The sequence below is a fragment of the Zalophus californianus genome, chromosome 6 (genome assembly GCF_009762305.2).
Source record: "Zalophus californianus isolate mZalCal1 chromosome 6, mZalCal1.pri.v2, whole genome shotgun sequence".
Lineage (NCBI taxonomy): Eukaryota > Metazoa > Chordata > Mammalia > Carnivora > Otariidae > Zalophus > Zalophus californianus.
The window spans coordinates 121959330-122103508 of record NC_045600.1 but is presented as its reverse complement, the minus strand read 5'-3'; the positions used below and the strand labels follow the sequence as shown (position 1 = coordinate 122103508).

Genomic DNA, 144179 nt, shown 5'->3' with positions numbered 1-144179 from the left:
ATGTCCCATGTTTACTTGAAAAGAATTTGTATTCTGCTGTTTTAGGATGGAATGTTCTGAATATATCTGTTAACTCCATCTGTTCCTAAGTATCACTCAAAGATATTGCTTCCTTGTTGAATTTTCTGTTTAGATGATATATCCTTTGATGTAAGTCAGGTGTTCAAGTCCCCTACTATTATTGTATTATTATCAATGAGTTCCTTTATGTTTGTTATTGTTTTATATAATTTGTGCTCCCATGTTGGTTGCATAAATATTTGCAATTGTTACATAGTTTTGCTGGATTGCTGCCTTTATCATTTCACAGTGTCCTTCTTTTTCTCTTGTTACAGTCTTTGTGTTAATGTCTAGTTTGTCCAATATAAGCATTGCTGCTCCAGCTTTCTTTTGACATCCATTTGCATGATAAACGTTTTGCCATCTCTTCACTTCCAAAGTGCAGGTGTCTTTATGAGCGTCTGGGTGGCTCAGTCATTAAACATCTGCCTTTGGCTCAGGTCATGATCCTAGGGTCCTTGAATTGAGCCCCACATGGGGCTTGCTGCTCTATGGGAAGCCTGCTTCTCCCTCTCCCACTCCCCCTGCTTGTGTTCCCTCTCTCGCTGTGTCTCTCTCGTCAAATAAATAAATAAAATCTTTAAAGAAAAACCAAAGTGCAGGTGTCTTTAAGTCTAAAATGAGTCTCTTGTGGGCAGCATATAAATGGGTCTTTTTTCCCATTCTGGAACCCTATGTCTTTTTATTGGAGCATTTAGTCCTTTTACATTCAAAGTAATTATTGACAGATATGTATTTATTACCATTTTATTACAATAAAATAATGTTTCTGGAGGTTTTCTCTGATCTGATCCTTTCTTGTCTTTGTCACTTTTGTTCTCTCCACTCAGAGAGTCCCTTTTAATATTTCCTGCAGGACTGCTTTAGTCATTACAAACTCCTTTCATTTTTGTTTGTCTGGGAAACTCTTTATCTCTCTATCTCTCCTTCTCTTCTGAATGACAGCCTTGCTGGATATAGTATTCTTGACTGCATATTTTCCCCATTCAGCACATTGAATATATCATGCCACTCTCTTCTTGCTTGCCGAATTTCTGTTGAGTAATCTCCAGGTAGCTTTATCAGGTTTTGCCTTGTAAGGTAAGGACTTCTTTTGTCTTGCTGTTTTTAAGAATTTTTTATTTATCACTGTACTTTGCAAATTTTGTTACTGTTGGACTGCTTTTGCTGATTTCAGTGGGAGTTCTCTGCCTCCTGAATTTGGATGTCTGTTTCCTTCCCCATATTAAAGAAATTTTCAGGCATCATCACTTCAGATAAATTTTCTGCCCCTTTTTCTCTCTTCTTCTTCTAGGACTCCCATAATATGACTGCTATTATGTTTGGTGGAGTCAGTGTGTTCCTTAAGTCTATTCTTGTGTTGCATAATTCTTCTTTCTCTCTTTTCTTCAGCTTCATTGCTTTCCATTAATTTGTCTTTACATCACTATTTGTTTGTCTGCTTCTCCCGGCCTGCTGTTCATTTCATCAAGAATATTTCTAATCATATTTATTGCACTTTTCATCTTTGATTTTTTTAACTCTTTGATCTCTGTGGTAATGGTCTCCTTATAGCGTCTATTCTTTTTTCAAACCCAGTGAATATCCTTATGATTGTTGCTTTAAATTCTCCACCAGGAATGTTACTCATAGCTCTTTTGCTTAGATCTCTGGCTATGACCTTATCTTGTTCTTTTATTTGGGATAACTTCCTCCATCTTCACATTTTGTATAAGTCTCTGCCTTCTTCTCTATGTTAGAAAAGCCAGTTATGACTACTGCTCCTTAAAGTAATGGCCTTATGAAGAAGAGTCATGTAGTGCCCAGAGTATCGCACTTCAGGGAGTGTTTCTACTGTGTGTTGTATGTGCTCTGCTCTTGCATTTTGGCTGCTCTGTCCTTCAGGCCAGTCATCTGCAGAGGTTCTCCTTGTTTGCTATGGGCAGTGTTTGGGCCCTGATCTGAATGTGGCAAGATTTACCTAGGTGTGCTCTGGTCTGCTTGTGAAATGAGACCTGTCACCACCTCCACTGGATCGGAGGCCCTACAGAACTTTCTGATGATGTGGTGTGGGCAGGGGTTTCTGCAGGTCTTTTGGGGGATGGGCCTGCTACACTGGGCCTGATGCGTGTGGGACTGAGAAGGGCAGTCCCACTGGAGTGCAGGGTGGTGGGGCTTAGTGTATGCAAGTTATATAGCCAGTGTCAGTGCTGTGCTGATTCCCACAAGTGGCTCTGTGTTTATACTGAGGGGCTGGTGAAGGAAATGGCTCTGGCCAGTTCCTTTGTTTCCAGAGAGGTATCTCTGCGAATAATCCTTCTCAGGGATGTGCTCTAAGAAGAGCAAATAATCTCCCCACTCTGTGCCCCAGGCTTTCTTCATATTGATGTTTCCATACTATCTGCCCCTGCATTTTTGCCTGCCTTCTCTCCAGAAGAAGCATAGTGTCCTTGGGGCTCTAGACCTTCCAAGTCCACTGACCTTTAAAACTCCAGTATTTAAGCCTGACTGGTTGCAAGAACTCACAAAATTCAACCCCTCTTATTTTTCAACCCAATGGCTCTGGGGAAATGTTTTCCTTGTGCCTTCCCCTGTGTACTCCGGTCTCTTGCCATTCTCTGTGACCATGCTCCCTCCCCTCTGCAGCACCTGCAATCTATTTCAACCCTAAACCATGTCTCCACACTTCCTACTTTCTTCGATGTAGCCTCTCCCCCACCCCTTACTGGTGGAGTTTGTTCTGTAACCCTTCAGGTCTATGTGTGGAGTATTTAAGAGATTGATATCTAGTTGCATTCATGGGACGAGGTGAGACTAGGGTCCTCCTACTCCACCACCATCTTCCTTTACACAATAATTTTGAATTTTCTGTCAGACAATCTACATTTCCTTGGGGTTAATTTACTGAAGCTTGATTAGTTTCCTTTGGTGGTTTCATGGGTGCCTGATTCTTGATTCATGATTTATGTAGACTAGCACTGATGTCTGTACATTTCAAGGAAAAAAAAAATACCTCTTCCTTTCTTTATATACTGTTGTCAGTAAGACTATCCTTCTAAGTCCCCAGGCTAATGGAATTGTTTCTGGGATCACAGTTGAAGAGGTCTTGAGTTAGGTCATGTGGCTGCTGCCATATCTACAGTTGGGTTCATGGTTGGCAGACCTATTACTGAGGGTTCAGGCAAGCAAGTTTCCTGTTTGATCAACAGGTAGAGGGGCGCCTGGGTGGCTCAGTTGGTTAGGCGACTGCCTTCGGCTCAGGTCATGATCCTGGAGACCCGGGATCGAGTCCCGCATCGGGCTCCCTGCTCAGGAGGGAGTCTGCTTCTCCCTCTGACCCTCTTTCCTCTCGTGCTCTCTATCTCTCATTCTCTCTCTCTCTCTCGCTCTCAAATAAATAAATAAATAAAATAAAAATCTTAAAAAAAAAACAGGTAGGTAGGACTGCCTCTGGGATCATAGTCAAAAAGGACTGGGGCCAAGTCTCAGAGTTGTTTCTGGGTCCACAATCAAGTCTGTACATAGTGGGCCTATCATCAGGGCCTTGGAAGGTGTGTTTACTGTAGATTCCCTGTGTGGGCAGAACTGCCCCCAGACCATTGCAAAATGGGGTTGGAACTAAGTCTCAGGGCCACATCAGTGTCCATAGACAAGATTGATGTCAGTGGTACTATTACCAGGAATGCAGAAAGGCATCGCAAGGCTCCTGGGCAGGCAAGGGAGGCAGGGCTGACTCTAGGCCACAGTATAGCAGAATTGGAGCCAAGTCTCAGGGCTATGTCAAGATCTACAGTTGAGACTAAAGTCAGTGTGCTGGTTACCAGGGGCAGAGAGAGGTGCGTTTCCTCTCATGGGGGGAAGAGTTACTCCAGACTGTGGCAGAGCAGGACTAGGGCCAGGCCATAGGGCCACTTCAGGATTCACAGTCAGAGATTGGAAAACTACTACCAGGGACACAGATGGGCATAGCTCTTCTAGGGTCCTTTGGTGAATGAGGCTGCTTTCAAGACCACAACCAAGCAGCATTGGAGCTGAGTCCATAATGGGATGAGACTGTTTTCAGTCTGTAGCGGGGACCATGTTTAGCAAGCCTACCATTAAGGTATGGGCCTGCCTTCTCAAAGCAGCTTTCTTCAGTCTTGGGCCCACTGGAGTTTCACAATCTCCTACCTGGATCCCAAATCTCCCACAAAGGCACTTTTATCCATGGATGGCTGCCAGATCAGTTTGTCTTGGGGCATACAAGCTAGGAATTTCCTACTTTGTCATTTTGTTCCATCTATTTAAAAAAAATAAAGATATTATAGTTTTAATTTCTAGAATTCCCATTTTGTTCATGCTTATAATTTCCATTTTTCTTATGAGATCTATTAACACATTTGTCATACTTTTCTATGCATTCTTCAGAGTAGACTTAAAATATTTTCTGTGCTCCTAAAATATGGTCATCTGCCATCAGTTTTAATCATTTTTTGCTTCATCTTGCCTCATTCTTTTTTGTACATTCTACATTTCATGTAGAACAAAAGTGGAAACTTATTTGCACTGTCCTTTTCATTTTGTTTTAGACAGTATGTAGTTGCTTGGGAGAAAGAATTATCATTCAAATTTCACCATAAGTCCAGTTTATCTGAAACTGAGGAATAGCTTTTATATTATACCATCTGCCTATCCTTATAAGCACATCTGTATTTTTCTTTGTGTGCATGCTATATTTATAAATCATAAATATTATCTTGACTCCAGATATTTTGCTATCTTGAGGAATTTTATTTGAATATTAGCACCTTCTTAGTGTATTTTGGTAGCTAACCAATAATAATTGTTGCTAACTTATTCCTTTGATGGATGTAGTGGTTAATATTTTACATGTATTAATCAGATGTATTTATTATATCTATTTCTTATTTTCAATTATTTGCTGTTAATATTTGATGCTCTTGCAAATAATAGTGCATTAAACTGAATTCAGATGTTGGGAAGTCAGCCAGATCAAGAAAATGACAAAAGTATTCTTTTTGTAGGGGATTTTTTGTAACTTCTGACAGGGAATATATTTTGGATAATAGTAATGAGGAATGAGACTAAAAATCTAGATATTTGGGAGCACTTACAGATTAATGAAGGCAAGTCATAGAATAGATTTGGTTTGTATGTGTGTGTATTGAAATAAACTTGCTCCTAGTGAGATAAAACAAAAAATGGTATAGGGTAATGACCCTATACTTTTAATATGGACATATATCTTCTCTCCAGGGACTATAGACTAAACAAATGAAAGTAGTATCACATTGTCAGATAGATCCTAACATAATTTAATACCTTTTAAGTGATATAACCTAACTTCACAGTTAACTCCTGATTCTTTTTTTTCTATCTTATTGAATATATCAGAATTAAAAACTCCCCCACTGCAATATCACTTTATGTATCACTCTAAAAATAAGGATTCTGGGAAGCTTGTGGAGTTGCCATTATAACCAGATTTACAAAAGTCAAGTTAAATGTCTACCTGTGCTATTTTCATTGTATGCTAAATGCAAGTAGTAAATTGTTAAGAGCATTAGTGTGGTGTGAGGAATGCTTATTGGTTGTACTGGTCCTGTTTGGATCAAGAATAAGCATAAACATCTGGGGTTGCTGAAGTCCAGCTGAGTGGCCTTCTATAAGACAAATAAGACTCATATAAAGTGGTATCTCATTGTAAACTAATGATGTATTATTCCTTGGCTAATTAAATTTAAATTAAAAAAATAAATAAAATAAATTTGTGACAATGGTTGCACAATTTGGCATTTACTAAAAACCATTGAATTGTACACTTTAAATGGGTGAGATATATGTGAATAATATCTCAATATCTCAATAATACTTAAAAAAAGCAAATAAGACTCACTTTTAGTACTGCTCAATTGATGAGGTCATTAATAATCCTCACAATACCTCTCATAATACCCCTTCATAATACTCCTCAGTAATCTCACAATACTCCTACTATGTTCTTTTCATTTTTCACATCACAAGGTATTTTCAGTCTTTATTGGGTGGAATACAGCTTTAAAATTTCCCATTTTAAAGATAACCACTATATACTTATTTGAATAGCTCAGCAGAGAGAATTATTGGCCATTTGCAAAGTAAAGACCCAGGGAGGAAACAGATGAATAAATTATATGACAGAAATGATAAAGGATCAAGCAAATGTGATGTTTGTGGCAAGGGATATCTGTATGATTAATTAAAATAGAACAAATGTTATGCATTATTTTTAATTAATTTAATGCATTGTCTCATCTGATCTATTTTTTTATAATGTTTTGCAGGTCCAAAGCTAGAACAGGTTACTGTTTTTTTTTTCAAGTGAATAAGTTACTTTCAGGGAAGAAAGGTGAGTGGCTATCCTGGTGCTTTTGAAATAATGTGTTTTATTACTAGTGATGTCAGTGCTTCAAATTCTGTGAGTTCATTCTTTCAGAAGCTTAAGAAAGAATATTTTTATGATAGATATTTTTCCCAGTGAGTTCCCCTAAATGGAAAAAGGAATCCCCATTATTTCTCCCTTTTTAAAAATATCTTTTAAAAGCAACCTGAATAACTTTGGGGAATTATTCCCATATTTCTTTTTTTCACAATTTTGTATTGGATGAAAATAAACTTGTAGTGAAATTCAACTATGCTAACTACTGATATTTTTAAATCTTTATCTGAAATATTCACAGCATATATGATCTACTTATATTATAATCAACCTTTATATTATTTTTGGTACCTCATTTGCTCTTTAAAATTTTTGTTGATTAAAGGTTTTTTTTATTCCCAATAGATCTTACCTAATTTTATTAGAACAATCAAAGGTAGCATTTTTTTAATGCTATATATATGGGTCCCATTTTTCAGGTACTAAATAAAATATCTACTACACATTTACTGTTCTTTATTCAAACCTGCACAACATAAGCCTGGCTATGGAAATGCTTATTTGTTGGGAGGGTGCTTGTCTGGATCAATGATGAGCACAACTGTCTGAGGATGCTGAGGGACTCATTCCAGATGTCAATCTGAGGTCCAGATGAGGGCCCTCTACTAGGACAAATAAGACTCTCAGGGCCTGGCTGTCTTTAATGACCCCTCAGTGACAACATAATACCACTCTTAGCATGCTTTCTCTTTTTCCCAGAACAGGGCATTTATGTCTTATTTTATAAGTCACTGTGCACCTTTAGATATGATCTGCAATCCAAGACTTGCTTCATTTTGCTTATTTTGAACAAAAGTTGTATAAAGATACTGATATACAGAAACTATGTTCTTGAGTAACAAATGAGGGAATAAAAATGATTGAAATAAGAAGGAGAGAAGCAATTGTGATGGGTAATGAAATTCTCATTTGGGCTAAAAGAAGAAAAAATTGTATGCCTATATTAAATAATGACAATGGAACCAATTTTTTACTGTTGAATATTTTCTGATACTGTCTTTGTTTTTCTTTCTGTCACATTGTGCTGAGATAGAAGGACTAAGATCAGGGCTTTTACTTCAGAGAACAGAGGTGAGTAACTAAACAAAGATCCTTTGAAGCTCATATGTTATATTCTGTGTGCCAGGTCTTGAGGTCTCTGTATGAATCTTTTCAGAAGCTTATTCAAGAATATTTTTATAATGTATATTTTTCCTCATTGAGACCTTCGTCAAGGTTACCTACATTATTGTATACTCATAATTTGTTCTTTCATTTTAATTCTTTTCTGCTTTGATGGAAAGATGTAGACTATTAGAGAAATTTTAACAGTTTCATATTGGATCAAAATTATTATAGTGAAATCCAAATATGCCAAAATGTTATCAGATTTCTTCATCTGCTTAATTATTGAACTTTAAGAATAGAGACTCTATGATTCATAAGGCTTTTGTGGTCACATTGCATTATATTTCTGCCTCTAACTTAATCTTTGGGGATTGACATGAATTGTTTCTCATTTTTGCAACATAGGATGTTGTATGTGTAATTTTGATAGATCTCTTTAAGACCATTAAGTTTTTATATGATAAAAGTTGCAATAATTCTTTTGAAACACAAAATACTTCAATTTTCAATACTGCTCTAGGCCTTTAAAAAGGATATTATGTTAGAGGTATTAAATGGAGAGATATGGAAATATCATATCATTATTATTTCTTACTAAAACTTGAAATACACATCCCTAAGAAAAGTTGTTTATATATTTCCTGGCAAGGTTTGTTGAAAATTGTGTGTTACCTGAGACCTAGTGGCTATTGCCTTAAGCACATGCAAATTTTTTTCTTGACAAAGTTCTGTCACAACTCATATCAAGTAGTGCTTATTTTTGTATTCATTTATTATAATTTTTAAATTTACATTTATTATCTAGAACCATAGAAGGTGATTCTAAAAACTGAGCAACTACTAATAGTCACAGATCAAAGAGGAAATTAGCTCTGCCAGATATTGAAATGAACTCTAGAACCTCAATCATTAACAACTTCAAACAGACATATAGCAGGAACGATAGGGCCTGTTTTTTATTTAAAAAGCATATTCTTACAAGCCCCTACTTGTATATTTGTTACCATTAGTAGATTCACAGATTCATGGAGTTGGTGATACTGTCTCAATCCATACAGTGTAACAGCACATTGATGCATAATATCTATGCAGTAAATTGTTCATATAATGATGCTATATTATAGGACTCAGACATAGAAGAAAAATATAACTAACACAATAGAATCTTCCCTTACGACCAACTCCATCCCCTCCTCCCCAAATGCAACTCTTCTGAAAATGTATCATTTTTTTCTTCATTTTTTCTTTATAAAAATGTGATTATATAGTTTTGCTCTCTTTGTGACAGCATTTTCTCAAGATTCTTACTAGTCAGATGAACATTTTATTCATTACTGCAAGTTTTTTAGTAATATCTTTTTATTTTGTATGTCTTTTAGATATTCAAATTTTGTGTTATCTCCTATTCTTGATTAATCTTGGTAGGAGGGTTATAATCGTATTAATTATTTCAAATTATTTTTTGTTGTTGCCTTTTCCTTTTGTAAGTCTGCTTTCTATTTTGCTGATTTCTGCTCTTAACCTCTTTAAGTTTTCTGTATTTATACCCTTCTGGATTTTTATCTGTCTATCTTCATCTGGCTTCTTGTAAAATACAATTTATTGATTTTTTTTAACCTTCCTCTATTCTAATATATTGTTAAATTTCCCTGTAAGCACATTTTAGCTGCATGAGCACAACTTTAGCATTTACATCTTTTCTATTACTAATATAAATATATTTTCTTCTTTCTATGTTGATTTATTTTTGAATTATGGAATATTTAAAAGGGTATTACTTAATTTCCAAGAAGTAAGGCTTTTTCTCTTGACACTTATTAATGATTTCTAACCTAATTCCATATGATGGAAAAACATACTTGAATTGATTTTATTACTTTTGAATAGTTTTGTAACTCTGCAATGGTATAGGGTATGGCACAATTTAATAAGTATTCCATTTGCACTTATAATTACATTAATATATTATTATATATTGTGGATTCAGTGTTCTATATATTCCAGTTAGTTCTATTTTGAAATTGCCTTACCTATATCTTTAGTTTATTTACCAGTCTATGATCTGAAAATAGGTTACTCAGGGAAAGTCATGAGGGAGATAGTCATGGAGATAAGATATCTTGGTGGTTTCTGGAATGCTTGTAATATTTTTATATTGACCCTGTGTCTTGATTAGTTGTTTTGTCTGGATGGTGAAAATTTACTGAGCTGTACAATTTTCATGCATAGACTTTTCTACACATGTAACATATTTTAATAGAAAGTTTAAAATATCCCATCAAATTAGTCCAAACATTAGTTAATACATTTCCTAGGAATAGTGTCTAATATTGATAATGTGTTACTTGGGATTTAAGGATTGATGTCTTCAGGAGAGGCTGAGCATTCTCTTCTAAATGCAGACATTATCAATAAATCATAACATTACACTGACAGTCATGCCAAGATAGATTTTCGTTAACAATCACTTAAATACTATTATTAACTTCAAAGCAAAATTTGTATACTAAGATTCAGATGTTCTGAAAAAGCCATTGTCTGGATAAATCATAGTTTCTATAAAATTTTTATTATAATAATTTATGTTCTGATAACACATGCAAGGATGACAATGAGAGAACAAAATTTATTACATTGATAAAAAAGTGTTCCCATAAAGAATTAATCAGAATAAGCTTCCATAGTGGGAATTTTTAAGGTTCAAGCATTATGTGTGTTTCTTTTCAGGTAAGTTTGAGAGTCATATTTGGTATATGGGTTTTTCTTTTCATTTGTTTGTCTTTAGTGCTTATAATGCATACTTGAGAGTGAAAAAATAAGAAAATAAATATAAAGGTATGAGTTATGGTACCTGAATGAGGTAGTGAATTAATCACACAGGATACAGAGAATTTTAATCTAGCATAATGTTTACTTAGCTTTATAGAAGTGTGTAGAATGGACATTATCATCTCACTGAAAGATCTAATAGTTACTGATACACAGTTTTGTTTCACACTGACCACACTATGAACATTATATGACTTATTCGTATGGGAGCCTAAGGGTGTGTGTATGCGTGTTTTGTGTGTCAGAACTTGATACAGAGAAACAAGAAAATCTGGTTGTCAGTATATACGGATATGGGGTCATGTTGAGTCAGACTTACATATCAACCATGCCTTACTCAACCCTGGAGTGAGCCTACAGGTCATGCATTCCAAGTAGAGATAGCAGGTTAAAGTCTCTTCACAATTATTTTCTGTCAGTATTTTCTAAATATACTGTGTGAAAATAAATCCAAGGTCATTTCTCCAGACCAGCCTAAGTATGTAGTGAGCTCATTACTTACTTTCTTACTTATAAAAAATGATAATCACATTGAGATATAACATAGTTGGCATGATGGAATAGATATTGAAGTGTAAGTAATGATCCTCTTGGTTTGGCTTAAAATGATCTAAGAGAAAATTAGAAAAAACAAATGGCAGGAAAGCCCTGATATGACTTTTATTTAGAGAGTTTAGCCATCTGTGTGTGTGTGTGTGTGTGTGTGTGTGTAATAGAAATAATGTCACTAAATAGAAAAATTTAAGTTTTTGATATTAATGGAGACAAAAAAATTAAAGAAGGAATGATAAGTGCAGATTAAGTAAAAATATAAAGCTAGATCTAGGGATGCAATCAGCAGATGAGCACCTGGTAGTGATATTGTTCCAATGTGGGAAAATATTGCTTAAGATAGAGAAGAGAGACAAAGTTGATGAAAGCGAGTTTATATGAAGTGTTTTGGTGTGGATCACTTTTTGCTAAGTGGTAAAATTTGAAAACCAACTTCTGTCGCATTATTTAGTCTGTTATAATTTTTGTGTGTGTCAACATTTTCATATCCTTAACTGTGCCATTACCATACCGTCTGAAGAGGCTTATGAGATTACAATATTGTCAGCTTCAATAAACTAAAGATGAAGTTCTCACTGTTTTCTTAATATAAATAACAACCCTGTAAGAAAATATCTCAGTTATGAAGGAGGCATGGGAAGATGGCAGAGTAGGAGAACCCCAAGCTCACCTTACAACTGGATATCATGTCTGAGTAAATAAACCGGCAAAAGAAACTCCACAACTAAATGTAGAGAAGAAGCCACATTAGAGAAGTTAGAAAAGGCAAAAATGGTGATCTAGAGCTGCCCACAGGAGGGAGGGAGCTGCAATCACAGACAGGGTAAATCATAAGTGAGCCCACATGGGGAAAACAAATCTTCATAACGTCTGGCCTTGAAAACAGAGGGGTTAATTTTGTATGTTTGTATAACAAGCAAGACTTGAAGTCTGGAAATTTAAAAGTCAGCTGACTGAGCACTGAGCAACCTGGGAGGGCCAGTGATAGCTGGGTTCCTGCCCTTAAAAAGACAACAGCCCCAGGAGAGGCAACATAGAAACAACAGCTTGCAGAAAGGGAGGGAGATCTGTTTATACTGATTTCAGAATGTGTTGGGAAACTTCTCTGGAAACAAAGGAGCTGGCAGGTGACATTTTCCTCCCCCACCTCCAACATAAAAGCAAAGACACCTGGCGGGGGGGGGGGGAGCGGGGACTAGCACTGCACAGACAATTGCTACCTAACCAGCTAGCAGCACACCCTATCCACAAGTTCTCTGAGAACTCACCTATCCCAAGCCTACCGGCCTCAGCCCTTAGCTCAGCACAAATTTTGTTAAGGCCACATACAGCGTGCCTAGCCACTGATTCTGTGCCATGCCCAAGGAGTTAACATGATTCAGGGGATCTGGTCAAGGACTAGAGGCTCAGTACAAATTTTGCTAACACTGCCCCCTGACCCCAAGCCCTTCTGCTGCCACGCCCCCTCAGAGCTTGCCTGCCTGTGTCTCACTAACATCACAGAGAGCAAGCACAGCCCACAACAAGCAAGGAGTCAGTACAGATGTCTGAACTGAAAGGAAAAGTGACTCAGACACAAAAGCAAGACACAAGCAACACACATAGGAGACTGAACTGAAGTGTTGGGTTCTGGTGAACAGGAGACAGACACTGCACTACAGGACCTCTTCTTCACAAAGCCACTACTTTCAAGAGAAGGAGACATAGCTGAATTTCCTAACACTGAGAAACAAACACAGAGAGGTACACAAAATGAGGATAGAGAGGAATGTGTGCCAAATGAGAGAACAGGACAAATCACAACAAGATATATAAGTGAAAGAGAAATAAGTAATATGCCTGATACATAATTTAAAGTAATGATCATAAAGATACTCACTGGGCTCAGAAAAGGTTAGCGGACATCAATGAGATACCTGACAAAGAGATAAAAATAAAATATCAGAGATGAAGCACTCAATAAGTGAAATTAAAAATATAATTGGTGGAATAAATAGTAGGTTACAGGAAGCAGAGGAAAGTATCAGTGACCTGGAAGAGAGCGTAATGGAAAACAAGCTGAACAGGTGAGAGACAAATATTGCATAATGAGAATAGATTTAGAGAACTCAGTGACCTCATCAAGTGTAATAATATTCACATTATAGGGATTCCAGAAGGAGAAGAGAAAGAAAGGCACAAAATATGTTTGAAGAAATAATAGCTGAAAATTCCTGAGTCTGGGGAGGGGAACAGAGATCCAGATTCAGGAGGCATAAAGATCCTCCAACAAATTTAACCCAAGGAGATACACACCAAGGCACATAGTAATTAAATTGGCAAAGAATAGTGATACAGAAGAATATTGAAGGTTGCAAGAGAAAAGAAGAGAGTTACATACAAAGGAAACCCTATAAAACTATCAACTGATTTTTCAGCATAAACTTTACAGGCTAGGAGGGAGTAGCATTAGGTATTCAAAGTGCTAAAAGGGAAAAATATGCAGCCAAGAATTGTTTTCTTTAAATTTTTTTATTGTTATGTTAATCACCATACATTATATCATTAGTTTTTGATGTAGTGTTCCATGATTCATTGTTTGTGTATAACACCCAGTGCTCCACACAGAATGTGCCCTCTTTAATACCCATCACCAGGCTAACCCATCCCCCCCACGCTCCTCCCCTCTAGAACCCTCAGTTTGTTTTTCAGAGTCCATCGTCTCTCATGGTTTGTCTCCCCCTCCGATTTCCCCCCTTCATTCTTCCCCTCCTGCTATCTTCTTTTTTTTTCTTAACATATATTGCATTATTTGTTTCAAAGGTACAGATCTGTGATTCAACAGTCTTGCACAATTCACAACGCTCACCATAGCACATACCCTCCCCAGTGTCTATCACCCAGCTACCCCATCCCTCCCACCCCACCCCCACTCCAGCAACCCTCAGTTTGTTTCCTGAGATTAAGAATTCCTCATATCAGTGAGGTCATATGATACATGTCTTTTTCTGATTGACTTATTTCACTCAGCATAACACCCTCCAGTTCCATCCACGCCATTGCAAATGGCAAGATCTCATTCCTTCTGATGCAGCCAAGAATATTTTATCAAACAAGGCTATCATTAAGAATAGAAGGAAAGTGGGGTGCCTGGGTGGCTCAGTCGTTAAGTGTCTGCCTTCGGCTCAGGTCATGATCCCAGGGTCCTGGGATCAAGCCCGGCATCGGTCTCCCTGCTCCACAGGATGCCTGCTTCTCCCTCCCCTACTCCCCCTGCTTGTGTTCCCTCTCTCACTGTGTCTCTCTCTGTCAAATAAATAAATAAAATCTTTAAAAAAAAGAATAGAAGGAAAGATAAAGAGTTTTTTGCTTGGGTTGTGGTCAATAATTTGGACTCTGTACATTCCCTCAACCACCCCTCAACAGAAAGACTAGGAGGAGGAACCCTCAAAATAGGCACGACTCAGAGACTATGACTTATGCTACAGATTTACAAATGGATTCAGATATAACCAAGATGTTGGAGATGGAATTGGGGCTAGTAATTGGGAAGACAATAGCTAGAATGGAGAAATCAATTAATGGCAACATAGAGCCTCTAAGGGCAGAAATGAGAGCTGATCTGCCAGAACTTAAAAATGCTATAAATGAGATCCAATCTAATCTAGATAATCTAACAGCTAGGGTAAGTGAGGCAGGAGAACAAATTAGTGATCTAGAAGACCAATTAATAGATAAAAAGGGAAAAGAGGAAGCCAGGGAAAAACAACTCAGAATCCATGAAAATAGAATCAGAGAAATAAGTGACACCATGAAGCATTCCAATGTCAGAATTATTGGAATCCATGATGGGGTGGAGAGAGAGATAGGACTAGAAGATATATTTGAGCAAATTGTAGCTGAGAACTTCCCTAATCTGGGGAATGAAACAAACATTCGCATCCTAGAGGCAGAGAGGACCCCTCTCAAGATCAAGGAGAACAGGCCAACACCCCAGCATGTAATAGTAAAACTCGCAAATCTTAGAACCAAGGAAACCCACTTAAGGGCAGTTGAGGGAAGAGATTCCTTACATATAGAGGGAGGAACATCAGAATATGTCAGACCTATCCACAAAGACCTGCAAGCCAGAGAGGCCTGGCAAGACATATTCAGGGTACTAAATGAGAAGAACATGCAGCCGAGAATACTTTATCTGGCAAGGCTGTCATTTAGAATGGATGGAGAGATGCAGAGCTTCCAAGACCAGCAGAAACTGAAAGAATATGTGAATAGTAAGCCGGCCCTGCAAGAAATATTAAGGGGGAGTTCTATAAAAGTAGAAAGACCCCACGAGTGATATAGAAAAGAAATTTACAGGGACAAACTATAAAAACAAGGTCTTCACAGGCAACATGATGACAATAAATTCATCTTTCAATAATCACTCTCAACGTGAACGGCCTAAGCTCCCATAAAGTAGCACAGGGTTGCAGATTTGATACAAAGACAGGACCTATCCAAATGCTGTCTACAAGAGACTCATTCTGAAACTAAAGATACATCCAGACTGAAAGTGAAGGGAGGGAGATCCATCTTCCATGCCAGCAGACCTCAAAAGAAAGCTGGGGTAGTAATTCCCATATCAGACAAATTAGATTTTAAACTAAAGACTGTAGTTAGAGACACAGAAGGACACTATATAATTCTTAAAGGGTCTATCTAGCTACCAAGATTTTTGTTGAAAGAATTCAGCTTATAATCTTATTGAAGATCCTTTGTAGATGAGTTGCTTCTCTCTTGCTGCTTTCAAAATTCTGGCTTTGCCTTTTGACAGATTATAATGTGCCTTGATGTGGGTCTCTTTCTTTGAATGTATCTTACTTAGAGTTTGCTGAGATTCTTGGATTTTATGGATTCATGTCTTTCAACAAGTTTGGGTAGTTTTCAGACATTATCTTTTTAATGATATTTCCCTTCTGAATCTGGTAACCCCATAATGCCTATATCGATTTACATGATGATGGCTTACAAGTCCTTTAAGCTCTGTTCATTTTTCCTCAATTTTTTTCTCTTAGCTCCATGACTTGATCATTTAATTTGTCTTGTATTTAGTTTTTCTATTTTTTTTCTTCTGCCTTCTCAAATCTGGTGTTGAACCCCCTAGTAAAATTTTCAATTCAGTTATTTTATTTTTCAGATCCAGAATTTCTGTTTGGTTTCTCTTTAAATTTCTATCTCTGTTGATATTCTCATTTTGTTCATATATAATTTTCCTGATTTCTTTTATTTGTTTATTTTTTGGTCTGTGTTTTCCCTAAGCTATATGAACATATTTAAGAGAATTCTCCTAAAATCTTTATCTAGTTAAGTCCAGTGTCTGTGCTTCTTCGGTGCCAGTTTCTGCCAAATTTACTTTCTTCTTTTTAATTGTCCATGTTTTTAGTGTTTCTTTGTATGTATGCCTTGTGATTTTGTTGTTGTTGAAAATTGGCAATTGTGAAAACAGACAGCTTTCCCATTCTTTGTAGACTGTTTCTGTGCCAGAGCAGCCCTTCTCTGATTAGCTGGAGATGCTCTGAGTTTAGGAGTCAGCTGAGGTAAAGCATAAGATCTTTCCAAGGCATGTCTCTTGACCCTGCCTGTGTGTGACTTTCTCAATTCCCCTGTACACATACACAGCTCCTTTTGAATGTAATTTTCCAAAAAGTCTCACCTCACTTCAGCTTCTCCTCAAGGGTTTTCATGGTCTATTGTATGTCTCCACCTATAATCTCTTGTCCCAGTTGTCTGCATGTCTGTAATACCACTGCAGCTTTCACCACCCATGGCTGCTGCATTTTCCTACCCGAGATCTGAGTTAGGTAAGACAGAGACCAATCCTCTAGGGAGCCCCAGGCTAGAGGTTAGAATGTTGCAAATAATGTCTGTTCTCTCCTTCTGGCTCAAGGGAGGGCTTTAGGAACTGAGTTTCACCTTCTCCAGACCAAGACCATACTGTGCCAAGAAGGTAGTAGAGCAAGTGAGAGTAAAAAATCTATAAAACTTCCTACCATTTAGAACATGTTTGGTTTTTTTGTTTGTTTGTTTTTCTTGGTTGGGCATTTGATTGGTTGCTATAGATTTTATCTGTTTTCTAGAACTTCCAAAGGTTGTTTTAGACAATTTCTGGTTCTTTTCTGCTGTCTCCATGGGAAAACCACAGTTTAGAGCTTCCTAGTCCACCATTTTGCTGTCACTATTATGTATTTACCTTTTGATATATTTACACCTATTTTATGGCACAAAATATGATTCGTCCTGACAAACATTCAATGTGCACTTGAAAATTATGTGTATTCTGCTGCTGTTGTATGGAGTATCCTGGAAATGTCACTTAAATCAAAGTGATTGATAGTATTAAGTCTTTTATAACTTTGCTGATTTTATGCCCATTTATTCTATCAATAATTGGAAGAGATTTACTAAAATTTCTGACTTTAATTTTGAATTTGTCTTTTCCTTGCATATCTATTAATTTTCACTTCAAGTCTTTCAAAGTCAGTTAGGTGAACAAGAACTTTAGATTATTATGGCCATGTTAAGTTGGTTCCTTTATAGTTCTGAAGTAAACTTTATTATCACTACTAAATTCTTTGCTCTGAAACATACTTTGTGGGTATTAATATAGTCATCCCAGATTTCTTTGATTAGTGTTAGCATGGTATATCTGTTTCCATCTTTTTACCTGTAATTTTTTTATTATTATTATGTTCAATTAGCCAATATATAGTACATCATTAGTTTTTGATGTAGTGTTCAATGATTCATTAGTTGTGTATAACACCCATTGCTCATCACAACTTGTGCTCTCCTTTTTGTTAATTTTATTTTATTATGTTATGTTCTCTCCTTAATGCCCATCACCCAGTTCCCTTCCCTTATGGTCCTCTGCACTATTCCTTATGTTCCACATATGAGTGAAAATATATGATAATTGTCTTTCTCTGTTTGACTTATTTCACTTAGCATAATCCCCTCCAGTTCCATCCATGTCAATGCAAATGGTGGGTATTCATCCTTTCTGATGGTTGAGTAATATTCCATTGTATATATGAACCACATCTTCTTTATCCATTCATCTGTTGAAGGACATCTCAGCTCCTTCCACAGTTTCGCTATTGTGGACATTGCTGCTGTGAACTTTTAACCTATCTGTGTCTTTAGATTTAAAGTGCATTTCCTGCAGAATGCATATGGTTGGGTCTTTTTTTATTTTTTATTTTTTTGTAATCCAATCTGATATTCTCTGCCTTTTCATTAGAGTTTTTATATGATTTACATTTAATATGATTACTGTTATATCTAATATAAAGTCTATCATCCTATTATTTGATTTCTACTTGTCTCATCAGGTTATTTTTTTTTTTCCCTTTTCTGCTTTCTTTTGGATTTTGTATTAGTTTCCTACAGCTGCTGTAACGAAGTTCTACAAACAGAATAGCTTAAAACAACAGAAATTCATTGTTTCACGGTTTTGGAGGCTAGTCATCTGAAATAAAAATGTCAGCAAAGTCATAGTCTCTCTGAAATTTATAAGAGAGAATCTTTCCTTGTCTCTTCTAGCTTCTGATGTTTTTCAGGAATCCATGGCTTTCTTTGTCTTTTAGATTCATTTCTCCAATCTTTGCCTTCATCATTACATGGCCATCTTCTCTATATGTGTCTCTGTTTTCTTCTACTAAGGACACCAATCATATTGAATTCAGCCCCAATTTAATGATCTCACCTTAAGTTGATTACATCTGCAAAGGTCTTATATCCAAAAAAGGCTGCATTCACAGTTATCAGGGATTAGGACTTCAACATATCCTTTTAGGGGATACAATTCAACTCATAAAAAATGACCTACTTTATTTTATGTCCTTTGTTGGCTCATTAGTTACAACTCTGCTTTGTTAATTTAGTGGTTGCTTTAGGGTTTATAGTATACATCTTTATCACAGTCTACCTTCAAGTAATATTATACATATATAATATCTGTATAGTTTAAAAACCTGTATAGATTAAGAACCTTATAATATTATATTCCATTTCTTCTCTCTGGCCTTTAGTATATAATTTGCATAATTTGACTTACACCCATTTTAGAAATCCCCCAATATGTCATTTATGTTTGAAAAGTCAGTTATCTTTTAAAGAGATTTAAATAAGAAAAAATCTTCTATATTTACTCAAGTAGTTACCAGTTTTGGTATTCTTCATTTCTTTGTGTATCTATATTCCCACTAGGTATCTACTCCTTTTGCCTGAAAGCTACGAATAAGATTTTTTTTCTTTATCACTGTTTTTGAGCCATTTCATTATTATGTGTTTGGTATTGTTTTCTTCTTGTACTTGGAATTCAGTGTTTTTTTTTAATTTTTTTATTGTTATGTTAATCACCATATATTAGATCATTAGTTTTTGATGTAGTGTTCCATGATTCATTGTTTGTGCATAACACCCAGTGCTCCACGCAGAATGTGCCCTCTTTAATACCCTTCACCAGGCTAACCCATCCCCCCACCCCCCATGAATTCAGTGGTATTTTTGATTCTGTGAATTTAGGGGCTTTTAAAATCAAATCTGGAAGTCTTTGGCTATTATATATTTAAATATATATTTTTTAATTTTCCCTTTGCCTTTCCTGTCCTTATGGAACTCTAATTTACATCCTCCCATATTAGGCTGGTTGAAGTTATTCCAGGGCTTTTTTTTTTTTTTTTTTCTGTTTCATTTTGGATAGTTTCTACTGCTACAGCTTCAAGTTTATTAATATTTTATTTTGTAATCTCTGATATGCTGTTAACCACATTCAGTGGATTTTTCATTTCAAACATTTTTTTATCTCTAGAATTTCATTTGAGTTCTTTACAAAATATCTTTTATGTCTTTACTTTTGAACATATGAAATATAGTTATAATAACTGTTTTTAATGTCCTCGTGTGCTAATTCTAACATCAATTTTTTATACAATGAAAAATGAATACTTAAAAAAGATGCTTGACATTATTAGGAAATTTATTTTAAATTATTAGAAATTTAAATTGAATCCATGAGATACCACTTGACTCTTACTATCATCAAAAAGGCAGATAATAACAAGTGTTGGTGAGGACATGGAGAAATCAGACATGCATATATCACTGGTGGGACTCAAAAATGGGGCAGCACTTTGGAAAACAATCAGCAGTTCTGTTAAAGGCTAAACAGTTACCATAAGATGTATAATCCATTCCTAGGTATATATTCCAGGGAAATGAAAGCATATGTCCACCCAAAACATGAATGCTAAAGTTCACAGCAGCATTATTCATAATAGCAAAATAGCAGAAAACACTAAATGTCCATCTACTGATGAATGAATAAGCAAGTTGTGGTATATGCCTACAATGGAATATTATTCAGTAATAAAAATAAGTGAAGAACTGACACATGCTACCTGAATAAACCTTGAAAACATCATGCCAAATGAAAAAGCTAAACAGAAAAGGCCACAGGTTGCAAATCTTGAAAGCATGGAGATCTTACAATAACTCTTGTGTGAACACTCCTATGTGTGTTTGCTAAGAAATGTGTTTTAATTAATGTCTATGGCACAATTTGATCTGCCACTGGCTCTTTTTATAAACTGCTAACAAAGTAATGGAGCATAGCTAACTCTTATCCACTTTCCTTGCCAAATGGGAACCTACTGTTACCTACCAAAAGTACCTAATAGCTGTATGTAATCAATATGCCAGTTAGGTCAAAATACATTGAAAGCAGAGTTTGGTGTGAGAAAATCAATAACATCACAAAGTGTCTCATAAGAACAAGTACAAGTTTTTCACAACTTGATAGGTATCCAGGGTTACTTGAGTTTTAGATATGGGTGGTGATTCCCAGCCTGTGCAACAGGACTATTTTATTCTCAAAGTTCTTTTTGAGTAGGTTACCTGAATTTGAAGCATTGGTAGTTACACCTAACAGAGGTTCAAAGAAAAATATCTGCTGCTAGGAAGAGCTGCCCAGGTGCCTTAAGCAGAATGGATGTAGGTATCCTAACTCAGGTCATAAGTTTAAGGAGGTCTCAGTGTACCTTGTGAGAAGAGAGCCCCATAAGCTTTGACACTTCCATATTGGCCTGTGCTCTGCTGCAGATCCCATTTGGGGTCTCAGACATCTGGCTTGCCTGTGTCTTTGAAATGTTTTTTTAAATGATCTTTGATTTGGCTTATGCTCTAAAAGTGGATTGAAAGCAAGGGCTTTCTGCTCCACTCGCCCGGCAAGAGATGGATTGGCAGGGGAGAAGCCCAATCCCCTCTAAAGAAGGCAGCACCTGTGCAGATGATGAAAGGGGAGAACAAAATACTCATTCAGTTTGAATGAAGGGGACATGGGAGCTGTAGACTCCCATTGGGAGGATAATTTGCTCTGCCTTTGTGTCCACAAGGAGCACTCCTTAGCCTTGCACTTTGTTAGCTATCTCCTCAACAAGGTTATAAGCAGAGGCAACCAGGTATAGTCAAGTACTGGGTTTGATCCCTGGATCTAGCTCTATGTGAAAACTTGGCAAGTCCCATATCCTTTTTGGCCTTCAGACCCCTCATCATTTGAGTTGTGTGACCCTTGGAAGCCTTTCCTACTTTTATATTCTGTAATCTCAGAGGCTGAATAAAGTGAGGATTAACCCATAAAGAAGTTCTCAGTTTCTATGGGATCAGAACTCATGTTAAACACACCACAGACAGAAGAAGCTACAGTATAAAGAGTGAGTCAGAAGATCCTAATGGTTGATGCCATCGGGTATTATTAATTCAAGGTACCAGTTCCTTATAGGCATATACTCTCTGCATTGATGGGTTATGTCTTTCACAGGTAGGAGCTGGTCCTCTTGGCCATTGGTCCTCCAGGGCTAGCCTTTCTCAGTCTTTCTGTAGAGATTTATGAGGCTGGCCAATCCTTTTCATTGATACAGGTCTTCAGAAGAAGGTCATGTTATAGGTCTGGGAATCCTGCCTGGTTAAAGTAATCTTATTTCCATATTTCCAAATTCTACAGGGAGGTGAAATATCAAGGGTGACTGCACTGTGGCACTTAGATCCTAGGTCCCAGAAACAGGATAAAAGATAGATTGAGGGGTCACAAAGGCCCCTTAGTCTACGTGATGATAATTGAAGTGGTGGCTAAAAAGAAGAGATGATATTAAGAACATTTTTGAGAAAATATATATAAAACCAGAGGGACAACTAGATAGGAAGGGTCAGAAACAAAGAGCTGGAGATGTCTTTGAGGTTCCCAACATAAGTAGCATGTTATTTAAGAAAGCATCAACATGGGATTAAGGTACAGTCTATAGTCACTGAACTAAACTGTAATTTAAAAGCATTTATTTCATGGACGTCAAGGGTATGGTGACCTGATTATCTGAGCTAACAGTCCTATGACTCTAGGAGAGAATCACATAGATTGGTGCCATGTCAATGGTAAGTGTAAATGTCACCACCATAATCACAGTGGGACAGTGCTATTGGTTATGCATCTAGAACTTGGTGCTATTCCACATTTTGGCGGTGCTCACCTCCACCAAGGTCTTTCTGGCCCTTTCCTCTCTTTTCCAACATCAGTAAATCATTGCACAGCTAATCCTCATATAATAGTGTGTTAAACTGATTGATCTCTAAGGTCACTTACAGTGGTAAAACTGTTCTATTATATGGACACCTTAATAGACAATTATGGATACATCTATAATTAAAGGCAGTGTTTCAGGGGCTGATGTGTTTTCTGCTGCAATGGTTGTTTATATCTATCATCTATTCCCATTGGTTGGTGCCACATTGTCAAATTTTTGGAGATTGTCCTTGGATGTTTTAAAGTGCTGGGCTGGACTCTGTTGACTATAAAACAGTATTTCTGACCTGACCTATAGAGGCTCAGACTAGGAAAAACCACCATTAGGAGACAGGGAAAGACAAAAGCCAACAAAGGTGTAATTGGGTAAATTCAGCCCCTTCACCAGTTGCAATAAGACAACCCAACAACCAAGCCATTATGATGGCTATTTAAGTTGGTGAGGTCAAAGCAGGATCCTCCTGTACATTGTGCAGTGGAACAACATAATTTTTACAAGGCCACTTGTTTTGCCTTCAAAGGAATTCTGGTACTTTGCTAAGAAGTAAAATTTTCTTAAGTCAGTTACAGGAGTTTATCAGTGAAGATACTGTTAGCTGAAGACTTCTAGGATGCTTGGACAATAAGCCTCAACCATGTGATTTAAGATCTGGGTTCTGTCCCTCCAACAGCCATCCATGGGTCAGCATTATCTGAAGGCTGGGTACCCTTGGTGGTAGGAAGGCTGACAATAGAAACGAGAGCCAAGAGCAACTAGAGAAATAAGTTTCCTTGTTTAAGTAGAGTGTTGCTTCCCAAAACTCATATAAGAGCAAGCATACTTAGGAGCGCCTGGGACGGTTAAGTGTCCAACTCTTGATTTTGGCTCAGGCCATGATCTCAGGATTCTGAGATGGAGCCCTTCTTTGGACTCTGCACTCAGCTGGGCTTGAGATTCTCTCTCCCTCCCCTTCTACTCCCACCCTCACCTCACCTCTCTGTCTCTCAAATAAATAAATAAATCTTAAAAAGAAAAAGAGCAAGCATACTTTCCCCCAAGCCATAGTAAGCATCCTGTCATATCTTACAGGTTCACAGTGGTTTTGGCCAGCCCAGACTCAAACCAATCAGTATGGCAAGACAGGTTTTGCTTTACCCTGATAGGCTTAGACAAATCTTCTTATCCCTGGAGCTGGGCACAGTCTTGGGGTCAGCCCTCCAATCTACATATAGCCATTCAGAGAGGAGGGGTAGCTTGGATGTTTGGGGACAGTCTGGATTTATGAAAACTCACTTAGATTTATATAGTATTTTCCAGTGAAGAAGCCACTTTTATACATTTCATTTTACTGATATAAATACCACTTTTACTCTAAATGTAAGCAAAGGATAAGGTCCAGGTTTGTGAGGGAGCTATCAAAAGTTTTGTGGTTTTACACAGTACGGTTTGGCAAAGCAGTAACTGTTCAGGAAGGAGAACAAACACAGGGAAATCTAAGATTGCAAGAAGGTTTAGTGGGCTAAAGGAAGACTCCGGGCTATTTTAGGAATACAACGTTCAGATAAAAGAAGTTGGTGTCTGCTTTCTTGAGGAGAATTGAGAATGGACTGGAAAACAGGAGCAAGAGGGATAGGAAAAAAAAGGATGGGGACAGATGATTTACATACTATATGGGCAACACTTAATGGACCCTAAGGAGAGGAAGATTATAGTCGTTAAAAGTTTAATTGTTAAAAAAAAATATGAAGAAAGGAAAGGAGGGAGGAAGGGAGGAAAGAAAACTTTACAAGTAACAGTCTAGAATTGCAAAGTGGCTGGGTCACAAATACACTGAATTCCTGGTAGAAAAAAATTAGCAGCTTACTTGAAGGTGTTTGTGTAAATGGGGCTACAGTTTGAGGGGTAAGAGCTGGGGTTAAAAATGTAGGGCTTCTGCAGGCTGGCACTATCTAGGGCTTCTGTGGCACTTCCTGCTGTTACCCTGTCTGAGGCTGTCTAGAGAAGGTCTGACATCCAGTTAGGGCCACATCTCTTGAGCTCAGCATCTAGATGCAGACTGTTAACAGTTGATGTACCTTCGACAAGAGGATCCTCATTTATCTCTTCTCTTCTTCCTCCTTCTCCACCTCTCCCATACCCCTCTTTTTTTTTTTTCCCCTTGGCTTTTGGGAGGTCTCATCTTTGAATAAAGTTCTTGTATATCACAATTAAGGAAGGGATCCAACTTCAACCAACTGACCAATTTCATCCTTGAGAGGTTCACATAATACAACTATATAAAATACCTTTTTCAATCACCTACATAAACATTCTCCTATTACATTATACTTCTAAATCTCATATTTTTGTTAATAATCTGATTAAAAAACTTCCCTATCATCACCTGCCAGGGAGATAGAGGGAACTAAATTTAAGAAATCTCTAACGTCTATAAGTTACTAAAAAGTAAACACATGGACCTTTCAGCCTTGCCCCTGGAATTCAGTCCAGTCAGACAGAGACAGGGTAGCTGGCCTTCAAGCCCCCTTTCCCTTGGAAAAGGGACAGTTCTCAGGTGGAAGCTGGGCTTGCAGTAAACGGGCCAGTGAATATGTTTCCTAGGACCTCTGTTTTTGGGAGAAGCACTTGACAACCAGATCGTGAGCCTTGATGACCCACAGAGTTCTTAACAACAAACACTGAAGCCCGGAATAGAACCCTTTGATCATAGTGCCCACATGTCACTAAGCACCCTCACGGGTCTGCTGACAGAATACTGGCTGCCATGTCCCAGGTAGGAAGAGAAATGTCTGATCCACAGGTCCATCTGGGCATCTTATGGAGAAAGAACCAGAACAGTGACTGTCAGAACCCGTTGGACAGCATCAGCAATCAGGGAAACACACTATTGTGCATTTGGAGACAACGTAAAGCTTATGGAAACAGAGAAGTCCTACTCAATTCTGTCCTTCAACTGGAAAGAAGAAAACTTGTTGAAAAGAAACTCAGTTTTCTGGAGTTCATGAAGAAATGCGAAGCTAATGCCTGGCTAATGAAGCAGAAAGCCTTTTATAAACAATGCCACTTGAAGCTCCAAAGGTCAGAGCTGGCTCATGCCTGTTTGCTAGGCAACAAGGACCTGGTCAAAAGGCTCCCCTCCAAGAACTTGTTGTGCAACTACACCTCCACCTTGGTGGATGAGAGTGAGGCAGCAGTGAAGGCAATAGTCCAGAATAGGAGAGGGTGGGAGAAGAACAAGATGATCTTCAGACTTAGCCTGGATAAGAACAGACTCTATCCACCCCTTGGCGGTAGTCTGCTGAAGAAGGTGGAGGCCTGGCCAGCTTCCAGCGCAGCTTTAAAGGCAAACTCTAAGAAAGAGAATGTAAGGGCAACTGTAAAACTCAGGAGGTCTCCTTCCAGAGAGGAGGGCAAGCCAGCTCTGTTTTTATCTTTAGAGTCTCTGAATAGCCCACAGCAGGAAGCAAAACAGGAAAAGCTTCCTGTAGACAGCAGGCCATTGCTGGACAGGGAAGGAATCACGAGGGACTTCTCCAGCAGGCCATCAAGCATTGTTCAGAGCCGTCTCCAAGATTCAGCCACTGGCAGGAAATCGAAAGGCAAACTTCTTAAATACCTAGTGTATGGAGACAGAAGTGTGGAGCACCCCAAAAAGAAAATGCCAAGACCCAGGAACAACGCCCATGGCTCAGAAAGTGTGCAAATGGACTCAGCACCGCTGACCCAGATTCAAGCCTTCCTAAGACAAGAGTCTCTCATAAATGAAAGAGCTACGTATCTGGAGGACAGAATCCAAGGTCTGCCACAGCCCACACATTTTGTCTTTCAAGATTACTCTTCCAACAGTCCCTTGGAGAAAGTGAGGGAGTACTGCATGCTCCAGGAATCAGAATGCATGGTATAGGAAGAGAGCAGAAAATCATCCTTGAAGAGATTAGAAAACAAATTTGAAGCAATTCCATCAACAAGAACAAACACTTTCTTCCCTAAGGTACCCTTCCCCTTTCTACCCATTTATCATTCAACAACAATTTAATACGCAACAAAGAAAAATATTACCCCTGACCTCAAGCTGCTTCTGAACTCAGGGAGAAAATGCTTTTTTCCCCTCTTCTATAAAAACATGACAATCATGTTTTAACATGATTTAACATTAAGAAAGTGGACGTGGGTCATGACCGGCTCTGCAGCCTTGAATATGAAGACGCAGAGACAAACAGAGAGCACAGGCTGTGCTGGGACCAGGGCATCTTGAACTTTCCACACCAAACAACACATTTCAAGGAGTAATATCTAAGAGGAACGTGACTATGGGAAATTTTTTGCCAATATTGTTTTTACTGTAAAAAAAGAGAGTGAAAGACAGTAATTTGGGAAATGTTAGCAAACTTGCTTCTTCGGTGGCATGGAGAGAAAGTGGGCATGGGAACTTGACTCTAATTTCTCACCTTTTTATAATTAAAACAAATGAAAAGTAGTTGACTTGAAAACTAGAAGAAAGAAATCTCTTTCTCTCTTTTCCTCCCCCAATCCTTCATCCCAGGTGAGAGCCTTATGGGGAGCCTCCTTACATTTCATTAAGCAAAGACAGTGCTGACTTAAGCAGGCTGAAGTTTACAGGCACGATAATGTAGAAAGAGCATGGGGCAGGAAGTAGAGGCTCTGGTTTCTACCTTTATTTATATAAATTTATATAAATGCAATGGCCAGAGTAATCTTGGGCAAAGTGCTTCACAGTTTGACACCTGTTTCCTCACCTATAATATGAGGGTTAGCAATATGATCTTTTAGGCCACTTTTACCCCAAAACCTCCTTAGTATATTTACTTTGACTTGTCACAAAAACAGATATTGGATGGCTACCCTTTAGGAAAATGAAACATCATCAGTCTTTTGTCCCTCCAGTGGCCTTTCCAGTGATAAAGTTAATATTTCAGACTTTTTTTCTGAAGTAACATAAGGCAGTTAAAATCTTTTTTATTATCAATAGATGGTAATGAGATAAATACTTAAGGTGGTAATTTTATATTTAAATAAGTAATGGTCTCTCTCTAAATAATATTTCTGTATATTTCCTAAATATTTAAGTCCCATGATGTCAGCAAAGGTAATCTAAGAAAGTGGAATTCATGAAAGCACATGGCTCTTTCATCACAGCTTTAGTGTCACCTGTGAAAATCAGATGGCTGAAATGAGTTCCATTTGCAGGCAGAGGATACTCCTGTCACACATTGCAGTGGTCTGTGCCGTCCCAAATGACTGTTTCCACTTCATGTGAGTTCAGTGTAAATTTTATTAATTTCCTCTGTGGGTTACTTGAGTAGAAGCATTGAAAACATACAGATGGTTATCATGAGAAACAAAAAGCCATCCTTAAATAAATAATGTGATTACAAGAGTGATTTTGGAGTGAGGAGGCTGGGTGGGGAACGGGGGTAGGGAGGAATAAAGCAGCTCTCTTTAAAGTCACTTAGGAAGATATGATCTACTTACTCACCACGTTCTTAGGAATATATGGAAGACAAACTGGTTTTCTCCTCTTACATTCCCAAACCAGCTACATTCATAAGGGTTGTGCTGTCCCTGAACAGTAGAAAGAAAGTGTGAGAAGCACCTGAATAGCAGAAAAGCCTCAAGATCCTTCTTCACATTCAGGAACAATTCTTATACTACCTTTTACTGGTAGTTTCTACAGAGATCTGGAAGTCCAGTTGACAAATCAGGCCCTTCAGCTTTGCAAATATAATTTCATTCATTTATACACTCCTTTAACAGGTATGTACTGGACATTGAGGAAAAGAAAACAGACATGTTCTTACTCTCCTGGAGTTTACAATTGAAGAAGGGAGTTAGGCAATAATGAAGCAAACAAAAGAATACATTGTGATAGGCACTATAGAAATATGATAAACATTTTGGAGAACACAATTTAAATTTGAAAAATATGTCTGTCCTATTAATAATATATTTTGAAGTCAAGTGGCATTTTCACTGGGTTGGATTGCATTCACAGAAGGCAAGCACAATGGGGGCAATTTTGAAAAGCATTTTTAGATAAAATAACTTCCATTTGACAGGCCCAAGTATATACTGTCTAGTTGTGGTGAGCTGGGATTATCTCATTCTCAGCCTGAAGCACCTGAAGTTTATCTTCTTGCCCTTATTGTTTTCTCTGGAGCAAGCCTACCTTCTTATTTGCCTCAAGCAACAGATTTTATATCGCTACTGTCCCCTTTAGGGCTCACTGAGATGTAGATCAAACCCAGCAGTGTCTGGCAGTGATAGGTCCTGAAAGGTGGATAATTGATGTAATTGATTTTGGAGTTTATATACCACACTTCAAAAGTTTTAAAATATTTTCCCTTAGCTGATTTATCTTCATGTGATGTACATATACACCCTTCTAAAAAGCTGCAAGAGGAGTTGCAATTGAGGAGAGGGTGTCAGTCAGTGGTGTGCAAAGGTACGACAGTGAGGATGAAAAGGAGTTTCTGAGACACCCAGGTTGCTCTGTAGCTACATAAAGCATGTTTACATTCTGCTGCTGACACTGGGGGCACAGCCATGAATAAGAAAAAAATCCCTGCCTTCACTGGGCTTGGTTTCTAGTGGAGCACAGATAAAAATGAGCAAACTAACAAGAACAACATCAACAATTTTCCTTTACTGAAAGTTCCATGTGTAACTCAAATGCTACCACTTTCCAGGGATACTGACCATGTTCTTCCTTCCCTTTATTCCCTTTCCCTGGTTCCTACCTATGGGTTCAGCTATGACCTATATGACCTATATGCAGAAGAGCCAACATTTTTATCTTCTGTGTATGCTTTTCTCTAGACACATACATATTTAACTCTCTCTGGACAGCTCCACTTGCATATCTTTCAGGTACTTCAACTAAAAGAACTAAACCCAACTGTACTAGCTTTCCTCCAAAGTCTGCTCATCTTCTGTTTAGACCCAACAACCCCACTATCTATCCAGTTACCCAAACCAGAAATGTGGTAGTTCTTATGACTCCACTCTGTCCCATGAAAGAATATCTAATCAGTCTCCTGGTTCTGGTTCCTAACATGTCTTAGATTGTTTCTTCCCTTCTATCCTCAGCTCTTATATGCATTTCTAGCATTATGTCAATAGTTTCCTAACTACAAGGACATCATGGCATTTATGCTCCTCCAGTTTATATTATAAAATAGATATAGAATGCAAAACTGATTATCTTTGCTTCTTAATGTCTGCAAAATTAAATCCCAAGTGTTTGGTATGGTCTACAAGGCCCTCCATGATCTGACCTATCATTGTCCTTTCCAACCCCATCTTGATTCTTTTATGCCTCACACTCAGGCATATTGAACACTCTCCACCTTGCCTAGTATATACCTTCCCATCTATTAAGATTGAGTTAAACCTTTATCTCCTACTTGAAAAATTTTTGGATCTGAATTCTCTGCTCAAATTGTACCTTTACATACTTTTATTACCCTTGGTGGTTTGTACATGTCTGGCCTATTAGATTGTCTCCGCATAATAGACAAAGCAGTTTTGAATCAATCTAAAGCTTCCAGCAAACCGGCCATGTGGTAAGCATTCAATTAGTATTTGTTAGTAAATGTTAATAAAAGGAAAAAAATTCACACTTCAGTTGGAATAGGATAAGAAGCAGGTTTTGGTATCTCCTGTAGAAATCTTTCCTTATCATATCATCATCATCTTATGTGTCCCAAGTTCTTTCCATAAGTCTGATTTACTAAATAATGAGGACTTGTGTGTATGTGTATGGGGGAGGGGAGCGTGGAGCAGCAGAAGACAACTTTCTTTTTGCAAACCCGCTTTCTGGCTCTGAATATTTTTTTCAGGAATGAAATCTCAGGTCATGTAAGATTTCTGGTATTAAGTCCACACTAGTGAAACTCTCTTAACTGAAAACATAACTCACACTCAGGTCTCCCTCTAGGTGGGAAGGCTAAAGACAGGTATATGAACAACCCTCTTCTTTTCTCTTCCTCCCTTTACCTTTCTTACTAAACAGCTGTTTCTGGCCTTCTGGGAGGGAGGGATTTATAGAAAAGGATTCTGCCATATCCAGTTGGTGCAGCTATAATAGGGTATTGGACCTTCAGGGAAAGGTGGGAGTTAATAGCTTTCTTTCATGAAATATGTCCTACTGGGAACCCCAATTGAGAATCTCTAGTTTGGCTGGCAGCTTCCCATTTTCCTCCCCTCACAGCTTCTACATTTGATGGTGCTCAGATGTTGGGTGGTTTGCCACACGCAAGCCAACATGTGTAGAGTAATTTGCAAGATGGCTCACCTCTTACAACCACATGTGGCTTATGGGAAACATACACCTCTGTCACATTATTGGTGAATGTGCCCTTTCTTCAGTTGTCACAGTTCCCTTCAGCCACATCTTACCCAAGGACCCTTTCCAGGAGGAGTCAATTACCACCCTTGTGTTCCCCCAAATCTAAAGATCACAAGGTCAAGTTTTCCAATTATTTCATTTGAAACATACCTCACTGACTTTAAGATGAAGAAAAGCCTCCAACACATTCTATGAAACCAGTATTACCCTGATATAAAAACCAAAGATATAAGAAGAAAACTACAGACCAATATTTCTTATCAACACAAATACAAATATTCTAAAGAAATGCTAGCAAACCAAATCCAGCAGCATATAAAAAGGTTTGTGAACCATGGACAAGTAGGATTATCTCATGAATGCAAGCTTGGTTCAATCCATCAATGTAATAATATACCCTATTAGATGCAGAAGCATTTGACAAAATCCAATATCCTTTTTTAAAAAATATTTTATTTATTTGACAGAGAGAGACAGCGAGAGCAGGAACACAAGCTGGGGGCGGGGGGGCGAGGGGCAGAGGGAGAAGCAGGCTTCCCACCGAGCAGGGAGCCTGATGTGGGGCTTGATCCCAGGACACTGGGATCACAACCTGAGCCAAAGGCAGATGCTTAACAAGTGAGCCACCCAGGCACCTCTCCAATATCCTTTCTTGATTAAAACACTCAACAAACAAAAAATTTCCTCAACCTGAAGCATCTATGAAAAACTCAAAGCTAACATCACACTTGATAGTGCAAGACTAAATGCTTTCCTCCTAAAATCAAGGATAAGACAAAGATGTCTGTTCTTGCCACTTCTATAAATATTATACTAGCAGTGCTGGCTAAGCACTTAGGCAAGAAGAACAAGCAAAAAGAATCCAGAGTGGAAAGGAAGAAGTCAAACTATTTCTATTCATAGATGCATGATGTTGTATATACAAACTCCAAAGGAAGGAAGGAGGGAAAGAAAGGGAATACAAGATCAATATACAAAAATTATTTATATTTTATATACTAGCAATTAGCAATCCAAATGTTTATAGTAGCATCAAAAATAACAACTTAATATCTAACCAAAGAAGTCAAGACTTGTACCCTGAAATCTATAAACATCAATGAAAAAAATTAAGGACCTGAACAAATGGAGAGACATCCCATGTTCATGGATTGGAAACCTTTATATTGTTAAAATAGCAATATTCCCTATAAACACAACACAATCCCTATCAAAATTCCAGCTGTAGTTTGCTGATTATAAAATTCATATGGCCCTGCAAGAGAACTCAAGTAGACAAAATGATCTTGGAAAGGAACAAAGATGGGGGACTCACACATCCCAAATTCAAAACCGAGCTATAGCAATTAAGCTATGGTAATCAAGACAGTGTGGTACTGGTATAAGACCAGACATATATATCAATGGAATAAAACTGAAAGTCTGAAAATAAAGTCTAATATTTACAGTCAATTACTTCTCAATAATGGTGCCAAGACCATTCATAGGGAAACAAGTCTTTTCAACAACTGTGCTTGGACAACTGGACATCCATATGCCAAAGAATGAAGCTGGACTCCTACAATGCACAATAGGCAAAAACAGATGAAAGACCTAAAACTATAAGACACTTAAAACAGGTATGACTTGCAATAGGTAATTTTTTTTCTTTAAAGATATACAAAAAGCACAAATCACACACACACACACACACACACACACACACACACACACACACACACACAGAATTTGGACGTCACCAAAATTGAAAATTTTGTGCTTCAAAGAGCATCGTCCAGAAAGTGAAAATACTATCCAAAGAATGGGAGAAAATATTTGCAAGTAATTTATCTGGTAAGGAACTTGCATCCAGAATAAAGAATTCAGTAATAAAAAGAACCCAATTAAGAAATGGGCAAAGGATATGAATAGACATTTCTCCAAAGATGAACAAATGGCCAAAAGCACATGAAAAGATGCTCAACCTTATTAACCATTAAGGAAATGCAAATCAAAACCATTAAATACTTCACTGTCACTAGGACGGCTAGAATAAAAATGTCAGTAATAAGTGTTGGCCAGGATGTAGAGAAATTGGAACTCTCACACACTTGTTGATGGAAATGTCAAATAGTACAGCCACTTTGGACAAGTTTGATAGTTCCTTGAAAGGAGTAGGCATAGAACCCAGCAATTTCACTCCTATGTACATAACCAAGAGAAATAAAAACTGATACCCACATAGAAACGTGTACACAAATGTTCATAGTAGTATTTATAATAGCCAACAGAAATAATGCAAATATCCATCAAATGAGTGAACAAAAATATGGTATATCAATATTATTCAGCCATAAAAAGAAATGAAGTACTGATACATGCTACAACATATATGCACCTTGAAAACCTTGTTCTAAGTGAAAAGTTAGACAAAAGGCCACATACTGCACAATTCCATTGATATGAAATGTCCCAAACAGGCGAATCTAGACAAAGATTAGTGATTACCAGGGTCTTTGGGGGGTGTGTGTGTGGGGGTATTGGGGAGACTATAGAGGGGAGAATAAAGTCACTTCTAATCGGTACAGGATTTTTTTTATAGTGATAAAAGTGCTCTGTATATAATGGTGATGATTGCACAATTTCGTGAATATTCTAAAAGCCATGAATTGCACACTTCAAAAGAATGAATTTTGTTATGTGGATTTTATCTTAATTAAAGCAAAAACAAAAATGAGGGAACTACCCCTCCTCCACTTTGAGGTGGATGAGAGATTCAACTCCTGTAAAACCAATCATTATAATTATCTCCAACCTCTCAATGGACTCCTTTTAATTGGCAAATATTGAGAGAACCTATCTCAGTCTGTCTTGCACCAGGTTGTCTAGCATCTGTACCTCAACTTCATTGAATCCTAATAACCAGCAATGAGGTGGGCTTGGATATGATAATCCAAGCTGAGGGAAGGGCAGGGCCAGGACTGAGGACCAGAGTCATGACACTGAAGTCTGCAATCTTGACTGCTGTGTACTGCTTACCAGACACATGCTTATCCCATTTTCTATGGTTTCCTGAAGACCAGAAGACAGCTAGGATGATTATTCCAGGTGCTGTTCAAATGAACCTAAGAATCCTGATTTGAGGGTTGATTTGTAGTAATGGTTATGAGGTTCTGGATAAACAGGCATTCACTCATTGTGGTGTTTCATTTAGTATAAAAAGCAGTGTTTGGCAGAGGACTCTTCCTTGATAGACATGAGGGGCTGGCAATTGGGTGGTGTAAGATGCCTGCCCCTATCTCCACTGGGAGAGGAGTGTGGCCACAGACAACGTGGCTGCACAGAGCCTCCTGGTTGCGAGAGCACATCCAAAGGGGAGGGCTAGGGAAGTCACACAATCTTGCTCTCAAGGACATCTGTCCTTTTCATCCTTTCCCTCTGTCTTTCCATGGGTTGGAACACTCATTGACCCACGGGAGCCACTTCCTCAGGAAGCAAGTCCTTTAGCCACAAACATTTAAATATTTAATAAACAAACTTTTTGGGGGGAGGAAGTGTGGGGAGACAAAGAGAAAGAGGCCATCTTTAGTGAAAAAACAGGAAGCTTCATTGGACATTCTATTGCATGCTGAGTTGTTTTCAATCACCCAAGTAGTTACAAGCTGGTGGAAAGACGATTAAAAAAAGTCTTTACCATGAATCTGCTCACATCCTGGTACTCCTCGCTGTTTTGTAAGGAATGTGCCCCACCAAGCTGAACTACCATGGGAAGTGTGGGTTGCTGTGAGGTTACACAGGCACTTGGGGGTCCATGTTGGTGGTCCATGAAGTTTTTTATGGGTGCTTTTTAAATTTTGGTTTTGAAGGGTACTTGAGAAATATGAAATAATTAAGCACAAGTGAAGATGTTGGGTGGAGATGCAGGGAGAAGTGCCTGTAACAGATGGCAAAATTGGAAAAGCATGTGGGGCCCAGTTTATGGAGGGCTTTGGATGCCAAGCTTGAAGAATATTCAAAGGGAAGCAAATTTTGAAGCAGAGGATATTAAATTACCAAAATTATTTTAGCAGAATGAAAGATTGGAAGTTACAGTCAGGGCGATTAGTTAGGAAGCTATTAAAAGCAACCAGGTGATTCAATGGACCAGGACCTGAAAGGAAGCATAATGAACAACTCAGGAGATTGGAGAGGAAAGGAATTGATAGGTACAAGCTGTGACAACTGATGGATGAGGGATTTCGATGACTACGTTGAAAGTGATCTTGTTAAGGAAAAAACAAAGTAACGGTAGGAAGAGACGCAGGATGAAATTCTGGTATTAACTTTGAGGTACCAGAAAGATTATCCTAGGGATAGGGGTCTGAGCAAAAAAATATGGATTTAGATAATAATCTTCAGGAGAGGTTGAGGTTGACCAGAGAGAATTGGACAGTAACTTTTAAGTAGAACTATAGTACCCACCCAAGATCTGGATGGTATACATCCAACTAAAAAAGGAACTAGCAGCCAAATTAAGTTCAAGGTGTTGGCAAGGTTAAACAGTTCATACTGGTAACTGAGGTTGTGAGTATTCTTCAGGAGAGCATTTTCAGTGGCACAAAAACAGATTAGCAGCATTTCTCACAATGAGACACCTGCATCAAAATCCCAACCTACGAGATTTGAACAGGGAAGGGGGAAAAGTCTTGGCGCTTTGAATGTGTTAACAGTCTTCCCCAGGGAATTCTTCATAGACTAGTAACACAGAGTAGATGAGAGGGAGCAAATAGAAGTTTCTTTTTAATTCTTTGGTGGCTCATGGAAGGGGTGGGAAGGGTAGATGATCAAGAAGCTGGTAGAGGTTAAAAAAAATGTATATGTATATATATATATATATATATATATATATATATATATATAAGACGGGGGGGAGGGAGGGAGAGAGTGTGTGTGTGTGAGAGTGAGCGAGCAGGTAAGGGGATCAAGACTACAAATAAAGTAGCCTTAGGAAAACAATCCTTCTAAGAAACTTAGAAATTCTTGAGAAAAACCCAAAAATGGGGACTGAAATCCCAGCAGTTGTGTTCTTATGGGAACAGGGAGTGATGTTGCTATGTCACAACCAATGAATGACTATCAGCAAGTTCAGTTTGAAGCCTCATTTTCAAGGTTTTTTGTTTTTTGGATATTTACCTCCCTACACAGGTATGCGTCCCAAAATAAAGCTAGGGAAGCTGTAGTTGTATTTTATCACAATTAACAAACCTAGGAGAGCAGTACATAGGGTGAGGAAATCCAACTCATTTGCTGAAGCTGCCAGGCTCCAGAAGAGTTTGGTAGCAGGTTGTATTTTTATGTTGCATGTTTTAAATTTTCTAAAATAATAAAATGTAAAAGAAAGTTTCTATTTCATTTGGAAAGCTAATTATTTTAGTTTATGGTTCATTTTTTTTCCCCCAGAGCTTCCTGCAGACTGTGGGCTGATTCACAGATAACCAAAATATGTAAGAGTGTCCAGACAAAAAAGTACTTTAATAAGACATTTAAGGTAGAAGAAGTAGTCATTATAGTCAAAATTTCTGTTTTCCTCTTCCTTGAGATACTGTTCAATGGCATTCTAGTAAACAGTAGTGAACAAGAGGCAATGGTTAAGAGAAGTGGTAACATGCCCAGGGTAATTACTAAGCGAGTGAGAACAGCTAGTATGGACAACCAATGACTTTTTCTCTTAAAATATTTTTAAGGGTAGGTTTATTTTGAACTGTTTGTTAAAAGTCTATTTGATGTGAATTCTTTATCTGATAACCTATACTCAATTACCATTCACAAACTTCATACAGATATGTTAATACATTTGTAGAACTTCAATACTGTGATAATAGAACTTGAGAACTGAAGAGCACACATTTCTTCACGAATTTATTATATAAAATGCCCCCAGAGTATTTGATTTCTCTCCTTCTTTCATTATACACAAGCACATGGATGAAATGCTCTTTAAGATGACTGTAGTATCATGAGAGTCCCTTGCATCAAGGTAGTGTACATACCTTAACAGTGTTCTAAAGGCTGGCCCAGAAAACAACAACAACAAAAAAGTTACCTTATCACAAGATGGAAAGCACTGTTTTCTTTTTCCTCTAAATTATGATGAAAAATGTCACTGTTTTATTTAGCATTATGGTACATAACAGATCTGTCTCAATTTACTAAAATAATTAAAATAATCCTGAAAGATATCCTTTTTCCCCTCCAGTGATTTGAAAAGCTGTATTTTTCCTGCCAATTTCAAGCAAATCATCAGGTTGATCTACCGTAGTCTGTTAAAACAATCATCAAAGCACAAGCTCAGCACATTAGCTGTATGTAGCTTGTAGTAAAAGGATAAATCCATATGTCTCTCCTTAGTTAAAAATACATAATCCTTTTATTTTATATTGCAATAAAAGAAATTAACATCACAGAAGACTAGAAAGGGGAAACTACTTACTTCTGAACGTCCAGTATTTTAAACCTATTTGTACTTTTCGCACAGTACATGAAAGTAATATTTAACACTTACTTTTTGAAGTAAAACTTAATCTTTGGGGATATACAATGTAAATAGGACTTAAGAGTAATAGTTCCACTCATTTCCAGGTCTGCTTAATGTATGATTAAGTAAAACAAGGCACAATAGCCATCCTTTCCATTATGTTGCAACACTGATCATGTGCCTTGATAAAATGGCTGATTAGACAAGATGATGGCAACATGAAGGGAAGACTTTGGATTGTCTATTTAAAATGCAGATAATAAGTAATTAATAAAAAATTTATTTTAAGTGCACTTTCACATGCTTTGAGTTTATAATAAACAAACTTCCTAGCTTTCTTGCAACAGGCTTGACTACCATTTCTTTTGGCCAAATGCACTTTTCCCCAGTAAACTTAAAACAACAACAACAACAACAATAACAAAATAATCCCTGTCCTTTCATATACTAAGAAAGAGGATTGGCTACTGAAACAGTTCATTCCAAGACACATGAAGACGACATACTGTGGCATGTGTTGTTTTTAATTTGTTGTGCTGTTACTAAAGTAAAGTTCTGAGGGCTGCAGTTAAAACATTCCAAGTTCTCCCTTCCATCTTTATTGATTTCAAGATTTTGCACAGAAAACTCTTTGGGGACTAGAACAGCAGCAATTGCATCACACTGTTTTCAAGACTTCAAGTTTCAAAGCAAATTGTTTAAAAAAAAAAAAAAAAACAACACAGTTCCTGATTTGAGTTAGATACAGGGACAAAAATAGCACATACTTGAAGGTTACACAGTCTACAAATGGTGGCAATATTTTCCTTGGGAGAGTAGTTTTGTTGGTATATATTTTTTAAATACTCAAAAAGGCTCAACCTCAAGCAGTAATAAACACAAGCAAAAGTGATTTAACCCTTAAAATAAATATTCAGAAAAACCTCTCTGTACATACAAGTGAAAGAATAAGTAACACTTTCACGCAAAAAAAAAAAAAAAAAAAAAACAATAATAATAAAGGATTTGTTCATATAAGTAGCTGAAATCTGCTGTTCCAGCCCACATATCCCCAATGAAGAAGGGAGGCACAGACATAGGTGACTACTGTGGTTCACTATCTTACAGCCTTTTTGTACTGGGACACTATCACCACCAATTTTATCCCTCTTGTTATATTTATTAAAATTTTAAATTTCTTTTTCTTTTTTTTCTTTTCTTCATTTTTCTTTCTTTTCTTTTTTTTTACAGCATGCCAAATCCTTTGGCGTAAGTGATGGCCTTCAACAATCTTTCTTTAAGTTTTTCTTTGCTTGAATATTCCGGCAGTAAAAGGACATTAAAGCAAGTATGAGATGTAGGTAACCTAAATAGAGAGAAGGGGGAAAATAGGAAAATAAACCGTGGACAATATGCTTAGTGTTAAAAAATCCTACTTTTAGATGGTATGTATAGTTGAGATAGTTTGCAATGCAGAGTACAATTAATGCAACTCATAAACTTTTTGTTTTTCCCATGCAACTACCAAATATCAGTTTGTTTTTATCTTATCTATTATTCAATACTAATGATGATAAAGATGATGACTGATAACATATTGTATCCACTGAGTTATTATGACATACCAGATACCTTTTTAGGTACTCAACTGTTAGATCTCATCTAACTAAATCTTCTCACAATAAACCTATCATTATCCCCACACTACAGAGTTGACATCACTGAGAAGTTAATTTACTCTAGGATGGAGACAGTACTCAAACCTGGTTTTCAAGATTTCAAAGTCTGTTTTTTAATGCCAGTTACACATATTCTTGGCAATATGATTATATAAATGACTTAATAACAAATATAAAGAAATTTACATTAAAGCCATTATACATCAAATAATGTGGAATACTAATAGAAATATTTCTATACATTTAAACCTTTAAATATGCTATTCATGTATGATCCTTACTCAACAAAAACGTTAACTTATACAATGAAGAGAGAAAATTAAATATCAAGATTATGAAATTGGATTCAAATGTTAAGAAATCTAGTGCTGAACAATTTTCTGAGCCTCAATTTAACCATTCTTAAATAGATTACATAATATGGCTCTCAATTAAAAAAAATTCTGAACTAAAAACTGAATATCAATTTGCAAAATTCCAAATAAAGTGAGCCCTGTAACAGTTTTGAAGTAGGCCAGTGTTTTAAAAATTTCAAACAATAGCAGCAAAATATTCTCTGAACTACTAGTTCATGTGATTTGGAGAGTTCCACATAATACTGTATAAGTACTCAGAAGCTCCTGGACAGCTCCCATGTGTGTGATATGGAATGTAAGGTTTTTGGTATATAGTCACAACTTAATAATTACCTTTCTGTGTCTGGGCCATTTTTGGCTATAATCATCTTTAATTTTCCTAGTCCGCCCACAGGTGCTCTGTCTGTGCCTGTTGTAAACTGCAAGAAAAGTCTTTTCTGCTCATCTGTAAATGAATGAACGATTTCCCAGAACTCCCTAATGAGAAAAGATAGAATACTGATTTTAGTTTGGCATTCATTTATAACTAGTACTAGTATGAATTTATGATTTATTAAAACCATATTACGGAGATAACTTGGAAGTTAGTATCAGAAACCCTAGACATTCATTCCTGCTCATCAAGGATCTACAAATTACTAAAGCAAATTTCTTACCAAAACACTTTTTAAAAGCATAGTTAGTTCATGGCAACATTATCTAGAACAGTAAAAACTGGTAAACTGAAGTGTCCAAATAATAAGAAATAATTATATAAACTATGGTATAGTCATACTATATTATCAGTAACAAACAAAATCCAAAATCCAAAACCCAAATCCTGTAAAGTGAAAATATGAAATTTTGGGGGGAAAAGGTGATACAGATCAAGGACAAAACAAACCCCAAAAAAACAAAAAACACACATACATGCCTAAGAGTAGTAATACAAAAGCATACATTTTATACATAAACCAGAACACTTTTATTTGCTATGGAAGTGGGGATAGGGGATAATTCTGATATTTCTGCTATATGTAATCATTTAGTCCCTGGCATTCCTAAAACCTATGTGATAAAAGTCATGTTGTTATAATGATGCTTGTATTACTCACTCTAAAAACAAAATGCAGTTCATTGAGAGCAATCTTGGCATGCGTGTCTGAATAATGAGGTATCCATAAATTTAACATATGCACTAATTCTCAGCTAAAAAAAATTCAAGATTTTAGAAAAAAATTTAAAAATGTTAATTGGTCAAAGAATACATTTTAGTATTTATTTGAAAAGCTCTTTCCAGAATCTTGGCAGAGAACATCACACTTCCTACATGTGTAAATAATTTCTATTATTAAAATGTGGGCATTTTTGTTGGTGCAATACCAATACTTCTGACAGGGTTAGCAGCTTTATTAGACTTCTTGGCTCTCCTTCAATGTCTTCCCACTTCTTTTCCCTGACATTCTAACATCCTCCTCAGTTCCTGCAAACCTCCCATTCACCTAGAGAAAACAATAAAGAACTACATCATAACAACAGGAAAATTAGACATGGAACTTGTAGATTCATCTTTCAGGAAGAACTAAAATCATTCCACAGTCTAGGTCATTCTTATTGGGTGGCTGACAAGAAAAAGTTACGTCTCCTGTGGCTCAGAGCTCTCTGTCAGGGCAGAATAGCTTCCCAGCAAATGGGGTGGTAATCAAGTCTTCTCACACTGGGGGAGTGCTCTGAAGCCTAAGAGAACCAGCCACACGGTACCCTGACCAGTCTGTCTACATTATTTATTTATTTGGTTCTTTCTAGAATTTAAAATTAGAATTTAAAATATTGGGGTTACTATCGGTTTACATAATGAAAACACTGAACAAAATTCATCTCTTCCTTTAGGTGTTTTGTTCTATATTAAAATTCTGAATGCAACTATTTAGAAAACTGAAAAAAAGCTTCTGCATTTCTACTAAGTGGTAGCTTCATGGATCATATCCCATTTACATCTCCTAAAACCTATTCAGATCAAAAAGGAGAGAAAATCCGATAAAAAACACCCATAACCTAAGCTTAGATTAAAACTAGGAAAAGAGCGGCAAACTCCCAACTGACATGTAAGTTGGAAGTATGAACACCTGAGCCCAAACTAGCAGAGTCCTACAAGAGCAATATGGAAGACAAGGGTGTGCAGAATAATATGGGTTAGAGTTCACCCCTGAAGGGCAGAGCCCACCCTAAGAGTGAACTACTAAGGAAAGGTAAGAGCACTGGCAACGGGGTGGCTAAAAGGGTGGGCCTTGGAAAAGTACCAGGGTAGAAATGACAGGTAGGCATGATGCCTGGAAGTGATGGGGGGAGCACCTTGGGAGACAGAGGTGTCCCTTGAAAGTAGCTTCTGGCTATAAAGGAATGGAAGTGGCTAATGAAAGAGGCCCTAATTAAACAAGATGGAATTGAAGAATCAGAAGGTGCTAGGCCACATAACCACACATTAAAGAAACTGCTGTTACCATAACAACAAAAGAGAGGACCATTCAATCAAGAGACCACTAACTCCACCCAAACTTCTCCCCACCCTACCATGAGATCTACTAATAGCAGGTCCAGAAAAACTCAACTAAAAGAAATATAAATGGGAGAAACAGAATTCCAAAATCCAAATAAAGATATTCTGAAACAAGTCTGGCAAATAAATAAGAAGCTAAACTGTCTAGCAGAAAAAAGTATACTTGAAAAATTGAGTCATGAAGAATGGAAAACCTGTAATTCCCATATTCCAGCATGAAGAGAAAATGCAACAGCAGATAGAAAAGAACACCAATAATCAGAAATACAAAACTCAGAAATGAACAAATCTGAAACATAAATGAAAATACTCATATATACTCAAGAAATATGCAAAATAAATTTGGAAACAAGAAGGTTAACTTACAAGGTGACCAAAGGAAAAGCAGTATGACCAAAATTTCTAGTAGGGACATAAAGATCAGAAACAAAAGAACAAGAAAAAAATATATATATTTGGAACATACATATGGAATAATCCATGTATGAGATTATTCACTGTGACATTACTTCTCACAGCAAAAGACTGGAAATAAACACTATGTCCATGAATATTAATAATCTACACTGCTTCCACACAATGACAGTATTCAGCCATACAAAGAACATGGAAGATATCTCTACACTGATATGATTTCCAGGATATAATGAAAAATATTTCCTCGCTCTGTCCCCCGGAAAAAGTCTGCATGCACTAACATTTAATAACAAAGGTCATACCTTGTACCCCAAACTGACTTTTAAAGATGCCATTTCCCCAATAATTTCTTATAAAAAAGGCTTATTTCAAGCCTAGAGTTAAAAATGCTCAAGGTGAGCTAAAAATTTCAAAATGTAAAATGAAATGATGTTAAAAGCATACCAAGACTAATCAGTTTGAGTATTACTAAGAATAATGACTGTGAATCACACTCAATATATAAAAATCCATGAGTTCAAAATATTCAGAAAGAGGCAAAAAAAAAAAAACCCAAAAAACAAAAAACTAAAATCCAAATTCAACTGTCACTACTGAAATTATTACATTAACTCCTTATTCTAAAATATTTAATTACATTTTATTGTGCCTTTTCAGTAAAACTGTTTACACAGTAATCAAATAGCAACCACTGATGAGGAAAAAGAACAGCAGGTATATATCTAGAATGAACAGAAGAAATTTTTTTTCCAAATCACCATTTTGCAATCCCCAGGGAAACAATGGATTCAGGTAAGGATATTAATAGATACAAAAAATCAGAAGAAACACAGAGTAAGAGGTTTGGGGAAGATGATGGTGGCAGTGATACAGTTATTTTGTTTTTGCTTTTCTTTTCAATCTCCCTAATCTCTCCCATAAAACCAGAGCTAATTGGGGCGCCTGGGGGGCTCAGATGGTTAAGCGTCTGCCTTCGGCTCAGGTCATGATCCCAGAGTCCTGGGATCGAGTCCCGCATCGGGCTCCCTGCTCCTTGGGAGCCTGCTTCTCCCTCTGCCTCTCTCTCGCTCTCTCTCTCTCTGTGTCTCTCATGAATAAATAAATAAAATCTTAAAAAAAAAAAAAAAAAACCAGAGCTAATTGGATGGGAAAATGGAAGACCTATAGATAACAACTTCAAAACTAGGTGACAAGATATCCTCCCACAAATCCTTCCATGTAAATGAAGAGGAACACACCACTGACAGCTAGAATACCTGGTTGGTACCTGTGTCAGTGGGTGAGGATGCAAAAGGCAGGCAACTGGGTTTCTTACGTCCTGGGAACAAGGGAACCTCAAAAACACTAACCCACTGGAAAGCACAGGCCAACTTGAAAAGACAGCTAAAAGAGAGTTATTCAATTTGTAGGCAAATGCAAAGGGATCATGATATAGTAAAGGCTCTGGGTCCATAAAGCTCTTGAACACCAAAATTCCCTTTTAAAACTGAGGAGAAACTGCTGGAAAATAAGGTCCAAATCCACTGAATCAAGAATAAAAAGGCCAAGAAAAACTCAAATAAATGTGGGAAAGGACAGTAGAATAGGCAGTTTCAGAAAACACAAGGCTATATACATGTACATTTTTTTTAAAATCAGTTTGCAAAACCAAAATGCACAGAGCTTTCCTGAAGCATGAAAAAGCTGCCCTGGCCTATCTCTCCCTCTTCCAAACGTGAGAAAACTCATCTCACTTAAAAAAAAAAAAAAAAGGACACAACAGAAAAAGATCACAAACACTAAAAGAGTTACTAGAGAGGAATAATATGTGTGTGTGCACATTAAGAATGATGTCTCTATAGAGAACAAAATTACACCGAGAGATCTGCCAACAAAACATGAAAATTGTAACAAATTTCAAATGAAGCTACAAATTTTTAAATAATAGTAGAAGCTATGAAAGGACAACTAAGTCAAAAACAGAAAATTTCAGGACAAGGGTAATTAAAAGGAAAGATTTTGGAAGATATGACAGAACTAAGGAATAACTGGAAATAAAAAGAAAATAAATCACGTCAAATTGAGGGAGCTAAAACTAATCTAGAGGAACCATAGGACAAATTAAGAACAATGATAATATCACAGAAACAGAAGATAAAAAACTTAAATTGAATCAAGAAGAAAAGAAGCCATGCCTGAGAGTCTCCTTCTCAACCCAGAGACACAGTTGGCAGGGCATTTCTGCCACAACTGGTGCTGGCCTGATAAGTGCTACCCTTCTTGTGGAGCCTAAGAGTCCCTCCTAGCCCAGAGACACTGATTGGTCATCAGCACCAGCAAGGGGATCCTGCCACAATAGGCAAGAGCCCAGGAAGAGCTCTCCAGCCCCATGGGCTTGAACACCATGCAACTCCGCCTGGAGAAACTGTTCATTTCACCTCCCTCAAGCAACACCATCATGGACCACAGGGAGCCCCCATGGAATGAGATAAAGAAGAGCAGAATAGTGCCAAAGGCTCTGAAAGCTAACTATGTTAATGGAACTACAACCCACAAAAAGTATGCAAGGACCTGCATGCTACACTTGAATAGGATAACTGCCTGCTAAAGTAAAAAAGTGTAAATAGGACCCAGAATGTCCTAATGGACACAACGCCCAGGACACAATCCAAAACTACAACACACGAAGGAAAGAAAATCAAGTGGTGTCAACACTGGGATGAATAGATGTTGGAACTGGGGCGCCTGGGTGGCTCAGTTAAGCACCTGCCTTCAGCTCAGGTCATGATCTCAGGGTCCTGGGATTGAGCCCCACATTGGGCTCTCTGCTCAGAGGGGAGTCTGCTTCTCCCTCTCCCTCTGTGCTCTCTCTCTCTCTCAAATAAATAAAATCTTAAAAAAAAAGATGTTGGAATCATCTGACAAGGATTTTAATGCAGTCATCATAAAAATGATTCTACAATTGTAAGTTCTATTGTTTCACAAATGAAACAATAGAAAATCTCAGGAAAGAAACAGAAGTTACAAATTAAAAAAAGAGCCAAATATAAATTATAGAACTGAAAAACACAGTAAGAGAAATATACTGGATGGGCTCAACAGTGAAGATGACAGAGGATAAAAAACTGAACAAGAGAGAAAGCTGGAAAACAAAACAAAAACAAAAAAAACCCAGAGTCTCAGGTACTTGTGGAACAATGACAAATGACTGAAGAGGCCCAGAAAGAAAGTAGAGAGAGTGGGGCTGAAAAAGTATTTAAAGAAACAATGGCCGAGGGCGCCTGGGTGGCTCAGTTGGTTAAGCGACTGCCTTTGGCTCAGGTCATGATCCTGGAGTCCCGGGATCGAGTCCCACATCGGGCTTCCTGCTCAGCAGGGAGTCTGCTTCTCCCTCTGACCCTCTTCCCACTCGTGCTTTCTATCTCTCATTCTCTCTTTCTCTGAAATAAATAAAATCCTTAAAAAAAAAAAAAAAGAAAAGAAACAATGGCCGAAAACTTTCCATGTTGGGCAAAAAACAAAACCACAAATTCAAGAAGCTGAACAAACCCCAAATGGCAAAAACAAAACTACTCTTCTGCAATAAAGGGGAAATAAAGATATCACCAGACAAAGGAAAACTAAAAGAATTTGTCCTTTAGCAGACCTGTCTTTGAAGAATGACTAAAAGGAGTAATAAAAGATGGGACTCTTAAAGCAAATGGAAAGAAGAGAAATAGTAGAAATATAGGTATATACAACAGACTACCATCCCTCATGAATTTTGTAAATCCTATGTGATGCCTGATACAAAATTATAATAGCATTATTATTCAAGACAATATTTAAAAGTGGGGAATGAAACCTAAATGGAAGCAAGGTTTCCACACTTCAATGGATGAGGTGTTTATCCACTTTCACATATGTTCACAGCAACCAGGAAGAACACTATACTGAACAATACAACCCCAAAAACACTAAAAATAAATTGAGGGTATCCTTAAAAAAATGTTTGAATAACTAAATAATCCATGGAAGGCAAAAAGATAGAAATAAGCAATCATAAAAAAGAGAGAAACAAAATATATAATGGTAGACATAAACCCTAACATATCAATAATTCCTTTAAATATGAACTGCCTAAATATACCAATTATAAGGCAGACTGAGAGAGGACAAAAAAAAAAAAAAGACTCAACCATAAGCTGTTTCTAAGAAATTCATTTCAAATTCAGCAAGATAGGTTTAAAGTAAAACAACAGAGAAAGGTATCATGCAAACATTTAAAAAAAAACCAAGGTTATATTCATATTAGATTTACAGCAAAGAAAATTACAAATCATAAAGAGGGACCTTATGTAATGATAAAAAGACATAATGACTCCAAATGGGTATGTACAAAAAAAGGTATGTACCAAATGTTGGAGCCTCAAAATACATGAAGCAAAACCCAACAGAGATAAAAGGTGAAGGAGATAAGTATCAGAAGAGACCTACAGAAATATGCTCAGCTGATTTTTGACATATGTGAAAAAATAATTCACTGGAGGAAAGATAAAGTACTATATCTAGACTATGCAAAGAACTCTCAAACTCAACAATAAAAAACAATCAAGTGCACTCTTGGCATTTACCAGAGAAATGAAAATTTGTGTTTACCTAAAAAACTGCATGATTATTCATAGCAATTTTATTCAGAACAGCTCCAAATTAGGAACAACCATGAAGTCTTTCAACAGGCAAATGGTTAAAAAGACTGGTGAATCCACGTCAAGGAATAAATACTACTCAGCAATAAAAAGAAACAAACTATTGATATGTGGAAAAAATGTGGGTAACTCTCAAGGCTGAGTCAAAAAAGCCAATCTGACATATTATATGTGATTCACTTAAAATAACATTCTTGAAATGACAAAATTAAAGAAATTGAGACCAGATGGGTGGCTGTCAGGGTTAGGGACTAGAGTGGGGATAGGGATAGGGTAAAGGTATGGGTATATAGGTGTGACTGACTACAAAAGAGCAACAGGAGGAATCCTTGTAGCGATAGAATTTTTCTGTATCTTGACTGCAACCTACAATATCCTGTGATATTGTAGTAATGTTTTATAAAACTTTGCCACTGAGGGGAAAATGGTAAAGTGTACACAGGGTCTCTCTGTGTGATTTCTTACAACCGTATGCCATCTATAATTATTTCACAATAAAAAGTTTAATTAAAAAAAATTAACAGATCAGATGAGTAGATTTTGGAGGAAAGAAAATCAGCAGAGACAGAGAGGCAACATCAGATAATTATAAAGGATCAATCCACCAAAAAGACATACTGAGGCTTAAAGTGTATGTACCAATCAAAAGTAATCTTCAAAATACATATAGTAAAAACTGATAGAGCTGAAAGGAGCAATGGACACATCCACCATTATGGAGCATTCAACATCCCTCTCTCTGAGCAACTGACAGAACTACAAATAAGAAAATCTGCAAAATCATCAATGAACAGAATCTACATCAACATTTATAGAACATTCCACCCACCAACACAGAATACACAAATTCAAAAGTATTATTAGGAGTCATGAAGAGTAAGTTCTCTGACTATAAAAGAATCAAACTAGAAATCAATAACAGAGAAGAGGAAAATATCCCAAAACCCTGGAAATTAAACAACATAATTTTGTTGTGTGTGTGTGTGTTTTTTTTTAAAGATTTTATTTATTTGATAGAATACAAGCAGAGGGAGTGGGAGAGGGAGAAGCAGGCTCCCTGCAAAGCAGGGAGCCTGATGCGGGGCTAGATCCCAGGACCCTGAGGATCATGACCTGAGCCGAAGGCAGACACTTAACAGCTGAGCCACCCAGGCGCCCCATAAACAACATAATTTTGTTTAAATAACAAAGAGGATGTCTCAAAATAAATCTTAAAAAATACATACATATAAAAAAATGATAATACAATGTTATCAAAAAATATGGGATATAGCTAAAGCACTAAATGCTTACATCAGGAAAGAGGAAAGGTCTCAAATCAAGGTTTCTATCCTCAGTAACCTAGAATGAGAAGAGCAAAATAAACCAAAAGAAGGAAGGAACTAATAAAGAGCAGAAATCAATGAAATTAAAAACAGGAAAAGAACTGAAATAAAAAGCTGCCTTTTCAATATAATCAATAATTTCAACCTCTCAAGCAAAACAAGTTTTAAAAAGAAAAAAAAAAAAAACCTACAAATTACCACTATGAGGAATAAAAAAGGGTATGATCAGTTCAGATCTGCAGACATCAAATGGATAAAAATGAAATATTATGAACTCTGCACACATAAATCTGACTACTTTAATAAAGTGGATCAACTCCTTGAATAACACAAATTACCATTACTCATGGACTATGAAAGATAATTTTAATAATCTTATAAACACTGAAGAAGTTGAGTTTGAAATTAAAATCCTCCCCAAAAAGGAAATTTCTAGGCCCAGATGGTTTCTTTGGAGAACTTCACCAAACATTTAAGAAATAATCAGTACCACTTTAACACAATCTCTCCTAGAAATCAGAACACTTCCCAACTCTTTATGGCCAGAATTAACCTTGATAAAACCAGACCAAGACAACATAAAAAAAAGACAAAAACTATAGACCAGTATCTTTCATGAACTGAGACACAAAAATCATCAACAAATTACCAAGTCAAATTTGACAATGAACTAAATAGAAATGACTCAGATATGCAATGCTGGTTCAATAATGGAAAATCCATTAATGCAATGTGCCATATCAAATAGAAGATAAAGAAAAATCATGCTTGTATCAATAGATGTGGAAAAAGCATCTGACAAAAACCAAAAGCCTATTCACAATAAAACTCAACAAACAAGGTATAGAGCAGAACCTCCTTGAATTTGTAGAGAGAACATGATATGGAAACAAGTCAAGGCTTTTGCTTTTACTACTCTTATTCAGCACAGTGCTAAAAGTTCTAGCCAGCATAATATGGCAGAAAGAAAAGAAGGCATACAAATTTAAAAAGCATAACTATCCCTATTTACAAAATACATGATTGTCTATACATAAAACCCCAAGATGTCTCAAAAAACAACAAAAAAACAAAAAACTTTCTAAAATAAGTGAGTTCAGCCAGGTCACAAGATATAAGTCAACATATAAAAAAAAAAAAATCAATCACATTTCTATATACTAACAAAACGTGGAAACCAAAATAAAAATACAATGCCATTAAAAAAATAAAAACACAATACCATTTACAATCACGGCAAAGGAAATCACATACTTATGTATAAATCAAACAAAACACGTATAGAATCATTATATGCTGAGAATTACAATGCTGATGAAAGGAATAAAAAAAAAGAGAGACCTAAATAAATGGGGAGCAATACTGTATTCATAGGTTGGAAGAGTCAACATAATAAAAATGCCAATTCTCCCCAATTTGATCTTAGTGTAATTCCTATCAAAATTTCATCAAGGTTTTTTGTAGGCATAGACAAAGTGAATACAAAATTTGTATGTTAAAGCAAAGAGTAGCTAAAATATGGAAAAGGCAAGAAATCTTCCATTTAAAAAGGGAGTAAGCACTCTATCTGATGTTAATGCTTACCAATTAACTGCACTAATAAAGACAGTGCAGTATTGGCAGAGAGATGGAGAGGCACACAGATCAAGGGAAGACCATAGGGAATTCAGGAAAGATTCACACAAACATTATGAACTGATTTTTGAGAAAGATGCAATGCAAAAGCAATTCAGTAAAGGATAGCCTTTTCAATAAATTATATGGGAACAAATGGACATCCATAGGCAAAAAAGTGAATCTTAGCTTAAATCTCATTATTATATAAAAATCAACTCAAAATGGAACAAGACTTCAATATAAAACTATAAAAATTTTAGGAAAAGAGAGACAAAGAGGGGGAGAGAGAGAGTAAGAATATGAATCTTCAGGACCTAAGGCTGGCCTTAGGTGTATATGTCTTTTGTATCTTACTTTACCAAAAACATGATCCATAAAAGGAAAAATCAAAGCTCATCAAAATTGAAAACTTCTGCCATGCAAAATATTCTGTTAAGATGAAAACATTAGCCACAAGAGTAGAACGTATTTGCAAACCATCCACCACAAAAAAGACTAGAAGATATGAAGAACTCAAAATTCAACAACAAAAAAAGACATTTCACCAAAAACAATATACAGATGACAAATAAGTACATGAAAAGATATTCCACATCACTGCCATCAAGGGTAATTCAAATTACAGCACAATGAGATATTACAACATACCTAGCAGAACAGATAAAGCTAACAATTTTGACACCACCAAATGCTGGCAATGATATGGAGAAATTGGATCACTCATCTATTCCCCAGGGAAATATAAAATGGTACAGCAACTCTGGAAAACAGTTTGGCAGTTTCTTAAAAAACTAAACATGCACTTGTCATATGACCCAGGATTGCACTACTGAGCATTTATACCAGAGAAATGAAAATATATGTTCTTGCAAAAATCTTTGCTTAAATGTTTAGTAGCTTTATTTCTAATAGCCAAATACTGACAACATCCCAAGTGTCCTTTAACAGCTGAATGGTTATATATTACAAATATAGTACATCTATATCATGAAAGGCAGCAATAAAAAGGAGTGAGCTATTGATACATATAACAACTTTGATGGATCTCCAGAGAATCATGCTGGAGGAGTATGAGTATGCCTACAAAGGGATAGCAACAGGGACCCTTCTGGTGATGAAAAAGCTGTATACAATGATTATAATACTGGTTATGCAAATCTATATAATGTGATGAAAGTACACAGAACTACACATACACAGAAAATAAGTGCGTGAAAAACTGATGAAATCTGAATACAGTCTATAGATTGAATCAATATCAGTTTCCTGAATTTGATACTGTGCTACAGTAATGAAAAATGTTACCACTGTGGGAACGTGGATGGAGGGTACACTGGACCAACCCCTAGTATATATTTTTTTAAGATTTTATTTATTAGGGGGGGGCAGGCAGGCAGAGAGGGAGAAGAAGTTCCCCGCTGAGCAGAGAGCCCAACGTGGAACTCGATCCTAGGAACCTGAGATCATGACCCGAGCCGAAGGCAGATGCTCAACTGACAGCCACCCAGGCGCCCCTCCAACCTGTATTGTAAAAGAAAATTCCAATAAATCTATAGTTATTTCAAAAAAAAATTTAAAAAAAAACCCCAAAACAAAATACCCTCCAACAAAGAAATGTCCAGGCCCAGATAGTCTCATTGGTGAATTTGAGCAAATATTTAAGAGAAAAAATTACCAATCTTACTCAAGTACTTTTGAAAATGAGGAAAAATACTCTTTTCAACTCACTATATAAGGACAGCAAAAACCTGATGTGTATAAAAAAAGGAAATTACAGGTCAATATTCCTCATGAATAGAGATCAAAAAAAAAATCTTAACAAAATGTTAACAGAGCAACATATTTATAAACTAACAGGCCACAGCAAAGTGAGGCTTATCTAGAAATAAAAGGCTGACATAGTATTGAAAAATTAAATGAAATGAATCACATTAACTGTGAGGAGAGGATAATCAAATCTGAATTTGACCAAGTCTTTAAACAGAAATTCACTAGCAACTAAAAAGAAACTGCAGTCCCTGCCTCTCACCCAAAAACACTAATGACCATTTAAAAAGATACTTCGGGGTGGGGGCGCGGGCACGCCTGGGTGGCTCAGTCTGTTAAGCGTCTGCCTTCGGCTCAGGTCATGATCCCAGGGTTCCCTGCTCCGTGGGAAGCTTGCTTCTCCCTCTCCCACTCCCCCTGCTCGTGTTCCCTCTCTCACTGTCTCTCTCTGTCAAATAAATAAAATCTTAAAAAAAAAAAAAGATACTTCTGAGGTGCCTGGGTGGCTCAGTCAGTTAGGTGTCTGCCTTCGGCTCAGGTCATGATCCTGGGGTCCTGTTATCGAGTCCCACATCAGGCTCCCTACTCAGCGGGTAGCATGCTTCTCTCTCTTCCTCTGCCCCTCCCCCTGCTTGTGCTCTCTCTCTCTAATAAATAAAATCTTTAGAAAAAAAATACAATAAAAAAATAAAAAGAAACTTCTAAGTCTCTTAGTAGTCAAAGGAAATCAGGGACAGCTTTATCGGCAACTGGAAAACATACACAAAAACTTGCTTGACAGTCAATGTTTTCTCACTTTATTTTTATTAATGCTAGACTTTAAATGTTCACGTTTTACATATATTTTCTGAGTAATTTATTTTCATTAACTTTATTAGTGGTAAAAGTTGTATTAGAATTATTTTTAATATTAAAAACAAATACTTCTATTGGTATTTTATATTACACCAAATGTTATGTTATTAATTTTTAGTTGAAATGTATCATACAGTTTCAAAGTTTTTAATTCATTTCACTTCAATGAATTCTGAATACTTTAAATGAAATAAATACCAAACAAGATACCAATATTGCCAATTTTTCCCTGGTATTACAATAACTACTCCAAGTCTCCAACTTTCTACCAGTTGTAGATTCTATAGTTTGAATTTTGTTTAAAAAGATTTTTAGAATACCACTAACAATGAGAATGATTTGGAAGCTACTATAACTCTGTCTTTTCACTTGCCTTTCAAATTACACATTAACATATGATCTTAAGATATATATCAAGTAAGAATTATAAGCTAGAAATAAAATTAAAACTTTAATTTAAAAAAAAAAATGTCTCCATAAAGAACACACAAAATACTTCCAACTATTCTCAGGGAAACTTAAGAGGCTACAAAATCCAATCTGTGAATTCCTTGTGACTCACAAGTGGGGTTTTATCATGTTCTCAACACTTTCATGTGTCAATTTTGGAACTTCAGGTAAGTAGCATAATAATGGTTGCTTAGAATAAGTAAGTTCAAGATTGCTACTAGAAATGAGTTAGGGTGTACTTTTTAAAAAGAGGAAATGCCAGTAACCTCCTACACACCAGGATGAAGAACAAAATAGGTAACAGAAGAAAATAATGTAACATAATATAAAACAACATAAAAGTATTACTCATCTCTAGTTACAGCTGATACTCATTCTGGTGTTCATGTCTTAGAGCAATAACCTTCAGAGACAACTCCAGGAGTTATGTTTGCATTCCTTTCACCTTATCCCACCAGTGGGCACCTAAAAAGCCTCTTTGTCCCCTTTTACCAATCTCCACAAGGGAGGAAGAAGCCTATGTCTTTTAAGATTGAATAGTGTAGTACAGAAAAGGAGACAGTATGGTAGGAACAGCATTTGTTTGGAAGCAGCAAAGACTGGGAATCACTGCCTTTTTCTGTGAAAATCTGGGGCTCAGTTTCTTCAGGGGTAAAACAAATACTAATATGTATCTTGGCATGTGATCATCAAGATAAAATAACATTTCACACAAAAGGTGCTTCATATAGGGTAGAGAATAACAATTCACAAACACAGAGTTCAAAAGAAAGGAGGAATATTCAGAGATGGTAGCTCTGTTTTCATCATTTTCTAACCAGCAGTAAGCACATGCTGATCAGAATCACTAGGAATATTAGATAATTTATATCCCAAATGCAGAATTAAACATGTGACTTACATAAAACACTTCATTGAAGAAATAAATCATTAACAGTAAAAACTGGTGATTATATTACAAATACACTTCTAATATAATAGATTGAGAATCTGTGAGTTTGCTTATTTGGTAAGTAATACCTAGAGATGAAGGTCTAAAGCATAAACTACACACCCCTTTCCTGAATTAAATCTTCCTTTTAAGAATTAAGCACCTCACCTAATCAGAACAGAGTCCCTGGTATAGCCACCGTCATATTCCGTAGTTTCTTCTAGTGCTTGGAAATCTAGATTCTGCAAATTCAAGAAAATACGTCTTAACATATATACCACACCATTACAAACAATAAATTAATAGGATATTTTTGCAGACATTTTGCTTTCTTACCCGGCTTCCACATATAAGCAATTCAATTTCCTCTGGTCTGAATAAATACTTTAAGGGAGATTCATTGGTCACCATATGAAAACCTCTCCGAAAGGCTTTGAACTGTTTTTCTACTGATTTATTGAGAATGTAGTCAGAATAGAGATTGACAAATTCCTGCAGAAAACATTAACCACAAGAACTTCTTATAATATGCTATACAAATAAATCACAACAAGATACAGGGCTGCGTATCCTTTTTGTTTTTATTTTCCCAAAGAAAGAAGAATATTCAAGAATATTTTTTAAAGATTCAAACTTTACACATACAAAGGAAAATACAGACATACCTCAGAGATACCGCGGATCTGGTTTCAGTACACTGCAATAAAGTGAGTATCACAATAAAGCAAGTCAAATGAATTTTTTGGTTTCCCAGTGTATATAAAAGTTATGATTACATTATACTGTAGTTTAAGTTTGTTATACAGTATGTCTTAAAAAAAACAATGTACATACCTTAATTTTAAAAATATTTTATTGCTAAAAAATGCTAACCATCATTTGAGCTTTCAATGAGTCATTATCACTGAGCACAGATCACCATAACAAATATAATAATGATGAAAAAGTTTGAAGTTTGAATTACCCAAGTGTGACATAGAGACACAGAGTAAGCAAATGCTGTTGGAAAATGGTGCTGACAGACTTGCTCAAGACAGGGTTGCCATAAACCTTTAATTTATAAAAATATGCAACATCTGCAAAGTGCAATAAAGTACAATAAAACAAGGTATGTCTGTACCTTTAACAATTTCACAGATATCTGCAACAGAACTATAAAAAGGCCATGTACATAAACTAAATATACATATAAGTTTCAATTTTGATATTATCTTAAACAAGACTGAATATAAAACTGGGCCTCAATACAATTTTGAGAGTCTCTCAACCAGGTGTGCAAACACAGAGACATTTAAACCATGTATACATCTATTTATAAAAGCTAGCATATGCAATGTACCGGATTTGAGCAAACCAGGAAGCCTCATGTTGTCTATGTTAGAATATTTGAGAAGCTGCCTACTGTATCCAGTTTATCAAAAATTTTGGTGTTTTACTTGATACATAAGCTACTGTACCAAATCATAAAAGGTAAATGCATTTTGTATCCTAACTTAGAGAATATTTTATCAAAAATTATATTATAAACTGTTTTTTTAAAGGCTTACTATATATTAATCTTAATTTTCCTGCCATATTATGGGTTATTCCCATTTCCAGATGCATACAGAAAACATGTATCTGACTTAAAGAACACTTTGCCCTAGTGTTTTTAAGTCACATATATATGTGCATACATTAAAGGCAATGGTCATTTGTTGGGTGAGAAGGATCTTAATCATGAGGTCCCCGTTTCCCTCCCCTGTACAGTCTAGTATCAGAAATACACTGTTTCTTGCTTTTTATTACAGCCACACTGTGTCATTCACTATCTACTACTCCTGTCCTCTTTCTTGAAAAGGGTTTTAGTGCCCAACTATAGGCTCTCCTACCAGCTCATATCCAAGATTCTGAAAACTGTGGCTATTTCATTTATAAGAATTTGATTACTTGATTTCTTGAGTTTTTGTATGAAGTATTTTAGATACTTCTTTAAAAATTACAAGCATATACGCTTTAAAACTCTGTTAATAAAGAGACAAAGACAATGATGATATTAAAAACACTTATTACCTTCCTGTTTTCATTTGTAATTGGAATTTTATCACCATTTTCCTTTAAATCATACATCATGGGATTACCAAAGAGGTCTGTCTGAGATATCTGGAAAGTGATCATCATGTCATCTTCCACATTCCCTTCATATTCCAATAAATCTTTTAAACTCTGATATAGGACCTAACAACCAGAAATAAAAAATTAGGTTACCATAGAACTATAAAATACAACAGTTTGTATCCCTCTTCTTGGGGAAAAAAAAAAATTGACAGTAAGAACTAAAGCAAAGAAAGTATCCTCTCTGTCCCCCAAATAGTTTACAAAACAGAAAGACTGACAGTTACTGGTCTGTCCAGTTCTCTGCTGAGAAAACCACAGTGTCAATGTAGCAATGGTATTACTGTGCTCTATGAGAGAACCTCAGGTGTCTCACAGTGAAGGAGGCGTTGGAGACAGAAACAGACACATTAACTGTAGCTACCAAATCCCTTATCCAGAGCAGCTTTGATTTCACCTGGCAATCTCATGTAGTTTCATTAAAAAACAAAAAAAAAACAAAACCCCAAAAACCAAAATGACGTGTTTAAAAACCCTTTTCTACAGAATCAATCCTACAAAACCTGCTTGCTGACAGTTATACTAAATACCCCCTTTGAGTTTTTAAGTGTTCATGGTACTTTAACAGATTAAAACAGCTTTATCTTAGTAGGTATAAATATTAACAAATGAAAATGATTCCAAATGAAAACTTTAATTTTTTTACATAAATTAAACTTTAGTTCTGCTTTTAAATAAAATCTAAACATCAAATAAAAAATTACAGACTTACAGGGTGAGAATCTCCCAGGTCACGAAAAGTTCCTTTTTTCCCCATTAGCTTCCTGTAGACAACCATGGGAAAATGCACATCCAGTATACAGTTATTGTAAATAGCCAGACCCAGGACTATGCCAATCAGAGTGAACTGACCCTCAGTTTCAAAAGAGGATGGATTAAACCAAAACAATTTTGTAGATTCATCATATGTGAACATACCTATAAAAAATGATTTTAAAAAATATATTACTTTTATATTTTATTAAAGACTGATGAATACAAATATAACTACACAAACTTATAGGTAATAGGTGTACAAATTTTTTTTCTCTTACACTAACACTTGAGAGACCAAAGTTCAAATACACATGATGGTTATAAATCGTGAAAATGGTAGTATGTCATGTTAAGAAGCCACGGAAACAAAGCAATAAGCAATTTGGTTGCATTTTCTAAGAAGTTAGGGAAAACGTTCATTAAATTTCTCTAATCTTCTACTAATACAAATGATAATTTGTATTGATACTTTGCTGAATGGATGAAAATAAATGCAAAACCAAAGGAAAAAAAAAAAGCTTTATAAAAACTTATTAAAACATATTTAATCTACCTGTGCTGATTTCAAAAAACAATTTTGAATTTCAAAGAAAAGTTTTTGTTTTTTCAAAACTGCACAATGATCCCATGAAGTTTTTCTAGCACCTTTCGAACAGTCAGATGAAGCCAAGTACATAAGCTTAAATAAATTTGATGAAGACAGATTACAGCCAAAACCCAAAGCTATTTAATACACACATCGTGAGCCAATAAATAAAACAAAAGTAGTTTGCATTTGTAGTCTTATTTCAATTTCACATAGTCTTCACTATTCAAAACCCAAGCTTAGAGATCTTTCTTGTATCATTCATTTTAAAAACTAGGAATGTTTGACTTTACCTATCTGAATACCATTACTAAGGCAGAATTATCTTCTTCCCTTTAGACAAATATCTAAGGAAAAGGTTACGTATCTTTTAAATATCTAAGGAAAAGGTTACATGGTATTTTACGAATTAATGACTTTTCTTACTTTGCTAAAATGTTTTTCAGTTGCAACTGTGCAACTCAATGAAAATATTTTAAGAATTAGTTTTGAAAAAAAGGGGCAATGTCCAACAGAACAAACTTTAGAAATCAATGACACATAAATACATCAATTTATATGATTTTTGAAAGCTTTAAAAATGTTTATTTTCACATTTAGTTTAAGTTAAATACAAAAGGAACTGTAAAATGTTCCTTGGATCATAAGAGTATAAAGTAAGGTAGGACCTCTTTTTAATGAAAGTTAATGTTCATGAAATAAAAGTTTGAAAATTATCCAATTCTTACCTGAATCTCAGTTCAGATCTGAACTTTTTTTACAGGCCCAAGTTACAAGATTTATTGAAGTGGTAAAAACTTCATTCAGTTGTAAATATGTTATTAACAGAGTTAAGAATAGTCAAAGATAATTACAATTAATAAATTTGATAAAATCTCACAAATTTATGTCTTTGGTCTCAAGAGCAATAAACTACAAATTAATCAGAATATAAATTACAAAGGTCATTACTCTGATTTCTGTGTATGAAAGATAATAATTTTAAGGCCAAAGTGATTCCATTTTGGGCACAGTTTTGCCAGTCCCTGGAAGAAATGCACCATAGAGTGGCTCTTCTAAAATACTCATTTTTGATAGTTTTAACTGCTATCATTTCAACTACCTTACTATCAAGTGGAATTATTAAATGTATGTTTTTCTCTTAAAAGTATTTCTGCATATAATGTAAGTATGCTTTACAGCTAATGTTTAACGTGTCGAGACACAAGGGAATCCAGAGCTAAGGTTTACCAAACCTAAGAAGCTCACAAATTAACTTTCAATCACAAAAAAGGCATGGTTTTAAGTGTCTTGATTTACTTTGAACAAATTATATGCAAATCACATAGGCTTCTGATTAATAAACACTAGCTAAAATAGTCTTAACTATATTTGTGTCATGAACTCAAAATGTCTACTTTCATTTACATAAATGTATATATATGACCAACTAAGAATAATAGAAAAGTCAATTCATGTATATACTGAGAATCAACAAGCTCAATTCTCAAAGCTTAATGGAAAGGATATATGCATTATTCTATGTCACCTTCTTCACAATTCTGACAGTTACCTTTAGTGGAATCCTTTTCCTGTAACTGTCATGCATTCAGTTTTAAAAATAAGCAAACCTAAGTAACCAAGTCAGTGGTTACATTATAGAAACTCAAATCAGTTCAGAACTACCCAGTTAAGAATACAATCCAAGAAGCTGCAGTCTTTTACCAGTTCTACTTTATCTACTTTGTCTATCAGTAAAATTCAAATTCTTCACTTTCAGACTGACATATGTAGATCAGTTTTTCCCAAACTGTTCACTAAAAAACATTTCTGGGAGGCAAATGTTATTAGATGTGGGGTGGAAAAAGGGTTCTGGAGTTCAAAAAGTTTGGGAAAGTACTGTAATATTAAGCCCCATGAAATTCTGTATCAAATAAAAACCTAATTAATTTGATACCAGTGAGGGTTTCCAAACTTTGAGCATGATACACTTGTGAGACATTCTCAATATTCTTTAGACACTGTTGTATGAAACTCTTACTTCAGAAATGCTGTGAGTCTGATGAATGTTTAGAGTAAAAAGAGCAAAGAAATCTTTCAATTGTTCTAATGTACCATTCTAAAGTGTTTTCAATTTATTTACCTAAGAGGTAATTTCCTGTAGTAAAATATTTGGCTAAGTAATCTAAATAAGAACTTGAATAAATAAGTGATGCATATCAGTCCCCCAAACCCACAAATTCAGTCAGTATCTGTGATTCTAGGAAAGTCATACCAAACCCTATTAACTGTTCTTCATAACTGAGTATTTGTAAACACTGGTAAACAAATCCTTAATTCAAAAAGATATGACATCATGATCATATCACTAAAATATTTACCAATATCTGGATTGAAGATTTCCTCCACAACCAGCTGAAAAAATTCTTTGGAAACACCTCCCTCATCAACTCCTTGTTCTCCTTCAAATTCCACATACAACTGTTTCTTCAAGTCTGCAGGATTTTCCATAGCGATCATCTCTAGCTACAATGAGTGAAAAGATAAAAGTGAAAAGAAGATGACTGCCAGTTTAAGGATGAAAGCAAAATAAAAATGAGAAGCAAAAAAATAAAAACAAGGAATAGGGCTATGGAGCAAATAAAAAATACTGACTTTTGGTCTGTTTTAAATGGAAACAGGAAGCAAACTGGTAAAAAGCCAGTAAAGGCAAAGATTCAGTCTCACAGATAATGGAAAAATAGGACAGTAAAGAAACCAGCATAGATTTATAAAAGGTTACTTTCTAACTACTGATTTGTGATGAAATTAACATATAGTAGAAAATTAAAATTAGATTTTTTTGTTACTTCTGTATAACACCTGGGCTGTAAGGTTAGGACATGGAAAGGAGTCAAGACAGCCAAATACATAAGTGAACTCAAACTAAATCAATTCAACAAAGACAATGGAATATAAAAGTTTGACTTCAAATTTGTTCGCTAGTAGTTCTTTATGTTTAATAGAATAGAAACTAAGGAATTAGGTCTTATTAATCCATTCAGCCATAAATAAAATAATTTCAATTAAGAGAAAAAACACACTGAATAAATAGGGAAACGATTTATGGTCTCTTATAATGCTTATTATAAATTGCCACTTCTTAATGGATCACAACACATCTCATATACACTTTTTTTTGAAAGCAGATGAGATATACGCTTGCTCATATCCTTACTCTTAATTTCTTACTAACAGTTATCAAACTCTAGTATCTAGCATTTTTTAACTATAAATCTTTACCAGATACTTTTTTGTCTATCTATAGAATAATATAAATAGTAACTGATTTCAGTCATTAAGAGATTAATCAGAAAATCCACACCAGATTCTAATGTGAAATAATTACACTGCATTTTTTTAATTGTATCTGATATTTACTAACAGCATGCCTACTGATCACCCACCTTATTTGTTACATCGACTTTAAATGCCATTTGGCTGTTAAAAATTTTCTAAATTTGCCAAAACAATATTTAAGGGTGTTCGTTACTCCAACTAGTCCAACTAGAATTTTAAAAATGATTTTGAGCAATTCAAACATCAACAAAGTAACTGTACTACAGTCCTAAAGTAATGACTTTAGGTAATAGCACTGGTTTGGACATCCTAGCAGATCTATAAAAAAAAAAATCTCATGAATTCATAAATCAAGTCAGTTGCCCTAGATCAATGTTTTTCAAACTGCCAACTGAACCTCATTAGTGGGTAGCCCAATTCATTTAGTGGTTTAAAACCAACAATGGGAGGAAAAAGAATGTATTCCACATAGTAATGGCATCTACTGTTTTATGAAACTTCTATTTCAATTATATGTACAGACAGATATGCATGTGTGTACCTAATGCTATGCAAAATATCTTAACTTGGGACTACAGTCAAAAAGGTTTTAAGAACAAAGGCTGAAATGATCTCTTAGATATCTTCAACTTTTGGATTCTGTAATTGTGACTTTAGAATCTTTAGCTTTAAAAAATGTCCTGTACAACAATGGTCTCTAATATTTACAAAATCATTTTTACGCCAAGTTGTATTAGGATAACTCATTTTTGTGACAGAGTGTTGTGGAGACTGAGAATACTCTGTGTACTAGTTCCAACTATCACTTCACTTTTAAACTTTAAATTTTAGCAAGCGACTCAGGTAAGCCTCAGTTTCCTCATCTGCAAAGAAAAAAAAGGAATAGTACTCTCCATACTGAAAAGATGTGAAGGTTTAATAAAAATATATAGCAAAGTGTTCTAGAATGGGCAATATTAAGATAACACATCATGTTAGAACCTTTTAAAACAACTTTATCTTTGAACAAAAGATTCACAATTTGGTTTTATAGCCTTGTCCCAAGTTTTGAAAATAACCTTGGGGAAAAATAGTCCCAGTTGGAAACCTGTTTCAAGCCACAGAAAATAAAGAATGCTGAGAACTAAATTAGAATTATCAGCTCCAATGTGGTTTACCCATCACGCCAACATCCTATATTGCCATGGAACGCATTCCTAGTTTCCTTCTTCCAGTTCCCACCTGCCTAGGTGTTAAAGGAATATGAGTCAATGTTTATATATGTCCTTATAACACAAAGACAAACCTGCTTATATCAAAAGTATAATGCATTCCAAGGTGAAAAAAATGATTATCTGATATTTAAATATGCTTCCTATAGTTCTTCCTCTTTAACATTCATAAATGAGAGCAGACTCCATTATCAATGTGATTGTATCTTTTAAAGGATTTGGTGTTGTTTCTACAGGATTCAGAAACCATGTGTTGCAGTCTTAGCTCCACCAGAGACACTTTATATGACACTGAAACAAATTTATCTTCATTCTTAGTATTAAATATTACTGTCTGTCCATCTCCACCAATCTCCACTCTGCTCCCCACCCCGAGGGCCAAAATAATTCAATGCGATGTTCTATAATTACAATTGTAAACATACAGCTTTCTTTGTTAGTTTCATCTATAAAATGAGAATGATGTATTAAGAAGAAATAAATACACGTGAAGCACTTAGATGAATTCCCTGTACAATAATGCCTTCTAAGTACTAGCTTTTGTTGTTATTGTTACTTTAACTTGTACTAAAAATTTTTTCAGGCTTGCCTGAAAACCAAACCCAGACATTACAGAAAAAAATATTTCAGTAACAATAACACAACAATAATAATATAGCACTTATGTGCAGGGGACTATTCTAAGCCCTTTACATACATCAATTCACTTCATTTTCACAACAACCTTATGTGGCTGGTAATAATAACCCCATTTTACAGATGAAGACCCCAAAGTAATGAGAGATTCAATAACTTGCTTTCAGTATTAGTAAATGGTAGAACAGAGTTCTAATCCAGGCAGCAAGCTCTTAACTACTATGCCTTCCTGCTCTCAATGACTAGCAATAATCTTTTTTGAGATTTATTCTTTATATTTTTATATATTATTTTATTATGTACACACAATTGTGTACATAATAAATGTACACATAATTAAATGTTATTAAATATATTTTGTAGTTATTTGAGTAACTATTATTTTCTTATGCTTTTCTGTATTTTTAATTATTTTTTTTACAATAAATATGTATTTTAATCAGGTCAAATGCAAATATGTAAAAAGAATGATTTGAAAAATAGGTAGCAACTGAACTCTGCAGGTAAAAATTTTCCATTATTATCTATTTTAGATTATCATTCTCAGGTATATATTAAGTGGTTCTGTAATACTTTTATCATTTACGTATACATAGGTAGCCTACCTTTAAAAAACAATTTTTACTTTTAATTGTAACATAAAATTTACCAGTTATCATTTTGACAAAGGCCATTATTAAGTAATGGACTGCATTTATTTTTCTTAAAACAGTTACTTCTGACCCATTGTTCAATTAGAGAATGATTTAAGAATTGAACGGTAAAGGTGTTATCACTTTCTGTAATACATATATACCATTTAAAACAGAATTTTGAAAATCAAAGCTGTCTTTAATGCAGCAGGATATTTGGAAACTTAAAAGACTATGTCAGTGAACATTCATTCTGAAAAGGAGAATTTGTATGCATCCTTGAACTGAAATAATTTAGTATATAGACCTGTATTTTTATATACAGATTTTCTTAAAGGAGGGTATATTAATTTAATATGGAGACTTGCAAAAGACAGACTGTTGGGGAAAAATAAACAAAAATAGACTGGATGTAATGACATCTACCTCTTCCTTATATGACTTCCTCTTCTTACTAAGACTCTTGATTTCATCAATTGTTGGACAAAACGATTTTCAATTTCTGAACTTTTAATTGGCCATGATGATGAAATCCTAGAGAGATCATTTTTTAAAAAAGTGATCTAGTATCAAAGCATTCCCAGAATACCTAGGTAGGATGACATCTTAATATAAAAATATACTTGCCAGATTTACAAAAGTCAAAAGGAAAACCCATCCTTTAAAATCTTACAGTATTCTGGGCTACTATTACTCATGATAAAGTCATCTTTATCCATAATTGAAAAAAAATTCATTAATGGTACAGATATTTAAGTAGAAGTAGTAGTCATATAAAATAGACCTTGCTAATACTTAAGAATACCTAGGCTCTCTAAGAATGGCTGGCTTAAGCAACTTCAGTCAACTTACTACAATCTACGGTTATAAACACTTCGTTTATACCTTTAAGCTGCTGGCTAGAATAAGATCTTTAGATTATCCAGATATATTTACTTTTTTTCATTTCTCTAAAAACAGATGAAGCAGTTTTTTATATCTTACAAATAAAGTTTAGATGCTTGGGTAACAGCCATATCATATAATCACATCTGCTTGTGAGACCAGGAACCCTGAATTCTACTTCCAATTCTGCCATTAATTTCTATAGGCCAGAATCTCTGAGTTTCTTTTTTCTCACATATAGAGCTAAGGAGTTTGACAATTTCATTGTTTTAATTATATGATAATGAGAATCTAAGTAGATCTACCTCATTCTCTTAATCTCCTCTGAGGACATAAATTAGGCACGAAGTTCTTCATTTTAAATAAACTAAAAAAACAATAATGGTCATTGCATTAAGCACAATACAGTGAATGTACAAGATACAATTAAATCATACTCAGGGCAGCACAGGATAATCTTATTCTTAAAGCACTGTAGGTCAATTGTTAAATAAAAGAATCAAGTTTTATTTCAATAATAACTAAGGGTGTTTGCCAAAGAAAATGGTGGGGACTGGGATATAGAGCACTGTTAGAGCCCAGAAAAAAATGATTTTAATTTTTTAAAGGGGATTGAGCAGAACCATTGGTAGTAGGGTATTCATTTGTTGTCTATCACCTTGATCTGTTCCAGTTCATATTTTTGGACTTTATCCTATACTAGCTCATATTTTTGGACTCTCCTATACAGTTGTCCATTTCAGGCTTTCCTTTCAGTCTTTAGATCCCTATTTAGAATTCTAGGATTCCCTGACTAATCTGAACCAAGTCGCCCACCACCAACAATCCTTATTCTAAACCTGCTGTTTTCATCATCCTCTCAAAGACTGCCAGTTTCCTAAACAGGGACTTGTATATAAAAATGGCCTCAATAAATGTGGATATATAAACTGTACCAATAGCCATCTTCCCGAAACTGGTTTGCAGTCTGGCTTTATCAGAGTATCTGGGGGCACTACCACAAATATAATTCCTAGGCTCTACACCAGAACTCCTACACTGAATCTCTAGAAGGTAGAACCTTGGAATTTTTTTAAAAACATATTTCCCGTTCAGATGTGAAGGCAGTTTGGGGTATGTCACAGATGGCAATATTGTCTTCAATAATACTCGTCCTCTCCTAACATAATCTCCTAAAATAAAAATGAAAAAAATTTTTCATACCCTTTTCCTTTGGAAATGCTATGTCTAAGAAAAATGACAAATTATCTACTTTTAAAAGAATACACAAATAGACAAATGTTATTAGTATAACACTGTAAAAGCCTTATCATGGTTTGATTGTTTTAATTCAAGTGAGCCCATGAGTATCACAGTACTATTTTCTAAGAAACAACAACAAATAGTGAAAATAAGTCCTAGGGAGAAATACTGCAATAATTTACAAGTGTGGGGTAGCTCTTAAATGATTCTGAGACACCTAATTGTGAAAAGGCAACTTATAGTTTACCATATTTCACTGATTCTACAATTCATTTCTGTTTTCACATTTTAACATCTCTGAAATCAGGATATATCATAAAACTGGTAGCATTTCACAACATAACTGGCCAGCATTTTTTCCTATTACTAAAAGTAGTAAGAAAATAAGTGTGTCCTACAATCAACATATCTAAGTTTCAATAAAATATTGTAAACACTAATTCTTCAGCTGGCATCAAATACAGTTCTTCTAGGGGCGTCTGGGTGGCACAGCTGGTTAAAGGTCCAACTCTTAGTCTGGGCTCAAGTCGTGATCTCAAGCCCCGCATTGGGCTGTGTGTGGAATCCACTTGAGATTCTTTCCCTTCCCCTCTGCCCCTTCCACTCATGCTCTTTTTCTCTCTCTCTCTCTCTCTCATAAATAAATCTTTAAAACAAACAAAACCCAGTTCCTCTAAAAATTCCAGTTAGGAAATAATTTGCTAGTCTGATTCGAATTACATGGAACATGAAAATGAGGAACATAGTTTTCTTAAAAAAAAAAAAAAAATCTGTAATTAATGGAAGGTACTACTCCTCCCTTCTCCACCATGCCAGTCAGCCTTACAATAGGACCTAACAGAAAACATACTCAAGAGTGTCATATATGTAGTCACTATTTTCTGGGCCTCATTTGTAAACTAATGAGTAGATGAACTCCAAGGCTCCTTTTAGCTCTTAAAGTCTACAATTCTATAACTTTAATTATTTAATTATTAATATTGAGCTCACCACAATTCTCATTTCCTCTTCTCTTCCCAACCCTACTCTGTAGTTCAAATTAGCAGGTCATAAAAAGCAGTCAATAGGTTTATTTTGTTTGCCAAACTGTTATAGAATAAAAAGGTTTTAAAAAAGCAAAGTAGATCCTTGAGGAATAAGATGTTAAAAATCCATCAGTACTTTTGAGAGTTTGGCTGAGAGGATGACCTTAAACTACTTCTTGTTGTAAGTAAACCTTCTACTTTTTGTTACTAAAATAGTATGACTTTATCATAATCACACCACTATGAATATTTTTTTTTAAAAAGAGTATCAATTTGACTGACTCACAGGGCTATTCTGATGTTTTAATTTTTCTAACCTTTTCACATTGTTATTTAAAAAAAAAAAAGAAAAAAGGAAAGAGTAAAATTTGTTTAGTATGAACATTTAGCACCCCTAAGCTTTTCAGTGGTCATAATTCACCTTTACATCTCTACTGCTTAACAAAGTGCCTCACACAAGATTTCTGAAGCAAACTGCTTTTGTGGACTGGTAATATTCAAGTACAGATATTATCTAGTGAATCCTGATTTAAAACTGGTCAAATTATAATATTCAGGTTTGACAGAATTAAGCAGAACCCACTAAAAAAAACTGTCAGTATAATTAAGAAGTTCACAGTTTTACTCTAAAACCTGCTTTAAAAAAAGGCCTTATAAACCGAAATGACCGTTTCCTCAAAATTCTAGATGATAAAATAAGTACACAACAAGTACTTAAACTTTCGTTGCTTCTTAGCCTTGCTTTACTAAGCAAGGTGGGAAATAAGGCAGGAGAAGGAAAATAAGGTTGGGTAGATTTCTTAGCTGAAGGCAGATAATGAAGGTGGATAATTTTTCTTATTTCTAACTCTGGATTAATCTTATAGAGAGTAATTTCATTGCTTTTTTAAAGGTAGGCATAGCTTTTACTGGAAACAGATGAAAGGATCCCAACCCAAGAAGCCAAACATAAAATGTATGGTCTTAGGATTTGCAGTTCTGCTCTAACAATCGAAATTCATAGATAGACCTCAATGTACTTTTCACAAAACATCACTCACATCCTTATATGATACCCTATCATTCTGCTAACCTATGTAAAGTAAGTTGCTGGCTGCCTGATAAACAGTTATTATTAATTATTTATGTAGCTCAAAACTAAGAGAGTAAAATAAAAAGAGCACCAGAAACCAAGAAATGATAATTACTCCAAATAATTAATGCCTCATTCTGCCTCTGTTGAAAAACTGTTTGAGTTGCTTAAATAATGTACTCTTTCCTCAACACTAGAAATATATTTGGTGTTTTTAAAAACCAGTAACAAACAGAAGAGGCACACAATTTTTGCAACTTTTAAATTTCTGAGATGTCAAACAACTTTTTCCACTGGTTTACAGTTTTATGAATAGACAAATCTATCCTAAAACTAAAATATACTTTAAAGTAAGTATCACTATTTCCTAGTTGTGTCGTGGGTTCTTATCTTTTATTAGTATGGAAGGTTGACTGTATCTTAATTTTACTTGACATCAAATTTTACTTGAAGTTGTTAAAAAAAAAAAAAGAACTAGTAATGATGGGTTTATGTAGTATCATGAATACAATAAAACACTGTGATAAAGGGGCTGTGCCTGGCTGGTACAGCATGGGACTCTTCATCTTGGTGTTTTGAGTTCAAAACCTACGTTGGGTGTAGAGATTACTTAAAAATAAAACCTTAAAAACACACACACAAACAACCTGTGATAAAGCATCGTAGGACAAATGCAAATTTTGGTACATGACTGGCAATTGGTTTATGTCTTTCTGGCCAGGCCTGCATTCTTAAATGGGGGCACTAAAATTCTTATTTTCTGTGGAGGCAAGGAATTAACAAAAGGCAGCCAATCTGGAGAAACAGTAAGTTAGAAGGTGGGTACCCCCCTTGTGTTCCCAATATTCTCCCAGCTCAATCTCCCTGGATTGGGGTGATGATACAAAGCACCATTAATTTCAAGATTCCTGGAATGGCTGCTGTTTTCCTAGTAGTTGCAACCAACTTCAATATATTTAAGTGGTAAGAAAATATCACAATCAGGCAATGTTCTACAGGGGCATTTTGAGTGATCCAGCAGGAACTCTGACTAGCAGCACTCACCAAACTACCCAGATCACTTCACCTTCATGGTAATGCAACTCTAAATTTTATATCATGCAATTTTTGGACACCACTTATTATTTTATGGTATGATTTTATTGTACCACTCCTCCCAGTTAAGATTTGATATTCATACTTATTACTGGGTACCTCCACATGCCCTTGCTCCTGTGCTCCGGTCTTTTCCCAACATCCACTTGAAACTTTTGGGGTTAGTTGTCAATATTTAGAAAATCTATTATTTTTCAAAGAGAGAGTGATCATTATTCAAGACAACCAATACTTTGTGGAACACATTTATAAATTTGGACAGGAACAACAAAAGTATAATATTTACAACTTATAATACAAAAACATCCATATATTCCTATACCATATAATGCCATATTTTTTTTCAAACAGTTACTTATAAAATGAATTCACTGAACTGTATTACAATCTCCCCAATATTAGGTATTTATTCTAGTACCAGTTTTTAAGCATAAGCCCAACTTACCCGGACAAGTGCATCATCTATGATATGGTCACGTCTGACTTTGAGTCTCAAATACGGATTCAACTGCTGTCCTTGAACTAAGCTGTAGAGAACAGTGATTCTTCGTTCACTGTACATGCGAATTCTATTGTCATAATATAATCCCAAATTCTTTGTGACAGCATTCAATATAAAGGGACATGTCATGAAAGAGAATTTGTTCTCTGTTTCTACTTTGAAAAAAGTATAATCTTTATCCATTTCTAGAACATCATTCAGTGGTTCATTAATAAACTCTTCAAAAGGGATAAGTGGTTTTCGGCAATCCAGAGTTTTAACACCAAGTTCAGTTTCCAGTGGGTCCACTCGAGGACCTTTCTTATTTCTTCTTTCCTCTCCCAAAAGCTCCTGAAGTGTCAATTCACTGGACTCAGGGATGGGCTCTTCATCATCCTCTTCATTATGATTTGTGTCCACTTCCCCACCCACTACATTTGCATAGTAAACCATTTTCAAGCACTTTGAAGCAGCAACAATAGCATCATCGTCATTCACTAGATTCCGACTGTTAAATTCATTGCTTATGACTTTGTAAGTAATAAGTTGCTGAAATGTTTCCATCATTCTACGAATCTGGTCTGCACTGTATTTAGACCACAGTCTAACCAATTTTCCTTGGGCTGCAAGGGGTAGCTTACTCATTGCTTTGCAAAATAATGGCAAAGCCATTTCCAGATATTCAGGACTGTGGAGATTTCTATTCTCCATTACAATAATGAATAAATTCAGATAATTAGGATCTCGAGAGTATACATTGTGATACGTCAAGTCACATTCCACATTAGGTGACAAATACACAAGTGCATTGAGAAAAGCAGTTTCTATTTTTTCATTAGAGAGTAATCTGGTATAGACCCTTCTAATGGCCTCAATATCCACAGACACATCATCAGGGCCTAATTTTTGTAAGTTGTTATCTCCTTGTGAACTATCACTTATCCTTGAAGAAGATGCTTCTGAATCTTCTTCCATAGCAGCAGCAGAACATGCAGCTTTTTCCTTTTCATCTTCATCTTTGTCTTCATCCTTTCCTTGAAGAGATTTCAGTTCTTCCTTGGTGTGTTGTTTGACTTTCCGAAAGCTCTGTACCAATGCCTCAGCACTAGAAAAAACTCTTCCAATAACACGGATTAAAGGGGAATAATCCTCTCTCTCTCTACATAATTCAAGAATTTCATATACCGTCTCTTCTGTTAGGTAAGTCACATCTAGAAAATTAGAGAAGAAAAAAGGAGATCATTTGTAAGTATGTTTAGTTTGTCTTAAGTTCTAGTGTAAAGTAAAACAGCCATTTTGTACTTAATACCATTTATGACTTACAACTCTTTTTAAAACATACCTAATACTTAGAGTCAACAAAATATATATACTTATTTTTGTCAATGAACTATTAATTGCAACAACCTCACCCATTCTTTTACATTCTTTCAATAATATGTAGCTTTTAATGAGTTCAAACTCTTCACAATCACAGTGGAAATTAACATGTAGCTTTAATTTATAAATATGAACCAAGACAATCATGTGCTGATTTGATTCATCACAATACACCTCTTACAACCTCACTTTAGAGCAGAAACACTACTATTCTTCTGAGATGTTTCTTTCTTATTTCACTACTCTTCTCAAAAGACTGAGGAAGGCAAGAAAGGCTCCTTCAGCATCCTCTGGGAAAAAGCCCTTGTCTTACTTTTATGTATCTTAAAATCAAACTGGTTCCTTTTGAGTCTTCCTTTTTAGTTTTTTCCAGGGTGATCATTCTGTGGGTGACTGAGAAAACTTTACTATACCATTTCTCATGAGATCTGAAGTTGACAAACACTGCCATCTGTAGCCAGGAATCCGGTTGGAATAAACAGGAAATAGAGAGAGAGTAATACAAAATATAGTAGAAGGCAACTTATAGCAGACAAGTGAAACAGATTACTATGTAGTCACCAAAATCTTTTTCCTCTCCAGTTCTGGGCAGATTTGAACCACATCTCCCAGCTTTCCCGTTTTTAAGGTTAAGTGCTACTTTCAGGCCAAGGCTTTTCCTTCTTGCTAATGGGATGATGCTCCCAGGATGCTCTGGAAGCCATGTGCTGAAGATAACAATGTCACTACAGCACCATTTCTTTCTTTTTTTTTTTTTAAGATTTTATTTATTTGACAGAGAGAGACACAGTGAGAGAGGGAACACAAGCAGGGGGAGTAGGAGAGAGAGAGAAGCAGGCTTCCTGCCGAGCAGGGAGCCTGATGTGGGGCTCCATCCCAGGACCCTGGGACCATGACCTGAGCTGAAGGCAGACGCTTAACGACTGAGCTTCCCAGGCACCCTACAGCACCATTTCTGAATGATTATGTGAAGCAGAACTTAGAAGCCAACCCAGAATATCATGGCTTTTAGATGAGCTAGAAATAAATTCCTACTTGTTTAATAAGCTAGTGCTTTCTGGTATGTACTTAATATTGCAGTATAGTTGATCCTTACTAATACAGAAAGAAGCTTCTCACCTTTCCCCACCTTGCCTTCAAAGTCTTTAAAATACCAGTAGACTGTCTAAATTATGCCTAATCCTTCTTGGTACTTTCCTGGTAATAAAAATTTTGTAAGATAAGCTGATTGTTTTTGCAACTTATTACTATTATTTTTGCAGTCTGTATTATTTAAATCCAAGGGAGTTTTATTATGTTTTTCTATTACATGCATTCTCCTCCATAAAGAAATAGCCCTGTAAGAGGCAAAAATGACAGGAAGCAATGAAAGGCCAAACCAAATATCAATTTATTACACATTTTCAGAGTTATAGTAATGTTAACAAGTTGAAATTCTAATGAAACCACAGAAGAAACAAAAAAGGAAAGAACATTTCAAGGATTTTTGAGGTAAAAATCTCTGGAGCCAATTACTACTTCAGGGGTGAAAGAGTATAGCAGTTTGCTGGCATGCATTTTACTTCCCTCTCACATCTGTCTCTAAATAGTAGCTTAGACCTCCATTATCACCTTTTTAAACACTTTTATATTTGCTCTTTTTATATTTGCCATTATTCCCTTTCAGACAAAAACCAGATAAACATATGGCTCTAATTCTCTTCACCAACAAAATTTAAATCTATACGTATATCCCCTTGACAGGAATGAAGAGTAAATTTGGAGGTTATGGAATGCGTAAGCATTCCACTCCCAAAAGGGAATGCCACTGGATAAAACACATTAGAATAAAGAAAAACTCCATGTGTGTTCCCTCTCTTATGCTTTGCTTACTCACACACACACAAAAAGAATTTTAACATGCTGTTTCCTAAAACTCCAAGTTGTCACCTTCTACTCAAATGTTAATTTATTTCATGCAGTTTAATCTGAGCTTTCATAACATTTAACTTTTTCATAGCACTGAATACAGTGATTAAAGAGGAAAACCATGTAAAACATTCCAACTCAAGGAGTAGTAAATCTCAATGCTTGGAGAATCCTAACAATTGACAACTCATAGATTCAACACCTCAAATAATAAACTCCCTGGTACTTAGCATGAATTTCAATTTAAAAAAAGAAGAAAAAAAATTTTATAATTAAAATTAGCTTAGTTCTCCTGTACTCAACTCTCATGATCTATTCTCAAGAAAAGAAAAACAAAAACCACCCACCCTTCATTTTCTCACTAACAATCTGAGATAAGCTAAAAAACAAAATTTCACCTTACCAAAGCTGAGAAATATACCTCGACACTATTTTTCTCTTATAACCTGCATGAATATCAGGTAACTGAGAATAAACTGTTTTAATATTCAAACAAGAACATAAATGATTGTATTTCAAATAAAAATACAGAAATAAAGATATTCTGACCCTATAGTCAAATAACCTCACTAATAAAAGAAGTGAAAATATCCTTTAAACATTAGATAATTGAATTTCACTTTACAAATCAACGATATTACCTGTTCTAATAGCTAAAGGCAGAATGAATGCTCTGGGCAAAGATAATTCAAAAACTTGAAAGTTCCATGTTACTTATATGTACATGTGTGGTTTTTTTGATCCCTAAGGACTATCACACGTGTCTGCTATTGCTGAAAGTATTCAAATGTTGGTAGACAGGTAAGACTAACCAATTACTAAAAGGATATGAAACCATTAATGACTGACTAAAGGATGTAATTTTCAACAGATAAAAAAAATGTCTACAAACAATGCTGGATAGTACCCCAAGAGTTTTGTGTCCTCAGTTAATACTAGTTTAGTTCACATGAATATGCCAACTTAAATTTTCTACTGAGATTACTTCTAACTCCAAACTAGAATTAATTATTAATCATTCAGTATCTAAAAGGTGATCTTATGAAACTCTGGTCTTCCTCCAACTCTCTAATATATCTGGACAGACACTGTAGGCTGGCTAACTCCAAATTTATTCACCCCCTCTTCTCTGACATGCCATCACAACAGAAACTAAAAAGTAAACACTCGTATTCTAATCCTCATTTGCACCTGAGGGATGACATGTGGCACAGGTCTGCCGATTACCTAAGTGGAAGTCCACTGATGAACTTCTGAGGGTTTATTTTCCTGATAAATGGGGTCAAACATGATTAACTCATATTTTGAGTACAACAAAAGAATCTCCTAGCTTTTATTAGTATATAAAATAAGCTAATACCGTCTTCAAATTATCTAAGCAAAAGCTATACATGTCTCTACAAATGATAAAAACTGTCCTTCAAATTAAAAAATAAAAAACAATGCTTACTAATATTTCAAGACCATTTTCCTTAAGACAGCACTATATAGGCCAATAAAAACACCATCAAATTGTGGAAGAAATAAAAATGGAGCACCCCAAATAGTCTTTGCATTTTGAATAAATTATTCAGATACATTATTTTACAGGAAAGAGAACAAATGATATATTTTGTCTATTAATTTTATGGAGATTATATTGGTCAAATATAATACACTATAATACTGACAAAAGTCTTAATCTATTAAGGAAGTGGCAGGCCTGTCAACAAATACTTAAATTAAGCAGAGGATACTTTTAGAGACACATAGGTAATTCAATCTTCACTGTGACAAACAGACTTATATACATGTACTGTACAACATATAAAATTTCTTAATATGATTTCTACCTCTTTTAATGTTTGTTTCACAGTAAAAGATAACATGCAAATGATCATTAAATGAACAGCTATAATAAGTTCAACCACAAAAATACCAAATTTTACCACACCATGAATCTGATCTTTGGCCGCTGCTACCAGACTGTCAACACCTATAGTTTCTTTTATAGGCTTTAACTCTTTAAGAGTTAATCTTTAGATTTGTTCTATTACGATATGTAGGTATCCCTTGCTTTTCGAAAGTTCCCACTAGGCTACCTCACTTATAGTAAGAAAGTTAAGAAACAAAAAAGCATTTAGTGTTTGTTTTACTGCAAGCCATTACAGAGGCAACATATACTCTGAGGAGTAAGAGAGGCACTGACAATCTCCTTCCCCAGCAATTACACTCAGCATCTCAGCCTCAAGTCACCATAGTTTTGAACTGTGTCTGTGGGCGTCTGTGTTTATCTCAATTCATTTTGTACATCCATTAGCAAGATGTGTCCTAAGGTATCAGAAAAGCCTGAGAGAGGCTTTTTTCTTTTTTGGATAAGGAACCTCAAAATGTTTTCCATATAAAGTAATGGTAATTGCTTCTTCACTATGTATGCCATTTTGGCTCATGAAAGTTTCATAGAAATGCTCTACTTTCCGATAGTGGGGGAAACTGTATAGACATCTTCTGCTAAACATCAGTAATCTCTTCCTGAAAAGTGTGAAACTGCTAACTGGGAGCTTATTTCCCATTATTTTAACTGGAAAAAATTATAACACCTTCTTACAAGACAATAAAAAACCCCTTATTTCCTAGAATGTAACCAAAATAGAGTAAATAATTATAAGTAACTATCTTGTTAAGACACAAAACACTCTGCTTCCTAAATCATTAAGTCATAAACTTAATAACAAAAAGTTGTTTTTCATGAGTAACATGACGTATCTTAAGGGACAGCAACACTCTAGACCCAGATACCCTTTGTTGACGTCTGTTCAGAATGCCTTCAAGTGATTCTGACATTCTACTAATTCCATGTAAAATGCACGAATATTTTCCCTAGTGTTTTGTTTAAAATGTTGAACTGAGTTTTTCAGACATAAATTAAAGAACATTAAAATTAGAGACACAAACATTCACAATGTTTATCAATAAAAAGAGATGTTCTACTGAGAAAATGTTAAATGAAGGAACAGTCCTCTATGGTATATCTGTATATTCTGTAATGTATGTATGTTCCTGAAAATATAGTCTACAAAATTTTACACTTAACAAAATTTTTACGCAAAAAACAGTTTGCAGCAGACTAATCAACACATATACACTTTTGTAATGAGAACCAAAAAATATAATTAACAATAAAATAAAAGTACTAGTGTAGTTAAGGCATTTGTAATTCCTAGTAGAAAAAATACTACAGTAAATAGAAAATTACAGAAAAAAGGGAGTAGAACAGAGTAGCACATTGAAGAAAGTATAAGGAACTGCTAAATTACACAGACTTGACCAAAAATAAGAAACAAAGACTGGGAATAACCACTCAATAAGCACCTATGATGAAGCACATAGACAAAAAGATGTGTCCACCTACCCTCTACTATAATCCCCTATAGCTGGCTGCATTCAACTGCACCAGCACATTCTACATTTAGTAACTATTACTCTGTGGTGCACACTTGCTGGAGAAACGTGTTTAAGGGAGTCAATGCAACTTCCCATTACAGATACTGACAACATTCACCTACTTATCCACAGTATGTGAGCTAATCATGTAAAAGAACCACACATTTTGAAGCTGTGTAAAGTTATCAAGTTTATGAAAACACCTTTACTGTGAGGTTAGAGTAAAAGATGTAACACAATTCCATGTCACCAATTAAATTAAATCTGCATTTAAATCATGCTACTGAAAACTTCAGAGGTGTTCTCTAACTTATACATGTCTTAAACAAAAAGCTTCCTCTTTTAAAATACAATTCCTCTGGTAGGGCTGAGCCCTGTCAGTTATTCAGAAATTCAATTACCTTGTTACTAACACTGATTATCTTCACTGAGGAAAAGAAAGCTTGGATTTGAAGATTAAAATATATATATATATATAATATATATATATTTTAAACAATTTGGAATACAGGATCATTTAGAAAACAAGGGCTTAGGTGAAGACTGCCATTGGTAGGTGATGATGTTCTTGGCAGCATGAGTGTGCCAAATGCCTAGAAGAAACTGAGCAGAATATGGGAAGAATATCAGAAAGAAAAACTGAATTATTTCTCAAGTAACGGCTACAAAATTTTGCTTTGCCCTCAGAAATGGAAAAGACTGCCAACACTTCTTTCTGCTTCTTTCACCTCATAGTGCTAGGGTTCCACAATTCATTCCACATATTCAGTCCAGCTATTTGATAATTTAATTAGATTTTGTGGTCTAGTTTAGATTACCACTTAATACGTTTTTCCTAGTGGAAAACGTTCAAAACTTCCAATCAATCCATTAACAAAGGAACTTTTGGAATATAATCTGCTTCTCACTAGGGACTATTAGAACACTAAAATGTTGTTAAATCATAACTTCAATTATTAGTGCTGTCCTTTACCACAATAAACAAATAAATAGAGTGGTAAATAAATACCACTATACTACCATATACTAATGTCACACAATTAGACAAAATAAACAAAAACCTCACGCATTTTATTTAAATCTCCAATCTGGTTTTCAGTCAAAAATTCTCAATTAAAAATAGAACATCTTACCTCTAAAATCATCTCTTGCTCCTTGTCCTTCCTTCTTGTTCATTTTTATGTCAGAGCAGGAGTTGTTAGGGGCACCTTTCGAGTTTTCAAGGTAAGCTGAGCTTGCTCCTTTCTTGGAGGGATGAGGATCACAGAGTTTTGCATTAATCTTATAGAGCTCGAGGGCTTTAATAGCTGCTGCATTGTTATCCATACGAAGAAAAGTTGGACAGGAAGCACAAAACTCATTCGTGCAGGCCTCATTTCCACAGCCCTCAGTTAACTGGTGGTAGTAGCGTTCTATTAGATGCTTTGCAGCTGCTCGCTTCCTGTAGCAAACATTCAAACAATAAGCACAGTGATTAAGATTAGTATAGCTCTCATGTAAAAAGCTCAACAGATCTTAAGGCAAGGCAAGTCAGTCAAGCACTAAAGTAACAAATCTGCATATTAAGATGAGTGTAGAAAATGAAGATCCACTGTTTATATAAACTTTTAACTAGTGAAATGTTTGATAAAATACTGCCTAAGATACTATGATAAAGAACAGCAATGCTTATCAAAATCACTGCTGAAATAAAATATGCTTTTCTTTGGTTTAAAAAAAGGGAGAAAAAAACTTGTTTGATGGTATATGTGCTTAAATTATTTAGTACAACAGATGAAAATCACAAGGTTTATGGCCAAGAGTTTAGTATTTTATCATTTAAAAAAACTAACATTAAGAAAATGAGAGTCAAGTTAAGGTATCAATCCAACTTCCCTTTATATAATTACTATTTTAATAGTTTGTAAATACTTGATTTATAGTTAACACAGAACTTCTATCTGGAAAGAAAGTTTTTTCTCCAATTACCTACCATACGGGAGATTTAAAAATAAACTTATAAATGTAATCTCCAAAGTGTGTTATACTGCAAGAAAATGATTCTGAGCATATAATCTTGAACCCAAAACATGTCACTAAACTTGCTCATTCATCCCATGTCATAGGAACACAGAATATTTTAAGTTCCCTTAGGGTAAAATCTTATGTTTCACTATGTTGTGAACCTAAAATATGTAGATTCACGTTCTTAATTGGCTGTTCCAGCATAGCTTCTAAAGATACTGAAGAAGAGATTATTTCATCAAGCAAGAAGCTGGGCTACAATATCTATCTCTATGGTTTATTCAACTCTAAAATCTATGCTTCTACTGTCTGATGATTTGAGATTACCATAACTTAAAGAAAGTAGTCTACTGGGATCCAAAGAAACATTAATTCATAGCTATTCCTTTTGGTCTCAAATTCACATGCACAGGAATAAAAACTACAAAGTTGATTCTCAAAATGTTCCTACAATTATCTTACTAACATGTAAGACTAAATGGCAGGTGCCAATAGAATTCACATCTTGTTATTTGTGAGATATATCTTGTTAATCACGAGAAACTGAACAAGAAGGCAAATGAGTAGTAGATAAGGGACATACTAATTAAGTCCAATTTTGTCTCAAAAGTAGAACTTTGTCTCTAATCTATCAAGGTAAGTGACATAGACTAGCACAATTAACCCTTGAACAATGGTGGCATTAGGGTGCCACCCCCTTGTATAGTTGAAAATCTGCATATTACTTTAGATTCCCCTTAACTACAAATAGCCTACCATTGACCAGAGCCTTCCCAATAACATAAAAAGGTGATTAACACTTTCATATGTTATATGTATTATATACTATATTCTTACATTAAAGTGAGCTAGAGAAAAGAAAATATATCTTAAGAAAGAAAATATATTTACAGTACCGTACTGGATTTATCAATACGTAGTTTATATATCTATTTAAAAAAACCCACACAATTCAAACCTATGTTGTTCAAGGGTCAACTATAATTCAGAAACATTCAATTCATTCTGATGCTTCTATTTTTCAAATGTTCCATGCAAATCCATGCATGCAGAGAGAAAAAAAACAACCCTACAAAACACACTGAAAAATTGCATGGGCATCACTTAATAGCTATTTTATTACATGTAACTATAAACAATCCAACTTTTGAAAATTAAAGATTATTATTCCAGATATATCACTATGCAAAATATTAAAGTGACAACATGTAAAGAAAGAGAAGAATCTGGAAGATTTACACCATATGTTACTATCCTTTACTAAAGAATGGGAGATTAATAAAACCATCCTATTCCGAAATACAGTGGCTTTCCAGAAAGAAAATGTCAATGGACTGTATATCTACTCTGTAGAAAAATTATGAACATATATCAAAGTCTTAAAAATTAATAGAGAATGAATCATATAAATCAGAGATCAAGTGAAAATAATTGGACAATTTTGCAAAAATACACTGTTTCTATGAAATCTGGAAAAAATGTCATGCCAACAACAGGGGATTACTTAAATGAACTGATAACCATTCACAGAATGGACTAAATAAAAATTACCAACATCTGAATTTGGCAGGGAATAGTCTTCCTCATTTATCACTAACTGATAAAAAATCAGTTACAAAGTTGTATATGTAAGATGAGGCCACGTTTACTTCAAAGTGTTAACATTTTCTCTAACCGATGTGACTGAATGGGTTTTTTAAAAATTCCTCAATGTTTCTGCTTCTTTTTCTATAATAAACATGGTACTTGTATATTAAAAATAAATATGGAGAAAATGTATTAACATTTTGATTTGAATAGCCTCAAGGCTTACCAAATTGTCCATATGACTTTTTAATGATTATCAAAATTCAAAATACCAAACACTAGTTTGGCATATATACAAATACATGATTTGAATAACCTCAAAGCTTACTAAATTGTCCATATGACTTTTTAATGATAAATTATCAAAATTCAAAATACCAAACACTAGTTATTTTCTTCGTAAGAATGTCAGGTTTTGTCCTAAGAAAAATCCCCCCAAAACCCATATTACATAATGCTTCTGTATGTAATGCATAAAGGAGTGTAAACAGTAAAAATAAGACAGGACTGAGAAATTAGCAGGCCTGCATTAGGTGACAGCTCCTTCTGCCTCTAATAACCTGTATGATCCTAAACAAGTAATTCTCTGAGCCTCAGTTTTCCCATCTTTCAGTTCTAAAGTTTAGGTTATTCTATGTAATAGATAGGCAAACACAGTACTAGTGTTTGAGTGTCTGGTAACATACTAGACATATTGCTAGGCACTCTGGCATAGGTTATCTCATTTGAATCCCCATGAGGATTATCTTCAGTTCACAGCTAAAAGAGACAAAACTGAAAGAGTAAAATCATGTACTCAAGATCACAGGAAGGAAAATGCAGAATCAGGACAAGAACAGGAGTCAGGGGTCTTTTGGCTCTGGGGTCTAAGTCATTTCCACCATATTGTCTCACAGAAAGTGATTCATTTCAAAATAATTCTTAACAATAACAGTACTAAAAACTCCTAAAGGAAAAAAAAAGCCCATAAATAATATGTAACTGAAAAAAAAGCAAAAACTGAAAAATCAAAATTTGAATCTCATATTTATGCATATCTGCAATCTCACAAGTACACCAAGCTTTTTGAGGAAGATACCACAATATTCTGTAAAGTTAATGTATCTGTAATTTCCTGAGAACCTATGTGCTATAGATATTCCCACTTTAGAAGACTGTAAACCCTACTAAGAGCTTGCACTTTGAAGCCAGACTTCCAAGTTCACATGTTGGCTCTGCCACTTAACTATGTGACCTTGAATGAGTTACTTAACATTTCTGTGTCTCAGATTCATCATTAAAGTGATGGTATACATAACGACTATCATGGCTGTGAAAGAATTAAATGAGTTATACATAAAGTAGTTAGAACACTGCCTGGCATCTAGTAAACACCATGTGTTAGCTGCTATTACTGTTACGATTATTACTAAGATCCTCATAAGTCTATGAATTAGCTATAGAAACCATCATTCTGCTGATGTTCAGAGCAGTTACGTAACAAGTCACACATCTAATAAGAGATTTGAGCCCAGGCTTGACTCAAAACTGGGGTTTTTCATACCACTAAGGGGAGATTTAATACCAGACAGAGGAAAGTAGGCCCCTCTCTATTCAGTCTGCTTCTCTGCCCAAGACCTAGAAATAGCAGCTACAGAGATGAGACAGGACTGAAAGGAGGCCATGCCAGAACCTCCATGTTATCAGTGGAACCAACCATATTAAACATTTTTCTTCTTTACTCACACCAATGATACCCTGAATTATTGCTACAATTCTGTATCCCCATCTAATTTAGAGTATATAAAAGGCCTCTATGTTGGGAATGTGTACACGAATAATGACATTTTTATAAATAAGTTGTGCAAGGTTAATCCCTATATAATGGGAATCACCAAATCTTAGCTTGTGGGCCAAATCTAGCCTGCCACCTGGTTTTTGTAGCCCCCAAGATAAAAATGGTTTTCACAATTTTAAATGGTTGACAAAGTCAGAAAAAAAATACTTTGTGACATGTAGAAATTATATGAAAATCAAATTTCAGGGACTGAAAGTCTTATTACAACATAACCAAGGTCATTAATTTAATTATTGTCTATGGCTGTTTTTGCACTACAACAGCAGAGTTGAGAGGTTTTAAGAGACTGTACGGCTTGCAAATCCTAAAATAAATACCACCTGGCCCTTTACAGAAAAAATTTCCCAACTCTTAATTTAGAGTCTGTGTTCTTTGCTCTCCATGACATTTCCATCTAAGCACATGGCCTCCTCACTCTTTCTCCTCAGCAAATCAATGCAGCAAAATGTGTACTTTTCCCCAACTATGATTAAAGGAGAGAAAAAGAAAAAGGAGAATAAGAGAGAAAAGAACAAAATGATATAGAAAAAAGGAAAGAAATGAAGAGAGACTCCTTCCCTAAGCAGATCCCTTTAGGGACACCTTTTCTGCCACTCACAATCAAAACTACAAGCAGTGGAGCTATGGCTTACTTTTTTTTAAAAAGAAAGTTAAAAAGTTATTTAAATTCCAGTTAGTTAAATAAAGTGTATATTAGCTTCAGGTGTACAATGTAGTGATTCAACACTTCCACACAACACTCAGTGCTTATCACAAGTACATTCCTTAATGCCCATCACCTATTTAACCCATCCCCCCACCCACCTCCTCTCTGGTAACCATCAGTTTGTTCTCTACAGTTAAGAGTCTGTTTCTTGGTTTTTTGCCTTTCCCCCCTCATGTTCGTTGGTTTTTTCTTATATTCCTCATGAGTGAAATTATATGGTATTTGTATTTCTCTGACTTATTTCACTTAGCATAATACTCTCTAGCTCCATTCATGGTGTTGCAAACGGCAAAACCTTATTCTGTTTTTATGGCTAAGTAATATTCCATTGTATATATATACCACATCTTCCGTATCCATTCATCAGTTGATGGACATTTGGGCTGTTTTCATAATCTGGCTATTGTAGATAATGCTGCTATAAACACTGAGGTGCACGTATCCCTCTGAATTAGCATTTTTGTATTCTTTGGGTAAATACCTAGCAATGCAACTGAAACAACAAAAATCCTAGAGGAAAACACACACAGTAACCTCTTTGATATCAGCCACAGCAACTTCCTTCTAGATATGTCTCCTGAGGAAATGGAAACAAAAGCAAAAATGAACTACTGGGACTTCATCAAGATAGAAAAAACTTCTGCACAGCAAAGAAACATCAACAAAACTAAAAGGCAACCCACAGAATGGTAGAAGATATTTGCAAATGACATCTGATAAAGGGTTAGTATGCAAAATATATAAAGAACTTATAAAACACCAAAAAAAACAATAATACAATTTGAAAATGGGTAGAAGACATGAATAGATATTTTTCCAAAGAAGACATCCAGATGGCCAACAGACACATGAAAAGATGCTCAACATCACTCATCATCAGGGCAGTACAAATCAAAACTACAATAAGGTATCACCTCACACGTGTCAGAATGGCTAAAATCAACAACACAAAGAACAGCTGTTGGAGAGGATATGGAGAAAGGCGAACCCTCTTGCACCATTGGTGGGAATGCAAACTGGCGCAGCCACTGTGGAAAACAATATGGAGGTTCCTCAAAAAGTTAAAAATATGGCTTACTTTCTATCATTTCCTCACGTTTCACGACTTTTCTTGAGTCAATGATGGAGGGCAAGTGAGATCTTCTAGTGAGAAAGCTCTCAAAGTTGAAGTAGACAACTGAAAATATGCATTTAAAACAGACAATACTTTCTATTTACTTATTTTATTTCTAAGGCTCATTTTGTGAGACAGTTCTACAAATAAATTATATGTGGGAGGCCAAACTTACTCTAGAAAAGCTGACAGAAATCTTAAAAAAATAGTTTCACCTGAGGGGGTAGGGCACTGTGGTCAACAATTTGAAATGCATGGAAAAAAAAAAAGAAAAGATGGAATGATGGACAAAAGGGTATGTGATAAAATAAGGTAAATATTATTAGTAAAATCTAGATGATAGGCATATTGAGTCAATTGCAAAAATCCTTCAACTTTGCTACATGTTTAAGTTTTCAAAATAAAACACTGGGAGAAAATACTGTCACCGTACTATAACTTTTTAGAGCGGTCACCTGGCAGAAGAAATGGTTTCAGCCATCAGTAGTTGAAAAAGGAAAACCAACATGTCATCAATGGCACTATTACTGTGTTTTCTGACTTTAAATCTAGTTTTTGAATCAATCCAGTATTCAACAAAACAAAAACAAAAGTAGCCTACAATGATAAAAATAAAAGTTATAAGCTGACCGTAACTATGCATAGCGACTTAATTTACCTATCATAGAGACAAATACTAGGAAAGTATGTTTAATACTCCTATGCCAATGGCAAGCCACTGGGGTTAGAACCACTGAAATGGCTGCCAACAATGCAGAAGATGAAAGTTGAAAAAAGATCTTAAACTTAGTAGGTAGTTGGAAAATAAGTAATGAATACAGGAACGAAGAAGATGAAGCCACAAAAATTGCTGTCTGAAAGTGAAGATGTGTTAGTGAACAATGAGCAAACAAGACAAATTAGAATTAACAACAATGATAGAACATAAAAGGAATAGTAACTCTGACATACAACATAAAAACTAATGGTAGATGAAGTACAGAATAATTAAAGGAGATAAAAAGGCAAAGATCAAAAAAAGTCAATGTCAGGAGAGTGACTTTAATTTAATATGAAGTTAAATAAAGATATGAGGAGTTAAGAAGCCAGAGATAAAAGGCTTATATAATGTCTACAAAGCTAATAACCACTTACTCAGTGGTTTCTCAAAGTAAGTACATCTCTTTGTTCCTTCTGGGATGTTGCTTCTGTAAACACTCCATCCCCTCCCTCAAAGTTGCATTTAACACAAAAATTTTGGAAGTGAACAATGATATCCTAGATATATTACACCTCTTAGAAATGGGTGGCATTAAGACATCTGTGACACAGTTATGGTAGGTTTAAAGCTGGGTCTGTTACAATGGAATTGCACGAAATATTAGATTATTTCAAGACTGAATCTATGATTGTAAGTCATTACTACCATATCCAACCAATAAGCCATTAACTATAGAATAAGATATAATTTTCAGGGAAAAAATTATAATTATAAATCAGTATTTTTACTATAATAAAAACATTTAACATAATAATACCTAAGCATTACTTTGAGGTATAATCTCAATACCCAGAGTGCCTGTTATACATTAAATATGAAATAAAATTGTAGAACCGAATATTTATATAAAATTATTCAACTTTAACCTGTTTTTGTTTTTTAAAAAGTGTCACATTTTACGGTGAAGTTACAATGAAAACCAAACTATATCCATCTACTTCCCTCCAATAAGATCCTAAAAGGAGAGAAACACAAAATACTTGTTGGCATTAGTGTACTACATTTATCAATTCCCTGTGATAATCATGAAATACAGTCTTTGACTTTTTTTGATTCAAATATAATCAAAACAGAAAATTAATTCCTTGGTTAATTATATACTTGAGGATCTACCAATGACCAAGCAATATGTTATGAATTCTGTGATAAAGGTCTGGTTAACTATTTTGCATTATAAATATTTGGCTCAGCCTTAAACTCTTTTTTAGGGGTTTACGGAGCTGAGTTAAACCTTGGAGTTACAGTTCATAATCATGATGAAAAGCCCAACCTACAGCTTCACCCACTGGAATTATGTCCAACATTCCCATTTTTGGGGGGTGAAGAGCTGCTGAAGGGACTAGTTTCTGTCTGGCCTGACTTGGAGCACTGATGGAACCAGCATACACTGAATGCCTAGAGGCTACAGAAAACAAAAGAGAGTTCACTGGCTTGTTGCAGCACCAGAGAACCTGAGGTATTGCAGAAAGATATTAGGAGGGTAAAAGACTATAAGCTCTTGAAAAATAAATCAACAAACCCCTTCAATTACGAAACTACAAGCCTAAGTCCAAAGAAGATACACTCTAATAAGAGGTTTTAGAGATACCAAGATCTCTAATGAAGATCTGCCCCTCTCTGAAGCCAGTTCATAGAGACTGGAAGAGGTGGCTGTTTTTTCAAAAGCAAAATCCACACAACAACAAAATTAAAAGGCATATATTAAAAAAAAAAAAAGCCCACAAAAAAAGAGGGAATCACAGTTCAATTCCAATCAAAGGAACAAAATAAAGCTCTAGAAATGACCTTAAATAAGCAGAGATATGGGGCACCTGGGTGGCTCAACTGGTTAAGCATATGCCTTCAGCTCAGGTCAGGGTACTGGGATCAGCTCCTGTTGGGCTTTCTGCTCAATGGAAGTCTGCTTCTCCCTCTGTCCCTCACCCCACTCGTGCTCGCTCGCTCTCTCAAGGAAAAAAAAAAAAAAAGGCAGAGATCTATGAATTACCTGACAAAAATGCAATATAATTGCCTTAAGGAAACCCAATTTGCTACAAGAGAACTCAGGAGACAACTAGATGAAATCACCATGCATGAACAAAATAAGACTATCAACAAAAAGAAAACATAAAAAAGAACCAAACAAAAATTCTAGAGGTAAAGAATAAAATAACTGAATTGAAAATTCATGAGAGAGGATCAACAGCAGACTTAGTCAAGCAGAAGAAAATGAACTCAAAGGCAGGCCACTTGAAATTACTGAGTCAGAGGAAATTTAAAAAAATGAAGAAAAGAGAAGAAAGCCTAAGACACTTACAGGATACCACCAAGCTGATCAATATATGCATTTGGGGAATCCTAGGAGAAGAGAGAATGTGGCAGACAGCTTATTTGAAAAAGTAATGGTCAAACACTTACCAAACGTGAGGAAGGAAATGGAGGTTCGAAGGACTCCAACTATAATGAACCCAAAAAGGTAGATGCTAAAACACACTATAATTTCTAGCAAAAGTCAAAGACAGAGGGGATCTTGAAAGCAGCAGAAGAAAAATAACTAGTCAGGTACAAGGCAGTTCTCATTAGACTATCAGCAGATTTCTCAGCAGAAACCTTGTAGAAAGACCAGAAAGAAGCAGGACAATATATGCAGGGTGCTGAAAAAAATAACTACCAACCAAAAATACTGTATCTGGCAAAACTGACCTTCAAAAATGAAGAAAAAATAAAGACCTCCAAGTATAAACAAAAAGCTGACAGTTCATCACTACTAGACCTGCCTTACAAAAAAATGCAAAAGCAAGTCCTTCAACTTAAAAAAAAAAAAAAAAGACTGTAAACAATACAAAATCTTGCAAAAATATGAAGATGTTTGGTAAAGGTAAATATATAGACAAATACAGAATCCTGTAACACTGTAATTGTGGTGAGTACATCAATTCAAATAAATCTGAAAGATGAAAACATTTTTTAGAACTGTAAATATATGTTGAATGATACAAAATATAAAAAGATGTAACTTGTGTAATCAATAACAAAAGGGGAGAGAGATGTAAAGTAGAGTTTTTGTATTTAACTGAAATTGCTATCAGTTTTAAATAGATTACAACTGTAAGATGTCTTATGTAATCCTCATGGTAAACAGGAACAAAATGCTTATAGAAGATACACAAAAGAAAGTGAGACAGGAATCAAAGCATGTCACCACAAAAAATATCAATGAAACACAAAGGAAGACCTCACAGGCAAGAAGAAAAAAAGCAACTACAAGACATACAAAAAACAAAAAAATGGCAATAATTAGTCTTCCCCATCAGTAATTACTTTAAATGTAAGTGGATTAAACTCCCCAATCAAAAGACATAGAATCTGAATGGATTTAAAAAAAGAAAAGAAACAGCTATATGCTACCCTACATTAGATATAAGGATATATAGACTGAAAATGAAAGGACTGAAAAAGAGATCCTATGCAAATAATAACCAAAAAGAGAAGGAATGGTTTCATACATATATAGCAAATACATGTATGAGATACATACATGCACACACGATCAGAAAAAAAAAACTTTCAAGTCAAAAATTGTAGTAAGAAACAACACATCATATAATAATAAAAGGTTTAATTCACCAGAAATATATTACAATTATAAATATATGTGCACTTAACAGAAGAGCACCCAGATATGTTAAACAAACAATGACAAAGAACTAAAGAAAGAAAGAAATAGTAACACAATAATAGGACATTTCCATACCCACTTTCAATAATGGGGAATATCTACAGATGCCACAAGAATAAAAAGGATCATAAGAGACTGCTGTCAACGATATATGCCAACAAACTGGATAACCTAGAAGAAATGAATATATTCCTAGAAACATATAATCTAACAGAACAGAATCATGAGGAAATAAAAAATCTGAAGCAACCTTTAACTATTAAAAAGACTGAATCAGTAATCCAAAGCCTCCCAACAAGGAAAAACACAGAACCAGAGAGTTTTAATGGAGAATTCTATCAATGGTTTAAAAAAGAATTAATAATTAATAAGAATCCCTCTCCAATTCCTCCAAAAAACTGAAGAAAACACTTCCAAACTTATTCCATGAGGCCAGCATTACCCTGATACTAAAATGAGACAAAGAGGAGAAAAATACAGGCCAATACCCCTGATTATTGATGCAAAAATCCTCAATAAAATACTAGTCAAATAGAAGTCAACAATACATCCAAGGAGTATATCATCACCAAGTGGGATTTATTCCTGGAATGTAAGAATGCCTCACCATACAAAAATCAATCAACACACTCAATTACCAAAATGAAGGACAAAAACAACATCACCTCAACTGACAAAAAGCATCTGACAAAAATCAACATCCTTTCATAATAAAAACACTCAAAAAACTAGAAAAAGAAGGAAATTACCTCAACATAATAAAGGCCATATATGTAAAGATTATACCTAATGGTGTAAAACTGAAAGCTTTCCTTCTAAAATAGGAACTATGCAAGGATGCCCGCTCTTACCACTTCTTTTTAAAACAGTACTGGAAATCCTAGCCAGAGCAATCAAGCAAGAAAAATAAGTAAAGGCAACCAAACTGGAAAGGAAGAAACAAAATTATCTCTGTTTGGGGCGCCTGGGTGGCTCAGTTGGTTAAGTGACTGCCTTCGGCTCAGGTCATGATCCCAGGGTCCTGGGATCAAGCCCCACATCGGGCTCCCTGCTCAGCGGGAAGCCTGCTTCTCCCTCTCCCACTCCCCCTGCTTGTGTTCCCTTTCTCGCTGTCTCTCTCTCTGTCAATTAAATAAATAAAATCTTAAAAAAAAAAAGATAAAAAAAATTATCTGTTTGCAGATGACATGATCTTATATGGAGAAAACCCCAAAGACCCCCCAAAAAACTATTAGAACTAAAAACCAAATTTAGTAAAGTTATAGGATACAAAAGTCAGCCAATGCAAAAACCAGTTGTGTTTCTATCAACAATGAACAAAAGGAAATTTTAAAAAAATATTCTCATTTACAACAGCATCAAAGAGAATAAAATACTTTACTAATAAACTTAACCCAGGAGGTGGAAGACTTGTATAACAGTCCCCCCTTATCCATGGGGGATACATTCCAAGGCCCCTCATGAATGCCTGAAACCACAATAGTGCCAAACCTTTTGTATAATGTTTTTTTCCTATACATACATAAGATAAAATTTAATTTATAAATTAGCCATGGTTAAAAGACTAACGGTAATAATAATGAAATAAAACAATTTCAACAATATAATAAAAGTTACATGAATGTGGCCTCTCTCAAAATATCTTACTGTATTATACTCACCCTTCTTCCTGTGATGGTATGAAATGATAAAATGCCTATATGATGAAATGAAGTGAGGTGAATGACATAAGCATTGTAATGTAGTGTTAGGCTACTACTCTGACAATATTAAGAATCACCTGCTTCCAGACCACAGTTGACCATGGGTAACTGAAACCACTAAAAGCAAAACCACAGATAAGGGGAGACTATTGTACAATGAAAACTACAAAATACTACTGAAATAAACTAAAGACACAAATGTAAAGAGCCTGTGTTCATGGACTGTAAAACTTGATATTGTCAAAATGTCCATACTACCCAAAGCAATCTCCACACTCAATTCAACTCCTATTGAAATCTCAATGGCATTTTTAATAAAAAAAATCTAAAATTCCTGGATATGGAATTTCAATGGAACCCAAACAGCAAAAACAATCTTGAGAAAGAAAAACAAAGCCAGTCTCATACTTCCTGATTTCAAAACATCTTACAAAGCTACAGAAATCAGAACAGTATGGTACTGGCATAAAGATAAGACACAAAGACCAATGGAACACATCAGACAACCAAGAAATAAACTCTTACATATATGGTCAAATGAGCTTTGTCACAGGTGCCAAGGCTACACAATGGGGAAAGGAAAGTCTCTCCCACAAGTGATACTGTGAAAACTGGATATCCATATGGAAGAGAATGAAGTTGGACCTTTACATCTTATACATTAAAAAAAAAAAGTTAACTCATAATGGACTAAAGACCTAAACATAAAACCTGACATTATAAAACTCCCAAAATAAACACAAATAGCTTCATGACATTGGATTTGGCAATACATTCTTGAATATATATATTCTTCAATATAACACCAAAAGCACACAAAATCACCATTCTTCAATATAATACCAAAACCAAAAATAGACAAATAGGACTACAGTGAACTTAACTTCTGTACAGTAAACAACCAACTGAGTGAAAAGAGAACATACAGAATATGGTCTATTCAATGTCCTGAGTCTGAACACTCCATGTCAGGAAGTAGAAGAACCAGAGAGTTGAAACTGGAAGACAGTAGAGGGGCCACAGGACACCTCTCAAAGACAAGGAAAAACAGATGGGATGAGAGAAAGCAAATAAGCAAGCATACAACGACTACAACCTGAGGTGGGTGTTTTAATTAACATTAAACAATAAACATTAGCATGCCCAAGGGAATGGAAAGGCACAGCAAAGCAGAAGTGAAGATTATTAAAGATAAAATGGTTGGGGAATTCTGATACTAGGGAGTTGGAAGTTAAGCATATAAACAAAGACTTCAGGGATCTGGAGTAGAGTGGAAGAGTATGAGTTCATCAAAGACGGAGAAGTGACTGGGCGATCACTAAACAATGAAGACAGAGGATGACATACCCAGAATGCATAGCTTCAAAAGGAGCAGGAATTTTCATGCTGAGAGAATAACAATAGTCCAGAAGCATCATTGGAGAACAAGAATAACAGTGTGTGGGAAACAAACAGGTCACGGCTTACTGCACCTATAACCTAGCTTCTGTATCTAGTGATGTAAAAACTGTTCTTGCCAAGTCATCATTTTTCACTCCTTATTTTGTTTAACCTTGCTGAGAAATGTAGACCTTCTGGAAATTTACGGTGGGCTTTCAGGACACCATTTCCTGATTTCCTCCTTTCTCTCTGGTTGTTCTTCAGAGACTTCCCTTCCTAATCTGGAAATGTTTATACTCCCCAGGGACTAGCTATTAGACACGTTCTCTTTTAAATTTTCTTTGGGCCGTTTCATCTTCTTTCAAGGTAATAATACCTGATGACTTCCAAATGTCTCCAGCATAGTTCAAACTCTGCTTGAGAATCTAGTACTATTCCAGGTCCTGTATCTTCATATGGGCTCTTTCTTCAAGAAACTTACTGTTTTAAGGAGGTGAAAGCCAGATGATTTTAGTATCATAGGAAATACAGAGGCATGGCCATTTAAAGAAAGACAACTTAGCCAATATAAGTCACAAAGGATGACTAGCAGCTCATGAAAAAAACTGAAAGAATGTTTCTGGTAATAAGGAAATGAGGGAGTAAAGGCACAAAGGACTGAGAACATCTTGTGACAACTTAAGTTCAACAGTATAATGTTCAAAAAAGAACTAAAAAATATGAAGTGGCAGGGAGGAGCCAGATTATGAGACTTAATAAGGAATTCTGATTTTAGTCAACAGAGGAGTAATCTAATAAAGGTGACTTTCTCCCCATAAAAATGCACATGTACTCCACCTTGCAAAAAATTTCCGAAGATTCATATACCATTCATAAACCACTAAATAAGAACACCTGCAATACAAGTCACAAAACGGTTTAAGCAAGTCAATGACTAAGTCAAATCTGCCTTTATGACTAACTACATTTTGTAAACTGGGATCAAAGCTAGCAAAAGTGGAGCAGGTAATCCACTTAGGTGATGATTACTGTAAGAGACCAGGGAAAGAAAGTAGTAGTAACAGGAATGAATGGAAGGAAACTAATGCAAGAAATATTTAAAAGATGTAGTTTGTAGGGAGTAAACAAGTGGAAAGAGCTAAATGCCTAGGTTTCTGTCATGGGCAACTGGGTAGAAGGTAGTGCTACAAACTGAAATAACAAAAACAATAACATTCATTAAAAACTACAGTGAATGTTTTTTGTTATGGTGTGTCCTTTAATACTTAACAATTATCCTAGGAAGGAGACTGGAGAAGCCAATAAAGGACCTAGTAAATCAGAAAGTCCTGCTTTTAAGTAATTTAGGGGGAATAGCATCCTTTTCCTTTCACTGACCTCTTTTAGCCTTGAATCCCATTTATAGCTAACAATTTCTATGTAATAAAAGTACACCATTCCCATTAATGTTTCTTAAAACCTTTTTAAGGACACGTTAAGATATAATGAATAAAATGCATAATTCACACGGATTCTAAAAACCCTTTTATTAGAGTACCTCAACAAAAATAGCCAGGTTCTGCTTATTCTACTTTCTGAGAAGACTCAGCCAGAGGCAGTTCATCTACTCATCCATCTCTACCATGAACAAGAAGTGTGATATCTTCTATTTAAAAGAGAATGTATAGGGGTGCCTGGGTGGCTCACTCAGTTAAGTGTCTGACTCTTGATCTCGGCTCAAGTCATGATCTCAGGGTTGTGAGATCCAGCCTGCAGGCTCCGCACTGGGTGTGGAGCCTGCTTAAGATCCTCTCTCCCGGGCACCTGGGTGGCTTAGTCGTTAAGTGGCTGCCTCCGGCTCGGGTCATGATCCCAGAGGCCTGGGATCGAGTCCCACATCGGGCTCCCTGCTCAGCAGGAAGCCTGCTTCTCCCTCTCCCACGCCCCCTGCTTGTGTTCCTGCTCTCGCTGTCTCTGCCTCTGTCAAATAAATAAATAAAATCTTTAAAAAAACAAAGATTCTCTCTCCCTCTGCCTCTCACCCTCAAAAAAAAAAAAAAGTAAAAGAGAATGTATATAAGCTTACATGACGTTTCATTTGGTAGAAAAGTAAACAGACTATGACTCAGGCCACTTCTATGCCTAACACTTTTCATTATCTCCTATGTCTATCAGGAGAAAACCCAGGACTTTTCAGCAGTGTCAAGGCCTTTCACTATCTCATCAAGGCTTTCTACTTCCAGCTACATTTTTTAGCACAACTCCCCCCATCTCCTAGATCTACATTCCAGCAATACAGAACTTCCTACAGTTCAAAGGACTTGTTCCTGCTGTCTTCATTGGCTCCAGGTCTCAGAAGTTTTCTTCTTACCTAGAATCCTATAATCCCTACTTATACCAAGTCATCCTCAAAGACTCAGCTTAGATATCATTTCCAAGATGATTACATATCCCTTCTCTGCTCCCACAGCAACCTGTACCTACTCTCAATACACCTCATTACAAGTGCCTATTATTTAAATGGCAACCTCCCTCAGACACATGACCAAATAACTTCTTTACAATTATATTCTCAGAATCTAGCAAATTATGAAACTTCAATAAGATCCTTCAATTTCTCTTCTCTTAACAGTGTCAAACAATCCTACCTTTTTCTAGTACTTAACTGTAACACCTCCCAGTTTCAGAAAAAGAAACCCTCAGTGCACTGTTGGTTGGAATGCAAACTGTGCAACCACTTGTCGAAAACAGTATGGAGTTCCCTCAGAAAATTTATAACAGAATTACCATATGATCCAGTAATTCCACTACTGGGTATTTACCCTATGAAAACATTAATTCAAGAAGATATTCACACCCTATGTTCACTACAGCATTATTTACAATAGCCAAGATATGGAAGCAATCCAAGGGTCCATCCATGGATGAATGGACAAAGATGTGGTGTACCTATACATCTAATATCTATGTGCGCACGCACGCATGTACACACACACATACAAATGGAGTATTACTCAGCCATAAAAAGGAATGAAATCTTGCATTTGCAACAACATGGATGCATCTAAAGGGTATAATGCTAAGTGCAATAAGTCAGTCAGAGAAAAACAAATACTATCACTCATATGCAGAATTTAAGAAACAAAACAAAACAAACAAAAAAAGAGACAAACCAAAAAACAGACTCTTTACAGAGACCAAACTGATGGTTACCAGAGGGGATGGTAACCAGGAGTGTGGAGAGAGATGAAATAGGTAAAGGAGATTATGAGTATATACTTACTGTGATGAGCAATGAGTAATGCAAAGAACTGTTGAAATCACTATACAGCATCTGAAACTGACCTAACACTGTATGTTAATTATACTGGAATTTAAAACAAAATGGAACAAAAAAAATAAATAAAAATAAGTATTTTTTTTTTAAAAACCTCCCAGTTTCATAGGTATATCAGAAGTATAAAAAGAATATGCAAAGGAAAGAACATGACATCAGAATCTATGGGAGAGGATCTTGAAAAAAGATCTCTACCTGATTAAAGAGATTTGTATCTTTTACTTCAGAATGTACTTCAAGATGTTGTTTAATCCATAAATGCTATTATACACATTAAGTATACCTCAACTGGAAGTCATACAGAAATATTTTCTCCCATTCCATATAGAAAATAAAAGCATCCAAGCTATATCTCAATTTCTGACTTCTCAGTTCCATATGGAAGAGCTAGGAAGCTGCTACTCCAATCTAATAACAAGTAAAAAGCTGAACAGACTAAAAAATTAGTAACTCTTCTTCTACTGAGAAAGGAATATAGAACAAAATGCTGCCCCAAAGACTGGAGAGAAAGGCAAATACAGGGAGCCACGGCTTACTGAAGCAGAGAGCAGGAAATTGCCAGAGGGACCTTTGATGCGATAGGAAAACCTAAATTCCATGCACAAATTCCTGGAGGTTCAGTACAGAAAAATCTAATTGTTAAAAACTCTAGGGGGACTTAGTCCCAACAGAGCCCCCACAATTTTGTGATATTTATATCAAGAAGCTTGACCACGTTCTCAGAGCAAATGTTGTAGAAAAATCCCCTCATGCTTCTAGCAGGGGAGCGAAAAAGGAACCATTAAGAGATACACCAGAGCACTTTATTCTTAACAAGGCTTGGTCTCAGAAGAAACTAGTTAACCCAAGCCTAATCTGCCAGGTATTCTCAGAGCCTAACTGACCTGTGTAAGAGAAACATCCAACTCCAGCCCACTCTAGTCATCCTGTTCCACTTAAGAGGGGAGGAAAAAAATGAGAAATATTTATGAAGTTCACAATCCAGAGGCACAGGCAGGCTCACTAGAAGACTGAGACCGAAACACAGGACTATAGAATGCTTCCTTTTCCCCTTACACCTCACCACCATATTACTAAAGGCCTATTTATAGCAATTCCTTTTACTTGGGAAATCATACCCAGCTATCAATAAAAATTATGAGGCATACTAAAGGCAAAAAAGCACTGAAAAGATAGCAAGCATAAGAACTAAATACAGCAGGGATGCTGGAATTATCACACCAAAACTTTAAAACGATTATGATTAATATGTAAGGGCTCTAATGGATAAAGTAGATGGCATGAAAGAACAGTTGAGCAATGTAAACAGAGAAAAATCAAAGACCCAAACAAAGAAAGCCAGAGTTCAAAAATACTGTAACAGAAATCTTTGATGAGCTTAATAATGAACTGGAAACTGAAGAAAGAAACTCTGAACTTGAAGATGTATCAAAAGAAACTTCAACAACTGAACAGCAAAGAGAAAAATGACTGACAAAAACAATATGCAAGGACTGTGAGAAAACTACAAAAGTAGACCATACACATAATGGGAATATCAGAAGAAGAAAGTGAGACAGAATCAGAAGAAATATCTGAAACAATAAAGACTGAGAATGCCCCCTTTTAATTAATATCAGACACCAAACCACAGATCCAGGAAACTCAGAAAACACCAAGGATAAATGTAAAAAAACAAACAAAAATGAAACAAAATGAAACAAACCCCCCCCCCCAAAAAAACAAAAAAACCCACACCAAAACCCACAAAAAAATTACATCCAAACCAAAAACTATGCCTAGGCATATCACTTTCAAACTACAGATAATCAAAGAAAAAATTAAGATTATTTTGTTATTATAAGGTACTCACAACTCCCTATTATATGATATAGTGTTATTTAAAAGTAGACTAGGTTAAGATATAAAAACTCTAAGGGCACCTGGGTAGCTCCATCAGTTAAGCAGCCAACTCTTGATTTTGGCTCAGGTCATGATCTCAAGCCCCTGTCAGGCTCTGCACTCATCAGGGAGTCTGCTTGAGATTCTCTCCCTCTCCCTCAGCCCCTCCCTACTTGTGTGCTCATTCATTCTCTCTCTCAAATAAATAAATAAATCCAAAAAAAATAAAAAAGATACAGAAACTCTAGGACGACCCCAAAAAGAAAAGTAAAAATGAAGGGTAACTCCTACTTACAAAGGAGAGAAAATGGAACAATATGCTCATGTAAAACCAGAAAAGGAAGAAAGAGAGAAGACAAAAACAAAAAAAGAACAAGTGCAACAAATAGAAAACAGTAACAAAAATGTTAGGTATTAATCCAACTGTATCAATAATCACTTTATTTTTTTAGAAGATTTTATTTATTTATTTATTTGGAAGAGACAGAGAAAGAGTGGGGGAAAAGCAGAGGAAGAAGGACAAGCAGACTTCACACTGAGGGCAGAGCCTGATGTGGAGCTTAATCCCAGGACCCTAAAATCATGACCCAAGCTGAAATCAAGAGTTGGACACTTAACCAACTGAACCACCCAGGCACCCCAATAATCACTTTAAACATGAGTGGTCTAAATGCATCAATTGAAAGACAGATTGCCAGAGTGGATCAAAAAATAAGATCCAACTATATACTGTTTACACTTTATTTTTTTTAAAGATTTTTATTTATTTACTGAGAGAGAGATAGAATGGTAGAGAGAGAGCACGAGAGGGAAGAAGGTCAGAGGGAGAAGCAGACTTCCTGCTGAGCAGGGAGCCTGATGCGGGACTCGATCCCGGGACTCCAGGATCATGACCTGAGCCGAAGGCAGTCGCTTAACCAACTGAGCCACCCAGACACTTTAAACATAAAGATACAGATTAAAAATAAAGAGAAAAATGTATCATGCTAACAATAATCAAAAGAAAGCTAGAGTAGCTATACTAATTTCAGACAGAAAAACTTCAGAGCAAGGTAAATCATCAGAGTTGAGTGGTACAACATAATGATAAATAGGTCAATTCTCTAAGAAGACATAACAATCCTTATTGTGTAGGTACCTAACAACAGAACATCAAACTACATAAAAACTGAACTACAAGAAAAAACAGACAAACCCACTATAGTAGTTGCAGACTTCAACATCCCTCTATTAGAGATGGACAGATCCAGCAGGCAGAAAATCAGTAAAGACATAGTTGAACTCCACAGCACCATCAACCAACTAGGCATAATCGACATCTCTGGACCACTTCATCCAACAACAGCAGATTACACTGTTCTGCTCAAGCTCACATGGAACATGCATCAAGATATATCATATTCAGGGCCATAAAATATACCTTAACAAACGTAAAAGACTAGAAATTATACAATGTATAATTTCTAGTCTACTCTCAGACTACAATAGAATTAACCAGAATCAGTAACAGAAAGATAACTGGAAAATCTCAAAATACATGGAGATTAAACAAGTCAACAAAGAAATCGCCAGAGACACTAAAAACTCTTTTGAACTAAATAAAAATGAAAACACAATTTATCAAAATTTTGGGATGCAGTGAAAACAGTGCTTAGAGGGAAATTTATACTTTGAATGCATGTATTAGAAACAAAGATAAAAAATTAATCATCTACACACCCACCTTAACCAGAAAAAGAGCAAATTAAATCCAAAATAAGCAAAAGAAATAATAACACAAGTCCATGAAATTGAAAAATGGAAACCAACAGAGAAAAATCAACATCAAAAGCTGGTTCTTTGAAAAGATTAGTAAAAAATCAATACTCCTCTAGCCAGGCCAACTAAGAAAAAAAAGAGGACACAAATTACTAGTATTACAAATGAAAGAGGGACATCACAACAGATCCCATGAACATTAAGAGGATAAAAGATATACTATGAATAACTCTATGCCCACAAATTTGATAACCTAGATGTAATGAACCAATTCCTTGAAAGACACAATCTGCCAAAACTCACGAGAAGAAACAGACAACCTGAAAGGCCTATATCTGATATGAAAACTGAATAAATGACTTTCCAAAACAGAAAGTGCCGGAACCAGATTGGTTCAGTGGTGAATTTTACCAAAAATTTAAGGAAAAAACTGTACCAGTTCCCTATCATCTCAGAAGATACAAGCTCTATCTCCATAGTCTAATCTGATTAAAAGGCTTAGCTAAAAGCAGTATTACCTTGCCACTTAAGACAACACTGACGGACCTAGAGGGCAGTATGCTAAGTGAAATAAGCAAGACACAGAAAGACAAAGACAGTATGATTTCACTTAACATGTATAATCTAACAAAAAACAAAACGAAACAAAACAAAAAACCGGACACAAACAAAAAGCAGAAACAGACCCCTAAATACAGTGAAGAAAGTGGTGGCTGCTGGGGGAGAGGGGATGGGCAGGGTAGTGGGAGTACCAAAATGGGGAATGGGAGGTACAGGATTTCAGTTATGGAATGAAGTCGTCACAGGGATTAAAGGTACAGCACAGGGAATATAGTCAGTGGTACTGTAATAGCATTGTATGGTAACAGATGGGTAGCTACACTTGTGGTGAGCATGGTATAATGCAGAAAGCTGTTGAATGACTATGCTCTGTACCTGAATCTAATGTAACACTATGTGTCAACTATATGTCAATAAAAAATAAAATACAAATTTAAGAAATTAAACTTTATATACCTAAATAAATAAATAAAATAATATTTCGGTTATTGTTTGTTTTTTAAAAAGGCTCACCCTTCCTATCAAATGATAGAACGCACATAGAGTACTGAGCATAGTGGCTTGTCATATGGTAAGTGTTCAAGACGTTAGGCGCTACTACACAAGTTCTATGGGCTGTGTACGTATTTATCATTTACTAACACATAAACTGATGCCAGAAAATTCTTCCTACATTTCTGTAAGGGAATTAAAAAGGCAGAAATAAACATTTTGCATTAATTTAGTAATTTCACTCTTTCACATATTAAGTATTTACAACCTATTTAGACCAGGCACTCTCATTAGGCTTCCATTCTAGAATTAAATGAACCAGACAACAAAGAAGTCAATATGCAACAAAGAAACCAATATGCAACAAGTCAAGTGACATTAAATCCCATGATGATAAGTCTAACAGGGTAAGGGTAACAGAGAACACAGAACATGACCATTCTTTGATGAAGTTGGTCAATGAAGGCCTCTCTGATAAGGCATCATTTGAGCAGAGAGCTCTGAGGCAACTAGAAGGAGCCATGTGGATATCAGAGAAGGGTCACAAACAATAGGCACCAGTCTCAAGAACATCAAAACATAAGGGCAGGGCACCTGGGTGGCTCAGTTGGTTAAGCGACTGCCTTCGGCTCAGGTCATGATCCTGGAGTCCCTGCATTGAGTCCCGCATCGGGCTCCCTGCTTGGCAGGGAGTCTGCTTCTCCCTCTGACCCTCCCCCCTCTCATGTGCTCTCTCGCCCATTCTCTCTCTCTCAAATAAATAAAATCTTTAAAAACAAAACAAAACAAAACAAAAACATAAGGGCAAGACCATAAAGCCAGTGCAAAGATGAGCAAGAGAAATGGAAAGGACACACAAGTCCAAGAGAGCTCATACAGGGCCTTGCAGATCCTCAGATTTTACTCTAAGGTGGGAAGCCTTTGAAATTTTTTAAGCATAAATAACATGGTTTAACTTTGATTTTAAGAAGATCACTCTGGGGAGGCCTAGGTGATGGAGTCAGTTAAGCATCCAACTCTTGGTTTCAGCTCAGGTCATGATCTCAGGGTTGGGGGATCGAGCCCTGTGTCAGGCTCCCACGCTCAGCATGGAGTCAGCTTCAGATTCTCTCTCCCTCTGCTTCTCCCACTCGTGCTCTCTTTCTCTAAAATAAATCAATAAATCTTTAAAAAAATCACTCTGGCTGCTACATAGAAAATACACTGAAAGGGGCAAGTATGGAAGCAGCAAGACTACTGGGAAACAATTTCATTCTTTTGGCAAAAGCTGATGGCTTTAATCAAGAGTGATAGAGGTGGAAACGGTGTAAAAAGACAAGTGGTTGAATTATGATATTTTAAAGATGGAGCCAACATGATTTGCTGATAATTTGAGTGAGACAAAAAGAAATCAAAGATGCTTCCAAAGTTTTGGATAAACTGGAAGAAAAAAAAGAGTTGCTACCAACTGAGATGGCAAAAAGATAACAAGACAAGTAGATTTGAGAGGATGAAATCAAGAGCTATTTTGGACTTGTTAAGTTTGAGAATCAGACATTCAATTATTGGATAGATGAGTCTACAATTCAGAGGGTAAGTTGGAGTTGGAGATAGAAATATAAGAGTTGATAAAGCTTTTACCTAGAGAAAACAGATAATGATGGGCCTGAGACCTGGGTCTTAGGTCATACCAACATTTACAGAAAACTAAGTATTTATTTAAATAGCCTTGATATATATGGAACCATAAATCACTTGATACGTTTACTCTTGTTCCATTTACTGTCTTGGTTATACACCTGAAAACAACCGAAGCATTAAAGATGGGGGTGGAGAGTAAATACAAAAAGATGAGAAATCTGAAGAAAATCAAAGAAACTGCTTTGAAATCATTAAAAAAATTAAAGTCTAAATTAATATGTGCAAAAAGATGCGACTAATATATAAGTTTAAACAAAACAGAGAGAGAATATACATACAATTGGATAAAAAGATCTGGGTTCTTGTGTTAGTTCTATTTCTAGGCTAAACCACAGAATGGCATGCAAATGTTAAAAATGTTTACTATGTTTTTCTGCACCCTAGAGAACAGACAACACTAAGAATTCCTAAAAACAAACGGGTATATTCTTTAATTTTATATAATTACCATTTAAAATGGACCCAAGATGTTCCCTAGTTAAAAGATGCCAAATGCAAATGTGCCTGCAAGTGCCCAAAAAAATCATACTTCAATAAATGTAAGATGCAGCCATTAATCAAAGACCCTAGCTAATTCTTAGATAAAACCAAGAATCCTTCATTATCTATTCTGTAAATCAAGACTCATGAAATTATGGTAGAACAAACGTTGACCTATTCACCTTATTAAACTACTGCCTGGTATGGTTTCCAAAGGTATAGGAATTTGAGAAATGGGGGCAGACATGAAGACTTAGAGCTACATTACAGTGATTATGTCTGGAACCTTACACACCATTATCGAGACATTGTGGTAGGTCTAATTTCCTGCTATTCTACCTTAACATGGTGAAGTTAAACAGCGTAAGTTTGCTGAACTCAACCAGAACTTAATACCAGAGCTTCATCTGGAATCTTGTGACAAATATCCTATCATGCCTCACATTACTGCCATCCTTGATTTTTACTACAAAGTACCAAGCTTCACCTACCCTTTTCTATTCTTTACTATTGAATTGTTCCACTAATCTAACTCTTAAGATCTCTACAAAAACTTTTAAAATACAGGTTGTCCCTAATCTTCAAATGCTTTATATAATGGTTCCCCAACCTCTTAGCTTTCACTAAAGCCTGGATTACCCCAAAAGACACTACTTATCTTGTATCCCTTTTCTGTGAACTTTTTCACAGACAACTAAAACCCTTAAGTCCACTATTACTCTTCTAATTCCTTGTATTTAAAACAACGTCCATCTAAACAAAATAAAACATAACACAAATACAACTTACACTTTGAAAGTCATGTTATCTACCTCAATATGTTTCCCCTCTCTTATGGTAAATTATACCCATTATACTAAAGGCTCCATTTTGCCCCCAGTTACATCACCAGCAAGCCAACTTCGATGTCTGTATTCATGATCTATCCCAACACTTTAGCCCCCTCTCACCCAAAATACTTACTTTTCTTCAAAAAGCTTCACCTCCTCTCTACATCAGTCAATCACCACCGTAAGCATATTAAACACCCAACCCTTGATCATCATCATCTATATCCTTCTAAAAATTTCATTTACACTGAACTATCTCTTTGACCTATCAGGCTTTTATAACCAACCCAACACTTCTACCTGGCCCCACAACCTACCCAATTATGGCCATCACCAATGACATATAAACTCAACCACTTCAGTGTTAACAGCCTATGCCCATGCCATTAGTAGTTCTGTCCTATCTGCTCTGCTTAACACCCAGCCTTGAAATACCATGCCTCTTTTCTGGCTATTAGATAAAAGTCTTTAAACTCCAACTATGGTAAGTTTCCTAACTTCAACTGGCCACTCAGTAGCATAAGACTCAATAATATTTGGTCTACTTCTTCACCCATTCCCCCCAGACACTTTCCAAGTTTTCCATAGTATCCTCAAGTTCCGTAATCAAACTCTGTGTTCCACAAAATACTATTAAAAGATATTTCTTAAAAAGTTACATGGTCACAAAGCTACAATTAAAAAATCACTTCGGGGCGCCTGGGTGGCTCAGTTGGTTAAGCGACTGCCTTCGGCTCAGGTCATGATCCTGGAGTCCCGGGATCGAGTCCCACATTAGGCTCCCTGCTCAGCAGAGAGTCTGCTTCTCCTTCTCACCCTCCTCCCTCTCATGCTCTCTGTCTCTCATTCTCTCTCTCAGATAAATAAAATCTTAAAAAAAAAAAAATCACTTCATCAGGATGGCAACTATCAAAAACAGATAATTACAAGTACTGACGAGAATGTGGAAGAATTATAACCCTTGGCTGGAATGTAAAATGGTACAGTCACTGTGGAAAACAGTATGGAGGTTCCTCAAAAAATTAAACAATTACCATATGATCCAGCAATCCTACTTCTGGGTATATACCCAAAGAAATGAAAGCAGGGTCTCAAAGAGATACTTGTACACCCATGTTCATGGCAGCATTATTCATTATAGCAAAAACATGAAAGAAACCCAAGTGTCCATCGATGGGTGAAAGGATAAACCAAATGCCATACACACACACACTAGAATATTTAGCCATAAAAAGGAAGAAAATTCTGACATATGCGACAATGTGGATGAACCTTGAGGACATTATGCTAAGTGAAATAACCCATCACAAAAAGACAAATATAAATGATTCCATTTATATGGGACAGAGCAGTCAAAATCACAGACCTAGAAAGTAAAAAGATGGTTGCCAGAGGATAGGCTGAAGGGGGAATAGTTCCAGTACTGCAAGATGAAGAGTTGTAGAGATGATGGTGGCAATGGCTGCACTACAATATTTTTTTTTTTTTAAAGATTTTATTTATTTATTTGAGAGAGAGAGAATGAGAGATAGAGAGCATGAGAGGGAAGAGGGTCAGAGGGAGAAGCAGACTCCCCGCTGAGCGGGGAGCCCGATGCGGGACTCGATCCCGGGACTCCAGGATCATGACCTGAGCCGAAGGCAGTCGCTTAACCAACTGAGCCACCCAGGCGCCCCTGCACTACAATATTAACATAACTGAATTACATAGTTAAAAATAATAAAGATGGTCAACTTTTGTTACGTGTTATTTTACCACAAAAAAGTTTTTAGAAAAAAAAAGTTACATAGACACATAAATTTGAAAAATACATCTTACAGTCCCTTCTTGGAGATTCACAATGTTTATCAGTACTTTAAAGTGTATTTCCACCGTTTTCAGTAAAGAAACCTGTTTAACTCTGCAGTTTCCAAACTTAACAATTGAACCTCCTTTTCAAGAAGTATCTAGTATCATCTCAAAGGAGACAGAAACAGTGGTGTAGCAGACCTAAACGAATTTACTGAGAAAATACTTCAGGTAAAAATCACCTTGACATCCCCATTCTCACCTACAAACACAGTTAACATCACATACCCATCTTTACCTCCTTCTAGTTTCACAAGATGGGCTCTTTGCTCTTACTCCAGAGCAATCCCTATACCTATATTCTTCATTCCAACCCTTACTACCTCAAAAACCTTCCTTTAATAATTACCACCTTCCCATTACCTTAAACTTCTTAATTTCTTACAATCAATACTAAAGTCTTACCTATTTCACTTTCCCAGTATTTTTCTTACACATCCAGAGAGCGTTATCTTGAATTCCTATTCTGTCACTGTCCTTTTTAAGGCTTTTACTGACTGAGGGACGCCTGGGTGGCTCAGGCGGTGAAGTGGCTGCCTTTGGCTCAGCTCATGATCCCAGGGTCCTGGGATCGAGTCCCACATCGGGCTCCTTGCTCAGCGGGGAGCCTGCTTCTCCCTCTGCCTGCCTCTCCCCCTGCTTGTGTTGTCTCTCTCTCTCTGACAAATAAATAAATCTTTAAAATAAATACACAAAAAAGCTTTTATTGACTGAACTGCTGAAGCCCTGGTCACCCTACCACCACACACTTCTCTTCAATTCTGTTTCTCTCCTGCCAAAACTATTAAAATTTTATGTCTAACAAGGTTACTACTCCTTCCTCAGCAAATTCTTTATTGACTCCCAAATACCGAAGAGATAGGCCTAGGTCTTTCACATACCATGCAAGGCTCTAGCCCTTTCTCTCAAGTCTTACCTCCTTCATTTTCCTGCCTTTCAGCCAGTTTATGATCTAAAAATCCTCAACTGCCTGTTCCCTATGCTCACTATGCCGCTTTATAACTTCACCCATACTTCTGCCTAGAACAACTCTGCTGATGCTTTCCACTACCTAACTCCCAGTTACACTTCAAGATTTAATTTGGCCTACCCTGGCCACCCCTACTTCCCTGCCACATGGATTAGGTTCCTACTATATACCCAGGTAACCCAGTACTCCTTTATGCTCCTGTTGCATTCTGGGTATCCTTCTAGCACAATGACTAAAGATTTCTCTTTCACACCCAGCAGACTATAAAATTCTGTGGGTTAGGAACTAATTATTACGCATCTTTGTATCCACAACACATCACCAGCTGATTAGTGAGTATTTAATAGATGACTGTTAACCTGAACTCTTTCCCCTCTCTATTTCCACACAACTGCCAGGTAACCAAAAACACATTATAATGCAGGAGTATACAACTATCTACCAGAAGTATCTAGTGACATGGTACCAAAGCTCAGAAGTATTTATTTGGTAGGAAAAATAGTAGGCACACTCCTCTCTCCCATTTTTTAATGTATTACTCTCTTATAACTAGAAATAATTTTCAAATAATTTAATACCTTTAAAGCAATCTAGGGTAACTTAAAAGACACCACAGCCGCAACCAAGTTACACTTACATTCGGCTAGCTTCGATGTCGTCAGACTGAGGTTCTCCTGGTGATCTGTAAAATGCAATTGAGGAAAGTTAAGCAAAACATTCCATATTCCAAAAATGGGCAGACATGTTATATTAGTAGACAAATTTGAAAACAAGATTTAATCGTTAACAGTTTTAAAAGTAACTAAAGATTTTAACAGAAGAAAAAAGTGATCAGATTGCCATTCAACACGTTTATTATAAAAGCTGGACTAATAAAAAAATTAGTGCATTTTTTTAAGGAAAGGATACTATAAACACTATTTAGATACCAACATACAAAGGAGTAAAATGTATAATAAATCATAATTATTCACAAAGTCAAATATTTATAATAAAAACATACAACTATGAAACTTTCTACAGCCAACTATTGGTTATCCAAAATATCAAAAGTATTCACTGGTATTCACAGTCCCAAACTTTATTTAGATCAGGGGTCAGCAAACTATTTCCTGGGACAACAAACTAAGGCCTGGGTCAGGCACCTATTTTTGTAGTATTAGAATACAGCCACAATTCATTCATTTACATATATTGTCCATGGCTGCTTTGACACTACAAGAGCAGAGCTGAGAAACTGACAGAGATATATGCCCCACAAAGCCTAAAGTATTTATTATCTGGCCCGTTGAGAAAAAGTTTGCTAACTTCTGCTCTAGATAATTCAAATTTTAATCTTTTAGCCTTAGTGAATTTTGAGACACTTTTAAGTCAGATTTACCATTCTAATCACGATTATCTTGGTTCAACAACGAAATTAACCTTCCCTGAAAATATACTGGCAAAATGCATTACCTATCAAAAGTGTACCAAGCTGGGGTATTAAAATGTTACTATGGATAATTGTGAACTGATTTCAGTTATAAATAGTTGCCAGTTGTTTTCTATTATTTTTTAATATACTGTTACTATCTTGCATAGAAATATTCAAAATTCTAAGACATTAAAAAGTCTTACTTTCATTTTGGGATATGAATGAATTTTGCATATTCCTACCATGCTGTTAAAAAAATAAATTCCTCTTACCCTATTCAGTTTTATAAACAGCACTGGTCAATATATACTAAGTTAAATCAACATAATATTGATTGCTAACACTCAAATTCTCAAAAATTTTTTTAGAGATCAAAAACTACATTTTCCAAATGACATTACAATGACCTGATCTGTAAATTTATCACTGACTTGAGACTTCTAATTGTGAACAACTTTAACAAAAGAATCTTAAAATTAGAGCCACCAGCAAAAAAAAAAAAAAAAGAAACACTGTTCTCCACATTTCTTAGCTTTTAAAAATCTTACTTCTTTATTAGACTTTCAAAATTACCCCTCACTGCAGTTCATTTAGAGTCCAAGGACAAGAATGCAAAAAAAAAAAAAAAAAAAAAGAGAGAGAGAGACTCCAGCAGCTCAAATATTTTAGATCCTCTTTGCAGTATATTTACATTTTCAATTTTGCACAAAGTTATATTAGAACTAAAAATTGGGGCATGCTGGAGGTGGCAGTGACTTGGCACTGACACAAATGCAAAAATTTCACTCCACCCTCTCCCCCAGGGAGCAAGCAAATCACCTTTGTGACACACCTGGTCTCCACCAGCCTTGTGGGTAAGTACCCCAAGATTGCTTCCAAACTTGTTTGTATGTCTCAGACAGAAGAGCTAAAAACTGATGATAACCCCATGTACCAGCTGACTCATTTTTGAAAGTGCGACCCTCCAGCATCAGATGTCATACTGTAAGGAGGCAGAGCAGGCTTGCAAAACAAAAAATAAACCTGCTGGCACTAAGGGAAGAGAGGCAGATTAGAAGCTTTCAAACACGCAGGCGGCAAAACTTTCAAAATTAACAGGGAGAGAAAGAGAGAGGGAAAAAAAATGAGGACACAATGACAGGAAAATTAAAATACTACTGCAAAAAGGTAAGACACAAGCAGAAGGAAAACAAATCTGAGTCTTAGAAGCACAATATATAACTGCTACAAAGTTTTGAGAAATGGGAGAGAAGTTAAATACATCATCGAAAAGTAACTACACTGTTTTCCAATTTCTGTTCCCTAAACAAGAGAATATGTAAACATTAGCATCAAACTGTCACCAAATTATTATAAATATAGTGGATTACCATTTAATATTAACATATATTCAAATGAGCTACAAAAAACATTTGTCAAACCAAGTAATCAAACCAATTCAGTCTAACAGAAGGACAAAAGAATAAGAAAGGAATGAAAGGGTATTACCCTAAAACAGGTCTATCCTGGGTCTCATAAACATGGTTATTAGCCCAAGCTGTTTTCTACTCAAAATGGAAATTTTTACTTAAAAGAAAAGTGAATATAGAAAAAACTAACAGAAACACTTTTCTGGCAGTTATAAGTAATAGTACATGTCTGAATAAATTTCTAGTCATTCTGCTTGTATTTCTGTAATACTGTAAATAACTTACCAAAAAATATCCTAAAGTTAGCATTCATTTCCAAAACTATGAAATTATCTAACATCTACCAATTGTTTCAAAGCTTTACTTTGGCCACTAAAGAGTCTCTTTATTCATTACTGTCGAGTTTTGGGAAGTAAGGATCTAGTACATGTTCGTAACTTTACCAAATTCAGGATATAACCAAAGAGGAAAAAAAAAAGTACTGACTCAGGTTAACCTAAAATTTGTCACAATAACAAACCAGAAAAAAAACTGTAGAACAGTAATATTAGAAAATAAAAAATAACTATTGGAAGTCTCTATTTTAGGGTCTTGATTTGGATCACAGAAAAGTGATCACAAAATGCCTCCTAATCTAAATACTGCAGCATGAGCCAGAACATTCAAATGGAGGCTCATTTCCAATAATAATGGGTGCAGCTTGTCCAGCCTGCAAGTCACTCCTTTTACCTCCACTGCAACTCTTTAGGAAAGAAAATTACACCAGTTTTATTAAAGTTGTAAAAATTTCTAGAGAAGCATTTTAGTTAAAACTCTCACAACATAAAATGCACATTGAGAATTTTTTCATAGTTTTTATAACGTTCATAATGTTTATTTAAAAACTTGAAATTTTTGAGAAATACTTTCCTGTTTATTTATACACACAGATCTGGGGGGAAAGCATAAAATATTTTAGGAAGGTTATTTAATGGAGAAGCGCATTAACACTTAGATAAACTATTCACATTATTCCTGCCAACTACACATTTTCTTCATTTTTTACAGCACGTATTTTACTTTACAATAACAGCCTTTTAAAGGCTGTAAAATAACATTCAAAATTACCTTTTACAAGCTGTGGCCATTCGGTGACATCAGGGTGATCACAGCTTTGAGTCACTGATTAAAAACAGGTTGTCACACCAGTCTAGCTGCTAACTTGATCTGAGCGTAGGTTTAATAACTCTAACAAATTAAACAAATCTTTAGTTAGAACACTTTAATATATAAATCCAATCCATCGTTCAAAAAATAATCTTCAAAGCTTCAAATTAGGTGTCAATGCAACATTCATCAGAAGAGTAATTATCATAGAAATGCTTTTAAGGACTATTTTCCAGCATTATTTTTTCCCCTTAAATGATCTCTTCTCTTGAGAAAATGTGGTGATAATCTCTTGTACTTTTATGGAGTGTTACAGTTTACAATGCACTTTGGTTAACAATATCTTGTTTGAGTCTCATGACAACTCTGGCTCTACCTAATCAGGGCAGATACTACAGCAAGAATTTAAGAAAACAAACAAACAAAAAACAAATTAAGCAGACTTAGAGTGATTAATTGACTTGCCCAAGATTTTAGAATTAGTGCAGAAGCGAAGATTAAAACTCAAATCTACTGATTTCCTATCCAGGGTTAGAATTTTTTGGTGTTAGTTTTACTATAGGAGAGTTTCATAGTTATATATATGTAATGGAGCAAAGATTTAGAATATGGCAATTGTTTAAATGAGACTAACAGTCATAGGGTTTTCCAGGTAGCCAAATGCTTAACAGATAATTATACACACACACACACACACACACACACACACACACACACACACACACACAGAGTCTAGTCCTACTTATTCTATATTTAAGTAAGGTAATCTAACATTAGCCCAAACATCTTGGGTACTTCATGAAAATCTTTTCTATTCTTTCTCAGCCATAAATCCACTAATACTCAATTTCATGAAGACTGGCAAAATGTAAAAATATGTCCTCCTCCCTCAACCTAGTATCTTTTGATTCCCTTACGTGGCCTTAGCTGAACTTTCTTGATTGTCACGGTTCAAATTTATCAGACATCCTAATCCTATATAATTCTGGCAAAGATATACATCTGAAATATCCCAGTATCGAGAACTCATTTTGTGCAGCTACTTTTCCCCTTAATTATTTCCCTACCAAACTGTATATCCAGGCCAAATCTGAAAAGTGAACTAAGGAAAAATGAGAAAATTAAGAGGGAGAAAAAAATACCCTTGATAGTTAACTAAAGAAAATAAAATAAAATACCCTTTGATAGTCACTTTGAAGTGACAAGAGACAACTACAGAAGGTGGTTACCAGCATGGACCCAAAACTCCATATAAAATAGTAAGGTATCTGAGAATATGAAGAGAAGACTTGAAATATCAGTGCTTAGGCTCATACCTCTGCAGCAGCCTATAAACTTGGGCTTCAAATTCAAATAAAGGTGAGGGTTGGCCTTAGTATATATAAATAACTTGAGGTGACTTCAATAAATGGGACTTATAATCCCTGGAAGAAATAATACAATTTCCCTATCATAGCTACATGTCTCCTAATAAGAGCCTAGGACATTCCTGAGGCCACATGAGGAAGAGGCAATGGCATCCCCGAAATGAACCATGTTCCCTCTTGGGTTCTCTCTCATAATACTAAATGTGTATATAGATTTAGAAGATCCAAAGAAGTCTAACTTTCTAATCTGTCAACACAAGTTAAAATACCTCTTAACTAATCAACTGAAGTAAATTAATCCATTAAAGAGCTACATGTATTTTGAAAATTACTGAGTCAAGTTCTCTCTACTGTCTCCTTTTTTATGAGGGCCAGTACTCAACAGAGCACAAACAAGCTCCAGAGCCAATCTGGATTCAAGTCCCTGTTCGGTCACTTAACTAGATGGCAACTCTTGGGCAAGTTCCTTAACCATTCTGAGCCTCATTTCAGTCATAGGGAGAATTAAGACTATAATAGTGTCTTTTTCAGAGGGCTGTCCTGAGGATGAACAAACCAACATATAAATTGCTCAGAATAGTGCCTGGCACATAGTAAGAGCTCAACAAATGGAAGCTATTATTAACTCATATAGTCTAACAGCCAAACCTGCCCCGTCCAATCTTCTCATGCATAAGATTTCACTTCTCATAACACACTAATCTCTTCTGATTTCTTTCAGAATCCCACTTATGTCCCTCATAGTCTACCTGGCAGCAGTGATTTAGTACCTTGCACAATGCTTTAAAAATGGCAAGCACCCAAATTTGCTGAAAATGTTTGTCGTTATATTCTAACTATGACATTAAGATATACATGCAATTTTGAATTCCAAAAAATAAAACAGAAACATACCATATTTCGCCAAACTTCTGAGGAGCTGGTGAATTCTAAAATCAGGTTCTTACAGATTTTTAACCTAAAATATAAAACACCTCACTCAATTCTTTTCACATAAACAGCTGGATAAACTCAATTCCCCCCAAATTCATTAAAAGGAAATTCATTTTGTTAATATTTATGAATATCCAAAAACATATGAACAGACAAGTGTCCCTAATGCTGTTGCCAGGATGCATGCAAGGGTGGTCAGACAGGCCCTGTTGCCTCAGTGCTTTTAGCTGGCAGAGCCACGTTTCCCATATTCATCCACGGGGCTTAGAGCCTGCCATTTCTTTACTCTTCCCTCCTTCCAAAAGGGCTGAAAATGTATGAAAACTGTTTGACTATATGCCTCTAATTCCTTCAGGTACCTATAACAATTTAGCTTTTAATTAAATTCTCTATGCTAAGCATCTGCTATGTTAGGTACATTTTACAGGCACCTGTCCACTACCTCCTACATTAGCAGCCTCAGGCAGGTCTTTCGTCTCTGAGTCTCAGGCGTCAGGTCCTTTTGAGTTTTAGAGAAAATGTTTTCACACTACGTAGGACAATGCTTCCTGGCACATTAACAGGAGCTCAATACATGGTAGCAATGACTATTTCTTAAATAAAATATTTAACATTTCTATCGAAACTAAACTCACCAAAAACCAAATTCTGAGCTTGAAGATGCACCCAAATAATCACTGTAAATTCTTAACTCATTTGTATATGATCAGAGCATTTCTCAGTGGAATAGAACTGCAATCTTTTAATCCATTTCCTTTCATCATATATGAAGAAACAAACTCCCAAAGATTAAGAAACCCACCCAGTGCCCTTCATGTTGATGGTAGAAAAATGAATGCTCAGCATATATATATATTTTTAATTAACCAAGTTTTAAGACCTTAGAGGACCAAGTCTCAATCTATTCAATAATAGAATAAGTTCGGAAAATCTGTAAAAAATGGATACTTGATCTCTACTTTCAAAGACTGTGATTCAGTGCATAAAGTGGGGGTACATGAATCTGTATTTTTAACATATATTTTAGGCAATGCACAGATCCCAATTTGAGAAACCTTGCCTTAAAAGATTAGAAACACATAATCACAGGCAAATATACCAAATCTAGAATGATATAGGATAAGCAAGACAAACCATAAGAACCAGAAATGTCAGGTAATCTCTTTGCAAATTTACCATTAGCACCCTAATACCAGATCTAGTGCCTTTATTTTATTTATATGTGTCCCTCTCCAACAGAGGGCTCAGTCTAATAATAATCTAAGAATAAGAAATGAAATCTAGTAAGAAATGCCTTTATTGGTCTACATTCATTTGCCCGTCTAACATTTTCATTATTCTTAAAATGGTCCATCTTCCAAATCTCACTCTCTATATACACAACACATACATACATATATCTCTATATTTTTATTACTACATCTGGTATGTGCTTCAACTCTTCCAAATCTCACTCTATATATACACAACACATACACACGTCTCTATAATATTATTACTACATCTGGTACGTGCTTCATCTCCTCTCCATAACCTATTTCCTTCACCTCCTTCTAAACCTAGGTCAAACCTTAATTTCACAGACTACCTTATCACTTTTTTGTTGCGTTCCCTCAGCACTTCCCTTCTCCTGTGCACCATGGTTATGTCTTAAATTTACGGGTAAAGCTTCTTGTTGAAACTCTTTCAAGTTTTGTACATTTGTAAATTTCACAACTGATCAAAGACTGTAGTTAGGCTAAAATGTTTAAATGCTGCTGTCATATAGTATTCCCCACATAAGCCCCGTAACTCCATTAACCCGTGAGTACTGGCTCCTTATCCTTCAACTGCTGAAAGACCTGAAAACCATTAGCTCAGCTGCTGATATACAAAAGCTTCCACCTACTGACATTTTTCTTACAGAAGTCATCATCTTTCCGGTGTATTCTAAATCCTGTGGTCCCTAATCCTACTTTATTTCTGTAGCATTCACTCTACTAATCGTTCCTCACCTCCTCTCACTTCCATAATGCTGTACATACCTACATTCTACCTGTGACAGCAACTAGGTCTTCTGTTAATTCATCTTCCTAGCTCTCATTCTCGGTCACTTAAGTTTCTTGCACTAGTCCCTTTTCTTAACCTAAATTATCTGTGCAATTCCATCCATTTCTATAGCACCTCTATACTTAGGATCCCTAACTCTACATCTTTAAGTCTTTAACTTGAGTTATAAGTCTGCTACTCTCAATTACCAATGGTACACATACACCTGACGTTATCATTAGCATCTAAAATCAAACTCAATTATTTCCCAAAAAACTCACTCCAACTTAAATGTGCCCCATCTAGCTGTTCTTCTAGTTACAGACTGAGAAAATTGTTGCCATTCTTTATTTTCTCCCTCTCATTTTTATTTAGCCTAACCACTATGCACATTGATACTTGTTAACCTTCAAATTCTTATTCATTCATTCAAAAAAAGTCTACTAGCTGAAACTAATACAATGTTATACATCAATTTTATCTCAATTTAAGAAAAAGTATAGATTTTGAGTGCCTATGAAGTGGATAAAAACAGTTAAAGAAAAAAAAACACAGTTAAAGAAATTAGACATAATCTCTTGTCCTCCTGTAATAAGCAAAATGGGTACAAATAATAAAAAAACACAGTAAATTATGCATTTGCAATGTATAATTCAGTGTTATGAGAGAGAAATACAGGCTATGGTAAGTGTATATAGAGTTCTTACAATCTGGGAAGGAGAGGCATTCTTCATGAAGTGACATATAAACTAAGCTCTGAGGCATGAGCAAGATTTAGCACACATATTAAGAAAAACCTTGTGAGATAATAATGGCTCTATCAGTCCATTCGCCTAGTCATAGTCTAAAGAGAAGGCCCCCTCTTTCCCAGTACAGCAAATTGTTCACCCAGTGCTACCAATTCTATCTCAGAAATCTCCCATATTCCAACACGACCCCCAATTCTTCCTTCGTTGACTTTTAGTTGCTTTCAGAATAAAAGTAAATCTTCCAAACATTTCAGATCAAACTATACACAACTTGGCCCAAACCTGCCAGTCCAGATCTGGATCATTCATTTTTATACTTCTAATGCTTAAAGATACTCACAGAGAGGAAAGTTTTCTCTTAGGTGACTTGCTTTATTTAGGTCATTTAACTAGTAAATAAAGGTTATGATTCAAATACAAGTTGTCTGATTCTAAAGGCCATCCTCATTCCACTGTACCATACTTCTGATTTATAATCAAATCCTATAAATTTTACCTTTGAAATATCTCTTGCTTCCTTATTTTTTTCCATGCATACCAAAATAGGACAAACCCTCATTACTTCACCTGGTTTCCCATTTGCCTGTATCCTTTACTTCCTCTACTAGAATTATCTTCCCGATTTTGTCATATCACTTTCAAGCACAAAATAGTCTATGCTTCCCCAATGCCTACAAGACAAATTTCAAACTCTACATATCATATGTGGTCCTTGTCACTGATCTCTACCCATTCATACAAGCCTTACTGACCACTAATAACATTACTACCAGGTACTTGATGATCTAGTCCCATCTCTGGAACACTGGTTATTACATACTGGCCATCGGTATTTCGGACTTCAATGTTTTGTTTCTCAGGTCACTTCACTCAGAAATACTTCCCTATCCTTTGCTAACTAAACTCCATCCAACAACAATCTACCATAACTTATTAAAAACTCTATTCATTCTAAAGGCTGTATCTCACAGGGTTCTCTAAGCTATTCTGTAAACAACCACTGTCTTTTGGGTCTTATTATATGCTATTAATACTTATTAACTTCTACCCTGTATTATTTTCTGCCTTATATTATAGCTATCTGTATACATTTATCAGTGCTTCTAGTTGTAAACTGGTTCATGGTACGGCTCATTTTATCCATATTTTTTATTCTCATAGTAATGGAGGAGACTATGGACTATGTTCTCTTGACACCACACCTCCCCTTTACAAAAAAAAAAAAAAAAAAAAAAAAAATCAGGATCCTGACAAAGGATTTTGGGCTAGTTCCAAATGGAATTCATGTATAAACAAACAAGGGTATCATTTTTTCCCAATTAACAAAAATTTAATCCAATGCCAATTTAACAAAAGTTTTGAAGACCAAGCATACCAAAATAACCAAGAAAATTTCACCTTCTAATGGAAGAATAATGTCTCTTTTTCCCAAGAAACTTGTTCTAGTAGGGATTAAACCAAAGAATATTAAATAGTATAATTAAAATCAGTACAACTCTCAAAAACCTGACAGTATTTACTAAAACTAAATGCATGCATACTCTAGGACTTGAAACTTCCACTTCTAAATATACATCAAACAAATGAGTATACATTTAGTGGAATGTTTAGAACAGCAATATTCTAAGTAGTCCCAAACCGAAAGGAACTAAATTATCTGTCCATCAACAGCAAAATGAATAAATTGTGGAATATTCCTAAAGTGGAATACTATACAGCAACTACCATAAACTATCAACGACTACAACCAACAATGTGGATGAATATCATAAATATGTTAAGTGAGAGAAGCCAGACACAACTAAATATGATGGATTCTAGTTATATAAAGCAAAAAATAGGAAAATCTAATCTATGCTATTAGAAGTCAGGATAGTGGTTACTCTTGAGGGAAGAGAGGTAGTAACGGAGTATAAGGGGCTTCAGAGTTGCTGCTGCTGTTGTTACTTCTTAATCTGACTGCTGGCTAAACGTGCTCAGTGTGTGAAAGTTCAACAAGCTATGTGTACATTTTATGTGCACTCTTCTGTATGTATATTACACTTCAATCAAAAGTTTATTTCAAGGTAAGGTATGAGCATTAGGTGAACAGTAAGTGGAACACAAGGTAAGCCCAGAGAAAGACCCAAAAGTATGTTAACAGTGGCTTCTTGTCCAAAAAAAAAAGACAACATATGAAACAGCTGTTTTCAGATCTGGGTAACAGACAATGCAGGACTGTGATCCATGAGAGAACCAACAGAAACGAAGTGAGCACCCCAATGCTCAGGTTTCTGTCTGGAGGCACTTTCCAATCTGTAGCCAATGAAGGGGAAATCTAATCAGAGGGCAACAGTATCACTAAAGTGAACAACTCAAGAGTTTCAGAGGCTGAATGGCAGAATTTGTAAAACAGAATGAGAAGAGGGCAGTTATGCAGAGAAAAGGCTCCAGAAATCTGCCACTTGGCAATTCTTTGATTCTGTTGCTAAACTGTAAGGTAAAAGACTCCTTGAAACTAGAGAAAGAGGAGCAGTGAGTTGGAATATTCCCAGTGCTCATACAGGACTGGGTAATCCCTAAACTCCCCCCAACCAGACTGGAGAGAATATACCGACACTAGGGATATTTTGTAGAGAACTAAAGGGCCATGCCTTTACAGTAACTACTAGCCTTAAAAAAAGATTTCTGCAGACACACCCTAATATAACCTTGAGGGATCAAAGTGACCAGCAAGTTACTTAGCTGGCTGCCAAAACGAAGTTTAATACTCAAAAAAACAACAAAATCTAGTCACTCAACAACAGACTACTACTATGTGCAGCATCCAGTAAGAAATTACTAAATAGGCAAACAAGGAAATATGACCCAGAACCAAGAGAAAAAACCAATCAGTGGACCCTGAAATGAAGAAACTGATGGAACCAGTAGATAAGGGCTTTCAAATACTATTATAAATATGCTAAAAAATTCAAAGGTTATGTAAAAATGGAAAACACAAATCAAATGAAGTTTTAGAAATACAAACTAAGATATCTGAAAGTATTTGACACTATACGAAGAAAAAAAGGAACAATGAAACAGAAAACAAAGCAAACTGAAGCACAGACAAAAAGACTAAAAATAATGTTAATGACCTGAAGACAAGATCAAATGGTCTAACACATATGTAACTGGAGTCCCAGGAAAAAGAGACTATGTAAGAGGAAGGGAAGTGATTTAAAAAATACATAGAAGAAATAATGGCTGACACTTATTTCAATTTGATGAAACCATAAATGCACAGATCAAAAAAACAGATAAAAAACAAAAACAGAAAAACTGAACAAATCCTAAGCAGGATAATCACAAACCAGTGATAAAGAGAATATCTTAAAAGGGGGCCAGAGAGAAAAGACCTTAAGTACAGGGGAAGGAAGATGGGTATAACCATAGACTTCTCATCAGAAACAAAAAGCTAAAATGGGGCACCTGGGTAGCTCAGTTGGTTAAGCATCAGACTCTTGGTTTCGGCTCAGGTCATGATCTTGGGGTCATGGGATCAAACCCTGCACTGGGTTCTGTGCTCAGCACAGTCTGCTTGAGATTCATTCCCCCTCCTTCTTCCTCCTCCTCTGTTCCTCCCTGGAAATCTCATATACTATTGGTAGGAGTGTAAAACAAAACAAACCAATTTGGAGAAAAGATCTGGTATTATAAGTACCCTATAACCCAAAAATCACAATCTTAGGCACTTACCAAAGAGAAAAGATATCATATATATCCACACACACTTTCAAATAATTGTTCATTTTAGCTTTATTCCTAACAGCTAGGAACTGAAAACAGTTTAAGAATGAAGTTACAAACAACTGATACATGCAGTAACACGGATGAATTTCAAAAATATTATGAGTAAAAGAAACTTCATATAAATTCTAGTGCAAGGTAAACTAATCTAGGATGAAAAGTGATCAGAACAATGTTTGATTTGGAGAAGTGATGTGGGGACAGGAACTGACTAGGAATGGGTATAGGTTCTATAACTTGATAGGACTTAAGTGCTGCAAAGGTGTACACATTTGTCAAAACTCATGGAATGATGTATGTGGTAGATTTTATTTTCTAAAGATTGCCACCACAATATAATCTATCACACATGCTCTTCTTACAAGGTCAACACTGGCATTCTCCATCAGGTAGTGGGGTCTATGTCCTTTCTCCTTTGAGTGGCCTCTGTGATTCTTTCAGTCAAGAGAGTATGGTACTCTGTGACTTAATGCTAGGTCATAAAAATGCCATTCAATGCCATATTGAATAAGTCAGCCACTTGGCAAGGAAGCCAAGCAACCACATACATATAAAGGCAACATAGTCCTGAACTCTAGCTGAAGTCCTGACAGCCAGCATCAATCTCCAGATTTGTGAGCCATCCTTCAGATGATTCCAGCCTTCAATTATCAAATTACATCAGTTATCAAGCTACTCTGACAAGCTTAAAGCCAAGACAAACTATGCTTTCCAGTCTCTGCACAAAGCACAAATTCATAAGCAAACTAAATGCTGATATTTAAGGGTGATTTGTTAATAACTGGAACAATATACCAAAATCAGTTAAATTCAATATACTAAAGTTACAAATTACTAAGTTTTAGTTACAATATACATGCTGAAGTTAAGGATGAGGAATACTAATAACTGCAACTTACTTTGAAAAGCATCAAAAAAAAACCCAAATTAATAGATGGATAGATATGACACAAAGCAAACTGTTAATTGTGGAATTACATTCTACAATTATTTCACCTGTGTGAATTTGAGTATTTTTCCTAATAAAACAATAAAAGTGAAACAGAGGCATTTTCATGCAAATAAAACCTAGAAGTTTTTGGCCAATAGATCTGCACTTTAAAAATTTCTAAGTCCTGGGCACCTGGGTGGCTCAGTTGGTTAAGCAACTGCCTTCGGCTCAGGTCATGATCCTGGAGTCCCAGGATCGAGTCCCGCATCGGGCTCCCTGCTCAGCAGGGAGTCTGCTTCTCCCTCTGACCCTCCCCCCTCTCATGCTCTCTCTCTCTCTCTCTCATTCTCTCTCTCAAACAAATAAATAAAATCTTTAAAAAAAAAATTTTCTAAGTCCTTCAAACCTGGGTCTACATAAAGAAATCTATACAAATCTACACAAAGGAAAATGAAAATGGTTAAGTATGAGAATACCAAAAAATGTTGATAATTTGGTTTAATAACTTGGTTTGATAATTTCTTGGTTTTTAAATGTCTTTACAAAACAACTGGCCATTTAAAAGAAATCATTACAAGTAAGACTGTGGAGTTTATAACTTATATAGAAGTAAAATATAAGACTACAATACCCAAAAGGATGACAGAGTGTAAACAAATTTATACTGTATTAGAATTCTCACAATATACTGATACATATATAGAGAAAGACTGATATAAACTAAGGGATATTGTAAGTACTAGCCCAACCACTGGGGGCAGAGGAAGAATAAGGTATAAGCTAGCAGCAAAGATCAAACAAACTTCTCTAAAAACACTCAATCCAAAAGAAAACAGGAAAGGGGAGAAAGAAGATAGATGGAACAAACAGAAAACGAATAGTAACCTGGTAGTCTTAAACCTAACCATATAGTCAATTATAATAAATGCAAATGGACTGAACACAGCAAGAAATTATAAAAATCAATCAAAAAGCAAGATGCAACTATATACTGTCTAAAAGAAAGACACTATACATAATGACAGGTAAGTTGGAAAAGATATAATATTCAAACATGAATCATAACAAAGGAGGACTGGTTATACTAATACCAGACAAAGTAGACTTTAGGACAAGAACATTACAGGAGAACCACAGAGAGGTATTTCTTAACAATAAAGAATCAATTCAACAAAGAGATCTAACAGTCCTAAATGTGAATGCACCTAAGAGCTAGAGCTTCAAAATACATGAGGCAAAAATGGACAGACCTGAAAGAAAAGATGGCAAGCTCACAATTACAGCTGAAGGTCTCAATACTCCTCTCTTGGTAATTAATAAAATAATTAACAAAAAATATCAGTAATCACACAGAAGAAATAGATATGTCTAATAAAGAGTTTGTATCCTGAAAAGAATGAGCAAAGTATATGGATACTCAAAAAAGATATACACATGGCCTATAAACACATGAAAACTTCTCAACATCATTCTTCATCAGGGAAATGTAAAAACCATGATACTTCACACCCTTTACTATGAAAATTATTTTTTAAAAATAACAAGTGTTAGCAAGGATATGGAGAAACTGGAACCTTGTGATTGCTGGTAGGAAGTAAAATGGGTACAGCCACTGTGGAAAATGGTACGCTGAATCACCCCCCAAAATTAACAGAATTACCATATGGCCCTGCAATACCATTCCTAGGTATATACCCAAGAACTAAACATGTAACCGAAAGCAAGAACTTGAAGAGATTATTTGTACACCCATGTTTACAGCAACCTATTCATAATAGCCAAAAGCAGCAACCCAAGTGTCCAGGGAATGAATGGTTAATGTGGTATTCTTATTTTTTTTTAAAGATTTTTATTTATTTATTTGAGAGAGAGAGAATGAGAGATAGAGAGCACGAGAGGAAAGAGGGTCAGAGGGAGAAGCTGACTCCCCGCTGAGCAGAGAGCCTGACATGGGACTCGATCCCGGGACTCCATCCCGGGACTCCAGGATCATGACCTGAGCCGAAGGCAGTCGCTTAACCAACTGAGACACCCAGGCACCCCTCAAATGTGGTATTTTTACATACAAAGAAATACTATTCAGCCTTACAAAGGAAGGAGGGGCACCTGGATGGCTCAGTCACTTGAGCTTCAGACTCCTGATTTCACTCAGGTCATGATTTCAGGGTTGTGAGATCAAGCCCAGCATTGGGCTCCCTGCTCAGCGAGGAGTCGGCTTCTCTCCTTCCTCTGCCCTTCCCTCTGCTCATGTGTGGGTTTGCATGCTCACTCTTTATCTCAAAAATAAATGGAAGGAAGGATGGAAGGAAGGAAGGAAGGAAGGAAATTCTGATAACATGCTGTAACATGAGTGAACCTTGAGGATATCACGGTAAGTGAAACAAGCCAGAAGCAAAAGGACAAATATTGTATGATTACACTTACGTAAGTAGCTAGAATACTCAAATTCTTAGAGATAGAAAGTGGAACAGTGGTCACTGGAGGCTGGTGGGAGGGGGAAGATAACAGGGGCAGGGGACTGTTACTGTTTAACAGGTACAGAATTTGAGTTCGGGATGATGAAAAAGTTCGAGATAAGTAAGAGTGATGGCTGCACAACATGAATATACTTTATGCCACTGAACTGTACGCTTAAAAAAAGTTAAAATGATAGATTTTTATGTTACGTGTATTTTACTATAGTTAAAGAAACTGCAATGGGATACCACCACACACCCACTGGAATGTCTGCAATTTGAGAGTATCAAATGCTGACAAGGATTTGGAAGAACTGGAACTTTCATATACTGCTGGTGGGAATGCAAAATTGTATAACTATCTGGAAAATAATGCCTTATAAATATGAACATAAACTTGTCATGTGATCCAGTAATTACAACTTAAGGTGTTTACCCTGGAGAGATGAAAATATGTTCACACAAAGACACATGCAAAGAGTACCTTTATTCACAACAGCCTAATGCCAGAAAAAAATCTAAATGCTCACCAAAAAAATGAATAAGCAAACTGTGGCATAGTCATACTATATCTTTAAAAAAAGTGATAAACACAAAATGTATCTCAAATACATGCTAAAAAAACAAAGCCAAAAGAAGAGTATATAAATTATGATATCATTTATATGCAATTCTACAAGAGGCAAAACTAATAAGCATATCAATGGTTGCCTAGAGCCGAAAGGGAGGAATGACTACAAAGGAACGTTTTTAGGGAGTAATTCAAATGTTCTAGATCTTAATTGTGGTAGCTTTAACAGTATATATATACATGCATCAAAATACATCAAACTGCACACTTAAAAAAGGGTATACTTTATAGGATATAAATTATACTTCAAAAAGCTTTATTTTTTTATTTTATGAAAACTTAATATATAAAGGTGGCATTTGGGGGCACCTGGGTGGCTCAGTTGGTTTAGCGTCTAACTCTTGGTTTCAGTTTAGGTTATGATCTCAGGGTCATGGGATTGAGCCCCAAGTCGGGCTGGGCGCTCAGCAGAGTCTGCTTGAGATTCTCCCTCTCTCTCTGCTCCTCCCCCTTGCTCACGCACACATGTACTCCCTCTCTCTCTAAAATAAATCTTTGAATAAAATAAAAAGTAACATTTTAAATCAGTGAGGAAAGGATCCCTCAAGTGGTCTAGAGAACTGGCTACCCAAGTGGAAAAAACTAAAAGGTAGCTATTTGTATACCATATCCAAAAACATCCCAAATACAATCCAGATCTATACCTAAATCATACCATATGCAAAAATTAACTCAAAAACAGATGACAGACCTAAACATAGAGCTAAAACTACAAAATTCCTAGAATAAGCATAAACCTTTATGACTTTAGATTAGGCAATGGTCTCTTAAATACCACCACCAAAGGCAACAAAAGAAAAATACATAGGTTGGACTTCACCAAAAATTAAAACTTGGGTGCTTCAAGGAAACAATCATGAAAGTGAAAAGACAATCCTATAGAATGGGGAGAAATATGTGGAAATCATCTATCTGATAAGGGACTTGTAACCAGAACATATAAAGAATGCTTAAAACCCAACGAGGAAAAAAAAAAAGACCCAATTAAAATACAGCAAAGGATTTGAGTAGATCTTCTCCAAAGAGGGCCAATCAACACGTGAAATGTTGTAATCATGATTAATCATTAAGCAAATGCAAATCAAAACCACAAAGAGATACCTTCACACCCATAAAAATTACTAAAATAGACAATCAACTCTGGCATAGAAGTAGAGCTATAAGAAATAACCTTCAGAGGGGAAATCAGAAGGGGAGACAAACCATGAGAGACTATGGACTCTGAAAAACAAACTGAGGGTTCTAGAGGGGAGGGGGGATGGGTTAGCCTGGTGATGGGTATTAAAGAGGGCACGTTCTGCATGGAGCACTGGGTGTTATATGCAAACAATGAATCATGGAACACTACATCAAAAACTAATGATGTAATGTATGGGGATTAACATAACATAATAAAAAAATTTAAAAAAAAACCTTCATACATTGCTGATGCAACTGTAAAATGGTGCAGGCACTTTGGAGGATTCTGGCAGCTCCACAAAATGTTAAACATAGGTACCTATGACCCAGCAGTTTCATTCCTAGATATACCCGAGAGTTGAATATATATGTTCACACAAAAGCTTGTATACAAATGTTCACAGCAACGTGATACATAACCAAAAAAACGGAAACAATCCAAATAGTTATCAACTGATGACTGAATAAACAGTGCATATATTCATAGTGTAATATTATTCAGCCATAAAAAAACAAAATGCTGTTACATGCTACGAGTGAACCCTGAAAACAGAATACTATGTAAAAGAAGCCACACACAAAAGGGCACATATTTTATGATCCCATGTATATGAAATGTCTAGAATAGGCAAATCCATATAGAAAGCAAGCAGATTAGTGGTTGTCAGAGGCTTGGAGGACAGAAAAATAGGGAATGACTACTAACAAGTACAGGGTTTCTTTATGGGATGATGGAAATGTTCTAACATTAGTGGCAGTGAATATATGAAAACCCAAATATACTAAATACAAATATACTAAAAATGAACTGTATGCTTTAAAAGGGTGAATTTTATGGTATGTGAATTATATCTCAATAAAGTCAGAAACTGTAAAAAGTATATACTGTACTTTAAAAAAAAAAAAAACACCTCTCAAAAAAGGAAAAAAGCTGCATGTATCTGTAGTTACACAGATATACTTACTTGCTATTTGCCAGGCAATTTTTTCTACACTTACATTTAACAATTGTTATGTTTTAGAATTAGCTAAGAAAGGAAGAGGAACTTTCATTTATTTTTGTACTTAATATACAGCTATCTACCTGTATATTTCCTCACTCAAAAATAATTCTACATACCATTATTTAAGGTGGGGGGGACCAACCAGGAAATACAAGAAGCTCTCTGGAAATATGAAAATGTTAGAATTCTTGGTTTTATGATTTATGGGAATAATATTTAAAATTGAGACTGTGCTGCAAATCTAGGTTGTACAATCAGTTATATACAGGAAAAGAATTCTGGGATCGCAATCACTGTGCATTGGAAAAGAACTGAACTCTCTAAAATGACAAGTGGTCCGACCCTCCCTCTGGGTTCTGTGAACAGTTCAGAAATTAAATAAATTACACTTATTTATCTACCTGAATAACTACAGAAAGTACACTCATGATTAGCCAATATTAAAATGCTATTTCCCCCCCAATAAGGTATCTTAAGTGTTTTATTACATGGCCTAGTAGCACTGACAATATCTTATCTAAATGTAGATCAAGTGTCATCTACAGAGATCCTTTAGAAATTCAAAACTACCAGCATTATTTCAATTTCCTGGCTTTAATGATAAACCACTCATTCTGGTCAACAATTCTATGATCTGAAAACAGAAGCAAATGTGCCACATAGTCCCAAGGACTTACTATTGTGAAATTTTCCCCTGGGTTCTTTTTGCATTATAGTTCATTTGAGTTCAATCTTATATAGTGCCTAACCTAAAATTAAACCTAGAATTATGCTAGCTTTCAGCCTGTGTTACACACACAAAAAAGATGTATAGTAGAAGATACTAAAATAACTAAAGGTAGGTGGGTTTTCCTTGAAATAATCATGAACACATATTCTCAGGTTTATTATATTTCATCTGTGTATCAAATGTAGTATCTAAACTCATAAAATCTGATTTAAGGATAACAAAAGACTGGCTTTTAACTTTAAAATGCTTTGAAGAAAACTTACCACATATACTTTTAAGTCAACTAGACTGCCTCTGTTAAAAGACAGAAAATTGTTGTTCTAAATACCAGCCATACTTGAAGTACTTAAATCATAAAAATTGAGGGCATTTAATTTTCTATGAATGTCTAGTAAAATACCTCAAAGTAGCCTAATTATATTCTTTTAAGCAGTTACCAGCTGGAATAGTATTTCTAGATCAATCAGTACATGAATATTCATTCATTCACCCAGCACTCACAAATGCTTGAAATTGCACATTATAAAAGAGAGGGTACCTGGCAGGCTCAGTAAGGTGGAACATGAGACTCCTGATCTTGGGGTTGTGTGAGCCCCAACGTTCGGTGCACAGATTACTTTAAAAAAAAAATTTAAATAAATAAACAAAATAGAAGGAGACAACCATTTACTTTTCTCAGAATCTTCAACTCAGGAGTAAAGAAATTACTTAATTGAGTTGAAATTACGTACTTACTCAGGAAAAGCAAGATTCATTAACAGCATAATACAAGGAAGCACTAAAACCAATGAGCGCAAGGAGACTCTCAGGGAAGGGCTTCCCTAAGTAATATTTGGGAATATTTAGCAGTATTCCCTGAGATCTGAAGGATGGGTGAAATTTGTTGCCTGTGTTCCAAACAAACTGAAATGCACTGGCAAAGGGTCTGGCACAGGAAGAGGTTAGACAGCTAAAAAACTGAATAGGCTAGTACTGTTAGATGGTTCTGTTCAGTAACGAGTGTGGAGAAAGCTAAGGCTGAGGAAGTACAGAATCTAGATTGTGTGGGACTTTGTAAACTACTAAAGGATTCTGAATTTCACTCTAAAAGCAATGGAAAGCCAAAGAAGAATTTTTAGAAAAATATTTTACTTATTTGATAGAGTAAGAGAGCGTGCACAAGTGGGGTGAGGGACAGACAGAGAAGCAGACTCCCCACCAAGCAGGGAGCCCGATGTGGGGCTCGACTGCGAGACTCCAGGACCATGACCTGAGCTGAAGACAGACGCCCAACTGACTGAGCCAGCCAGGTGCCCCCCCAAAGAATTTTAAATAGAAAGTTACAAGGTTAGAATTCTACTTTTAAAAGATCATTTGAAAAGACAGAATTGTTATTTGTTCACAATAATCCAAAAGAATTACAAACTATTAGAAATGATGTTGTTCACCCAAATTCATGGATACAAAATAAATACCAGCAATAATCAAATATAATAAAAAGTATGCTATTTATAATGCAAAAAAATTAATGAAATATCTAAGAATAAATTTAATAAAGTATGTGTAAAAGGCATTTATGAAGAAAACAGCAAAAATATTAAAGAATCAAATAAATAGCAAGAGAAGCCATATCAATTCTCAACTTATATAATGCAATTCCAAATAATAGCCCCAAAGGAATCTGATAAACTGGTTTTAAATTATTATGAAAAAATAGAAGCCTAAGAGCCAAGATAGTTCTGAAAATTAATAAAGGGGAGGCCTGTCCTCCCAGATTTCAAAGCTTAATATAAACTATTTGAAATAAAACAATGTAGTACTGGTGTTTAAAAAGAAAGACAAAAAAAAAAAAAAAGAAACAAACAAACTAAAATCAAACCCAAGCACAAGGCAGATGATACAAATGACAATTTAAAAAAAAATGAAATAATGGGTAATGTTGGGACAACTCACTTATCATGAAAAAAAAATCTGATTCTCAACTCCCTCCCACATGGACCTAAATGCAAAAAACAAACAAAAAAACAAATAACATAAACCTCTCAACTATTAGCAGACAATATAAATTTCTTGACCAAAAATTACAAATCATAAAGGAAAAGGCTCTTGATTTCAACACTGAAATTTGAGATTCTATATCCCGAAAGAGAATACCATTAATAGGCAACCAGCAAAGTATTTTATTCTTATTCTGATAACTTTCATGGCTGCACTGTAAAATAAGAAAGATGGATAAGATGATGGTCAAGGTCCTTTACAACATAAACACTGTATGCTAATGGTTTACTCTTTTTAACACCATTCTTTAATTTATAAAACATTTAAAAAATACCAAAAATAATAAAATTCGTATGCATTTACCCACCATTTACACCATTTAATGTAAATTAAAATGAGGTATACTAGAGGCGCCTGGGTGGCTCAGTCGTTAGGCATCTGCCTTCGGCTCGGGTCATGATCCCAGGGTGCTGAGATCCAACCCTGCATTGGGCTCCCTGCTCCGCGGGAAGCCCGCTTCTCCCTCTCCCACTCCCCCTGCTTGTATTCCCTCTCTTTCTGTCTCTCTCTCTGTCAAATAAATAAATAAAATCTTAAAAAAAAAATGAGGTGTATAAAAAAAAGGTATCATTTCACATCCATTAAGGTTGAAAAAATTTTAAAATAGGACAATCCAAGTGAGGGCTAGGATGCTAGAAAACAAAGTACACATATAAAGTATATACTAGCATAATGATTTTAAAGAAGAATTTAGATATATCTAGTAAAGTCAGTTATTCACAACCTATTCCCAGGCAATTCACTTTAATGAATCTTCTTAAACACCTACACCAAAAAATGTGTAAAAGCAATCACTGCAGCATTATTTATGATAAAAAAGTAACTTAAAATATCCATCAATAATGAAATACATTTTATATATCCATACAATGGAGTACCATACAGCAAATTGAATAAACAAGACATATATCATATAACTCAAAAATGCTAAGTATTTTTAAAAAATCTGATGAAAGATTACGTACAATACAGTACCATTTTGTAAAAATTTACAACACAAAACACTTATTACTTATGGATACTTGTACAGGGATACAGTAAAGTATAAACAAAAATATGATGTATACTCAAGAACCTCAGGAGAGTTATTAAAGAGGGTAACAGGACTGGGAAAGATTGGGAGTACGTTGCTATAAGTGAACACCTGAGACTGCATTTAATTCCCAAAGAACCAAAAGTGGCAGAATTTACAGTTCTGGATGGTATGTATTTGCTATATTATTTACTGTATGTTTTAAATATTTTATAATTAAGATACATATATTCAAAAAGAAATAATGAATATATAATATCTAAACTGAAAATTACCTTAGAGATCATCTAACCCAACCTCCTCACTTTATTAAAGAAAAGATATTAGAATAAGAATATAAAATACTATTGTAGTCATGGCAGTTTTAAACATACACTACTTAGGGGAATTAAATCTTGATACTTAAGAGAAACTTGTAGGCCACAGTGATCAGCCTTAATTTTTCAAAATCTGACGTCAGCTAGAAATATGGAGAACACAAACACACCCCTCCTAGGAAAGCCTAGTCAAATTCCGCACAGGCAGAGGCACTAAAGTGGGGCTGTGGCATAGATATGTCTTTGGCCCACTATCCAGGCTGACCCCTAGTCCTGTATCTACTTAAAATTAGTTTAAAGTTCTGAAGCCTAGAGGATTTTGTTCCTGATGATTCTTATTCATCAGGCCACAGCAGGTATCTAAAAGTAGGCCTGAACTGGAAAGCAGTTCATTCATCAAGCACTTACAAATACATAAAACTGCACCTGAAAAGAAAAAAAAAAATGAGATACGCAGCAATTGTTCTCATAGAATCTTCAATCCAGGAGGAAAGAAAGAATTTAATTTCAGTTGAGGTAAGTGACTTACCTATTTTCCAGTTGAGATCCAACTATTTTTAAGTTCACCCCTCCTTGCCTTTCATTTAGCCCAAAATATGGGAGAGGAATTAGAGGGGATGAACTGATTCTGAGTTCAATGAGACCATAACACTTTACTTTTTCATTTTGAAGGTAATTTGAAATACAGTGCATTGGGCAATAATTAAAGAAATATACAATAATACCTGAAATGCAGAAATCTAGTTTTATATGTTTAAAAGACAAAATTTAGCTCGGTTTTTCTAATACATTCTCCTTAAGTGTTCTCGTTTCAACACTATAGTCAACTTTTAAGCACTTCCATTCTGTCAAGCACAGTGCATCCCTACCTCAGCTACCAAACTTTATCCTTTTAATTTTCTATTTTCCCTGTTCTTTAAACATGTTTAATGTATTGTAGTCCATTTCGGGGTGCTAAAACAAAATACCACAGACCGGGTGGCTTATGAACAGAAACTTATTTTTCCAATTCCTGGAGCCTAAGAAGCCCAGTATCAAGGTGCTGGCAGATTCGGTGTCTGGCAAGAACCAGCCTTCTGGTTCACAGACAGGTGTCTTCTGGCTGGGTCCTCATATGGTAGAAGAGTCAAGGGAACTCTGAAATCTTTAATAAGGCACTAATCCAATTCATGCGGACTCTACTCTCATGATCAAATCACCTCAAGAAGGCCCCACTTCCTAAAACCATTACAATGGGTGTTACAATTCAAACATAAGAATTTTGAGAGGACATAATCATTCAGTCCATAGCAATATGCCACAGACATAGCAAAATGTGTAAGAAATTGAATATGAATGAAGCAGCTTAAGTAATTAGGGGAACTTTTCATTTCTTAGAAGCTCTAAATTTAGAATATCTTAAACAGCACAGTTTCTATCACCAACATGCAATATGATGCATTGTCAGCCCACTTCAGAAAACTAGAAAAGAAAAATGTTACCCAATTATTTTTGTGTGAAATGGGATTTATCGATCAGTATATGTCATTACAATAGGTGCTCAAAAGACATGTATTTTTCCCCCAAACAAAAACTTTATTTAACAAAGGTAAATACTTAACATTCTTATTTGTGGCACACTATAAGGTTATCAATATTGGCACATACACACACACAGAGGCACAATAAATAGAATCCATAAGAAAAAATACTAAAATAATTAATAAGCTGGAAATACCCATACTTCTCCCTAGGACCCATGAGCTTTATATAGAAAACATTGGTGGGCATTTCATCTTTTCCCTTCTGAAGAACAGGATTATGCTTTACATCTGATAAGAGAAAGGAAGTACTTGTTGGCAGTATGAAGAAATTCCCATAGTGGTAGCTGCAATGCTAGAATTATCATCTCAGAAGAAAATAACACCAGTTTTAAAGATGGAGCTAGAGTACAAGGAAGGGACAAATTGTGACATTTGTCTATGCTGAATGGTAGATACATGATTGTTATGTTATTCTCTGTACTGTCTGCATATTTAATTTAGAGAAAATTCAGAATTTATTCTGCATCACAAAAAATATAAAAGTAAAGAGGTTAGGATAGTGGTTACAGGCCACAAAAGCAATTCTAAGACTACCTTCTCACATCCAGTAATAGAAGTCTATTATAATAGCAGCTTGAAATGAGTAAGGTATCCCTTAGATACAAGGAGAAAGAAGTCATCACATTAAGAACAAAGAGTTACAAGCCTGCACACCACAAAGAGGTCAAAAATTTTTTTCATGTTTTATTTCTGTAATATAAAAGGATTTGTGCTTGACTAACCTCAACTAACCCCAAAGGATACAGAAGGTCAACTTCTGTAACACATTTAACTGTTAAGAGCCATCATATTAAGCTCCATATTGGCCAGCCAAGAGTTTCATTTAAGGTACATTTTATCCTACTTTTTTTAGTAAGTGTTCAGGGCTCAAATGTAACTTCCATGCTTTTTATTTGTGGCATAGATGCTGACTTTAATAGGATTCTCTTCTATGATCCACATGTGCTATCTTATAGATTGCAGGAGACTTCCTAGAATGGAGCTTCTGGAATAATCTTTTTTTCTTTCTTTTAAGGATTTTATTTATTTACTTGACAGAGAGAGACACAGCTAGAGAGGGAACACAAGCAGGGGAGTGGGAGAGGGAGAAGCAGGCTTCCCGTAGAGTGGGGAGCTCAATGCGGGGCTCAATCCCAGGACCCTGGAATCATGACCTGAGCCGAAGGCAGACGCTTAACAACTGAGCAACCCAGGCGCCCCAAAGTTCTGGAATAATCTTATCCAATAAGAATCTATGTCTCCAAAATCTCTTTTCCTTTCAGGTCAACCTTATGATTTACCTGCCATTTATCAAATTAATAGGAGAGATCAAAAGTAAAGCAAATTAGAGTGCCTGGGTGGCTCAGTGGGTTAAGCCTCTGCCTTCAGCTCAGGTTATGATCCTGAAGTCCTGGAATCCATTCCTGCACTGGGCTCTCTGCTCAGCGGGGAGTCTACTTCTCCCTCTGGCCCTACTCCCTCTAGTGCTTTCTTTCTCGCACTCTCTCTCAAATAAATAAAATCTTTAAAAAAAAAAAAAGTAAAGCAAATTACAAGAAGGGGTTTGACTAAGGATTAATAATACTGAATAGTGCATCACTAATTATTAAGATCTATTATTTATTTCAAATGTAGTTAACAAATTTAATTTAAACTCACACACTAAATATTTCCCAAAATAATACTTCTGAAAGTATGAAAAGGTTAAAAATGTTTATAGAGAAAAAGCATGAAAATATTCCAATCACTTGTTTACCACTAACCAACTTGTTTTCTTGGGCAAGTCACTAAGTCACGTATAAGGTCACTTTATACAGTATTATTCTAATTTTTTTTGAGAATGATCACATCTGAAAAACAATCCTTTGAAACAGACAAAGCAAGTATCACCTTCACTTAACAGAAGTTAACAGAACAAAGGCTCTGAAAGATAAATGACCTGCTCATGACCAGCTAGGAAGCTAGATTGGAAGGATGAACGGATCTTCTGACACCAAAGTTAGTGCTTCTTCCTCCACATCAGTGGTTCTTGGTCGCTTTTGTTCACTGAACCTGTTGAGACTCTGAAACTTAAAATTTATACATAATTTTAGGGAGTTCACAGTCACGAAGCTTAGAATCAAACAGAAACAACTGTCAGCTAAATCCCATTTGCAAACAGCAATATTCCAAAAAAGGTATTAGCTTTATTTCATCCTCAGACTGGCCTTAAACTTAAAAACTTCATTTTGACTCATTATCCATCATGGTGTTTACTTAATGATAACTTTGATCAAAGTAAAGTTGGCAAAGAAATTTATTATCTATTTATTAATAAGTTATTTCATTTAAGAAATTATATAGCATCTTTAAGTATTTTAAACATCTGTTCCGGACATAGGATATGTTTGTAGATTAACGCCATTTCTAGTTACTGTAGTTTTACTTGACTTCCTTTATTAGAAGAAAAAGCCCCATTTCCTGCACTACCTCTTACGCTCAGAAAAGGCCCAGTGATGACATCTTGTAAAGTCTGCCTTCTAATAATAGTGTAGAAAACATTCAAATAGAGGCAAACTACTCCTCTCAACAGGTAGGACAGAACATAAGCCACTGTATACAGAGTCCTGAACTCTAGTCCAGAAACTCAGACTGTGCTTCTAGCTCTGCCACCTGGGTGACTTTAAGAAAATCATTTTAAAGCTCTGCACTTCAATTTCTTCATGTATAAAATGAATGGAGTGTCTGGCCTCAAGAATAGTCCTACTGAGGTTTGAAACTTCTATGAAGCTAGAACCAGAAGACAGAATGATAATCACCCCAGAAAAATATCAAAATATTTACAGGCAACTGCCAAAGTAAATTTCTTTTTTTTATATACATACCCATTCACACACAGACGCACACACACTATGTACCAGATTTTGGACCAAGGTAAAGATATAAAGTATCTCACATATGCCAAATAGTTGTATAAAGGGGTAAAAACAGTATTCTTTAGAATAGCAGCTGCAGGTGGAAGCGTTTAGTCCACAGAACTGCCCTAAGACTGGAAGAGCACAGAAGAATGAGGCTCCACTATATGAAAGGATTTCACAAAAAAATGGTGTTATGTGGAGAAAGTCACTAGACTAGAACCTTCCAAAAGACAGACATGATTGTCTTTGTAGCTCCTACATCTAACCCAGCTCATAGCAGACACAGTAGGTACCCAATGAATGTTAGTTGACTACTGATAATTCATCCATATGCTGGCAACACGCTTTCTGATAAACACTAGGAGTCCCTCCCCTTAAAGAGTGAGTTCATAGCTAGCGAGAATGAAAACAATGTAAAGGGTTAACATGCTAGAGTCCACCGTATAGAAGGTACTTTTGAGAACAACAACAACAAAAAAACAAGGTAGGAAGACTTCAAATGATAATACTCTATGTGTTGGACATTTACAAATTCTAATCCTCAAAACAACTGAGTTAGTTTCACCATCCCATTTTATAGATGACAAAACTGCAGCTCACTAAGACTAAGTAACTTGCCAAGATCAGTCAACTAAGGTGAGCCCAGAATTAAAAATGGGATCTAATTCCAAAGCTATTCTCACTGCACATACTATAATGTTTTTGAATTTATCTTTACATTTGCAGTGGGGGGAGAGTCAAAATCAGCCAAAACTCTGTTATCCTGAATTATCCTGGATAAGAGAAAATTTGTCTTCACTCATAAAAGTCAAAAAACTAGGGGTGCCTGGGTGGTTCAGTTGGTTAAGCTCAAGTCCTGGGATAGAGTCCAGCAACAGGCTCCCTTCTCAGCGGGGAGTCTGCTTCTCCCTCTGACCCTCCTCCCTCCCATACTCTCTGTCTCTCTCATTCTCTGTCTCTCAAATAAATAAATTTTACTTTAAAAAAAATCAAAAAACTAACTTTTTAACAGCTCCATGTGCATTTAATGTAATGTCTCTATGTTTTGACCAATACAAGTTTGGGTCTAAACAAAAATGTGCAACATGACAAGAAGATAACCAGTAATCATTTAAGAAAATAAACATTCATAAATTTTTCAAGTGCTTGGGTTGAAAAATTTAGATATAATCCATAGTTTTGGATTATCCCACTGACTGCTTATTTGAAATAGTAAATTATTTCAGATTTGGGGGGGGTTGGAGGGGACAGTAGAAGGATCATTTTAAAAATGACCTAAAGTTTAAGAAATACAACTGATTAAAGGTTAAATGTCCAAGATACTGTAAGTACCCAATAAATCTTATTAAATGAATTGAACAAGTGGGATGAGAATGTGTCTTCCTCACACTTCTAGTAAGTATACTTAAGAAGGTACTTTTTTAAGCCAAGAAAAAAAATGTACAATTTAAGAGAGGTGAAATAAAACAGATTACCACATCTCTGAAAAGAAATCAAAACACTGTAATTTGTATCTCTGTGTAAAGTTAAACTCCTCAGGAACTAGGCAATGTCCAGACAATAGTGTACATAATACTTAGCATACTGATAGTTAATAAATATTGATACAGCAAGACTTTCTTAGTTTCCAATTCTAATTTTGTAAAGAGAGGGTCATTATTTCTTGAATCTATTTCCGGCTTTTGTTGTGATTATTAGTTTCTTTAAAGGGCTTCTGGGTCATTCCCTGAGCTTATCAGCACCATTAATACTGTATTCATTTTATTACAAATGTGATAAATAACTCAGATTTATAAGCAAGATCTAATTCTACAATTATTTCCACTATACATGCCAGGACAAAAATCTTATTTTTATCTTCCTAAACTCTGAACTTTTTTACCTGGTTTAAACAGTAAGAGTACTCATTAGAGCTTATGAAGCAAACACTTCTCATCCCTCTTGTCTAATTCACTCAAGATTTATTGGTTATCTACTGTGACTCTGACAGGTAACTTTTTAACAGTTTTTCTTCCAAACTTTAGGTCATTTCCATTTCAAGCCTCCTTCCCTCCCCCCAGAATATTCTGGAATAATTTCCTGCTTCTTTCAATACTGCAGGCAGGGGAATTCTCCAAAATTAAGGGTCATAGCTATATCCCCTCATGATTTATGGAGGGTAACTCTGGATTGTAAATCCCATACTGCTATTCGTTTACATTTTCAAAAGTACCCTAGCCATTTAATAAATATAATCCCAGACAGATTTAGTAATGTTTCTATTTTAGTATGCCAATTGGACGTTTTTAAAATTCAGAGACTAAATTATCTTTGGAGTCCAAGCTCAAACAGTGCCTACATTAAAATTATTTCTAACAATTTTATGGACTAAAGTATTTGCCACATTCAATTCTGACTTTACCAACAAAACCTACACGCCATGACGAAGAAAGAGTCCTTTTCATTTTCTCAACTGAAAAGGGAAAATAAAATAATGCCAACTGTTTGCAGGTTTGCATTTAACAGAATCTCTGGCAAACCCGGTAGCTCACGTTTAATTTGAAAATCCCGATAATCTGTGAACACAATCCTTGGGCTTGATTCCCACTTCATCCGCCCTCCCTCCCCACCAGTCCACCCCCAAAACCCCAACCCACCAAACCACACGTCTAAGCATTTTTCACCAACAGGGCCAAAACCTCGAAAAAAGAGCTCCCCTTGAAAGGAAAAGGCCAGCCCTACCCTGCCTGGGGCCCAGGCCTGCTCCGCGAGCTCCGCTCCAAGGAGGGCCAACTCTCGACGCCCTGCACGCCCCGCCCCGGGCCCGCTCGCGTCCCCTTAGGCGACAAAACCCTCCCTCCGGCCCTCAGCCAGGACTGACAGTTACGGTAGCAGCAGCGGCTGGTACCAAAGCCCTACTTCTGGCACTGACCCTCGAAACCACGCGCCCCCAAACACTCGCCGTGGCGCGGTTTGGGAGCGTCCCTACCTTCGCCAGAGCCAGCCCCGAAGGGTGGTCTCAGCGACAGAAAGAACGAAGAGAAATGCCGACCAGCCTCCCCGGCCCAGGCCCGGTCCTCGGCCACACTGACCTGTTGTCGCCCCCGCGCCTGGGCTGTGGCCCTCGCAGCAGCGGCTGCCTCACTGGTCGCAGTCGCCCTCGCTCGCCGCCTCCGCCCGCCACCGCCTCGTTCCCTTTCGCTGCCTCCACCGCCGGGGCTCATGCGGGACCCGCGCTTCCTTCTCCGGAGACTAAGGCCGGGAAAGGGGGCGCCGGGGCCGCAGAAAACCCCGCGCTCGTCGCCAGCCGCCGCTCCGCCGCTGCCTGTCCCCACTGGGGAAATGCGGGGCCCGCCGAGCCGGGGCTAGGCTGCGAGCTGCTCCGAGCGCGACCCCAAGGAGCCGAGGGAGGCGCCGCTGCCCGCGGCCGTAATCGTTGGGTCCGCAGAGATGAAGCTCAAGTCGGAGGCGGCAGCGGAAGGCGAGCGCCCAGGCCAGCGGATGGCTAAGTGGCAGCGGGGTGCGCGAGCGGGAGGAAGGCGGTGTGTCGAGATTCTGGCGAAGGGGAGTCAGGCTATGTCGTCTCCTGCAGTCACCCCGAACCCAGCGCCACCATCTTGGGAAAAACGCGGATCTCGCGGCCGCAGCGCAAGCCGGGAGGACTGGCTGGGCGGGCCGAGTATCCCAGCAGGCAGCGCGTGCCGCCCGGTCGGGCCAGAGCTCCGGGCCGGGACGCAGGGACGTGGGGCGGGGCCGGGGTGCGCGCGGGAGGGCGCAGCGTTTTGCCCCGCCCCCTCTTGCCGGCTCCTCCCCCTTCCTGCTTGCCGTCGTCGCCACCGCAGGGGCTGTTGGGAAGGGGAAGTTGCTCGCGGCTCTTTGGAGTCCTGCCAGTGTTTGTCGCCATCTTGGGATCGAGCAGAGGGTCAGTGTTTTAGCGAGTCACCGCTGTCTATGGCCCCACCGAAAGAAGGGCGTACACGCCGGAAACCCTCTGGAGCCCCCAGGAGTGTTGGAGAGGCCCCTGGTATACCCAAGTCGAGGAACGTCCTAGGACTTAAACGCTCCCGATTTTAGGGGGACGAATCGGCTCTGAAAATCCGCCGAGGGAAGGGGGGTGGCTTTGATAGCTTCCAGCCCCGCGGCGAGGCTGCAGCCTCCGGATACCAGGGCCTCCGACCCCAATCTCTTTCCGTCCAGAGCTGCCTTTGTAAATACTGCAGAGGTACCCCGAGAGTATGAGCCATCTTTCAGGGGACCAAGGTCATTTGCTTAGGCCTCTCCAACACGATGTCATTAGTTTACTAGATGAAAGCCCGTCTCGCAGTTTTGACATTCGGTAGGTTGTTAAAGAGACTGTGGCCTCTTGGTTAACATCAGCTGGATGGATGCTAATTTTGATCCATATGACAACCCATTTAAAAGCCGCGCGTCTTCATATTTACTATCAAGGTCATCGTTTTATTTAAAAGGGTTTTTTTTTTTTAATGGCTCTGCGACAGAACTAGCAAATATAGTGGAATTACTAACAATTCATAGTCTTAACGGCTTGCAACTTTGCTAAGCCCTAAAATACTGTATGAGATCCCATTCATCTGGTATTCAAAGAATTTTTTTTAAATCAACAATCTTACATAGCAGTGTATTCAGCTGCCATTCTTAGAACATTATAGGTCAGGGATATGTTTATGTATACTGCTTCCCGGTTATAACCAACTGTAAAAAACTTAAACTATAAAAAATAAGCTAGTGGAATTTAAATTATCCCAGGACAATTAATGATAAATGACAGTATTAAATCATGTCTGATTTTAATTTAGTTCCTCATTGTTTTTTTCATTTCTCCTATTACAGATCCTCATTTGGAAACAATTTGTAGTTTTATAGAAGAGGCTAGTTAAAATCGTAATCTTTTAAGGATTTTCTTTGCATATTATCAAAATGGGCAAATGAGAATGAAAATCTTTAAAGATTTTTGTTAATAATCAAAGCAAAATGTTACTTCAGTATCTAGCCTGTGAAGATAGTTTAACTTACTCTCCTCAGAAATTGCCTGAATAAATGAAATGTAATTTTATATAACCTGGTGCATCAAAATGGAGCAAATTCCTGAGTACAAAAAAATTAAAGACTGACGAGAAATAAATCTCTTAAATGTCAGAATGTCCAGATCTTTACTAAAATCAAGAAGGATCCCAGTTCCTCCTTCGAATATGGAGAAATTACACATAGGCTTTTTTAGTTCATTATTAGGTATTCTGTGTGACATTAGTGTCAGACCTGATTCAAGACCCCACTGTGCTCTTTGTCTTATTCATTTTCAAATTTTGTGATGTTTGCTGATAAAAATTACTAGCACATTGACTGGCATAAGATAAGAGTTCAGTGAATGTTAGGGCTTAGTAACAGTAGTATTAGTATTATCAATACCATTGTTTAGCATTACACACTCCATGCACTCCTTCACACCTCCACCCTTAATTCCTACAGATCTACCTAAATTTGCACTCACCCTCATCTCCTGTCTTAAAGTATGAGCATCCTTCTTTCTACAGCTTTTTTTTTTTTTTTCCTGGTGGAGGGGAGGGGAGCTGGCAGGTGGGGGGTGGGACTTTCAAGTCCCTTGGTTGTTTCCTCTCTTGTTCATAAATTCTCCTTCTACTAACTCTGTCCCTTCTATTTAGAAGAGCTATCTGTACTTGGATTGTCATTTCTAAGCCCCTCTTCAACTACTGAAATTTAGCATTTGCCCCCATTTTACTGTATACACTGCTTGTATTAACGTATGTAATAGCACAATGGCCAAATCTAAAAGTTGCCTCTCAGTTTTCATGGTATCTGACCTTTTTGCAGGTTTCCACACTGCTAACTACTGCCTCCTGGAAACTGCTCCCTGTTCTTGGGCTGTCTTCTTCAAGTCTTCTTTGCAAAATGTTCTTCCTCTCCATCCTTGGTTCTTTCTGCCTACTGTGTTATACAGTCTCTGACAGTACCATATATATATACTCTTCCTCTCTCACTTTTTTCAGTCAGGGATCAAGCCTGAATCTTGAACACTGATCTCATTCAGAACCAGACATATCTTCAACCCCTTATTGGAAATTTGTACTGGATGTTCTACAGCACCTTAAAACTCAGCATGTTTAAAATTGAACACATTTGTTCCATTTCCCACCATTAACTGAGATGGGAATAATTTTGGAGAAGAGCAAGTTTTGGAAGAACGAACAGGAATTGGTTTTTGCAAATATTAAATAAGAGATGCCTATAACCCTGTAGTGGATATCGGTCATAGAGATTGACTGCTAGTTGACCCCTAATATGCATTCTCCTCTTCATCCATGATAATGGAGTTATCTAGCCAGACACATGGTCGCCTATAATAAACTCTATATATGGCCATGTCAATAAGGTTCTGGCCAGTGGAATGTGAGCAAAAATGATGTAAGCAATTTCCAGATGCTACTCTAAAATAAATGGGATGCCTCTTTCCCATTGTTCCTTTCTGATGATCAGAATGTGAGAGGGGTTGTGAGCTATTTTGGAGGTACAACAAGGTGGGTCCCTGAAGTCTTCATGAGTCGGAGCCTGTGTACCAGCTTGAGCTTTGGTGTGAGACGGCTAACTACTATAATCTGCATGGTTATTCTAGATACCTTTTACTGAAGCTGACCTTGTATCCTAATATCCAAGTGAAGAAATCAAGGAGGCATGTGGTTGTGGGTGTCTGGAGTTCAGGGAGAATGAAACCAGCTCATCCTACATTCCCTGACTTGATGATTCTTCTATCTGTCGCAGTCCTCAATCATAATAATGTTAGTAATCCCAGATTTCTTTCTCTGTCTCACTCTCCTGGCAATTAGGAGGCAAAGTCACATATTCCTTAAGGCACCAGTTTTAAAATTAGGTAGTATAGCAAAATGGTTAAGAGCACAGGCTCCAAATTAATTAGCAAGTGCAAAAATGCCAGGCAAAATCATAAATCCCTCTTGGATTTGTTTTTCTCATCTGTAAATGAGGTTATTGTGAGGATTAAGTGTTAATGTAAAGTAAGTGTAAAGCTCTTAGAGTACTACTGGGCACATAAGTGAGCTTTTTTTATCCCATGCAAATCCCAGTTCTGACACCAGATAAAGATCCTTCAATTAAATAAACCTTCAATTAATGTCTCTGTTTCCTCATCAATAAAGCGGGAAAAATAAGTCAGTACTATTCACTACTTCATAGGGCCACTGTAAGCCTTCATTCATCCATTCAATACATATTTATTAGATAGATATGATGTACCAGCACTGTTCTAGGTGTCAAGAATACAGCAGTGAACAAAGACTGCCCTCATGGGATTTATGATCTAGTGGAGAGAAAAAAACAACAAATCTGGTGTGTCAGAATGTGATAAATGTTCCAGAGAAATATAAAACAAAGTGAAGAGGATAGAGAATCATGCAGGATGGCCAGAGAGGTGTCATTGAAAAGATGATATTTAAGCAGAGGCTTGACAGAAGTGACAGAATGAAATGTGGGATATAAGGGAGAGAGCATTCCAGACAGAGAAGTCACCATGAAGCAGAAATATTCCTACAGCAGTCTAGGACCCCCTAGGAAATCTGGACCCCCCATGGTGGCTGGAACACAATAAGAGAAGGAGTTGAGATGAGCTCAGGAAGTCAAAGTGGGCCACAGCCAGGGCTTGGTACCTCATCCTGAGAAATGGGTATTTGCACTGAATGAGGTGGAAAGTCCCTAGACGTGTTTGAGAGAGTTATGACAAATTCAACCAATGGGAATCATTCTGGCTATTGTGGAGAATAGGACATGTGAAGTGTTTAATGTCTGACATATGGGAAATGTTCAATAAATGGTAATACTATTATTATTAGCTATTATGATAACATCCATTTCCTTCTATATGATCCCACTGATACTATCTTAATTTAGATCCTTAGTGTTGAACTTGAACTCAATGTAAGCTCCAGAAAGGCAGGGTCATACTACCTTATTTATTATTATATCCCCCAAACCCAACACAATGCTGGTCCATATTACAGTACTTTGCTACTGAATCTCACTGTGGAATGTTTTTAAAAGAAACAAATATGATTTCATTGTATCCTTGCTTAAATCTGTCACTGGTTCTTTACAGCTTTCTGGATAATGTCCAGACTCCAAGACCAAGCCCCATTGGATGTGGGCCCTACTTCCCTTCCAGCCCCAACTCCTTCCTCTCCCCACATGAATCCATTGCTGGAGAAGTACTTTAAACACTAAAAAGTCATTTGGAACTCTTCCACATGCAATTTCAATTTTTTAAAAAATATTCTAATTGCAGTGTAGTTAACACAGAGTGTTATATCAGTTTCAGGTGTACAATACAGTACAATTACAATATAATTACTCAGTGCTCATCAAGACAGATGCACTCTTAATCTCCTTCAACACCAAAACCAAAGACAACCTAATGTATGGAAGAAGATATTTACAAATGACATATCTGATAAAGGGTTGGTATCCAAAATATAAAAAGAAGTTATACAACTCAACACCAAAAAACAAATAATCTAATAAACAAATGGGCAGAAGACATGACAGACATTTCTCCAAAGAAGACTTACAGATGGCCAAAAGACACTGAAAAGATGCTCAACTTCACTCATCAGGGAACTGCAAATCAAAACCACACTGAGCTATGACCTCACATCTGTCAGAATGGCTAAAATTAACATAAGAAACAAGTGTTGGCAAGAATGTGGAGAAAAAGAAATGCTCCTATGCTCCTGGTGGGAATGCAAACTGTGCAGCTACTGTGGGAAACAGTATGGAGTTTCCTCAGAAAGTTAGAAATAGAATTACCCTATGGTCCAGTAATTGCTTTACTCTTTACCAAAAAAAAAAAAAAAAAAAAAGAATAACACTAATTCAAAGGGATACATGCACCCCTATGTTCACTGCAGAATTATTTACAATACCCAAATTATGGAAGCAGCACAAGTGTCCATGGATAAATGAATAGATAAAGAAGAGGTGACTATATATCATTAGGAATATTAGCCAGCCATAAAAAAAGAATGAAATCATGCCACTTGCAATGAAATGGATGGAGCGAGAGAGTATAATGCTAAGCAAAATAAGTCAGAGAAAGTCAAATACCATACTATTTCATGTATATGTGGAATTTAAGAAACAAAACAAGTGGGACAAAGGGGACAAACCAAGAAACAGACTCAACTATAGAGAACAAACTGGTTACCAGAGGGTAGGTTGGTGGGCAGATGGGTGAAATAGATGATGGGTATTAAGGAGGACACTTGCAATGAGCACAGGGTGATGTATGGAATTGTTGAATCACCATATTGTACACCTGAAACATATATAACACTGTATGTTAACTATACTGGAATAAAAAAAAAAAATCATTCAAGCAAAAAACCTGGAAGTGCTATCAGGTTTTGACCTTGGTCATTTCAGTCTCTTTGTGCCTTAAACCCAGCGGGAGAGTAGGGGGAAAGGAGTTTCATTGACTGCCTGCTGCTGCTGCTGCTAATCTGAGCTGTTCTGGATAAAACAGTTGGACTGAAATCAGTGAAGCCATCCTTAGAAATTTTGCCTTCTGACAGGTGCAACTTCTAGTTCTTTGAAATCATTCACGTTGCATTCATGTGTCTAATACTATTTATAATACTTAACCCATTCTCACAGGAATTCTAACAAAATACTTTTTTAAATCTAAGGAAGTGCATTGGTTAAATAAAATCAATTATTAAAAACAGTTCAGGGGCGCCTGGGTGGCTCAGTCGGTTAAGCCTTTGGCTCAGGTCATGATCCCAGGGTCCTGGGATCAAGTCCCGCATTGGGCTCCCTGCTCAGCGGGGAGCCTGCTTCTCCCTCTGCCTGCTCTGCCTGCTGCTCCCACTGATTGTGCTCTCTCTCTCTCTGACATAAATAAATAAAATCTTTAAAAAATAGAAAATTAATTAATTTAAAATGGTGCAGACTACACTTCTTTCTTCAGAATATCTAGACAAAAGAAAACACCTGGCTAGGGAAGAATCATGAGTAGAGTTTTCAACTGATAATATTTCATTTTTTTATTCTTGCTTGACAGTAACAAATAATACAAAATTATCAAAATAATAAAATTTACTTTTGGACTCTTTGAGATCGCTTCAAACAATTTTATACCTAACACCTGCTTTTTTTGTTTGTTTATTTTTAGTTTTGCTTTGTGACAGTAAAGCATCATTATAATATAGAAAGAGGAAGGTTTTTAAAGATAACAATGTAGATATTATTCATGACTTATTTTTTTTTTTAGTTTGGTTGAACATGATACCAATTGCATCTGGATTTTAGTACTTAACACAGACTTTCTGAAATGACAGATTATTTCCACAGATTACATTTGTGCACCCATTAACTGCTAGCTACCTGAATAAATCTCATTAATTCATACAACAACTTTGAGTATTATGCATTTTATGGATTAGGAAATGAAGCTTAGAATAAGTAACTTGTATATGTCTTACAGCTGAAACCTAGTAGAGGTAGGATTTAAATCCAGGTGTGTGTGTTTGTGTGTATGTGTTGTTGCTGCTTTCCCAGAAAATAAAGATAATTTTTTTGAATTTCAAATATGTTTCGTTGAAGTGCTTTTTTAATCAGTCTTCCCTAACAGTATTACAGGTTTCCCCTACTTTTCAAAAGTAGAATGTTCCTGTGAAATCTTTCATAAGCTGAAATGACATAAAGCAAAAGGGCAAATACCATTAATTTACATGGAAAATATTTTTAGCATTCCCAGACCCCAAAAAAGAACCTTTTCTGATACCTTAGGACACAGCTTGCTAATGGACGCACACAATGAATGGCGATAGAACACGTACTCATAGGCACAGTTCAAAGCTATGGCAGCGTGATGCTGAGATGCTGAGTGTAGTTCCTGAAGAAGAAGCTGGGTGGTGACATTGTCACTGCTCTGGGCGTGTGCTGCTTCTATAATGGCTAGCGGCAAAACAAATACTGAACACTATTTTCACTTTTCACCTTTTTTTGTAGAAGCAAAAATCTTCAGATTTATTTCAGTCAGTAAAAATAGGTATGTGCTAATACGTATCTTTCATAAAAGCAAAGTGGTGTAACATGAGCTTTCAAAAGTGGGGGATACCTGTATAGAGAAAAATATCCTCAACTTGTTACCACAACAAAAACCTCCTTTTCCATACTGTTCAATTCAAAACTCAGATTCTGAGAGCCTCAGGCAACCTGATCTTCCACCATTCCCTTCCAGCACTCAGTCCTATTTTGTGATGTTGGGCCAGCTGCTTACCTTCTTTAAGCATCAATTTCTTCATTTGTAATGAGGATGATAAGAATAATGCTTAAAGAGACCATGTATTGCTAAGGACTTGACTCTGTGCCTGGCACATGATAAATACTCAGTAAATATTAATGCATGAATGGGTGAGTAGATGAAATTGTCTTAATTTGGGATTCCCCAGAAGCAGATTTGACACTATAATTGGAGTACAAGTATTTTCTTTGGGAGATGATCCCAAAAACTTTGGTAGGGAAGCAAGGAAGTGAGTTAGAGAAGGAGGACCAACCAATAAAGTGTTCATTATCAATCAGATATCCACTGTGGGCAACTAGTGCTTAATTCTGCTGAGAAACTTTGGGAGAAAGTATAGAATATTCACTTCAGTTATCCTGCCAGTAGAGAGGGAGCTGTTATTGTACACTGACTATCCCAGGGACTACTCACACTGCCAACTTGCTGTGGTAGGGGCATGGCAGTTCCAGCTGGTCAGAGAGTGCCCCAGGGGAAAAAAAAATGCTGGCAATTGGAACTAGAACTGACATGTACTACACTGATAAGACCCAGGTTGCCAACAGCATCTGCTACATGAATAAATGCACAAATAAACAAAGGGACAAATAAGCCAAATTTGATGAATTTACCACATTCAGATGGCCCTCATGGTTGCAGGTTTAGAAGCCTATTAGAGCAGTCCACCAACCACATTAACATTAACTAAGCTGAAGAGATGGAATTCTAAAATCAGAATGCCAGTTTATTGATTTAAATTGAGAAATAACTATTACAGGGACTGGAATACTGGCAGTGCCTATGAATAGAGCACTCTTTCCCTATAAGAAGACATGCAGGGCTCTCAATAACAGCAACTTGATTATGAACCTTGAGATCTAGACAAAGGGAGTTGGAGG

The 144179-nt window shown here is 36.1% G+C and overlaps 1 protein-coding gene and 1 non-coding gene across 6 annotated transcripts; one reads left to right on the top strand and one right to left on the bottom strand.

Moving 5' to 3' along the window:
* The first annotated feature begins 7039 nt into the window (after positions 1-7039).
* On the top strand, positions 7040-7106 carry LOC113910813. Its single transcript, XR_003516297.1, has one exon. It is a non-coding gene; the product is annotated as a small nucleolar RNA SNORD109A (small nucleolar RNA).
* A 30839-nt stretch (positions 7107-37945) lies between these two features.
* Positions 37946-135601, bottom strand: UBE3A (ubiquitin protein ligase E3A). 5 transcript variants are annotated; one of them, XM_027569569.2, is made up of 14 exons: positions 135053-135601; positions 110621-110684; positions 108321-108440; positions 106637-106836; positions 105028-105072; positions 76959-77266; positions 69079-70325; positions 59878-60022; positions 56888-57093; positions 56074-56238; positions 54358-54513; positions 54190-54263; positions 39790-39933; positions 37946-38787 (listed from the first exon to the last, which is right to left on the bottom strand). In XM_027569569.2, coding segments are annotated over exons 5-14 (2568 nt in total). In that variant the 5' UTR covers positions 105030-105072; positions 106637-106836; positions 108321-108440; positions 110621-110684; positions 135053-135601; the 3' UTR covers positions 37946-38666. The 5 variants fall into 5 exon arrangements, with proteins under 5 accessions (XP_027425370.1, XP_027425369.1, XP_027425371.1 ...); XM_027569568.2 differs by lacking the exon at positions 106637-106836; XM_027569570.2 differs by lacking the exons at positions 106637-106836; positions 108321-108440.
* Between the last annotated feature and the right edge of the window lie 8578 nt (positions 135602-144179).

Bases quoted from the DNA above. Each gene is read 5' to 3' on its own strand.
- UBE3A (XM_027569568.2), bottom strand. From the start codon at position 108,340: ATGGCCACAGCTTGTAAAAG. The intron at 77,267-105,027 runs GTAAGTGTAACT...TGTTTGCTACAG, and splicing joins GACATCGAAGCTAGCCGAAT to GAAGCGAGCAGCTGCAAAGC. The intron at 57,094-59,877 runs GTAAATATTTTA...CATTTTTTATAG, and splicing joins AATCTTCAATCCAGATATTG to GTATGTTCACATATGATGAA.